Below are 142939 nucleotides of genomic sequence, written 5' to 3' on the forward strand. Positions count from 1 at the left end.
GATGATGACAGACCTTTTGTAAAGATGTCTGCTACCTGATCGGTAGTAGAAACAAATAAGACTTGAAGTTCCTTATTGACAACTTTTTCCCTAACATAATGGTAATCGACCTCAACATGCTTTGTGCGAGCATGAAAGACAGGATTCGAAGCTATAGCAATTGCGGAGAGATTATCACACCAAATAGTAGGACACTGGAGGAATAGACTAAGATCACAGAACATGGAACGAAGCCAAGAAATCTCAGCTGCAGTAAATGCTAGTTGACAGTACTCCGCCTCGGCACTTGATCGAGAAACAGTTTTATGAGTCTTTGAACTCCATGAAATCAAATTCGGACCCAAATAAACACAATAACCACCTGTAGATTGACGATTATCGGGATCACCTGCATAATCCGCATCAGAGTAGGCACTGATGAATAGGGAACTAGGTTGATATTTTAAACCATGATGAATGGAGTACTTCAAATGTCACGCCCCGAATTTTAAATACAATTAAAATCCGAAACATGAATAATAACAAATTACAACTAACATCCTGAATTTTTTTCTCACAAACAACCACACTTCACAACTCTCAAATTTACAATAACCCAAATCCTCGAGTTATTTATTACAGCACACTCCCACCAAATCAAATTGTAATGCTCAAATGAGCTTAACTCGCCTCACTATTACAATTGCTGTAAAACTATAACCATTGCTCTAACCGCACGATCACCGTCCTGGTTCTCCTGTCCTGTAGGATTACCCGCTACACAATTTGAATAGTGTACCGGGAGTTGCAACAACACAAAACCCGGTAAGCTTTTTACAGCCAGTATGAGTAAACAAGAAAGAACTGTTGATTTATTAAATTACAATTCAAGTAAAATTCAACAGTATTACGTCTGCAAAGAGACATCAAACCACTCATGGAAAACCACAAGGAATACATTTTCACAATCCTCAAATCACAATACACCACACTGGTCCTGCAAACACCCAACCCACATAACACCACTCTGGTCCATCCCAATAACACGTTAGAGCTCTAACTGCCTCGTTACCTCTGACACCTTGGCCTAGGGTCAAGCAACGGCAAAAATACTTCGGTTAACACTATAACCGTCGCGCTTTGGACATCCCCATCCTCAGCACCATATACTTCGGTTAATAATAAACCGTCGCACTTTGGACATCCCCGTCCTCGGTACACAACTTCGGTTAATAATAAACCGTCGCACTTTGGACATCCCCGTCCTCAGTACACAACTTCGGTTAATAATAAACCGTCGCACTTTGGACATCCCCGTCCTCAGTACACAAACACTCCGGTTATCCATAACCGTCAAACTTCGGACACCTCGTCCTCAGAATCCTACATTCTCCAACTCTATACATACTCCAATGTAAATCATGAATATTAACAAGAACTCATCAATCATGATCATCACATATAAATATGATAAGTCAAATTTCAAACCATAATAAATAAATCATCACAATTCCACACTCTTCAATGTCACACCATTCCACATATAATCACGTAAATATATATATATATACGTAATCACCCACTCAGGAATGACCACTAATACCAACTATAGTTCACACAAGAAAATCATGAAATTCATTTTGTATAATTAAATCATTTTACTTACCTATGGACCGTAGTTGATCAAGTCCATATGATTTAAAACAAATATTTATTCCATAAATATTTTCACACAATTACTACAGAAAATAAAGTAATTAAAGGTACTCGGTTCGTAATATGAACCACGTGAGGTTTACTCACCTCTAAATTCCCGCTGCGTCTTCTTAACAGCTCAAAACAACGATCCGAAATCGTTCACCAATCAATCCATCAACCACCTAGTCAAACACGATCTTAACTTAGCAATCATTCATAAACCACACATATACAGAAATCCAACGGTCGGATCGAAATTATATGATGATCCAACGGTCGGATCCTCACGGATCGCCCTTAGGATCATCCTCCAATATTATCACGAAGATCCAACGGTCAGATCTTCTCGAATCATCCTTACAAACATCTCCACAAAATTATATGAAAATCTGACGGTCGGATTCTCACGAATCGCCTTCCGAATCACTATTTCTCAATTATACGAAGATCCAACGGTCGGATCTTCGCCCATGACCACACAAAGTCATCGGGACAGTCATACGATCAACATACTAAAATTTGAAGTAAAACCGATGGTCTGATCTTCACAGATCGTAAACCGAAGATAAAACGTAAAAACCGTAAATAGTAACGTAAAAACGTAAATCCACTATTTTATCAACTTTTTCTAACATGACCATGTTATATATCAAAACGCTCGTAAGGATGCGTAGATCATCACCTAGATAATAAAAACTCAAAATATGGTCGAATACGCCGCCACAAGCGGCGGTCAGTGGGCGGTCAACGGCGGTCAACGCGGCGGTCAACCACCTCCGATGCAAAAGTCGTCAACTACAAACTTGTTCAAAATGACGAGTTGATCCACTTTCATAACTAGCATGAAGTCTGAAAACGAAAGGAAGTGGTCGGAAATTACCTAGAACAGTCGAGGTGGCCGGAAAATTTCCAGAATCCGGCGAAATTTGCAGAATCCGGCAAGGCTTGATTTCGACGTCAAAACTTCAATTTCAGGCTTCGATTCCTTCTAGAGAGTTGTTAAGAAACTCAAGACGAACGCATTGGTTCAAGAATCACAGAAAAATATGGTCTGTAGCTCGAGATATACCGATCGAAAGCTTCGGTGGTCGGAAAATTTGCAGAATTTTGCAGAATCCGGCGAGGGCTCCGATCGACGTAAAAACTTCAATTTCAGGCCTCGATGCCTTCTAGAGAGTTGTTAACAACATCAAGGGGAACCCACTGGAAAAAGAATCAATCAAAACGATGCACTACAGCTCGAGATATACCGATCGAAGCTTCGGTTTTTCGATTTGATCGGGTCTGGCTTCCAGCCGCCACCACGAGTAGCGCCGCCGTGCAAGGCCACTTCTGGGAGCTTCAGGACGTTGAGGCGAGCTCGTGGGTGAAGTTTGGTGAGGATTGTTGGCCGGTAGCTTGAGATATCAAGCTTGGAACCAAAACGAGCTCAAACCGGGCGGAGCTTCCCGCCGCCGCTGGTGGCCGTGTCGTGGTTCAAGGCTGCCACCTGCAGCTGCGCAAGGTCGAGGCGAAGCTATAGGAAGTGTTCTGGTCTTGATTGGTGGCCGGTGGAGTGAGAGAGAGTTTGGAGAAGTTTTGCTCTGTTTTGGGTGGTTTCGGACGTGAGAGAGAGAGAATTCGTTTCTTAGCTTAATTGATTCGTTCTTCCACTCATGCATAATCATGTTAAAGCACCGGCCTTCAAATTATGCAATTGTCCACTAACCTTAAATCACGGAACCGGTGTTTGCCACCAAATTGTTTGATTAAAAAAAACTAGGTTATTACAATCTACCCTCCTTAAAGAAATTTCGTCCCGAAATTTAAGCGCAAGTTAATTGCTCTCGATTACAGTTAACCTAACCATCGAATCTCCATCTTTCCCAAAACTGTAGTAATCTACAAAACCACAGCCCTTTGTATAAAAATACATTCCTATGGCCACTAAATCCTTTCATCACAAACGTAAACTCACACAACGAGAATTCACAAATGAAATCCTCATCCCCACTTAAGTCATCAACATGACATTCCTTCACCGCATCATTTCTCAAAATTACAACACAACAATTGCCTCAAGCAACCCACACTCAAATCACCACGTGGCATTGCACATATAGCTGTTTTCACACAGATCGTCATCCTGTACTGGCATACAAGCACAGTAAACACTCCCACAAAGCGTTTCGCTTCTCAATTAGCATCACTCAAAACAAATCATTCTCAAAAGCACGCCAATAAAACATGTCACCCAGTGATGATGACTTGGGCTTGCTCAATCCTTGGGCTAAGCATTAGGGCTGGCCAATTGGGCCGAAGAAACCGAACCATTCACATTTCGAACCGGCCCGAAACAAGTTGGGTTTAACATTTGGGCCTACCATTCGGCCGAACAATTGGGCTTACTATTTGGGCCTACCAATCGGCCCACCAACTTTCAGCTCGACTACGGTATGAAATTGTACATACCGTATATACGTATGCATACCGTACAGACCGTATATATGTATGTATACCGTACAACTGTATATACGTATGCATACCGTACAGACCATATATACGTATGCATACCGTACAAACCGTATATGCGTCCGTATATCAAGCATATACGGGATCCAAAAATATTTGTAGGAGGTAAGGTTCGAACTCCAGACCCCCTAAACCAATGCTTCTCTCCCAACCACTGAAGCAAGAGCTGCTTTCATTAATAGAAGCACACGCGTTATATTTATTATGTCCTAAGCGAACATAAATAAAATATATCAGGAGGCAAGTCTCGAACTCCCGACCCTTTAAACCAATGCCTCGCTCCCAACCACTGGAGCACAAGTTGTGCTTAATAAAATGTGTACAAATTTTATACTTATTATGTCATAAACGAACATAATAAAAATAAACGAGAGGCGAGGTTCGAACCTCAGACCTCTTGTACACGAACTTTACACTCAACCACTCGAGCACGGCTGCTCACGTTATTATTCATACCAATCCTTTTATTTAAACCAACTGTTTCAACTGTTTCAACAATTCGGCCCAAAACATCCAAGACTGTTGCAGAAACCCAGCCCAACGTATCCAAAACTGTTACAGAAATCCGGCCCAACTCATCCAAAACTGTTTCAGAAATCCGGCCCAACTCATCCAAAACTGTTTCTGAAACTCGGCCCATCAGGCCTCCACCCACAGCTACAGTGATGCCTTGATCCGAGACAGGCCCAAGTACGGCCCACTTGTGTCACGGCTTATCCCTTCCGTGATTTACGGCAGTCAAATCTGCTTTCGGCTACAGCTGTCTGCCACAGCGCCTCGAGATTCCCTCGGTCCCCTTACACGCTCAACACGCGCCAACAGCTTTTCCGGGTTTCGGGGCGACTTTAATCCAACGCGTGGATTCAAATTCTGAGATCGTTCATCCAACGGTGGAGATCTGCTCACCTTGTTCTATAAATAGGTGCATTCTGGAGACGCGACTGTTCACTCCAAAGGAAAAGAAATTTTCTTCCGAGCTCAAGCCTTTCTCTCTCAACTCTTCAGCCTTTCTCTTCTCAAATCCCCAGGTTTTTTTCACTCTCAAATCTTCAATCCTTCTCTCTCAGATCTTTTCTTCCATTTGAAGATTCGATCTCTTCTTTCCTCTGAACTTTCAGATCTCCAATACCCCTTCATCGACCTTAATCCTTCTAAGGTCAATCTCCCACAAACACTCAACAACTTCGTTCTTCAATTTACACTTCCTCTCAACTCATCACCATGGAACCACGAACTCTGCAACTAATGGAGCTACAAACCCAGCAACAAATCGAGGATGGAGGAAACAACCAAGCAGCCGGGAGTAGTGCCAACACAGATTTCTGGCGAAGCCGTGCCAGGTGGGTTCCTACTCCAGATCAAATAAGGATCCTCAGGGATCTTTACTACGACAAGGGAGTTAAGACCCCAACTACAGAGCAGATTCACGAGATCTGTCTCCAGCTGCAACAGTATGGACAGGTTGAGGGCAAGAACATTTATTTTTGGTTCCAGAATGTCAGGGCTCGAGAGAAGCAGATGAAGAGGTGCAATCAGGCTGCTCAAGTGCCCATGGGAACTAGTTCTCCTGGTACTGGTGGATCCATTGATCTCAATTTTGGGTCCACTGGTTCTACTGGTGCTGGTGGATCCATCGACATCAATTTTGGGCCAGCTGGTGGATCCATTGACATCAATTTTGGGTCCACTAGTTCTACTGATGATGGTAGATCCATTGATCTCAACTTTGGTTCCACCTATTCTACTGGTAATGAAGGATTTCTTGATTTAAATTTTGTTTCATATTCTTCCTCACACTTCAACACTAATACCAGTACAACTCTTTTGGCACAACAGGAGGACAAACATCCCTGCAACAACGAGGAGGAGATCACCAGGAGGTTGAAACTCTTCCTCTGTTCCCCGTGCACGGCGAGGACGTCTTTGGTAACCCGAAGACTACTTCTGAGGAAGGTAGCGCATTTGGTTACTATTCTGGTGGCTCAGGCGGTTACAACAGTGGCTCTAACGTTTCTCTTGAGCTCAGCCTCAACCCATCCGGAGCTACCAATTAGGCTTAGTATAGCGTAGTTCCAATTTCCTTTTTGTAATATTAAATCAATAAGATGGTGTGCATGTATGTCGTTTCTTCTTTTTGTTAAACCAACAACAACACCAAGGATCAACCTTGGTCACCCAATACTATTTTCAAAACCATTGACAACTCTGCTGCACACATCAATCATAATGATTTATCACAAACAATCAATTAAGTTGCACAGAGGTCAAGCTAGTATCCTCTGAGTCAAACCAAACACAATAATTTCGTCGCTAGAATTAGGGATTAATAAAGCTAAACACTTCCTGAGTTAACTAGGAAAACTCACATCCTTAGAGTTACTCGTGCTAGTCATATAAAATCTCAACCATTCCCTCTAAAACATGCTCCATCAAACTTACCATAATTCAACCCTAAGATTTCACGATTCATACATCGAATCAACTCCATACCGCATAGTAATTCACTTGAACCACTATGGATACCCAATCATGTCACTATCATCAATACCCAAAATTGTATTTAACCATTTCACCTAAAATCCATAACCATAGAAACACACTCTCGTCCAAGATCATTAACAAAGAGTTGATTCTAATTCTCCCCATTATCTATCAACTAAAAATCAAACTCTATTTCAAAACTTTAAGTGTCCCGTCTACATAAACTTAAAACACAAAACAACCTCAAATATATAGTCGTTCGTCTCAATCACTCAAACACGAGATCAAACTCCTTTCTCACAACTTAAACCCTGCTCATCAACTTACAAACACATGGAAGAATTAACCACAATAATTCATTCCCAAACCGCAATACTACCCACCACTCCACATGAGTCAAGAATCAAATCAAAAACATCTGTATATCCAACCTAATAAGGCAAAAATTCCATCAATTCATACTCGTATCCACACTAGGTACGTGCATAGGCCAACATCATGCCTTCAACCAAACACCTCAACATCCAAAAGAACCTCACTTCCATAAAACAATCACCCTAACTCAATAGAGTTAAATCCGAAGGTTTCCATCCCTTAAAGATTATAACTCGCGGTAACTGAACTTATTCAAATACGAACCTACAAGACAACTCTGTAGTTCTAAGTACTACTCCTTCGAATATTCAACACCTAAGAAATATAGTATGCTTGGCTAATACACGTATAACACTTAAAACACAGTATAAGTCAAATACAAGTCCATATTAACCAAGTCAATACTACAGGGAAGGTGTTAACGTTCCTAAAACGACTTAGCGGCCTAAACAACTTCCAACACTCACACATACCCAATGACTTAGCCAATACCGAAGAGCGCACGATGGGGATCCGCTGCAGACGGGCCATCACTCGGAAGGTATTGACACGTCACCAAATATGTACCTTACGCTCTGATACCAAACTGTCACGCCCCGAATTTTAAATACAATTAAAATCCGAAACATGAATAATAACAAATTACAACTAACATCCTGAATTTTTTTCTCACAAACAACCACACTTCACAACTCTCAAATTTACAATAACCCAAATCCTCGAGTTATTTATTACAGCACACTCCCACCAAATCAAATTGTAATGCTCAAATGAGCTTAACTCGCCTCACTATTACAATTGCTGTAAAACTATAACCATTGCTCTAACCGCACGATCACCGTCCTGGTTCTCCTGTCCTGTAGGATTACCCGCTACACAATTTGAATAGTGTACCGGGAGTTGCAACAACACAAAACCCGGTAAGCTTTTTACAGCCAGTATGAGTAAACAAGAAAGAACTGTTGATTTATTAAATTACAATTCAAGTAAAATTCAACAGTATTACGTCTGCAAAGAGACATCAAACCACTCATGGAAAACCACAAGGAATACATTTTCACAATCCTCAAATCACAATACACCACACTGGTCCTGCAAACACCCAACCCACATAACACCACTCTGGTCCATCCCAATAACACGTTAGAGCTCTAACTGCCTCGTTACCTCTGACACCTTGGCCTAGGGTCAAGCAACGGCAAAAATACTTCGGTTAACACTATAACCGTCGCGCTTTGGACATCCCCATCCTCAGCACCATATACTTCGGTTAATAATAAACCGTCGCACTTTGGACATCCCCGTCCTCGGTACACAACTTCGGTTAATAATAAACCGTCGCACTTTGGACATCCCCGTCCTCAGTACACAACTTCGGTTAATAATAAACCGTCGCACTTTGGACATCCCCGTCCTCAGTACACAAACACTCCGGTTATCCATAACCGTCAAACTTCGGACACCTCGTCCTCAGAATCCTACATTCTCCAACTCTATACATACTCCAATGTAAATCATGAATATTAACAAGAACTCATCAATCATGATCATCACATATAAATATGATAAGTCAAATTTCAAACCATAATAAATAAATCATCACAATTCCACACTCTTCAATGTCACACCATTCCACATATAATCACGTAAATATATATATATATACGTAATCACCCACTCAGGAATGACCACTAATACCAACTATAGTTCACACAAGAAAATCATGAAATTAATTTTGTATAATTAAATCATTTTACTTACCTATGGACCGTAGTTGATCAAGTCCATATGATTTAAAACAAATATTTATTCCATAAATATTTTCACACAATTACTACAGAAAATAAAGTAATTAAAGGTACTCGGTTCGTAATATGAACCACGTGAGGTTTACTCACCTCTAAATTCCCGCTGCGTCTTCTTAACAGCTCAAAACAACGATCCGAAATCGTTCACCAATCAATCCATCAACCACCTAGTCAAACACGATCTTAACTTAGCAATCATTCATAAACCACACATATACAGAAATCCAACGGTCGGATCGAAATTATATGATGATCCAACGGTCGGATCCTCACGGATCGCCCTTAGGATCATCCTCCAATATTATCACGAAGATCCAACGGTCAGATCTTCTCGAATCATCCTTACAAACATCTCCACAAAATTATATGAAAATCTGACGGTCGGATTCTCACGAATCGCCTTCCGAATCACTATTTCTCAATTATACGAAGATCCAACGGTCGGATCTTCGCCCATGACCACACAAAGTCATCGGGACAGTCATACGATCAACATACTAAAATTTGAAGTAAAACCGATGGTCTGATCTTCACAGATCGTAAACCGAAGATAAAACGTAAAAACCGTAAATAGTAACGTAAAAACGTAAATCCACTATTTTATCAACTTTTTCTAACATGACCATGTTATATATCAAAACGCTCGTAAGGATGCGTAGATCATCACCTAGATAATAAAAACTCAAAATATGGTCGAATACGCCGCCACAAGCGGCGGTCAGTGGGCGGTCAACGGCGGTCAACGCGGCGGTCAACCACCTCCGATGCAAAAGTCGTCAACTACAAACTTGTTCAAAATGACGAGTTGATCCACTTTCATAACTAGCATGAAGTCTGAAAACGAAAGGAAGTGGTCGGAAATTACCTAGAACAGTCGAGGTGGCCGGAAAATTTCCAGAATCCGGCGAAATTTGCAGAATCCGGCAAGGCTTGATTTCGACGTCAAAACTTCAATTTCAGGCTTCGATTCCTTCTAGAGAGTTGTTAAGAAACTCAAGACGAACGCATTGGTTCAAGAATCACAGAAAAATATGGTCTGTAGCTCGAGATATACCGATCGAAAGCTTCGGTGGTCGGAAAATTTGCAGAATTTTGCAGAATCCGGCGAGGGCTCCGATCGACGTAAAAACTTCAATTTCAGGCCTCGATGCCTTCTAGAGAGTTGTTAACAACATCAAGGGGAACCCACTGGAAAAAGAATCAATCAAAACGATGCACTACAGCTCGAGATATACCGATCGAAGCTTCGGTTTTTCGATTTGATCGGGTCTGGCTTCCAGCCGCCACCACGAGTAGCGCCGCCGTGCAAGGCCACTTCTGGGAGCTTCAGGACGTTGAGGCGAGCTCGTGGGTGAAGTTTGGTGAGGATTGTTGGCCGGTAGCTTGAGATATCAAGCTTGGAACCAAAACGAGCTCAAACCGGGCGGAGCTTCCCGCCGCCGCTGGTGGCCGTGTCGTGGTTCAAGGCTGCCACCTGCAGCTGCGCAAGGTCGAGGCGAAGCTATAGGAAGTGTTCTGGTCTTGATTGGTGGCCGGTGGAGTGAGAGAGAGTTTGGAGAAGTTTTGCTCTGTTTTGGGTGGTTTCGGACGTGAGAGAGAGAGAATTCGTTTCTTAGCTTAATTGATTCGTTCTTCCACTCATGCATAATCATGTTAAAGCACCGGCCTTCAAATTATGCAATTGTCCACTAACCTTAAATCACGGAACCGGTGTTTGCCACCAAATTGTTTGATTAAAAAAAACTAGGTTATTACATCAAATAACGAAGAATGCGCTTCACAGCCGCCCAATGAACAGTGGTTGGGCAATGCATGAACTTACAAACTTGATTCACCGAGTAAGAAATGTCAGGGCGAGTTAAAGTAAGATACTGGAGAGCACCCACAACACTTCGATATTCACTAGGATCAGAGAGCTTTTCACCATCATAAAGGCTCAGTTTTTGTCCAGAAGGAGCTGGAGTTGTACAAGGTTTGACTTTATGCATATTTGTGCGATGAAGCAAATCAACAATGTATTTCTTTTGGGTCAAATATAGAACAGGTCCATCATATGAAGCTTCAACACCAAGAAAATAATGAATAGAACCAAGATCCTTCATAGAGAACATCTTCCCCAAATCAGTAATAAGCTTGAACAAGTGAGTTGTGCTATTACCTGTGATGAGGATATCGTCCACGTAAATTAAGAGAATGAGGAAGACACCAGCATTACTATAAGTGAACATAGAATAGTCAGAACGGGATTCTTGAAAACCCAAGCTCTCTAAGTAATCCGCAAAGCATTGGAACCAAGCCCGTGGAGCTTGTTTGAGACCATAAAGTGACCGTCGGAGTTTGCAGACGTGATGTGGAAACTGAGGATCAGTGAAGCCTACCGGTTGCCGCATATAAACCTCATCACGGAGATGACCATGAAGAAAGGCATTGTGCACATCCAATTGACGGACATGCCAACGATTACTGACAGCCAAAGCAAGAATCAATCGGATGGTGGAATGTTTAACCACTGGGGAAAAGGTCTCAGAGAAATCAGAGAAATCAATGCCCTCTTGCTGGTGAAAGCCGTTGGCTACAAGTCTCGCCTTATATCGTTCAATGGAACCATCTGCTTTCTTTTTTATCATGAAGATCCACTTGTTGGGAAGGACATTCATGGAAGGACTGGGGGGAACAAGTTCCCATGTTTTGTTCCGTTGTAAGGCTCCGAATTCCTCTTGCATCGCAGTGCGCCAGGAGGCATGTGTAACTGCTTTCCGAAAGGATGTAGGCTCTATCAAGTCATTAGTTAAGGAAGAGTGGAGAGCATATTTGGGATTGGGCTTCTTAATGCCATCCTGTAGCCGAGTAACCATGGAATGGGAAGGAGGAGCAGCTTGTGTGGCATGGGAGTTCTCGGTAGGGTCCAAAAGTTGTAATGATTCTGAATGTGAGGGCATAGGTGTACTAGGGAGTGACGCAATAGAGGTAGTGTTTGATAAGGAGACTGGGCTAGGTGACGTGACTATTAAGGAAGAGTTAGATGGTGGGGGTTGACGAGAGGAAGGAAGAGGCGGTGATATACTTGAAGGAGGAGACAAAGATGATGTAATCAAAGGTGGAGATAATTGTGGGTTTGGTGATGGACGTGGACTAGATGAAAGAACAGACGAAGGTGGGAGACTGGAAGTAGGAGACGAAGATGGTGGAATTAAAATAGGAGATAATTGTGGGATTTGTGATGGACCTTGATTTGAGGAAGGGAGTAGTGTAGTTGAAGTAGGAGTAGTTAACGGAAAGAAAATAGGAAGAGAATATTCAGTACCTTGTGATGAAGAGGCGCTGGTGGAAGAAGTAATAACAGTCTCTGCAAAGGGAAAACAATCTTCATCGAAAAGCACATGTTTGGATAGATAAACACGTCCCGTATGTAAATCTAGACAACGATATCCTAAATGATTCAAAGAATAACCCAGAAAAACACATCGTTTGGAACGAAATTGTAATTTAGAATTATTATAAGGGCGAAGGTATGGAAAACATGCACAACCAAAAACACGTAAGAACGCATATTGTGGAGCTCGATTAAACAGTTTTTGATACGGGGAGAGATGATCAAGAATTTTGGTTGGAAGACGATTAATAATATAAACTGCAGCATTAAAGGCTTCAACCCAATAGCATGTAGGCATTTTAGAATGAGCCAAGAGGGTAAGGCCAGTGTCAACAATGTGACGATGCTTGCGTTCTGCAAGTCCATTCTGCTCAGGATGTTTTGGGCATGAAAAGCGATGATGAATACCATTGGAAAGTAAATAGTTACGAAAATTATGAGAAGTATATTCACCACCTTCATCAGATTGGAACATTTTAATTTTCCTTGAAAATAAATTTTCAACAGATGTACGAAATGTGATAAAGAGAGAAAGAACATCACTTTTAGCTTTCATAGGGAAAATCCATGAATATCGAGAATAGTCATCGACAAAGAGTACATAATACTTGAAACCTTGAACTAAAAAGGTAGAACATGACCAAACATCCGAATGAATAAGATCCAAAGGATAATTTGATACAGAGTCTGACAATTGAAAGGGTAACTTCGTACTTTTTCCTAAAGGACAGGACTGACAAAATGACATGGACGACGTGCCAGACAAGGGCACAGTTTTATTTTCTAAAACTCTAGATAAAATTTTGGGTGATGCATGACCAAGGCGAAAATGCCAAATCTGGGCTGTCACTCGTGCACCAACAAAAGCAAAATGTCCTCCGGGATCAAGACCATGTTGTTGATGAAAGTGTCACGCCCCGGATTTTGAATAACAAATCCAAGTCCGAAACATGAATTAATACAACTCACATAAATACAACCTGAATTTTTTCTCAAAACAACCACACCTCACATCGCTCGATATTACATAAACCAAATCTCAAATTTGTTTATTACAGCACACTCTCATCAAATTATATTGTAAGGCTCAAATGAGCATAACTCACCTCACAATTACAATTGCTGTAAAACTAAAACAAATTCTCTAACCCGCACGATCACCGTCCTGATTCTCCTGACCTGCAGGATTACCCGCTACACCGTTTGAATAGTGTACCGGGATTGCAACAATACAAACCCGGTAAGCTTTTTGCAAAGCTCGTATGAGTAAATGAAAGGATTGCACGATTTAAAGTAACCAAATCAACTCAAGCATAAATTCAACTCAAGTATTTTCTTTGCATAATAATTGAAGTGTACAACGTCACTTCAAGCATCAATCAACTCACATCTCAACATGACTACTCAAAAACAAACAACTGTTTACTCAATATATACTCACAGGCTTATGATTTATTTATATAAATCATCCCATGCAGTATATTATACTTACAGGCTTATGATTAATTAGATTAATCACCCCATTCAGTATATCATACTTACAGGCTTATGATTAATTATATTAATCACCCCATTCAGTATGTCATGTCATACCCAAGGGCATATGATAACTCGTTTATCCCCCAAGCAGTATGACAGCAGACAGACTAGAGCTCTAACTGTATCGTAAAGTGTCACCTGGGCCAAGGTTCACCTTACGAATGACTGCTTTCCTCAATTCACTCGACTCCTCATTTAATTCATCTCAACGACTCAACTATCGCACTTTACTCCATTACCCATTATCATAGACAACACAACATCTAAGATAAATCACATATTCCAAAGGGTAATGCTCAAAATATAACTCAGTAAATCACATCAATACTTCACCCGATGTCACACCATCCAATATATATTCCACGTAAATATATATATACGTAGTCACCCATACAAGAGTGACCACTAATACCAACTATAGTTCACATGCAATAAAATCTAGAAATTCATTTTTATAGTTTAAATACATTTTACTTACCTATGGACCGTAGTCGATCAAGTCCATATAATTTAAAACAAATATTTATTTTCATAAAACAATTTCCACAATTTCCCAATTAAATAAAATCACCGAATTTCGGTTCGTGAATGAACCATGTGCGATTTACTCACCTCGATATTCCCGCTGCGTCTTCAATTCAACACAATACACACCGAAACCGCTCACCCAAGGAAGACCGTCAATCACCTAGTCAAACATGACCTTAACTTAGCCAACAACTCAAAAACATACTCAAACGACAATCCAACGGTCGGATCGAAATTAAATGATGATCCAACGGTCGGATCCTCACGGATCGCCTTTAGGATCACCCTCCAAAAATCATCACGAAGATCCAACGGTCGGATCTTCCTGAATCGTCCTTACTAACATCTTCACAAATTTATACAAAAATCCGACGGACGGATTCTCACGAATCGCCTCCCTAATCACTGTTTTGCATTTATACGAAGATCCAACGGTCGGATCTTCGCCCATGACCACACAAAGTCATCGGGACAGTCATACGATCAACATGTTATAATTTGAAGTAAAACCGATGGTCAGATCTTCGCAGATCGTAAACCGAAGATAAACCGTAAAAACGTTAAATAGTAACGTCAAAACGTAAATCCATTATTTATCCACATTTTCTAAAATAACCTTGTAATATATCAAAACGCTCGTATGGATGCGTAGATCATCGTCCAGATAATATAAACTCAAAATAAGGTCCGACCCGCCGCCACAAGCGGAGGTCAGACGGTGGTCAACGCGGCGGTCAACGAAGGTCAACCACCTCTGATGCAAAAGTCGTCAACTACAAACTTCTTCAAAATGAAAGGGTGATCAACTTTCATACCTGGAGCTAAGCCTGGTTCGGCCTAGATCGTCCTAGATCAAGCGTTGAAGTTAGATTAATCTCGGCCGCACGATCGGATCCTAGATTGAATCAGAGGCGTTCAAAAAGTCAAACCTTGATCTAGCGGTCTACACTCAAAATCGTGATGAAAGACTTACATGGGGATGATCAGGGGGAAGAGGAGATCACGAAAATGGGAAGGATCGGCCCGTGCAACGCCGGCGTCGACGTTTTCCGGCCGGGTCGGTTTCGCTCGTCTGGGTGTCTTCGATCCATCTTTCGGGGCAGCGGCGGGCCAAGACCACACCGGAGGGCGTCTGGGCGTGGAGCGGCGATCACGGTGGTGTCCGGGTCCGGGGCTGGAGGACGCCGGAGGAGGGCCGTTCGGCCGGGTCGGGTCGAGCGGTTCGGCCGCGTGGGAGAGGAGAGAGAACGGAGGGTTTCGGGGACTGTTTAGCAAAAATTAGATTTTTTCGTCCTTAATGAAAAAATCAGAAATTTTTCCTATTTATAGAAAATTCCCAAATTTCAAATATTCATAACTTATTCATACGAACTCCGAATATTGTGTTCCACATATGCACGAGATCGTATCGACGAGCCCTACAACTTTCATGCAGGAAGTTTTCCCAAATTCCGTATGTATAAAAAGTCAATTTCCACGAGCCCCTAAATAACGTTCGATTTCGAAAATTAATCGTTCAAACTAATTCCACAACTTCTCCGAGACTCGTACTCGCTCCCACTATCGTGAAATCATTTCTAAAAAATCCACGGAATTTAATTTGGATTTTTCGGGGTATTACAGAAAGCGCAGTGGGTACAGACCATTATTACTTCGTCCTCTAAAGAGCGTCCTCCCCGAAGTGAGGTCCTTCACAAGAAAATGAGTGGGATAGATTAGAAGATAACAATTATTATCATTTGTGAATTTATAAATGGAGAGGAGATTAGTAGAAGCAGAAGGACAATATAAGATATCGTTTAAGGCAAAGGAATGAGAGGCAGTGTTGAGAGTAGAGGAACCAATATGAGAAATAGATAAACCTGTGGTGGTACCTATACCATTAATATGATCAGAACCCTGATATTCCTTAGAATTCTGCAAGTTGCTCAAATTGGAGGTGATATGAGTGTTGGCACCACTGTCTAGAAGCCAAGTAGATGAGGATGGAGAAGATGTAAAAGCTGCCATAGCACTAAGCTTCTTTGTTGGAACACGTCCTTCAAATGAGAGGTTCAGACGATTGTAACAGTCAAGAGCAGAGTGACCCATACGATTACAAATTTGACATGTAGGACGACCGTGAAGAGAGGCATTTGTGGAAGAGGGATGAGATCCCAAAATAGATGAGCCACCAGGGAATCCACGAGGAGAGCCAGAGAAGGAATGAGACCCACGAGGATTAGAGACACCACGGCCAAACAGAGATGGAGAGGGACGGGTGCCAACATGGGACATAGAGAACCGACCACGACCACGACCGCGGGTAGAGATCTGAGTAGCATGGAAAGCAGTGGTCATGGAGCTGACATCAAGGGCAGCTTGCTGTTGATCTTGGAGTCTACGCTCAGCAGAAAGTAAGAGGGCCTCAAGAGAGTCATATGTGATGGGGGTATCCCTAGCCTGAGCAGAACTAACAGTAGTCTCGTACAGTGGACCAACATTATTCATAATTATTGAGACCAAATCATTATCATTCATTGGACTGCCAGCAAGAGCTAGGTTATCTGCAATAGAGTTGATTTTATCCAAAAAATCTGAAATACTCATATTACCCCTCATAGTACGAAGAAGATCACCGCGAAGCTGCAGAATTCTATTCTGGGACTGAGAAGCAAACCGCTTGGCCAAGGAAGACCAGGTGAAGAAAGATGTAGTAGAGCGAGCAACGGTGGCAAGCACTGCCGGGGTGAGCGAGTTGTTAATCCATCCAAGCACCATCTGATCTTGGGCCATCCAAAGATCATATGCAGGGTTGATTTCAGCTGTGAGTTGACCGGCTGCATCAGTTTTGAAGCAAGGAGAACAACGAGAAGTGCCGTCGACATAGCCCATCAGTTTTCGACCCTTAAGGGTGGGCAAAATTTGAGCCAACCAGAGGGCATAATTGGTACGGTCCAATTTGGTGGACAGAAAGTTTGTAACAGAGGGAGAGGGGTCAGTGGAGGAAGTGGTGGACAAAGCAGTTGACATGGTGGAGGTGGAAACGGTGGAGGATTGAGTGGAGGAAGTGACCCCAGCAGAGGCGGAAGAGAGTATGGGAGTAGTAGTCATGAGAAGGGTTGGGGGGAGGGAAAAAAAAATTTGATCGTTTAGGCTCTTGATACCATAAAGGGTTTGAATAAAGTGTTGTCAAGCACACCCAGAATAGTGGCTGACGATTGTATATATATTGATGAGTAACTTACAAGTATAATTGTATTAGGAGTGAGGGTGAGAGTGTGAGACTCTACATATAGGAAAGATAAGACTAGTAAACAGAACCTATCTACTTGTACGTCTAGGATAAGAGAGGATAATTACAATGGTGAATATTAGGTAACAGAAGATAAGCCATGCAACAGAAGATAAGCCATGCAGCTTGATCAATTGATGATTGGTTTATCAAACTCACCTCACGTTCTTCTCTGTTAAAGGTCTAGGATTGGAGAGCAGAGGAAATAGGATTATGAAGAGCTAGCCATAGGAATGATTTTGCTATATATGATAACAAGAAGAAATTCAAGAACTGGACTGTTTGGTAGATGTGATTGAATCGTAGAGAAAAAGAATACAAAAAGAATTCTGTTTAAAAGACATTGTATCATGAATTAAATTTGTAGTTGGAAAGTAGTTAGGGGATTCTTTCAAGAGTGGGAACTGCGCTGAAAAATTTAGGTGAACTTGAAGAAGAAATATGCACATAAGTTCATGTCTATCTCATATATTTCCAGCATATTAAATATAACTTTTTCCCCTAAACCTGAGCTCCACCAACAACTACTCAATAATCATCCTTCCAGTTCCAGCAACTGAAAGCTTAGATTTGTGGACCACATCTCTCTTATCCAACTAGGACTTACCCCTTTTTTTGTGTAATATTAGCTAGTCAGAAGTGGTAGTTTCAGCTTTAGGTACATAGGACAAGTAGCAGTGGTGTTTGCATCTTCTTTGAGATTTACAAGGATCTTTAGCTCTGCTGCTTCTGTTTCCATACTTTATTATGTGTTTTCTTCTTTTGGTGGGGCCTTAAGATATGAATTTCTGCATGGTCTACAAGGATATATATGTGTATCAAGCTTTTGTGCTGATTGTTTCTCAAAGGAACAAGATATCTAGCTTCTGGTTGCAAGTAAACCTAACTTATGTTCTCATTGACATAAGTTGCTGTTTATCTCCCATTCTTCGTTTTAACGTATAGGGAAGACATGTATAGCTGCAGATAAATTTCTTGGTGTATGCAATACTTTGATTGTAGTCTCTTTAGTTAATCCCACACCTGACGCCTGGACAGATCACCATATACAACCTGCATTTTCTATCTTGAACTTCCCTTTCTTCCTTGGCTTCGGTATAACTGTACCATCAATAAGTAGTTTAGAGCATCTACTTTTTGTTGTGACCTTGCTCTGTCAGGAACTTAGGGATCGATTATAGGCTCACCTCCAATATTATGCTGAGGTCTGATTTTGTTCTTAATTAGATCCTAGATACTGTTTCTATTTTATCTTAATGTTAACTAAGTCCTTACTGAGATCTCTCTTTTGTGTGTTCAAAACTTTGGTCAAGATGATAACTACGTACATATATAAGGGAAAAAGCTTCATTTCTTTGTATGCATAAGGTTGCTATTAATTATCTAATTGATAGACTTATTGCCCACTTTTATTCTTAATTGTGAATCTATTGTCTTATCCTCATACTCTTAGTTACTTTTGGGTGGAATTTTTTCTTTTGACTGTTGGACCTCAGTTTGATGATTGTGTTGATCATGTTATAAACTTTCTGTTAGTATGCAACCTGAAACACTACAACCCTCATCTACTTCACCGTCACTCCCATCACAACACTTACCTCAAATTAGTCCACCCATTGAATATGGCTGTCATTCTTCAAGGCATCACCAGCTTAATAATAATTCCTCTTTCTCCTCTCCTATAACAAACTAGCATTATATTATTAGAGAGCGAAGAAAAGAGTAGGGCTTTATCTAAAGCTCTGTTTTAGTTTAGGCATAGGATTCCATGTACAAAACTGAACGATAAAAAAGTTTGGCTGCATTGTAGTTCTCAGAACCCTAGTACTCATCAAAACACACATACCTAGCAAGTAAAGCTTTAATATTTTTCTTTAATGCTACTATTATTATTATTTATATGGCTTCCAAAATCGATAAAAAAACATTCTTGTTGTCAAGGCGTTTTTGCAGCAATTAGGAGTTTTTTATAAGGTCCTCATACTTATTATACTTAGTTCCATTTCCTATTTTGCTATTTTGACATGGTAAATCTACTAATGGAGATTCCGAAGCAAATGCACCTTACTCCTTAGCTGCTAGCCACTAGTTATAAGGTATTCGAAGAAATCTTATCTATCTATATGAGGCAACAAAATATTAATAATGTGCGAGTAGTTTAGAATTAATGGTTTTATTACTTGCAGTATTAATAATGTGCAACAAAGTATCTGAGAGCATTATATATGGTCAATGACTTTAGCTTATGATATGATAGCACTGACTCATTTTATATGTACTGTTAAACATGCTGTATTTGTTTTCTTTTTCATACCTCCTGTGAGATATTATAGTAATTTGCAACATGTTGGATTGACTATAGAACGAGACATTGAGGAATGCAGTTGCAAAGTTTAAGGGGAAGAAATGGAAGAAAATAGGTTTGTCTTTGTTTATTGACTTTATTCAATCATGGTTAAGTGGAGATTGTAGTTACTAACTTCAGTAGGTATTGGGTTTTTAAGTGGCAATTAGTTTGCTTAGACATGTTTAAAAAATGTAATATTTTATTATTTATTTTTAGGTTAGTATTTTCTCTCGTACTATTCCAATGTTATGGATGATGTTATTTTATCTATGTATTAAGACTATGTAGTTTGCATTCAATCAATTATTCAAATCTTCACTATATCTATCTATTTGGTTCTTCATGTTCCAGAAAATAAATATTCAATTTGTGAAAAAATTCTAATAATTAAAATCGAATGTAATTTCATTTACTATATTTATTCCCACAAGAGGTGAGCCGTTTGCGACAACAATTTCCGGACAAAAATGTTTTATTTTGATAAACCATATTCATCGGTAAAAGTCATTTGTATAGACGGTAATGGTTATTAATTCCCACAAAGCAAATATGTAATCGGAAATACTCAAATTAGTTAGTCGGAAATATTTATTCCGACGAAGTTTTTGGTCGAAAATATGTCATAGGAAAAAGTTTTCCGACAACATTTGTGGTCGGAAAAAATTCGTGGGAAAAACTTATTCCGATGAAACGAGTGGTCGAAACTACGTCGTCGGAAATAGATATTACGACAAAAAGTGTGGTCGGAAATAATTCGTCGGAAATACAATTATTTCCGACGGAAAACTTTAATTCCGTCAATTTTTTTCGGACGAAACAAACATTAATTCCAACCAAAAAAGACCAAAATCCGACGGTCATTTTCGTCGGAAATGGCCAAGAATTCCGACGGTTGGTTGGAAGAAAATGATTTCCGACCAAGGCATTTCCAACGACGACTTCTCGTCAGAAAAAGGTATTTCTAAAGAAAATGCCCTATTTCCGACCATTTTTCGTGGTAGGAAATTACCGTCTATGTTGTAGTGAGCTTCGAGGCCTCCAACAAGCTATATAACGCAGATCATGGTAATTTGGCAGAAACAATAGCTACGTGCTTTGATACGGTCTGCTGCAGTTCTTTCTTTGCTCCCACCACTTTGTCCACAATCTTCCATTCTTTCAAAAACATGAATGTCGGTTTAAATGATCGAGAGAACCTGATTATTAACCCTAAACTCTAAATTATGGGTGAGTTTCTATAGAAGCACAGAAAAACAACAACGACAGCAAGTGAATTTGGGTTTAGGACTATGCATAGAAGAAAGTCAGATTGTGAAGGCGTTTAACTTTTTTTTTTTTTTTTTGCTTATATGGAGTTAATCATAGTTAACAGGAATTTATGTGAAAAATAAAAAATTAATAGAAAAGTGATATGGCAATTTAATGATCCTTAGATTAGAGAGAGAGTCGTGATTTAATGAAATTGACTTAAATTCACAACCTCCTCACTTTAGAAGAGCCGACTCCCTGGTGTAGAGTCTGGACACATTTGAAAGCTCAACGGTTCATATTTTGGCACCCCATCGTGGGTTTGGTTTTCTACTGATCAGTCATATGACGCGTGTAGGAAACAAACAGGACGTACGTGGCTTCCCTCCACAATGCAATGAAGCAGGTCCAGGTTCCTAATTTACGGTTGCATTTGGTTGAAGGTTTTCACGGTTCAGTTTACGAGCACGTAGCACATTTTAGAGTATTCTCCGATTTCTCCCAAGGTTATATACAGTTGTATTTGTTTGTCTCTTCTGGGATATCCCATGAAATATTGAAATTGGAACCGATCGACACGTTAGACTGTTCTCCCAAGGCTTCTGAATTTTCTCCTCAGGTTGCTAGCGTCCAATATTCCAAAAACTAACCAATCTTTAGGGTAATTGGTTATTCCTCTTGTGTAAGTTTTGTTAGCGTGACATAATTTATTATTGAAACACGTACTCCTACAATCCATTTATCTCAATGATGATGAACGATAGTGCAGTTGGGTTTTAGCCCCTTTTAGGCCTTGTACCCTTCCTAGCCGTAATGCTTCTCCCTTACTAGCTTCTTTGGTCTATTGAATATACTCATGAGTCTGAGGGTATAAATATATTTTATTAAAGTCGTATTAGAAATTGCTGAGGAATTCAGAAGCAAATTAATATGATTTGATGCACTGGCGGAGCCACACAAGTGTCTTTCTTCACAATTTTCAACTTCATTTAGCACATGTATGTATATGACGTCCAAATCTAAGTTTTTCCATAAATATATTTATTTAATTGCCTTGATAATTGAGGAAGAGTAAATTTGTTTAGTTGATATTGATTAATGCTTTTACAAGCATATTGTTTGGACCCAAAATAAGCATTTTGGCCTGATAAGGCGTGTCTTGGAGAAATTGAGCCAATATCAGTGGCTCAAGCTATATATTGTCGACAAGTTCGAAATATATATTTAGACGCTAAATAAAGCCTACTATGAAAGCATGGAAGCATGGAAACATGAAAAGTCAACTTTAGCACATTTTCCTACTTCGGCTAGGAGAAACCGAGCTAAACAAGGAAGTAGGGGCGGCAGACTAACCAAATGAAATCTAAATGAGCTAAAACTTTCCAGATTAATTCTAGAAAGCCCAGGGATCATTTCTTATGAAGAGTGCCAGAGCTAGATTTGAGTGGAAGGCCTTCAAACAATCAGTCCAATTTTCTACAGAAGCAAAACTGGAAAACTGGACCTGTAAGAGGTCCAGCAGCATTTCCAGCCCAACCGCATGGAATAAAGCTCTGAAAATTTGTCAGGATGATCTACACTCATAGTGGAACATTTTTTATGCAGAAGTCGAAGGCTCATTCTGAAGGCTTGTTGGAGAAATAATTGAAGGAATAAAGGGGCAGAAACTGACCTAAAACCAGCTCAATATTCATATGTTCATGTTTCCTACCCACATGAAGAAAGCTAGATGTTTTTCTTCTTTTCCTTGGATATATTTTTCAAGACAATCTCTTTAATAGATCATCATCACTTCCATGTTTTTGCACCTTCATGCCTTGCTTTCATTTCATCATTTCTCTATCTTTTCCATATTTTACAAATCACTTTCATACTCCACTTTCATTATTTTTCTTCCACTCATCATTTCACTCTTCTTTTTCTTCCCTATATAAACATCTTCTCTTCTCATTCTAAGACACACATTCACATACAACAACAACATCTATAAGATGATCTAAGTTCTCTCTAGAGCAAACCTCTCTAAGAGCAACTCCTCTCATTCTCTTTCTCTTAGCGGTGATCACACTCCTAGTCCTAGTCTTCTCAGAAGCCGACTTTCAGTGTCACCAAACCCTATGTCAACGTACTTCGGTCCTAGTCTCCTCGGGAGCCGACGGTAGTGCCGCGACCACAACGGTTACAGAACCAGCCAAGCAAGGGTAACGCCCTAGCAACCCAGCCAAGCTAAAGTCACGCTTTAGCAAGATCTCAACATTTCCCGGTGATTTCGCTCTGCTCAATCTGCAATATTGAGTATCAATTGTGTTAACAAGAAGAAACTTCAGCAAAGTCCTCGCCACGAGGTACAAAGAATCCCACGACGAGGTTGGTGCTCTCCTCATCTACAATCGCTTGATAGAAGTCAGGTCAAGGGACACCCCCGACGACCGCACCCGAACGGTACTGGCACGCCCGCGCAAGAAAAGAGACTGTTGACCAGCTGCAGCAAAATTGGAGCCAAACATTTTGGCACGCCCAGTGGGACCTACTGTAGAAGTTTTTCTCCTGAAGCACATTCAACCACCGGGCTTCAAAACAAACATTTTGGCACGCCCAGTGGGACATGGTTAGAATTTTTTTTCTCTTGAAGACATTCAACCACCGGGCTTCAAAACAAACATTTTGGCACGCCCAGTGGGACTACATCAGAGTCTTTTTGTGTTCACCATCATTGGGATGCCAGAGGAAAATCTTTACCAAAAGAAATTCCTGAAGTCATGGCGACGATAGAAGGCTATGTGCCCATTCCCATTCCGGAGAATGCGAGCATAGAGGAGCGACTTGCTATCTTTCAACAGAACACTGCTTCGTATTATGCGAATTTGAAAAAGGTCCTGGCGGCGCAGCAGAAGAGGATGGATGAACTTTTCCAATCAGCCCAACAAGATTCGTGGCAGACTTGGGAGCAGCTGGCCGACGTGACCCAACCAGCCCAAAAAAACCACCAGCAGTCGATGAATGTCGTCGCGACCCAGCACAAACAGACCTCATCGGAGTTCGCGACCTTACGCGAGGAAGGTTCCAGCTTGGCTAATTCGCAGCAAGGCAAATTGGAACATCAAGAAGCTGCTCGCGAAGAGGTCGTTTCTGAGACTAACTTGCCTATAGGTGGCAATCAACCTAAGGGTCTCACTGGTGAGTCACAGCCTTACACAGAGGTTGTGCATGGAAAATGTCATCAACAAGATTGTTCTTTTGACAATACAATTGTCTCTGAACAAATATCTGATTTCTCCACTGATCAAGCAAAATATGTGGCTACTGATCAGATGCATGGGGGGCAAGATATGGCCCATGATCATCCCTTTGATCAAAAGAAGCAAGTTCATGATCATTTTAATTGTGACTCTGCTACTGGACGTCTTGGTGAAGGTGATCAAAATCAGAGCCAACTTAATTATCAATTAAGTTGTGGTCTACAGAAGCCAATTTGTGGCTTTATTAATCAATTCAACTTGAAGTTCTTCATATATTCTTCAAGGCCAAGCGGTGGCTTTGATATATGTGGAGGGCACATCTACAACCCACGTTGCATGAATGGCCAGAACAATTATTCTAGTGGCCAAGTTGTCCTTCGCAACTGTAAATTTGAGTATCATCAATACAAGTTAACTCTTGTTTACAATTATCCAGCAAGTGAAGCTCTTGATATGGAGAATTCAGACCAGCAAGTGGTCGTCTATAATGGCCAATCTGTGGCTAATCCTGAAGACACCATGTTCTATGATATGGTAGTTGGTAACAAATCCGATCTATACTCATCTTCATCTCCTCAATTGCAATTGAAGATCATGCTTCACCAACCAACAAGGATACTTGGGGGGCAAGATTACCCCTCTCACGAGCCAAATTCCTCCAAATTCTTCAACGAGAAGTATCTTTGTTCTTTTCCTACAAGCTCTCACAGGAGGGATTTTTACCCTACAAATTTTGATACATCGGAGCTTGGAATGAAGCATAGATGGCCTCCCCCGTGGTCTTCTAGAGGTTAGCCAAACATGGTGTTGCTAGCTTCTTTCTTTTTTTTGCTTTTATTTTTCTGTTACTTTTTCGTTTTCTTTTCATTAAAAAAAAAAAGAAAAAGAAAAAAAAGAAGTTGAATTTGGTAAAGGGGTTGTGAATCATAACGGAATAGGTGAAGTCTCTTTTGTTAATATTGGCCTAAACTCCTTATTGGTGCCTAGTTCAGGTCCCTTAAGGTTAAGGGCGGCTTTTATTAACACTTGTTGAACTGTCTTCACACTTATGACCTTTCTCATCTTAGTAAGTATAGCCTATGTGAAATGGTGTCTAGAAAGGGGACAACGTTCATGACAGGTTCTTGAATTCAGAAGTGCGTGCAAATGGGCCTAAACCACTATGTGGGAGTAGCTCATGCCAAAATGGATTCTGCCTCTCTTGTTCGCCCTCCCCCACCTGGCCATTTCAGTAAGGTTGCCCAAAGGATTTGAAAGAAAATTTGTGTCTAGGCGACTATACTTGGGCCGCATGTCTAAACCTTGATTCACAATGTCTTATTAAAATTAAAAAATACAAAAATACAAAAAGAGTTTCAAATTTGTGCGTCGCGGAGGATGCAAAAAATTGTGTTCTTGCCTAATAGTGGCTGGAACTTGCTAATATACTTAAGAGGTCATTGGTATTGGTCTGGGCACATATACAAGAGGCATTTAATATGCCTAGTATGGTATTAGCAGTGGAGGAGGTCAAATCAATATTTTTGCCAATAATTGTGGCGAAAGCTGGGTTGCGAATTGTTGGCAGCGAAGTGGTTTTAATTACATGGCCTCGCAAAGGATGGTTCGCGAAGGAAGACTGGCGATTAATATATGTATGCTCACTATGTATAATTAAGAGGGAGAGAGGCTACTGTTCAAGTAATTTTAGTCAAGCCAATACAAGTGGCTTTGGAGCAACGACATTATAAGAGCAGTGCTGATTCAAGACCTCTTCAGTCAAGACAAAGACCTTTGACTTCGAGGTCTGGGGGGCAATGTTTGGACCCAAAATAAGCATTTTGGCCTGATAAGGCGTGTCTTGGAGAAATTGAGCCAATATCAGTGGCTCAAGCTATATATTGTCGACAAGTTCGAAATATATATTTAGACGCTAAATAAAGCCTACTATGAAAGCATGGAAGCATGGAAACATGAAAAGTCAACTTTAGCACATTTTCCTACTTCGGCTAGGAGAAACCGAGCTAAACAAGGAAGTAGGGGCGGCAAACTAACCAAATGAAATCTAAATGAGCTAAAACTTTCCAGATTAATTCTAGAAAGCCCAAGGATCATTTCTTATGAAGAATGCCAGAGCTAGATTTGAGTGGAAGGCCTTCAAACAATCAGTCCAATTTTCTACAGAAGCAAAACTGGAAAACTGGACCTGTAAGAGGTCCAGCAGCATTTCCAGCCCAACCGCATGGAATAAAGCTCTGAAAATTTGTCAGGATGATCTACACTCATAGTGGAACATTTTTTATGAAGAAGTCGAAGGCTCATTCTGAAGGCTTGTTGGAGAAATAATTGAAGGAATAAAGGGGCAGAAACTGACCTAAAACCAGCTCAATATTCACATGTTCATGTTTCCTACCCACATGAAGAAAGCTAGATGCTTTTCTTCTTTTCATTGGATATATTTTTCAAGACAATCTCTTTAATAGATCATCATCACTTCCATGTTTTTGCACCTTCATGCCTTGCTTTCATTTCATCATTTCTCTATCTTTTCCATATTTTACAAATCACTTTCATACTCCACTTTCATTATTTTTCTTCCACTCATCATTTCACTCTTCTTTTTCTTCCCTATATAAACACATTCTCTTCTCATTCTAAGACACACATTCACATACAACAACAACATCTATAAGATGATCTAAGTTCTCTCTAGAGCAAACCTCTCTAAGAGCAACTCCTCTCATTCTCTTTCTCTTAGCGGTGATCACACTCCTAGTCCTAGTCTTCTCAGAAGCCGACTTTCAGTGCCACCAAACCCTCTGTCAACATACTTCGGTCCTAGTCTCCTCGGGAGCCGACGGTAGTGCCGCGACCACAACGGTTACAGAACCAGCCAAGCAAGGGTAACGCCCTAGCAACCCAGCCAAGCTAAAGTCACGCTTTAGCAAGATCTCAACATTTCCCGGTGATTTCGCTCTGCTCAATCTGCAATATTGAGTATCGATTGTGTTAACAAGAAGAAACTTCAGCAAAGTCCTCGCCACGAGGCACAAAGAATCCCACGACGAGGTTGGTGCTCTCCTCGTCTACAATCGCTTGAAAAGAAGTCAGGTCAAGGGACATCCCCGACGACCGCACCCGAACGGTGCTGGCACGCCCGCGCAAGAAAAGAGACTGTTGACCAGCTGCAACAAAATTGGAGCCAAACACATATGATTTTGGATTTTGGTGTGTGATTCTTATGGAGAAGATATGTTGAAACAAAATAAACGTATGAACACATATATTATGTTTGTAATAGGCTAAGTTGAATAGCATTTTTGGTTGTGCTCAATATATCTTCAAATTGTCGTTAGAGAACACTTCTCTGAAGTTTCCCCTACCTAATTAGAAATCCTAGCTCCGCCACTGATTTGATTGATCCTACTATATCCTATTGCTTACAAAGATGGACAGAGTTCAATGAGTATGTTTTACCAATATTTTCTGAGTATTGTTTTCACTTTTACTTACTTACTATCACATGTGTACTACAGATTATAGAACACATATGGACGGTTCATAAGTGTAACCAATTTTTAGCACACTTCCACGTCATTTAGTTGCAAAATATTAACTAGCTCTGTTCTAATCAAATTGATGTGTTTTATTTGCCAAATAATAATAATGATAATAATAAATTGATGTGTTTGATCGAGAAGCTTGATGTCAGAGTAGAAATGATGTTGTCATTGTTTCATTATCGCGCGGTCAATTTGATTGTCATGGTTATTATTTTCATGCAATCAGAAATTTAAGTTGGAGAAGATCGAATTGGCCAACGAGGGTTTAGAGTTAATTGCTTGCCCGTACAAACCTTTCAAACAAATTATAGGTTTTAATTAATTAACGTTTAAACACTTGAAACATATATAGGGAAACACTGATTAATTTTAAAAGCAAACAGATCAAAATTAATGCAACTTGATAACAAAATTCCACTAATTGTTGAGACATGAAAGAAAACACTTCTTCACTTCTTCTAACCCATAGAGGCAAATAAGAAACTACAAATATATGATCGGAAAGAAAAATTCCTTTAGGTTCACTCAAAAGCCCATGAGTTCTTACTCCGAATCTCTTCTTCTTCCCAAGGAGGGAAGTCGTTCTTGATGTTGAAAGTCTTGCGAATCTCTTCAGGAGTCTTTCCCTTGATCAAGTCCGCGGTTTTCTGGGCGGTCAGCTCCAGCAAGCCCTTGATGTTCAAATAGTTGGCTGCCATGATGACGTCAAAGAGGGTGTTCGTGTCGAAGTCGACAAAATCTGCGTCCCATGCCCTGAGAGCCTCCTCGCCGCCCTCCTCCACGTGCTTCTGGCAATACTCGAGCACCTTCGCGAGGATAACTCCGGTGACATTAGGTAAAGGAATGGTGTTGTTGGCACAGTCGTCCTCCACCATGTGCTTGATCATCTGGGATTGGAGGGCCACCGCCTCTTCAATATGAAAAGTCTCATTGTCCGAGCTCTGTAGGACTATCATCTTCTTTTCAGTCGACATTATTCTGAGAATTTGGGTTTTAAGGTTTGCTGAGAGCGAGCTAGTTCTTCAAAGTTGTTGCTGATGGGAATGCCTTATCCCTGCAGTGCCCTCTATTTATATTGAGAAAGGTGTGTACTGTGCAGTGCAAGGAAAAGTTTGTGTCAGATTTCCTTTTTCATTTATGAGATTGGAAATCTAATGCAATTGGGATTGGGAGGATCATTTCCTGTTATGTTTTGGAAAGTGCATGTCCCAAGTCCTAACCATGCATTCTCATTGGTCCCTAGCCATACATTTGGGGTGAGCTGAAGATTTCTATCTAAATTCGGCCCCAACTCAACAAGACCCAGGCCCAAATGTCAAAACGGGCGGGTGTTAGGTCTCTTTCAGCGTACGGAAGCTAATAAATATTTATTATTTCGACTCAAAATAAATATTTCAATGTCTAAATAATGTCATTAGTTTTTGATTGAGTTTTAAACCATTGTGAAAATAAAAAAGGGAGTTTCTATTGGGACCTCCAAATCTATTCACTTGACCTCACTCTATTATGAATTATTAAATGACATATATAACCTACTATAAAATGACTATTAAAGACAATAATTATACCAATTCAATAATATTATATTTATTTTATATAGACTTTTCAATTCAATAATATTATATTGTATTTCTTATTATTTTTCTTATCTATTTTCATTTTCCAATTTCACTACATAGTCATTAAAGCATTCATATATATTTAATAAGAATTAAAAATATGATTAAGATCATTTGACATAAAAATGCAGTGTTCTAAAACTCGGCCGCCTAGGCGCTGGGCGGCAGCTCTCCGACTCGAGTAGTGCTAAATCGGAGGAGTTGGGCGGGCTGGGGTTGGGCGTCCGCCGAGGTGGCCTAGGCGGGCCATTAGGCGCCTGGGCGGTTGAGCTGTTGGGCGCTAGGCGGCCTGTCGGCGAATCTGGACCTGCGATAAACCAGATGAATCTGGCACTAAACAAGTTGGTCAATGGATGCAATCAACAAAATAGATCTCAGTGGTGATCCCCCGCGGTCTCCCTGGCAAGGAAAATCAGACGAGACACTTGAAAAGGAACCAGTCATTCCAAGTCAGGTTCTTGCCTCCGAGTTTGCCGATGTAATCTGTCGAGTTCTTTTGCCTATTGGGTTTGTATTGAATAGAAAACAGAAGAGATTCACGGTGAGAATAATGATCGAGAGTGTGAATTGAGAGCGAGTTGTGATAGAAAAAAACAGGCGAGCATATGAGTTCTTGAGTAAGCAGTTCATAGCCATGACGGCGGAGATAACAAAGGAGAGAGGTCTGGAGCTTAAAGAGATAGAGTTTGGAATCATGTACGGCCTCTAATATTAATTATTAAGATTGTTGGTGGTCATAAGGTCACGCGTTCGAATGAGATTGGAATCTGGGAATAGAATTCTTATAGTATACTTGATTATCTTTCATTATTCTTATTTATTAGTCATAAGTCTTTATATATATACATACTATAATAATAAGTCTTCATATATATACATACTTTTATATATATAGAAACTCTTATTTATATTTTGTATATTATAAAAATAAATTAAAATTAAAAAAATTAAAACCGCCTAGGCCCCGTCTAGGCGCTAGTCCCTTGGCCACCGCCCGACTAGCGCCTAGCGATTTTTAGAACCTTGTAAAAATGTATGATATATATGTTGAACGCATATTGGTGAGAAAACAAAATAAATCCTCATATGATTTATGACCTAAATCTAAGTCAATCCATTATATTTGAAAAAAAAAAAACTAAAAATATTTAAATAATTAATCATGTGGTACAAAAAATACAGAAAAAAAAAACATAAAAAAACAAGTGATTTTTTTTTGTTGAGAATAAAAACAAATTCTTTTTTTCATATTTTTTTTGCACAGCTAAAATAGAAAAAAAAAAAAAAAACAGAATAGTTCATGGCATTTTCTTATTGATTAGACATTAATTTTTAAAACTCAAGTTTGATTAAGAAATGTATATTTAGTTAAGATTTATAGAGTGATTAAATCATTGAAATGACTAAATTTTTTTATTTTAAAGATAATAATTTGTTTGCAAATTATATGAGTGAGGTTATTTGAGGAAGTTTAGTGAGGTTTAGTGAGTAAATTTAGTATTTGAAAATTTGATAAGAGGTGTAAAAAGCGTAGAGGTCAAGTGAGTAAATTTAGAGGTTCCAATAGAAAAACTCATAAAAAAACAATACTAGGTGAATCATATTTTGAAGGTATTAATGAAAATCTTAGTATATATTAGTCTTTTTACACAAAACAAGCAAAAAGTCAAGATCACACAAATATGAACTTCATCTCAAGACAGGCCGAAGGGAATCAAAATGAGTCAGGCATATCCAAAAGGATGAGAGGACTTGCTTGCAAAAGGACCCTCCCCCAAGTCTCCTCCCCATCATCCATCTTAGCACTAGGAGTGGAGTCTACATTCCACAACCAAAATTATCCACTTTTCCTTGGCCTTCGGAACAAAAACTTGCTTCGTCTTTCAACCCGAAGCATTTTCTCTATTTTTCGACTCAAAAAGAAGAATTCATAAGACTAGTTCCAATGCTTAAAAAAATTAGTGAATAACAATTGTGTGAGCACCAGTGCCCGAAACCGAGATTTTTCATAACCGAGACTAGTTTCCACAAGCTCCATGCGGCGGACGAAACCAAATCTAGCTATAGAGCGTGTACATAAATGCAGAGCTCCCACAAGAGGCATGCATTAAATGACCAACATAGTTTTCTAGTCTAGTACAAGGATAAAAAGGAAGAAAAAGAATACCAACTGAAAACTCCCAAGCCATCAAGTTGAGAAACAGAGATTCACAGAATTCTGAACATATCGGCTGCTTGGATATAAACGAATTAAAGCTTCACCAAAACATCTCGTGAAGCTTCATAGCTCAAAGCTCTTCACAGTCTTCAACATACTTCAGCTCCTCCCAGCTTAAACCATATATACCTGAGCCAGCTTCTCAAAAGATCCTCGTGATGCAGAGCTCTTAAATTTCACGAGTTCTGTATTTCAAATCAGGCTTCACAGAAACAATGCCTCCCAATCCCAAACCCCGTTTTGAGTTCTTTCCTTCTCCTTCAAATACCCCACAATTCTTTCTCCAAATCATCCACATGCAGCAGCAGCAATGGAGTATACCAAATCACATTTCTTTGTTTCAACACTCTTTCTTTGCTTGCTTTCTCTTCGGGCAAACACTCTCCAAACTTACATAGTTCAGCTCCACCCACAAGGTGTAACTAGCTCTTCTTTCACATCCAAAGCCGATTGGCATCTCTCTTTTCTCGAACAAACCATGTCCTCTGTTGACGAAGATCCTTCTTCTCGCCTTCTTTACTCTTACCATTCCGCCATGGAAGGCTTTGCGGCTCAGCTGTCAGAGTCAGAGCTCGAGTACTTGAAAATGCTGCCTGATGTGGTTGCAATTAGGCCTGACCGAATTCACCAAATTCACACCACTTACTCTTACAAGTTCTTGGGGCTCGACCCTGCTTCCAAAGAAGGCGCTTGGCACAAGTCCTCATTCGGTCGAGGAACCATCATTGGGGTGCTTGATACTGGAGTTTGGCCCGAGAGTCCAAGCTTCAATGATTATGGAATGCCGCGGGTTCCCAAGAAATGGAGGGGGATTTGCCAACAAGGGGTAGACTTCAATTCCTCAAATTGCAACAGAAAACTCATTGGTGCCAGGTTCTTCACCAGAGGCCATCGTGTGGCTTCCATGCCAAACTCGCCTGACGGTGTTCAAGATTACGCATCTCCCCGTGACACCCAAGGGCATGGTACTCACACATCATCAACAGCTGGGGGTGCTTCAGTCGGAATGGCAAGTGTTTTGGGCAATGCAGCTGGTGTGGCTCGAGGGATGGCTCCCGGAGCACATGTAGCGGTGTACAAAGTCTGCTGGCTCAATGGTTGTTATAGCTCTGATATCCTTGCTGCAATGGATGTTGCAATTATAGATGGAGTAGACGTTCTCTCCCTCTCTCTAGGTGGCTTCCCCATTCCACTTTTTGACGACACCATTGCCATTGGAAGTTTTCGAGCAATGGAGCATGGAATTTCAGTTGTATGTGCAGCAGGAAACAATGGTCCAATTGAAAGCTCAGTTGCCAATGAAGCTCCTTGGATTGCCACCGTCGGCGCGAGCACATTAGACCGGAGATTCCCGGCCATAGTTCAAATGGGTGATGGAAAAGTCCTCTATGGAGAATCCATGTACCCAGGAAACCGTTTGATGAGAAGTACTGGAAAAGAGGTTGAAGTTGTTTATGTGAGTGATGAAAATACAGGAAGTGAATTTTGCTTCAGGGGGTCTCTCCCAAGAGCAAAAGTACGCGGCAAGATAGTGGTCTGTGACCGTGGTGTCAATGGTAGGGCGGAGAAAGGTGAAGTGGTAAAAGAAGCTGGTGGAGCTGGAATGATTTTGGCCAATACAGAGGTAAACCTGGAGGAGGACTCTGTTGATGTCCATGTCTTGCCTGCGACTCTGATTGGCTACAAAGAGTCCATTCACTTGAAGGCTTACATAAACTCTACTAGGAGACCAATGGCTAGAATTGTGTTTGAAGGCACAGTTATAGGGAAGTCCAGAGCACCAGCAGTAGCTCAGTTCTCAGCTAGAGGACCCAGTTTTTCGAACCCTTCAATCCTCAAACCTGATGTGATTGCTCCGGGAGTCAACATCATTGCTGCTTGGCCTCAAAACATGGGTCCCACCGGCCTTCCAGAAGATTCTAGGAGAGTGAATTTCACTGTCATGTCAGGGACTTCAATGGCATGTCCTCATGCCAGTGGAATTGCTGCACTTGTACGCACAGCTCATCCGAAATGGAGCCCCGCAGCTATCAAATCTGCTATTATGACAACTGCTGATGTAACTGATCATTCAGGGAATCCGATAATGGACGGAGGCAAACCAGCCGGAGTTTTTGCAATTGGTGCTGGACATGTAAACCCTGTGAGAGCTGTTGATCCGGGGTTGATCTACGACATCAGGCCGGAGGAGTATGTCACTCATTTGTGCACTCTCGGATACAAGAAATCGGATATCTTAACAATCACTCACAGGAATGTTAGCTGCCTTGAAATTTTGAAGATGAATAGGGGTTTCAGTCTCAATTACCCCTCCATTTCAGTAACTTTCAAACACGGCATGAGAAGTAAAATGATCAGACGACGAGTAACAAACGTAGGGAATCCGCATTCCACTTACTTGCTGGAAGTAATGGCACCTAAGGAAGTTAGAGTGAAAGTTAAGCCTCAGAGGTTAGTTTTCACAGGCATCAACCAGAGTTTGAGTTATAGGGTATGGTTTATATCGAGGAAGAGAATCAGAAAAGATGAGATGAGTTTTGCACAAGGACATTTAGCATGGGTGAATTCTAACAATAGTAGCTTTCACAAGGTCAAAAGTCCCATCTCTGTGACTTGGAAGTAAAGGTAGTGCTCATGCTCTACTCAAAAGTCCATTGTTAGTGATTCACTGGATTCACATTTATGAAGATTCAAGGGTGAATATCTTATCCTGTCTTTGGGGGGAGAGAAAACTCCAGACAAAAACTATGCTGTTTATCATCTGATAAAATTATAAGCTTTCATTGTATTAACTACTAGTCTTCGATGATGTTTTGAGTAATTAGATTAATTACTTTTGCCGCTTATAATGTTTTAGTGGTGATATAGGTTTATATTACGCTCATTTAAACTCAATATTCAATAACATATCCCTGTTTTCTATCATCTACATTCTTGGTTGAGCAGAACTTGATGTATATACCTGCAATTTGAACTCCTAGCAGAAACAAGCTCACAAAGTAATCATTACCTTCAACAAGACTGAATCCTGAAACTAAATGATCAAATACATTGAATGACTCATTTAACCTGTCGCCATCATTGTATCATTTCCTCAAATTACAGTAGAGTAATCAAAAGAAAGAAGGCTTTGAAACATAAACTATCTCACCTCTTTAACTCGAATGCAGAAGACTGGCATACATCTTAATAACAGAAAAATTGGTTGAATCAGAAGGAACATGGTGTACTTACATCAAGCTACATTGATGGACTATGATTCTCGAGGTTCATTTGACTTCGAAAAAGGCCAGCACTGCTAAGATGCCATGGAAGAGCAAGATAACAGATTCTGATATACATTGCCTCATTTTTTAATGAAACTCAAGCCATTGTCATTAGCATAGCGCTCCATGAATCTCATGAATCTGTCCCATTCTCTTGGTGTCCGCATTATATACTTTGCTTCAATTCCTGCAGGCTTTCCGTTGACAAATTTTGCGTTAACATCAACAGATGAAATGACCCCTTCTTCATCAATCATGTAAAAGCCAGTGATATCACCAAATTCGCCAGATGAGTCGAAAACAGAAGGCTGCTCAAACCTGAATATAGCCACGCCATTGGTACCATCTTTTGATTTGGTTAGCCTCACATCTGGTATTGTCTGCTCATCAGTTCCTTGGATAAACTGAATTTTTGGTTTTGCCATCATTGTGATGGATCTAGATGCTTGACTAGACCGCCTTAGTGGCGCCCATTGGGGCCGAGAAATGCGCAAAGACTGGCCATTGAATGTGGACTCTGCACTTCTACGAACCGCCCAAGATAACAACCCTATCCAACAAAAAGAGCACATATTATCTAAGTCAGTATTAGAGTTATGCTCTCTCTTATCAACAAGGATCTCTCTAGTTACAGTAGGTAAGGACCTAGTTCAAACATTGCTTCTGTGTTTTGGTAATTAAATAAGACTGCTTTTAGTGTTTTTTCACCAGCATCAGTTCACAAACACAAAGAACGCTTATTCTTTCTGATCAACTGTCAACTCCAATCTCATCAACTTAGAAAGTTCTAAATTTGACACAAACTTAAACAAACCCATCAACAAATTTCTACCCCATTTTGTTCCTTCACCTTTAGTGGCCCAGAAACATAATAAGGAGAAAGCTTGGTGTACCTAAAGCAAGTCAAGTACTGGGTTCTTGAAAGTGATCAAAATTACAGCACATGCAGTGAAAGCAAGAAGCTTGAATTACCAGAATGAGAGCGTGATTGCTGGAGACAGTGGGAGGCTGGAGAGGAGAATGCAAGTGAAGACTGCAAGGTTGCCATTGCACAACTGCAAGCAGAGAGAAAGACTTAGAGGTGGCTGGTTAAGGAGAGGAGTTGTGGTTTGAGGATAGAGTGGTGTGTAATAAGGACAGCCATTCACTCTGAAAACATTCTAGCTTTTCAATGAATTGGTGGATATTGGAGAGTGAGATTGTCACTTGTTAGATTATGGTACCTTGTAATTGTGGATCATGGTCCATGAACAACCTACAAATCACTACCACCCCCACATGGCCTGCCCTGCAGCTTTGGGCCGGATAATGGGTAATCCATACAAGGAATTGGGTAATAGATGTATCTAACCAATTACAACTGCCCAATTGAGATTTGAGAATGATCATCCAAAGGTCCTTCTTTTTTTTTTTTTTTTTTTTTTTTAAGGGCAAAACAAAAGAGTGCAAATATAGGTACCATGAGGATTAGCCCTGTAAAATGGGCGGGCTAGGCCTGCCCGGCTTTAAGATATGATGACCTACATATTGTCTGGTACGTGTCACGTTCATCAATATTCATGTAAAATAAATCAAAGTAGTTTCACCTCACACCAACTTCAAACATATTGGATGTGAGATGAAACCCTAACCCCATCCTCAAACCCTAATCCTTGATGAATTGTCTAGTTCATCAATATTCATGTAGAATAGATTCATCGATCAATGTAGTTTGATTTTTCTAATTAAACCCTAACCCTAATCTGCTTTTCTAATTACTGTGTTTTCTCTTAGTTCAATTAAATTTTGATTTTTCTAATTAAACCCTAACCCTAATTTGCTTTTCTAATTACTTTGTTTTCTCTTAGTTTTTCCTTCTTTAACTTTGCAAGTATATATGTCATTTCATGGTTACGATCCTGGGGATCGTAACAGATATATTTGATGTGCTTTTGAATGAATGTCACAGCCATGCGAAGTAAACTTTCTTCACGTTATGTGTTGTGACTGTTATGCATTACTCTAGCACATTTACTTCTTAATGTGATAGCAAGCCAAGAAAATGTAGTTTCTATATATTCTCGTTCTAATCACATTTTTGTTGTGGCCATTACTCTAGTTTTAACCCTAATCTGTTAATGTGATTGGAAGCTTAGAAAAAGTAATTTTTATTATAAAAAAAAAATTATCTATTGTGAGGAGATATTGCTTTAATTTATTTTGCAAAGTAGTACTTTGAACTATTGTCCCATTAACATAATCCGACAATAATTTTTTCAAAACAAACTAATACTTATAAATACTAATCCAAAAAATCATTCAAAATATTATTCTCGTTGCCGAATTCATTCTCTATATGTAAGTGGTTAATGGTGTCACAAATCATTCATCCCATTATAGCAAATGAATTTTTATCTTTAATATTTAATATCTTAACGTGCGTAGTTATTATTAGGGAAAAATTCACCAACAATGCCTGGACACTTAGGAGACTTTCAGAATGATACCTGAACTTACAAAGTTATCAATGTGAGACCTGAACTTATTTTTTCTTATAAACATCATACCTCCGGTCAATTTCTGTCACGGAGCCGTTAACTTGATCACGTGTAACGCACATGAAGCACTATGTGAGGGTAAAAAGACTAATTTACCCTCAAAAGTAATTTTTTTTTCTTTTCTTTCTTTCTTTTTCTTCTTTTTCGGCTGCTGCTGCCTCCTCTTACCTTCTTCTTCTTCTTCAACCACCCAAGCCCAGATCCCTCCTTTTTAGTTGCTTCTTCAATTCCCATTAACGTTATGGGATTGTTTGGTTGTTTGGTATCAAGATATTTTTGAGTAACTTTACTCGTAGTACTTCATCCATCCTCATCTTTCCTTGCACAACACCAATCTGATCCATGTTCGGTGATGGGACTCAGTAGGGTGGGATAAAGTACAAAACCCATAAGGCCTAAACATGAAGAACAACCACATATACGATAAGGCTGACTCAATTAACAAGATTGGTCGTTGTTTCTGGTGGCTTTCTCCGGGTACCTCACACAGAATGCTATACCGTCTGGGGTACCGATGCACCTCCTAAATCCTGTACCAAGAACACACGCTTAGAGGGGTAAACCGTACCGGACGGTTTACACCTCTCCGATGCCTGAGTGAGAAGCTAATATAGATGTATAGTAAGTAAATAGTGGACAAAGGAGTTATTACCCGTAAAAGGTGGTTGTGCTAATGCCTTTATACTCGAGCATGGGAAAGGAGTCTCCCCAATCTTCGATGTGGGACACAGGTTGCTCCTCTGATGTCATATCAGCCCCCCTGCTGTGCAAATCGTTGGGCTGTGCTGGCCTGTCCCGGGCCCTGGGTGCCCGGGCTGGTATCCCATATGAGTCCCACCATGGTGGGTTGTGAACCCGGCCCATGGCATAGTACCTGGGGGTACCGATGGGGCCCAGCCGATAGTGCCAAACTTAGTTGAGACTTCCCTAGTGTGTACAAGTCCCCCAAGTTCCCGTTCAAGATGTTTCTTGGGTGGGGACTTATTATTATTTTGTCTTCAAAGTTTGGCACTAGTGTGCCTATAGGGAGTCCCCCAAGTTCCCGTTCAAGGGGCATCTTGAGCGGGTTACGCTGTAGGTAGTTAATCTGCGCACTGTGATAGGATGAGGGTTGAGTCTCCGGTACCCGATGGGGTAGAGGATGTGTGCCTCCGGTACCCGATGGGGTAGAGAGAGGACTTGGCTCTGATACCCGATGGGGTAGGAAGATGTGTGCCTCCGGTACCCGATGGGGTAGAGAGAGGAACTGGCTCTGATACCCGATGGGGTAGGAAGATGTGTGCCTCCGGTACCTAATGAGGTAGATAGAGGACTTGGCTCTGATACCCGATGGGGTAGGGAGAGGACTTGGCTCTGATACCCGATGGGGTAGAGGATGTGAGCCTCCGGTACCCGATGGGGTAGAGAGAGGAACTGGCTCCGATACCCGATAGGGTAGAGAGGGCTTGGCTCTGATACCCGATGGGGTAGGAAAATGTGAGCCTCCGGTACCCGATGGGGTAGAGAGAGGAACTGGCTCTGATACCCGATGGGGTAGGAAGATGTATGCCTCCGGTACCTAATGAGGTAGAGAGAGGACTTGGCTCTGATACCCGATGGGGTAGGGAGAGGACTTGGCTCTGATACCCGATGGGGTAGAGGATGTGAGCCTCCGGTACCCGATGGGGTAGAGAGAGGAACTGGCTCCGATGCCCGATGGGGTAGAGAGGGCTTGGCTCTGATACCCGATGGGGTAGGAAAATGTGAGCCTCCGGTACCCGATGGGGTAGAGAGAGGAACTGGCTCTGATACCCGATGGGGTAGGAAGATGTGTGCCTCCGGTACCTAATGAGGTAGAGAGAGGACTTGGCTCTGATACCCGATGGGGTAGAGGATGTGAGCCTCCGGTACCCGATGGGGTAGAGAGAGGAACTGGCTCCGATACCCGATGGGGTAGAGAGGACTTGGCTCTGATACCCGATGGGGTAGGAAAATGTGAGCCTCCGGTACCCGATGGGGTAGAGAGAGGAACTGGCTCTGATACCCGATGGGGTAGGAAGAGGACTTGGCTCTGATACCCGATGGGGTAGAGAGAGTTGGAACCCCTTGGTACCCGATGGGGTAGGCGGTGCATGTCAGCCACGTGGGGCAGACTGAGTTGTGCAATAAATGCCCGTCCCCTCAACTGACGGTTTTCGAGACGTCGGACACGTGTAGTGATCCTGTGGTTGAGGGCTTTTCGGCTTCAACGGCCCTGATGCTTTGGAGATTGAATTTAAGAGGGAAACAGACTGTTTCCCTTCTCACTTTTTCCGAAATTCTGAAAACTGAGAACTTGCGTTTTGCCCTCTCTCCTCTTGTGCTTCTGTTGCTGTCACTGTGAGGAGTGAAGACGAAAGCCTTGGCTAGATTAGCGACTGCCGGAAAAGAGGTAAGAGAATGTGGTTTGGTTTTTTTTTTTTTGGTTTTTTTTTTTTGTGTTTCAGTTTGGCATGGGTTTTGGGTTTCTTCGATTTTGCTTGTGTTTCTGGGTTTTGCTTTGAATTTCTGGGTTTTGCTTTGAATTTCTGGGTTTTGCTTGAATTTCTGGGTTTTGCTTTGAATTTCTGGGTTTTGCTTTGAATTTCTGGGTTTTGCTTGAATTTCTGGGTTTTGCTTGAAGTGGGGAGTGATTCCGCGCTTCAACGTGGTCTTAGATCTGGTTAGGCTAACCCTTGTGCTTCTGATTCCAGATATAGCGAGTTTTGAGGTTTCCGGTATCGTAGTTAGGATGGAATCAGAAACCAAGGGTGGGGATACGGGATCGTCATACCAGTCGTCTGCCAGGCAAGCTGAAGTGGATATCTATTGGTACCTAGCTTCAGTAGGTCAGTTAGCAGAGAATACCGGGTCCTCGACGGGGGTGTTCTCGGAGAGCAGTGAGGAGTCCGACGAGGGTGAGAGCGAGGATGGATCTGCGGAGGCCCCCGTAGTCACGGTGGCAATCCCCGAGGGCATACCGAAGCCTAGGTATACACTTACAGACGGGACCGTATGCGACGAACCCTGGAGAAGTATGACGATGAAGGAGATCATCGCCATGCGACTGAAGTGGGGAATACCGGACGCAGTAGAGCTTAGGCCTCTCAAGGATGGAGAGATGGCCGCGAATCCTGCCCCGGGGTGGGTGGCGCTGCACGAGAACCAGTTCCACCAAGGGTTATCGCTACCGCTGCCCAGGTGCCTACAGTATCTATTGCGGATGCTGAACCTGTCACCGGGGCAGTTGACCCCGAATGCTATTCGCCAAATATATAGTATGATGGCCATGTGGGACTTGTGCCAACAAGGGTGGCCTTCCGTAAATGAATTCCGCGCGGTACACAGGATCCTGTACTCAAGGAAGCTGTCCTGTGCGGGTACGGTGACATTTGCCGCTAGGGATTACGAACCATTAGTTACCGACATGCCCTCGTCGATGAGCAAAAGGTGGAGGAATAAAGTGTTTCTAGCTGGTGGGCGGTGGCAGATTAAAAATAAGAAGTGGCATCTGACCGGTACTTTCCAAGCAATCGGGGACCAGGCCTACACTTTATCTGAGGTGGAAAGGAAGAGGATAGCCCGGGTATACTCTGTTTGGAATGAGAAAGAGAGGAGCTCTTATAGATTTATCCGGCATTCTATACTTTATAGGCTAGGGCTAGGATGGCTCCCTGGTGAGGCTTTAAAAGAAAGAAACTTTTTCTTTTGGCTTTTTTTTTTTTTTTTTTACTAACTTTGGAACTGATTGCAGTGAAAGCGCCGAAGAGGAAACCCCGGAAAGGCAAAGAGGAGGACAGAATGGACGATAACCAGTTGATGGATATGCTGATGAGCCAGGGAGAAGACGCCCTGCATATTGAGGTCGACCTAGGGTCGAAGGCTACGGGTCGGTCCATTGAAGAGACCCTTCTGGAGATCACTGACGCGGGATATGGGGAACCTGATCCCAATGCTCCCGCGACTCAAGTCGAGCAGCCTTCTGCCGCTGACATTATCACCATAGCTGATCCCGGAAGGGAGAAGGTACCGCTCGCCGTGTCCATTTCTTCTCGGTCCACTGGGAGCGACGAGGCCCTGCTTCCAGGGGAGAAGAAGAGGTCACATAGGCACCGGCACCGAGGTGATAAGCAGGAGGTTACCTATACCGGCCGGGATGTTAAAGGATCCGGTGCGAAGAGGCAGAAGAAAGAACTTCCGGTACCCGAGGCGTCGCTTTCACTTAGCCTACTGTCTCCTGCCATTCCGGTAATCCCTAAGAAGCCCATCAAGCAGCTGCTGAGTGAGTACGGGGTTGCTGATGAAAAATTCGTGCGGTCCATGCTTAGTGACCTGAAGGATATTGACCTCGACCGGGTGCGGGACAAGGACAATACCCCCAAAGAGAATCGCCGTCTCGCCCGGGAATCTATGATGCGGGTATGGGTTTGCTTTACTCTTGCGACCGATATTTATTGTATATATATTTTAACCGGTGTGTTTGCAGGCACTCTTCAATGTGTACGCGGTTGATGCCAGCGAGGAAGATACTCAACTGAAGGAGGAGGTTAGCAATCTCTCCGGGCAGGTGAAGTATCTGCATGGTGAGAAGGCCAAGCTGGAGAAGGAGCGGGACTCCTTGAGGCAAAAGATTGAGTCCTTGACTCCAATGGTTGCCGAGATGGACGCGGCAAAGCAGCGGATCGCGGAGCTTGAGGGTGAACTCACTGAGGCGCGGGATGAGGTAAAAAATGCTCGGGACTCTGAGAAGGATGCTGCAGAGTCTGCCACATCATGGAAGGAGAAGGCAGACTACTTGGAGGAGCGTCTTCCCGTGGAGAAGCACGAGGCCGTGGAGGAGTACAAGGCTTCCGAAGAGCTTATTGCGATGCTAGCTGCTGCCCAAGACAAGGCTGTTATCATGAAGTTCAAGGAGTGGGTGGCGGCCGGGTACTTGGATGAAGCCAAATTCAGGCGGGGCCTTCTCGAGAAGAAGAAAGAGAAGGAGGTGGCAACCAAGTCCGGTGCTGGTGGATCCCAGAGTACCGGTGGCAAGCAGTAGTGGAAATTACCATTATTACTTATTTTTTTTGTAGAAATTATCCTTTTCTTGAACAATGGCGTAATTCCTGTGCTTGGTAGTCCAGGCCTTTTGTGAATGGAATTTTTTTGAACTTGAATGGGAATTGGAAAGGGATTAAAATTTCTAGGATTTTATACCTTGCTTTAAGCGTTTACTTGCATCACTTATTACCGGAATAGAGTAATTGACAATAGCTATGTCCGGGAATGCCCGGTGTAGGTAAAAAAAATGCTAGAAATGGTCTGAATAATTCATTTTTCCATTCAAGTACCACATGGTGGTTAATACAGAATGAGTACCCGATGGGTAGCTTGCCATAGCTGTATGGCCAAAAAGCAAAAGCTAGGACAAGATGCTCCGGGAGCTACTTGTAATAGTACCGTAGGCGCTGGGTATTCCATGGATGCCGGGATACGACTCCGTCCATGTCCCGGATGAAAAAGGTTGCGGGGCCTACCTCTTCAATGATCTCGTAAGGGCCTGTCCAGGATGGATCCAGTCCCCGGGGCTCTGGGTAGACCTGCTTCATGACCCAGTCCCCGGGGCTCTGGGTAGACCTGCTTCATGACCCAGTCCCCCAACTTCAGTGTGCGGGATTGTACCTTGGCATCGTAGTAGCGAGCTATCCTCCGCTTGTTAGCCAAGTTATGCATGTGTGCCACATCCCTTCATTCCTCTAGTAAATCGGCATCGAGTTATAGGCCTTCCGAGTTGGTACCCGCATCGAAGTATTCGATCCGGGGACTCTGGACCTGTGTTTCAATAGGGAGTACCGCTTCTGTCCCGAAAGCCATGCAGAATGGGGTCTCTCCGGTGGCCTCTGTTGCCGTGGTCCTGATAGCCCACAACACCTCCGGGAGTTTAGCAGCCCAAAGACCCTTGGCATCGTCGAGCTTCTTTTTCAGTATCTTCTTGATGATCTTGTTGACAGCCTCGACCTGACCGTTGGTCTGGGGGTGGGCCGGGGATGCATATAGAATCCTGGTGCCCAGGTTCTCTGTGTAAGCCCTCAACTCATCATTGTCAAACTGGGTACCATTGTCCGTGATTATGGTGTCCGGGACCCCAAACCTGCAGTAGATGTTCTTCCACAGGAAATTTTTTACCTTTTCCGTGGTGATGGCGACAAGAGGTTCTGCTTCAACCCACTTTGTTTGATAGTCCACAGCGACGATGGCGTATTTGAATTGACCCACTGCTGTGGGAAGTTTACCAATCAAGTCCAAACCCCACTGACAGAACGGCCACGGTGCAAGGAGGATGGAGAGGGCAATGGGCGGTGCCCTTGGGATATTTGCATACATTTGGCACTTATGGCAAGAACTGGATATTGTTTGGGCTAGGGCCGACATGGTTGGCCAGAAATATCCTGCCCTTAGGGTCCTGTGTGCAAGAGATCGAGCTCCGGCATGGTTACCGCATACACCAGCATGTATGTCCTTCATTATTTTGTGACCTTCCTCCGGTGTTACACACTTCAGATTCGGGAAGCAGTGGCCTCTCCGGTATAATTTATCATTCATGATCGTGTATCGAGCTGACCTTAACTGTAGTCTTCTGGCCTCGATCTTATCGTCCGGTGCTAGGCCGTCGACCATGTATTTCAAAATTGGGTCCATCCATGAAGCTGTGTGATCCACCGCGAATATTTCTGACACTGCTTTGGAAGTGCTAGGTCTTTCGAGTATTTCGACCTTAGTGGCCCCATAGGTAGGACTTGGAAAAGTTGATGCAAGCTTAGCAAGGGCGTCTGCCTTGTCGTTTTCTGCCCTCGGTAACTGGGTAAAAATGTAGGAGGTAAACCTCTGAACTAATGCCCGAGCCAGAGCCTGGTAAGAGGACATGTGGGGCTCCTTTGCCTCGAAGTTACCGCTGACCTGGTTTACGACTAACTGTGAATCACTGAATATACTAAGGTGCTGCACCCCTAGTTCCCGGGCGATCTGCAGACCTGCTATGAGTGCCTCATACTCTGCGGTGTTGTTGGATGCCTTGAAGGCAAATTTGAGGGCGTACTCGTAGACTTGATCGTCCGGGCTAATTAGCAGGATACCAGCTCCGCTTGTCCTCTTGTTGGATGCGCCATCAACATATAATCGCCAAGTGCTTGGTGGAGGTGGATCCGGGGCTAGTGGTTCAGGTGATTCCCGTGATGGGTTACGGGAGGGAATTAACTCAGATATAAAATATGCCGCTGCCTGGCCCTTAATAGCTGTCCGGGGCTGGTATTTGATATCGAACTCCCCTAGCTCGATGGCCCATTTAATTAACCTGCCCGATGTCTCTGGTTTCTGCAAAACCTGCCGCAATGGGTGATTAGTGAAAACGGTGATTGAGTGTGCTTGGAAGTAATGTCTAAGCTTCCGGGCCGATACCAGGAGGGCCAGTGCTATTTTTTCAATGTCCGGGTACCTGGATTCTGCACCAGTGTACCCTTTTCCAGCGTAGTACACCGGGTACTCGCAATCTGAGTCTTTCCTAATCAGAGCTGAGCTCACAGCTGTTGAAGATGCCGCCAGATATATATAGAGCATTTCTCCTGGAACAGGTTTGTAGAGTAAAGGTACCTCTGACAAGTATGCCTTCAAGCCAAGAAAAGCAGCCTCGTGCTCAGCTGTCCAGGCTATTACCTCGACGTGCTGGGTTTTGAGCAATTTGAAGAAAGGAGTACACTTGTCCGTCAGCCTGGAGATGAATCTTGACAGAGCGGCCACCTTGCCTGTAAGAGATTGGACCTCGTTCCGGTAGGTTGGGGATACCATGTCTAATATAGCCTGCACCTTCTCCGGGTTGGCCTCAATTCCCCTGTGGCTAATGATGTACCCGAGAAACTTTCCTACCTCGACCCCGAAGACGCACTTCTGTGGGTTAAGCCGCATACCGTTGCGTAATATGATGGTGAAGACGGTTGACAAATCGGTTACGTGGTCCTCCGAAGTTAAACTTTTTACCAGCATATCGTCCACGTAAACCTCCATGATAGTACCGATAACTTCCTCAAACATGGAGTTGACAAGTCGTTGATAAGTGGCACCTGCATTCTTTAATCCGAAAGGCATGACCTGGTAACAATAGAGGCCTTTGTCTGTGGTAAAGGCAGTGTGCTCCTCGTCTGCCGGGTTCATTCGAATTTGGTTGTACCCACTGAACGCATCCATGAAGCTGAGTAACCGGTACCCAGCGGTGGAGTCGATTAATTGGTCAATTCGCGGGAGCGGGAAGCTATCCTTGGGGCACGCTCGGTTGAGGTTTGTGTAGTCCACACACATACGCCATGCTCCCGGAGATTTCTTTGGCACCATGACCACGTTGGCTAACCACCGGGGGTATGTTACTTCCCTGACAAAGTTGATGGCCATCAACTTCTTTACTTCAACCTGGATAGCCCGGTACTTATCGTGTGTGAAGGCCCTTCGCTTTTGTCTTACCGGTGCCGAATAAGGAACAATACTAAGATTGTGCGTGGCTATCTCTATTGGTATACCGGGCATGTCCTCATATGACCAGGCGAATGCAGACGTGTTAGAGCGGAAGAACGAGATCAGCCTTTCCCTGATAACCGGAGGAAGCTTAGTACCTATCTTGACAGTCCTGTCCGGGAACTGCTCTGATAGCACCACCTCTTCAACGTCCTCTACGGCACCGGGCCGTTCTTCGTCCGAATCGGTATCATCTCTGGGATCCTCGTACCTGTCTGTTAGAGGGTTAGTAACTACGGGCAACATCTCAGACTTTCCCCTGCCACGGGATACAGTCAAAGAATAGCACTTCCTCGCCGCAGCCTGATCACCCCGGATCGTAGCAATGCCGACCGGGGTTGGCACTTTCATCATCAGCATGTGACCGGCAATGAAAGTTTTCAAACGCCAAAGTGCCGGTCGACCCAGGATAGCATTATAGGACGAAACACAGTCCACAACGATGAACTCTGTTTTGATGGTTGAACAATTCGGACTTTCGCCTACCGCGATCGATAGGTAATCTGATCCAAGCGGTTGGACAATATCTCCTGAAAAGCTAATGAGGGGCTCATTATCCTGTGACAGCTTGGCTCTTCCCCTGTTCAAAGCTTTGTACGCATCGCGAAATAATACGCTAACCGAGGCCCCGGTGTCCACGAGCACCCGGGACATTATATAATGGTCCATTTGGAGCGTGATTAAGAAGGGGTCATCATGGGGCATCTTCAGGTCGGCTTCCTCCTCCTGCAGGAATGTCACCGATGTCCGCCCGGTATCACCGTCTCGCTGCGGGGCCTTGTGGAAATTGAAAACTTCCGGACGACCGAAACTAGAATTTCGCTTCTTCCTCTGGGGGGGTAACTCTTTCGGGCCCCCGCCGTGGATCGTGAAGATCTGGCCGTACACGTCCACAGCTCCTATCTCCTTAGCAGGCAGGTACCGTTGAAGCTTGCCCCTCTGGATAAGGGACTCGATAGTATTTTTTAAAGCAACGCAGAGGTTGGTATTGTGTCCGGCATCCTCATGATAAGTGCAAAACCTTCCGGTATCCTGCTGGGTAAGTTTACTCTTCGGGAACTTCCTTGGGGGTGGGCCCGGTATCTCGTCCCTACTTTCATTCCAAATAGTCTCGTATGAAGCGTTAAGGATAGTGAACACCTCATACCGGGGTGGTGGTGGTGTTCGGGGGGCCGGCTGTACTCTCGGCTCCCGGTGAGGATGAGTGTTAGGCCTGGACGAGGACTCTTTGCTTCTTTTGCTCGAGGTACGAGGTGACCTGTCATGACTATGGTCCCACTCCCTCTTTCGTGGCTCATCCCTAACCGTCGAGGCCGGGGTGTGAATCCTTAACTCTGGTCTTGGGGTGTCCCCGTACGTTTCGAATTCGGCCTGAGCGTGTCTGATGGCAGTGGCCATCAGCTCGTCGTAGTTAGCTGGAGGATTATGGTTGATCCCGTAGAGAAATTCTCCGCGTCTCAAGCCTCTCCTGAAAGCCAGCTCGGCCAGTTCCTTATTAAGGTCCCGGCACTTAGCGGTGGCCGCCTGCCATCGATTTACAAAAGACATCAAAGTTTCATTCTCTCCCTGCTGGACCTTTAACAGGCCCTTCGGTGTGTGTATCCCATCGGTGCGTAAGATGAATCGAGCTACAAACTTGTCAGCTAACTCCTTGAAATTCCCTACAGAACCGACCGGCAGTTCGTAGAACCAACTCAAGGCTTCCCCTGACAAGGTCTCCTGGAACATATTACAGCACACCTCATCCGTATACCCCTTGGCGCTTGTTTGCGATCGGAAGGCTTGTAGATGTTGGTAGGGGTCTCCAACTCCCGTGTAGTCAATCTTCAGTGGCTTCGATATATCCGCCCGAATGGCTCCTCTAACCTGTTGGGTAAAAGGGCCCGGGCGGTCCTCGTAGGTGGTCATGGCTCTCCAGGTGTCCCTGTTTTCTGTAGCCTGCACCCTTGCCTGCAGGTCATGCAAAGAGTTGCTCATTTGCATAAGTAGTGCCGTGTTTGCATCGGTTACCGGGGGGATACTCAGAACGGGCTGTGGTAGCGGTGGTGGTGGTAGATGCCTCAAGCTCTCCGGGAACAATTCTACCGGCACTTGGATTATCCGTTGACCTCCTACCGTAGAAGGTGCTGGGGCGGTGCTGGGGTCTCCTGCCGTCGGGGCAGCGTTCACGCTTGTTGCAAGTTGGGATGCTCTAGCCAAGGCCTGGGTGAGTGCCTCGTTGTGCTGGTGCCTCCTGTCCAGTGCTCGGGCCAGCGCTGTGTTTTCATCTTCCAAATCCGGTATCTGCGGGTCCAAGGATCCGAGACCATGCATTCCTCCAACACATGGCGTCTCTGCTGACGAAGTTCCCGGAGAGAATATCAGTGCCCGGGCGACACCTCTAACCTCTCCTGCCGTTCCTTCCGGCTCAGTCATGGTTCTTTCCCCTATCTGGCGCGCCAATGTTTCTGGTGGCTTTCTCCGGGTACCTCACACAGAATGCTATACCGTCTGGGGTACCGATGCACCTCCTAAATCCTGTACCAAGAACACACGCTTAGAGGGGTAAACCGTACTGGACGGTTTACACCTCTCCGATGCCTGAGTGAGAAGCTAATATAGATGTATAGTAAGTAAATAGTGGACAAAGGAGTTATTACCCGTAAAAGGTGGTTGTGCTAATGCCTTTATACTCGAGCATGGGAAAGGAGTCTCCCCAATCTTCGATGTGGGACACAGGTTGCTCCTCTGATGCCATATCAGCCCCCCTGCTGTGCAAATCGTTGGGCTGTGCTGGCCTGTCCCGGGCCCTGGGTGCCCGGGCTGGTATCCCATATGAGTCCCGCCATGGTGGGTTGTGAACCCGGCCCATGGCATAGTACCTGGGGGTACCGATGGGGCCCAGCCGATAGTGCCAAACTTAGTTGAGACTTCCCTAGTGTGTACAGTCGTGAAGGTAGGCACCACCAAAGAAATAACCAAAAAAAAAAAAGAATCAATTTTGGCAGAGAAGATTTTTGACGCATATGAAACTAGGCAAAGAATAACTTGGGGTTCTTCATCAACTACACAAAATTCTCAAATTCTGCAAAATTCCAGGATCCTAATCAAATTCAGTAATACCCAAATACTTAATTTCCCTTTCACCAAAATTGAATGAAAATTGGAGGTGGGAGTGGTCCGTTATCAATTCCTGATAGAGGAACAATTGCACAATTTCTTTCTTCTTCTTCTTTTTTGGTTTCTTCTTCCCCTAATTTGAATCATCAAGATTCAAAATCATCTTGTTCGTCCGATTCCCACAGTCGATCGTCGATCAAACACCGCCGCTGCATCTCAATCCACATTCATGCCCCGCAGATGTTTCTGGTTCCCCCCACTTCAAATCCTTCAGCAAATTGAAATTGTACACTGAGGCTTCGCCGCTCACTTCTAGTTCATCCCCGCCGCCGCCGCCGCCGCTGCAGACAACGACTTAGCCACAACCACTCTCGTTCTCTCCTCCGACCCCCTTTTATACACCATTGATCAGAAACTCAGACCCCGCCAACCCTCCACTCTCAAATCACAGCTCCAATCCCACCCCGCCATCCTCTTCGTCTTTTCTGACATGCAACACCACCTCCACACCATCCTCACCTGCAACTTCATCGGTCTAGCCGACAACTTCGACCTCTAGCCCAACTTCGATCAGAGGCAATTGTAGGCCAAAGAATTGAGAGTGAAGGCAGAGGCCGACGATGCTGACGGAGGTCCGAAAAACGAGGATGCAGAGGGTTAGGTTGCCCATTGTTGAAGAGGACGAGGATGAAGAAGAAGAGGACCATGAGGAAGAAAGAGGGTTTCGCCGGAGATCGAGAAAGAAAATGGGCACGGTGGTGGTGCTGGTTGAACTGATCGACCGGTGTGGTCTGGTGTTGGTTGCGGTGGTGTTGGCAAGGAGAGAATGAGAGAATAGAGAAACCGAAAAAGAAGAAAAGAAAAGAAAAGAAAAAGAAAGAAGGAAAAGAAAAGAAAAAGAAAGAAAGAAAAGAAAAGAAAAAAAAAAACTTTTGAGGCTAAATCGGTCTTTTTGTCTCCATTAAGTGACTCACGTGCATCGCACGTGCAAAATTTAACGGCTCCGTGACGGAAATTAGTCGTAGGTATGACGTTGATACGAAAAAATGAGTCCAGGTATCACATTGATAACTTTGTAAGTTCAGGTATCATTTTGAAAGTCCTCTAAGTGTCCAAACACCATCGGTGAATTTTTCCCTTATTATTATTAGGGCTAATTACTATTTAGTACCCTGTGGTTTGTGCCCAACATCAATTCAGTCCCTCGACTTTCAATTTCATCAAAAACACCCCTGCATTACTATATCTCGTTTAATAGGTCCTTCCGTTATCATTCCGTCAACAGCAGCCGTTAACTCGCTGACATGGCATGCCACGTCAGCTTCTGTGGGCCCATCTCTAAGGAAAAATTCCCAAATTGTCCATGCCTCCATTCTAACCCATAAATCCCATTACAGCCCTCACTGTTCACCTCTCTCTCTCTCTGCATCACGATTTCATTGAAAACTAGAAAAGGTCATGGATAACCTGGCCTCCGACGACAGCGACGGAAGGGAGAGCTTCCCAGAGGGACATGCCCTCGCCGCCGTGATCGCCGAGGGAGGTGCAGGCGCGCTGGGTTCGGTTGACGAGGCCGATCAAGCTCTCCAATCTGGCCATGGTGGGATCGAAATCAGAGTGATGGAGATCTGAGATATTCACTCTCCGACCGCTGCCGAAGTCGCACCAGCGCTGTTAGGTTCCTCGCGGTGGCGTGAAGCAGAGCCCAGTCCTCCCTTCTCTGAACTAGCAGCGACGACGGCAGGACGAAGCCCAAAAACTTCTTGGATTTTCCAGCATATTTTCCGACTCCGGCCACAGCTGGACGCTAGACTGGTGGCGGTAGCTTCATCTTGGAGAGGTGAAGAAGCTTATGGTACCTTCTTGTCCATCTGTCAACTTGGGATAGAGAATCGAAGAGGAGAAGATGTTTGAGTTTTCCGGCGAATTTCCGGAGGTGAAACCGATTTGATCGAGCCCTCCTGCTTCTCCTTGAGGGCGGTGGTGTTCAGGCTCGAGTGTGGCTGGGAATGAGAGAGAGAGATCCAAAGACTTGATCATTTTGGTATCCAAAGACTTGATATCTTTGATATAATTCTCGATTCCGGATTTGTGTTTCTTGTTTCTACTTGGTGGGTGTTTTGAATTGGAATACCCTTTTAGATTTTGCTGGGTTTTTATGTTTGTTTGAGCTTCTCTGATTCATGGTGTTAGTTTGGTGTTAATTGTGTTCTTTAATCTTACTCTATTGGAGCTTAATATTACTGGAATATGGTGAATTGGGTTTGATGGGAATTTGGTGAGGATCATGTCCCCGTCGAACCAGGCTAACCAGGTTTGATGGAAAGATTCCAGAGTGTGGAGCGAGGAGAGGCCGACGGAGGAGACGGCGGAGTGGGGTAAGTTGCGGTAGTGTCTAGCGAGGTAGTTGCAGTGAGGAGGGTGAGAAGGCAGATGGCGAAGAGAGGGGTTAGAATGGAGGCATGGACAATTTGGGAATTTTGCCTTAGAGATGGGCCCACAGGAGCTGACGTGGCATGCCATGTCAGCGAGTTAACGGCTGCTGTTGACGGAATGATAACGGAAGGACCTATTAAACGAGATATAGTAATGCATGGGTGTTTTTGATGAAATTGAAAGTCGAGGGACTGAATTGATGTTGGGCACAAACCATAGGGTACTAAACAGTAATTAGCCCTTATTATTATTTTTTTTTTAAAATAATTTTGTAAGGTTACATATGCTAATAGGACCAAGTGATTAAACAATTCAATTCAAGAGCTTTAATCCAACATTAATATGTTTCAAGGAGTAAAGTTCTGAAAGCCATCATCAACAAACTTAAAGATACTTTCCTTGAAAAAATATCCCTAGTAGCTTTATATCACTCTGTATTAACCTGCGTTCTGTCTTGTATCTGCAGCCCAAAACAACTGCTGATACTGTCCAGGAGGACCAAGAGGAGGATCCACCAGAAGTTATCTATGAAGCCCTCAAGGCGTTCTCGCTTCGGAATCCAGTGATGGTACATCGAGTCACCCCCGATGATCTAGTCCATTTCCTTGGGAAAGTGTATCCTGAGATTTATGGAAAAGATGTTTTTATTTTGCATGGCCAGGTCAAAGATTTGCTAATAATAAGACCGGTGGAATAGGTCAGCACCACACCCCAGATGTTCAAGATAACTACCTTGTGTACTATCATGACTCGAAAAAAGCAGATAGGCGATTGATCCGCCTGGAGTGTCCAGTGATGAGTATTGAGTGGGACTTGCAAAGTCAAGGAAAGCCTCTGAAATTATTTCAATATTGGACCTTGGACATATAATAGTTCCGAATAGAATCTCTTTAGAAAGAAGATCTTTTGTCTCATGGTAGCCTGCTCCGGTTCCCTTACGAAACTTTTGGAGATTGGATGCAGTTACTAATTCATGATCTGGCATGTACAGAATGAAAACTTCATTCCCGCTAGAACTACTGGTCTTAGAACCAGAAAAAAATAGGCTGACTCTTGAATTGAATCAAAAAAAATACCAATCCAAACTCAAATGTGGATTGACGCTTTTTTTTTTCAAAAAATAGGAAATCCAGATTTGATTGTCGTGTCGTTTGTTTGATTTTCTTTTAGATGGCGTCTGACCGTATGACATGGATCTTGTTGATGAGCTTGTCTCGAATAATTTCTGAAGAGAAATATGGATGTCTCATTGAGTCACTGTTATCAATTTGAGATTTTGGGTTCAAAAAGGTGTTAACATCTCGGTTGTAATACCCCGGAAATTTGTTATTATTTTTTCGAGGATTTTTTGAAATTAATTCAGTGGTTGTTGGTACTAGTACGTAGTTCGAGGATGAGGCGGAAGTATTTCGGACAAATAATTACTCGAAACGTTTTATTTTTGAGGGGTCATAGGGTTGACTTTTATTTGTTGGGTTCTCCGAAAACTTCCTTCACGAAAGTCGTAGAGTGTGTTGATACGAGTTTGTGGATATGTGGAACGCGAAAATTGGAGTTCGTATGTGGAAGTTATGGCCATTGGAAGTTTCATATTTTTTTGGAAATCACTATAAAAAGAAATTTCCGTTTCCGTTTTTGGAAATTTACTATTTTCAATTTTGGAAACTTCCATTTTCGGAAAGTTAGAAAGCTCTCTTCTCTCTCCTAAACTCTGACCGACCCGACCCGTATCCGAGTTTTCGACCCGACCGATGTTCCTTTTTCCGACAACATCTAATAGCGAGACCAACCCAGACAGCTTCGACTCCTCCTTGAGGTCTTCCCTAGCGGCGATACACCCACGGCGGTGCAGCAAGGCGGCTAAAACGAGAGCAGTTGGACCCGATCGGTTCTCCGATCTCTGACGACGGCGGGGCTTCAAACCAACCTTGTTGAGCTCGCAGCAGCCATTCTCTGTCGATCCTTGGTGGTGGTTTTGAGCAATTTTCAGTGTGGAGTTGCAACTCGAGGTGAACAGTAATTTCTAGCTTATGGCAGCGATCTAGAATGAGTTGGCTTGAACCCCAGGTATTAAAGTTTCTCTACGTACTTGGTATTCTTGACATTTTGGACGGTTGGATTGTTGTGGTTTTGAGTTTGGCCGGCGGCGGTGTGCCACCACCTGTGGCGGCGTTTGGCAGCGATTTCCTGTCATGTCAGGGACAATTTCTGGTTTTATTTATTATCTACTCGTCGATACGAGCATTTTGATATATAATACGTAATTTTTGGAGATCGTATGAATTTGTTAGGTTTTTACCGTTTTTGATTGTGTCGGTCATCGATCCATGAGGATCCGGCCTTTCGATCGACTTGTAGTTTTGTCATATCGATCATAGCAGTATTCCGGAGACATTGGGTGGTCTCGGATGAGGTTTCGTCTCGATTGGCATTACTTTCGGGTTGTAGTTCAATATGGGGATTCAAACTTTAATTTCTTTGTGATTCGTGTACTGAATCGAGGCTATACTTTCCTTAGATGCTTGACAGAGCGCGTTCTGTAAGCTATTTAGTGAAGTGAAGACGCATCGGGAATTTCGAGGTGAGTACGTAATCTCACAATGTTCATTTATGAACGGGTTTACCTTATCGTTTTGGGAGTTATTTATTTAACTACAAACTATAGTTGGTATTAGTGGCATTCCTAAGTGAATGACCACGTGTATATATATATATATATATATATATTTACGTGAAACATATATGTGTTGGTGGATTTGTTATGATGAAATCAATATTTGTGATAGGGTTCGTATTATTGTTTTTGGGGTTGACTTTTCGGAAAACAATATATTGTGAAAAGTGTGGATTTCTATTGTTTTGAAAAGTGTTGAGAATTGTTGAACATTTTTAGGTCACGGGTGACTTGTTTAAATGTGGGTCTTTGTACCGGGAGTAATTGATAGAGATTAATTATGGGGAATCTTTTATCTTAGATTCAGGTAACATTTTGGATCCAGTGCGACTTGCTTAATGTTTTTGTCTTTTACCGGGAGTAATTGATAGGGATCAATTACACGGAATCTTTTATTGTAGATTCGGGTAACATTTTGGGTCCAGTGCGACTCGTTTAATATTTTGGTATTTATACCCGGGATCCAAATACCTGAGGGTTGAGGATCGAGGATCACAAATTGTGATCAGGGGTCACGAATGTGACCATGACATGTTATCTGGAATCACGTCTTGGTCGAGTTAGTGGTTACGATCAGTTAGAGCTCTAGTGTGTCTGCCGGAATTTTAATTGTATCTTATAGGGGTAACAGTTGAGATTACTTGGAACTCATAAGTACGGGTTTGAAAGAGAGTCTCGGGAGTATTCTTTCTGTTATTGTCCATATGGGACTTTGGGTTTCATATTCATTTTGTTGTGTGATCAAATGGTATGATTTTTGTCACGGAGTGCCATATGCATCTCCTTCGGGAAAAGGAATCAATGCGTGGGTCGTTTCTCATTAATTTGAATGGGTGGTTTCTTGTGGTTGGTGTGAATTGCTTAATGATTGTTTTGAGTTACTCATACAAGCTTTGATAAGCTTATCGGGCTTGTTGTGTGGCAACCCGGTGCACTATTTGATGGTGTAGGGTTAATCATGTAGGTCAGGATCTTTAGCCATGAAGCTGAGGTAGCGTGTTTGCAGCTTTACAGTAGGAAGCCAATTTTGTGACTTTACCGTTGATAAGACTTCCGTTATGTAGTAGCTCTAAGGAGCATTTACTTATTATTTTGTTATGACAATTTAATTCGTAAACTTGTGTAATATATGACTCTAAGGAGCGAGTATCTATTGACTTTGTGGGTTCAGGGCATCAGTATGTACTTGGTTTAAAAGGAAAAAGTTTTTCAGGTATTTTGTATTGATTGATGAACAATTACACGACCCAGACCTACATATTGTTTGGTCCCAACTTTTGTGGCCTTAAGTGTTAATTTTCAGCCCAGACCCTGCTCATGGGCTGATAAAGTTCAGGCCAATAAAGCATGCGGCTTGCCTTGTATTTTTTTTTTTATTAAAATAAACAACTCATATACAATAACTAGTCTATTGTGAGTCGAACTCACGACTTCTTACTTATTACAAAATGAAAACTTATGTCACTAGACCAAATGACTCGCTTTGTATTTGACCAGTGATTTGTGAAATAATATTGACTTCTATTAAAATTGATATGATTAAGTTGACAATCGAACTCAAATTTTTTTTAAAATTTTAACCTTTTCAAATCCACCCATTAAATAAAAAATTAGTTATAATAATATAAATCGATTGACAAAAGAAATCAAATCTAAAGTTACAACTTGTAGTTCAAATGAAATTATGATACATTTAACATAGTTATTTAATATGCTCTAAATAATTATTTTATATCCAAAAAAAAAAAATTGTACTTTTCTTAGACAGGACTGAGCCGGCCCTAAACTTTACTAAAATAGGTAAGGCCTGGGCCGGCCCACACCATAGCCTATGTAAATTGGGTTGAGGTAAGCCCGCCCATTAGTTGGGGCTGGGCTTGGTCATGTCCACCGGACCTGGCTTGATTTTAGAGGCCTAATGAGGATAAGTAGTCCAAAACAAAGACACAAAAAAATATTAGGTATTCTCAAATGAGCATGATTTACAGCAATAACATATCATCAAATTTCAATTTGCACCATTTAATAGTACCATTCACGATTTTTTAAGAAATTTAGGCTTGGCTAACATTAGAAGTAATTGATAGAAAATACGTTGAAATTTTAACTTTGAAATGAAATTAGATGTAATAATATACTATCTAATGAGAGTATGTCATACCCAAATATGTGGTCGGCTACTCGGCTTTCCACTTGTTTCCCCTGAATATAAAAGATAAGTGTCTTTAAATTTTAACTTTGTTTGTTCCCTGTTTATGAGATCTTAATAGATCATAATCTTTTTAATGTGTCCTATAGATCATAATTTTTGTTGCTAAGGATGACGGCGTAGCCTACACATAATCATTCTTTCCTACTAAATTACTAGTGTCATGATCGAATGAAAGGATTAGGGGTAATGATGCTAGTATTTTATATGGGATTGGATAATTTGTTCAAGATCATGATCTCAATTCCATGATGATTTGCCACTTGTCAAAAGTTGCTAATTCTAAGAAACAAATTGTTCAATCATGTACATAGCAATCATCCCAATTTTGTGTGTCGTCTACGGCTCTAGCTAGTTTCCACTCTTCACGGCAATTCAATAATTTCTTTACAACTATTGATATAGGACAAGAAAACGATGAGATCCAACAGAAAAATAATTTGCGGAACATTTGTTATCTTTAGGACTATAGGCTTGTTTGATTCTCTTTGTTTTTCAACATGATATCAATATGAACTTTTCATGCACTGTGGATATGCATGTTTCTTCAAATTTAGGCACCGCACATATAAACTTCTCGAACATCTTCAAGACACGAATAGTCGAATACATGCAGTGACAACAATTGGGAAGTAGTTATTCAACGGGATAATTTCATCATCTTGAAAGGAAATATATATAACCAGAATACTTAAACTTTATCCTACAAAAGCAAGAAAAACGGAATACATGAGATTTTTTTTTCTTTTCTTGAGAGAGGGCAAACTTGCATCCCCCAAATTATTAAAAAGAAGAAGAGAAAACAATTATTTAGAGAGGGAAAGACATGAAACATTTTCTTAAAAAGAAAGCTGCATAGAACAACAAAACAGAACATCAAAGCAAAAACATTATACTAAAAATAAAAATTAGGAAGTCCCATAAAGGAATTTTTTACAAAAAGAAACAACGGAATTCGGAGACCAGTTCCACCAAACCATAGAAAACTTTTCCAAGTCAGAGATGAGTTAATTTGTTGGTTGTGACTTGTGAAGTTGAAACCATCTCTATCTTTTCCAAACCGTGGGAAATTTAATGGAAAAGAACAATTCAATTTTCTCTTGTGATCAAGAATCATGAGACTAAGGTCTTTCTATCGAGAACTCAGTTTTCCTTTTTTGATTAGTCAAAGTCAGCCGGAGATAGCTTCTTAGCTAGGCATGATCTCCGCGTTCAAAAGTGTTTGATGGGATTGTTTTTTTTTAGTTCAAAGAGGTAAAAGATGTCGAGTGAGCGAAAGGAGCAAAAGGAGTTGAAGTTACGAGAAAATTCATCGAACAAATTGTCTCGAAAAAAGAAAAATTAAAGAGCTATACAATTGAAAATGTTAGGAAAGTGTGACTTAGATTAGAGGGTTTGAAATCTCACAACAGAAAAGTGAAGAATCATAATACTTTTTGTATAAAAACTTCATACTCATTTCTACTTAGGTGGTAACTAATGTGAGACTCATTAATCGCTTTAGCAATGAATTTGGCTCTATTGCTAATATGAATAAGATTCCACCACGGTGTTCATTGTCCTATGAAATCATAGATCGATCTTTGCCATCACGTTGGTTTTTAGTGTTCAAGAACTATTAACTGACTTTTTCGGGTCAGCACACTCGGCCATAAAATCCAGCGGGACCCGAACCGTTAACGACTTATGAATATATATCCCATAGATATATATAGTGTAGCACAACTTAAAGGAAGAATTGGTCTAGCTCATATTATAAAGGTCCAAAATGAGTAATAGTTGTGTTCCACATTTCTCTGTTGTCACAAAGCCAGAGTTGAAAAGTTCCATGGGTTCTATTTGAAGTTCACAACCCATAATTTGCCGTAGCATTTAGTCATTTACCATATATGGTCCGGTATGTAACAGCGATGGTTCAATGAGCCCCATTAAAGCACCAGTGTGTTACACATAATTCGTATTTGACTTGCTTTGCGTATAGATCACCACCAATCTCTTCTGGCTCTTTGATTACTACTGATCCACTTTTGTGTGAAAAATGAATCTAACATGATTCTGACGACGCCTTTGGTCGAGTTACCATCTCTCTGTCTCTCTATTTATGATAAACCAAAATGTCAAGCCACCTATAATTAGGTACCACTCTAGAAAATCATATGATATCTAATTCCAAATCAAATTTTGTGGGCGGTCATTAAAATCGTCACCGAGAGAGTTTTTTTTTTTTTTTTTTTTTAACATTAAAAAGGATTGGACCCTTGATCTAGCTGTTAGAATGTTCTCACTCTTTAATTATTTGGACTAACTCAAAAGACTAATATCACCTCAGATTAGTAGTGAAATTGATCATCATAAAAACGCTTTGAATAAATTTTATACATTAGGGATTGACTGATGGTCACTGACATAGTTTATCTTTCCATAAACGATATTTCATCAAATATATTGGCCTTCCTCCTTTTGACAAAGTAATAAGGTCAAAACATTCAATTTCATTTCAGAAAAAAAAAAAAAAAAAAAGGAAGAGGAAAGTATTGGTGTCAAATTTCATACGGTAAATGTGACTCGTGTCATTACAACCCCATTATAACTCTTCTCAATTGCTCGAAATCTGCTACATATGTATTATTTATATATTATATTATTGTAGATTGTAAAATTTTGAATAACACTTTGAGGTCGAAACTTAGACCAACGATTTAAGTACACGAGTTAAAACTCAGTAAAATCTCAAAAGGAAAACTATAAATGATAGTACAAGCATGAAAACAAGCGCCTATTTTGCGGCAATCCTAGTCAAACACTACGAAAACAAAAAACCAAAAAACAAAAAACATGAAATTATTTTAAATTATAATAAATGACGTAAGCGATGAAAAGGCACGGAGAAGACGGGATTGCCAAGCTGTTGACTAACGGCGGCTTAATGGAGACTACTGGACCCGAACCAAAACCCCTAAATATTTTCTCCCGCAATTTTGGACATTTTCGGACCCATCATGGACCCCTATAAATACCCCCAACCAAAAATTCACAACAATCCAATTCACCAAACTCTCTCTCCCTTTTTCTCTATCATACTCATACTCAGTCCAAATCAAAATTCAAAGAATCACAGAGAGAGAGAGAGAGAGAGAGAGAGACCATGGTGGACGAAGCAGGCCTCGCTCGTCGGCTCTGGATCAAGTTCAAAGACGACTCCGTCTTCGCTCTCTACACTCCCTTCTTCGTCGGCCTCGCCTCCGCCACTCTCGACTCTCACACCTTCCGCCATTTCGTCGCTCAGGACCTCCATTTCCTCAAAGCCTTTGCTCAAGCGTAAGCAGCTTTTCGATCAAATTCGTTTCAAGCTTGTCGTTTCTTGCTCTACTCGTCGATCACTGAATCTTTGATTTTCCGGTTTTTTTTTTTTTTTTCAGGTACGAATTGGCGGAGGATTGCGCCGACGACGACGACGACAAGGCCGGCATACGCGCTTTGAGGAAGCGCGTTCTCCAGAGGCTTCAATTGCACGATAAACTAATCCGAGTAATTAATCAATCTTTAATTGGAAATTCTTGTTGACTTGTGTTTGTTCGTTTGGTTAATGTGATGCAATGTATTCTAATTAACTGGTTATGTGCTTGCTAAGCTAAGAATTTGTGGACTAAGTTGAAGAATGTTGGACTATCGAATCCGTAATTAGTGGAGTTTTGGTGTTTATGTGATGTAATTATGCAAGAATAGTTGCAGGAATGATGACGTTTATCATTTTATATGTAATTATTGAGGTCACTGGTACTATTGGACTCATAGCCATCATATTCATTGCCATATTGGATGAGTAATTATGTTGTACTGTTGTTATCTTTTTGGTTTTTTTAACCGAAAGAAGAATGATGATCTTGAATTCTTGATCATTTATTCTAGAAGCAGGAATAGTATTTAGACATATGCCATTACTATTCACAAGAGTTTCACTTTGCTTGTTGTAATGTCCTGTTTCTTTTAGCTTCAATTTGTATTCTTGTTAGTTATATAGTTGGATGAACACGATGTGCAGGATTGGGGAATTGAAGTCCCAGATGAGGGTGTTTCTAATGATGCAGCAACCAAATACACAGATTTCTTGCTTGCAACAGCATCAGGGAAAGTTGAAGGAGGAAGAGTTCCGGGTAAAATTGCTACACCATTTGAAAAGACAAAACTTGCTGCTTATACACTTGCTGCTGTGGCTCCTTTTATGAGACTCTATGCGTATATTAGCAATGAGATTCAGGGTATTCTGGATCCTGATGATAATAGTCACATCTATAGAAGGTGGATAGACAGTTTCTCGTCTAAAGATTTTGAGGTATGGATGGATGTCTAATTCTGAATGTGTATTATTTCTTCTTATAACTTTTTGTTTTAAGTTTCTGTTCTGACATGAATATTTTTTATTCATTACTCTGGATTCAGGCAACAGCTCTACAAAATGAAGAGATGCTAGATAAACTTAGTGTCTCTTTGACTGGAGAGGAGCTTGAGATTTTAGAGAAGCTATATCATCAAGCTATGAAACTTGAAGTAGATTTCATCATTAATAGCGGACTGCCAATTCCTCAGAAAGATGTAGTCCCTTTGTCTCGGGTGCATGACTTTACCGACTGCCATCTTACCATACTTTGCGACTTTGACTTGGCATGCACTACTTTCGATTCCTCTGCCATATTAGCAGAGATTGCCATCAGAACAGTACCAAAGGCTGAAACTTATGGATCTGAAACCCAACTTGTCCGGTTGTCTTCAGCAGACTTAAAGAGCACATGGGATATTCTTTCCACCCAATATACAGAAGAGTTTGAAAAATGTGTAGAAACCATCGTGACCAGCAAGAAAGGTTTGTTCACTAATTGATATTAGAAATGTATTTTGATTTATGTCTTCATAGGTAACATGGCATGAAAAGATTGTGTTCCTAAAATTTTTCAGTGCAAGGATTCCATTATGAAGATCTATGCAGTGCCCTTGAACAACTTGCGGAGTTTGAGAGACAGGCAAATGAAAGGGTGGTTCAGTCAGGAGTGCTAAAGGGTTTAAATCTAGATGATATAAAACGGGCTGGCCAGGCTCTTATTCTTCAGGATGGTTGTAGAAGCTTCTTTCAGAAGATTGTGAAATATGAAAACCTTAAAAGCGATGTTCATGTACTTTCATACTGCTGGTGTAGTGACCTCATTGTATCAGCTTTTTCTTCAGGTATTACTACCTGGAAGATGCATTTCTGCTTGCACTTATTTCATTTAAGAGCTATCATTTCATTGTTAATGCAATTTGGCCCTCTTAGGTTCAAATTTCAATCAAATATCATGAAATTCATTTTGGTTTCCATTGCGCAGGAGATCTAAATGCCTTGAGTGTACACTCAAACGAATTGGCTTATGATGAATCGGTTACCACTGGGGAAATTATTAAGAAATTGGAGTCTCCAATGGAAAAGCTTCAAGCTTTCACTGGCATCCTAAAGGGTCCCTGCAGGAGTAGTGAAGACGAGCACAAGCAATTGACAGTTTACATTGGAGGATCAGTTGGTGACTTTCTTTGCCTCCTTCAAGCAGATATTGGTATTGTAATCGGCTCAAGTTCATGCCTAAGGAGACTAGGTGATCATTTTGGTGTTTCTTTTGTCCCATTGTTCTCTGGCTTGGTGAAGAGGCAGAGACAACTTGCTGCCGATGAAGAAGGTTCCTCTCAATGGAAGCCACTGTCTGGCACTCTGTATACAGTCTCTAGCTGGGCCGAAATACATGCATTCATTTTAGGTACATAAGCACCTCCCCCTCTTAATCTTTTCTTATTGTTAAAACATACCCAAAGAGAAATTCGTGGTAGTAGCTAGACTATATGTAGACAGTTGGTGGCCAAGTTTTAATTTCAGTGCCACCGGCCATACATTTTTCGTTTCTCCTTAGTAACTGCCAGAGAAAAACCATAAAATCTCAGTAGCATCACATTGAGAGTTGGTGTCGAGAAAGATCTCACTGGAAACTTTCTGACAGGAGAGAGAAAGAGAAGAAGAGTAGTAGTATGAATTTGTTTGTCTATAAATTTTGTATATCACAGATTCTCTATTCTTTTTACCCACATCATTGCTTCTGATGATATATCTTCCAGAAGCGTTTCGGAAATTATTGGGTATACTTTGTGATTTTGTGGATCATATTATATACTGTTGCATTGATTCAACTTTGCTTTTTCCTCGAGAAAGATTATGAAATACAGATACATTACTTTTATCAAAATTATTTGAAAGAAGGAAGATGGTACCTTAAGTTTGTCTGGCATTTGATCTTGGGCTTGTTGTTGGACTGTTGTGGGTCTTTCTTAGGCTAAGAGTGTCCAAATATATCAACCAAGAAAGATTAATCATCATTATTATAACAGGAGAACTGGAGTATATTAGTTTTGTGGAAGGTTTAAAATTTTGATTCGAATTTCCAGTGTTGATTGAAAGTTTGATAAACATCGTTCAGTATTGGTAAATTAAACACTAATCTCGAAGATATTTTCAATTTCGGTTATATCTATATCTATACTATTATTAAGAGAAGAGGCTTTGTTAGCCAAAATTAAATTTTTTTGACAGAAATGACCCTAAAACATTAAAATACTTTGAGAATTAATTAAATCACAAGGGCCATTATGACAATTATAAATTATATTTTTATTAACAAAAATAAACAAAATAAATCCCACAAATTCCACTTTTCTCTTCCACCAGCCTCTCTCTGCAATAACTGTTTTCATCCATTGTCTTTTTTTTTCTGAAAAGAAAAATACTTACACATGCTCTGCATGTGTAGAGAAATGCTAGTTATTATTAAGAGAAGAGGGTTTGTTAGCCAAGATCTAGAATTTTGATAGAAAATATCATAGAAGATTAATAAACTTTGAGAATTAATTAAATTAAAAGCATAATTAAGACATTTATAAAATATATTTTTATTAAAAAAATAAACAAAAAAAGTATCCACAATCCACTTTTCTCTCTCCATTATTTTTTCTCGTGAAGAAATGCTGGTATCAATAAGGTCAGTTATGAAAAATTTTGTCGAAATTAAGATAATTAGAAGAAATTTGAACCCTTGCTTTTGGTATATATCTCGTTAACCAAAAAACTAAAAATCTTAAGAAAAGGTGCAACCATCTGGCGGTTTCACCGTCATTCGATTGGTTCGATACTCGCCAAATCAAAGCAATGATTCTCAACCTTAAGAACAAGGCAATGATTGTGAACCCATCAACTGAAGCATCAAAATACTGTTTTCCCTTAATCCAGAACCAGGAGGAGGAAAACACTGGTTTAGACTTATAGAGTCAAAGACCCAAAGGCCATGAACTGGCATAGTAGGTCTAGCTTAGTGCTAAGCACTAGGATTTCAATCCAGATTAGTGTACCTAATCAAATCAAAAATGGGTCCCAGAAACGCATGGGACCCCAACTCATGCATGTGCCACACGTGTAGCAGACACCAGCACCAGTGATCTTTACCATCATGAAAGGTTGGCTTTGGTGTGCTTCAGCATAAAGCCATGTGAAAGCACGTAAGCACCCATAACCCTTCTTCTTCTTCCTTCCCTCCCAAATTTAGGGTTCAATTTACAGATCCAATTGAATTAATTCACACCCCTAAAATCCCTTAATCCTCAGCATTTAGCCAACTCTTTGTTCTTCTTCTTCTTCTCTCTCCAATAATAGGGTGGAGGCACTTCCCAGGGAAGCTGCTTTTTCACATGGCCTCCCTCCCCATCTGGTTCTTAATTTAGCAGAATAGTACAGCCATTGTTATAAACTATAGTGCCACTATGTGACATTATCAATTATTTTAAATTGGACCAGGTCTACATGTGCATGTGAAACTAGGCAGATTATGAACAAAGGGAGCCAGGGGGGAAAGGAAAAACAAAGAATTTAATCTGATGCAGAAATGGTAGTTGGTGGCCTGACCTCTGAGATCACCATTCATAATGTGCACATAACTTTCTTTCATTTCCTCCTCCTCCTTGAATCTGATCCTCCCCTTTTGTACGGTGTTTTCTCTTTTCAGTTCAATCACCTGGGGGCACCACATTTTCTCCCATTAAATTAAGTCGCATCATATTTGTCCACATATTTTCCTTCTTTCTTAAGCAAGAATGCACGCACAGAAAAACAAAAATAATTTTGCTTCTAAAAACCATTGAATCATTTTCAAAAATCATTTTCCAATTGAATCATTTTGCAGATTCCTTCTTTTAAGACGTCTCATTGTAGTCTAAAAAAAAAAATCATATCAATAATTATCTAGTCGATCAATTAATTATCACTATTTTTATTTCAATTTCATACAAATGAATATCTTGTAGATATTATATAGACTAATAACCGAACATATCTTGATATGATTGATTTTTTGTTAAAACTACGTACAAAAAGCGAAGATGAATGCTTTTGATTTTTTGAATTACCCTCCACTTGATATTCAAATATAAGGGTATATTTAGACTGGGGACACTAACACGGACATAGGAAACCTACCCTGCAAATTAACATATAGGTATGGCCCCCAGTCAAATGTGTGTTTTTAAAATTGGATCAGAGTTTTTTGTCTTTGTTTTAATGTTTTGGTTCACCCTGTAACATGCTAAGATTCCCTCATATCAATCATGAGGAATAATTGACATGTTCATCGAATTATCGAGTCTAATTAACCATATAACCTAGTAGATAATGGGTACTATGAACTGGCGGTGCTTTTATATTGTTTCATCCACAAACTGGAAAAACGAAACTTCAAAAAGTACTCTGCAGTACATAAAATTTAGAAACTTAACAAACTAGCTAGTAGCTAGTAACAACCATCATTTGGGTTTGATGTTACCGTATACACACGTTTTGTACTTCTTCTTTTAATTGATTCAATCATGAAACCCAAATCTTTGTCATACTTAGAAGTTACCCTTTCCAAGTAGAAAAACCTAGGATCATGGGAAGTTGGGAACCCATATCATTCAAGCATGTTGGTTATATTTCCATATCTTTGTGTGAGGCTTAAGATATAGTGGCTTTTAAGAAAAACCTGTACAATTAATGTTCTTGGTGTTTTGAACATAAAAGATGTGGAACATTTCCTTTTCTTATATAAACCGATTGATGAAAAAACTAACGGTATTTAAAAGTTAACAGACTTGATCAAATATTCCAAACGTGAATAATAAATACAAAACTCTCGACATTTGATATGCATTCAGGTGAAATGATATGTATAATAAATATACAATTTGGAGGTCTTCAACTTTGAAAGTCCAAAACAATTGCCTCATTTTGCTATGTGAAGATATATGAAATGTCTAAAGAAAGCATGAGAGTATTCAAAATTTTAGATACCTGAAATGGGAAATAAAACCCTCCACATTCCATGTGAATAGTATTCAAATGAAATAATATGTACCATCCAGAACAGACTTGGAGGTCTTAAATTTTGAGCGTCCAAGATGAATGCATCATAATCAGGAGACGAAAACAGAAGGATTGATTAAATAGGGTTCTGGTCAATTGACTCTTTTGCTTTGAATTGGGAATATGTGATCCATTTTTCATTGGGATCAACACTTACCCAAATCCCAAGACCAGTTATGAACATAGGGTTACAGAAAAAATAGTATTAACAGTGAAGAAGGAGAGAATTACCTGAAATTTACCTTATTATTTTTTGTGATTATGATAACTGACTACTCTCAAGTTGACTATACAGGATATAAAAGATGACAGAGAAGAAGAAAGAAGCACTGCATGAGAGAGCCTATACCACATTCTCTCCCATGTTTGGTGTCGGAGAAACTTCCAATGAGTCCAAAACCCTCACAGCTGTTCCTGCATTGCCCAAGATCTCACGAGCTAGCTCATCAACCAATTATTAGCAACTAATCAGTCACCCCAAAACCCAAAATTCAACCAATTATTTATATACCAACACATAATCTTCATCCAATCTTCTTTCCACTACTTCAGTTTCACTCTCTCTGTCTAACTCTAGCAGTTTCAGATTCTGAAAATGGTGGAAAATCAGACAGAGTAGCTCAGTAGCCAATTAGAAGAACCCACTATGAAGATTTTGCTCATCTTCTTCTTCTTTTACTGTTCCATTGGTTTTGCTTCTTATGGTTCTGCTGCTGTGGCTAACAATGATGAAGCATCTGCCTTGCTTTCACTAAAAGCAGGTCTGCTTGATCCATTGGAGAGTCTTAAGGATTGGAAAGTCCAATCTGGTCACTGTAACTGGACTGGTGTATGGTGCAATAGTCAGGGTCACGTCGAGAAGCTTGATCTCTCCCACATGAATCTCAGTGGTTCAGTCTCAGGTGACATCCAATGGCTCAAAAGTCTCACTAGTCTCAACTTGTGCTGCAGTGCATTCTCTTCATCATTGCCAAAATCCATGTCGAATCTCACAGCACTGAAGAGCCTTGATGTCAGCCAGAATTCCTTTGTTGGTGATTTTCCAGTGGGACTCGGAAGGGCGGATGGCTTGTCATATCTGAATGCTTCCAGCAACAACTTCTCGGGTTTTCTGCCCGAGGATCTTGGCAATGCCACAATGCTCGAGACTCTGGATCTTCGAGGGAGCTTCTTTGAAGGGGAGATTCCGAAGTCCTTCAGGAAGTTGCAGAAGCTGAAGTTTCTTGGCCTCTCTGGGAATAATCTCACAGGTCAAATCCCATCAGAGCTTGGGGAACTTTTGTCATTGGAGAGCATCATTCTTGGGTACAATGAATTTCAAGGTGGGATTCCATTGGAATTTGGAAATCTCACCAACTTGAAGTATCTTGACTTGGCAGTTGGCAATCTTAGTGGTGAGATTCCAACTGAGTTGGGGAAGCTGAAGCTACTAGAGACAGTGTTCTTGTACAAGAACAACTTTGAAGGTAGAATCCCACCTCAAATCGGCAGCATTCCTTCGTTGCAGCTGCTTGATCTCTCCGATAACAAGTTATCAGGTGAAATCCCAGCTGAGATAGGTGAGCTGAAGAATCTGCAGCTTCTAAATCTCATGTGCAATAAGTTGTCAGGTTCAGTACCATTGGGACTTGGAAACTTGACTCAGTTAGTGGTTCTTGAGCTGTGGAACAATTCTTTATCAGGCTCTTTACCAAGTGATCTTGGTAAAAATGCTCCATTGGTGTGGTTGGATATATCATCCAACTCATTCTCCGGTGAGATTCCAGCGACATTGTGCAATAAAGGCAATCTCACCAAGCTCATCCTCTTCAACAATGCCTTCACAGGTTCAATTCCAGTTGGCTTGTCAACCTGTGCTTCACTTGTTCGTGTCCGAATGCAGAACAATCTTCTTTCAGGGACAATCCCAGTTGGTCTCGGCAAGCTTGGGAGGCTTCAAAGGTTAGAATTGGCTAACAACAATCTCACTGGTGCAATCCCAGATGACATTTCTTCTTCTACTTCAATTTCTTTCATTGATCTCTCTCGAAACCACCTCCATTCTTCTGTTCCTTCAACAATTCTCTCTGCTCCAAGTTTGCAAACCTTCATGGCCTCGAATAATTTCTTAGTAGGAGAGCTTCCAGACCAGTTCCAGGACTGTCCTTCACTTTCTGTGCTTGATCTTTCATCAAACAGTTTCTCTGGAACCATTCCAGCAAGCATTGCTTCATGTGAGAGATTGGTGAATTTGAATCTTGCCAACAACCAATTAACTGGTGAAATCCCAAAGTCAATTGCCATGATGCCCACATTGTCCATTTTGGACTTGTCCAACAACTCTCTCACTGGTGGAATACCAGAAAATTTCGGAATCTCTCCAGCCTTGGAAACTCTCAATGTCTCATACAACAAGCTAGAGGGTGCTGTCCCGGCAAATGGTGTGCTTAGAACAATAAACCCGAGTGATCTTGTAGGCAATGCTGGTCTCTGCGGTGGTGTCCTCCCTCCTTGTGCCCGAAATCCAGCATTGGAATCGAGGCATAGGAGCTTGCACACTAAGAATATTATTGCAGGATGGGTGATTGGCATTTCATCAGCTTTAGCAGTTGGAATTGCACTTTTTGGTGCAAGGTCTCTTTACAAGAGGTGGTATTCGAATGGAAGTTGCTTCGAAGATAGATTCGATGTGGGAAATGGAGAATGGCCATGGAGATTAATGGCATTCCAGAGGCTTGGTTTCACAAGTGCTGACATTTTGGCTTGTGTGAAGGAATCAAATGTGATTGGAATGGGAGCTACTGGCATTGTCTATAAGGCTGAGATAACAAGATCAAACACAGTTGTTGCAGTTAAGAAGTTGTGGAGACCAGCAACAGATGTTGAAACTGGAAGCAGTGGTGATCTAGTGGGGGAAGTGAATCTCTTGGGGAAGCTAAGGCATCGAAACATTGTTCGGTTACTAGGATTTCTGAACAATGATACCAATTTGATGATTATATATGAGTTTATGAGCAATGGCAGCCTTGGAGAAGCCCTTCATGGCAAGCAAGCTGCAAGGTTGCTTGTAGATTGGGTTACAAGATATAACATAGCAGTCGGAGTTGCGCAAGGTCTTGCTTATCTCCACCATGATTGTCACCCACCAGTCATTCATAGAGACATCAAGTCCAATAACATACTACTCGATGCAAACCTTGAGGCTAGGATTGCAGATTTCGGGTTGGCAAGGATGATGGTCCGAACAAATGAGACAGTTTCCATGGTGGCTGGTTCATACGGCTACATTGCCCCTGGTGAGTTTCACATCTTAATCTTGTGTCATGTTTCCTTGCATGTTATGTTGTCAAACTGTTAATTGAATCGTGAATAATTCGTTATATAAAGTTTCTGTAACTTTTTCCTCACTAACATTGTAATTTTGTGACTTTTGATCAGAATATGGATACACATTGAAGGTTGATGAGAAGATTGACATCTACAGCTATGGTGTGGTTCTATTGGAGCTTCTAACAGGAAAGAGGCCATTAGACCCTGAGTTTGGAGAGTCGGTAGACATCGTGGAATGGATTCGAAGGAAGATTAGGGACAACAAATGTTTAGAAGAAGTATTAGACCCCAGTGTAGGAAATTGCAAGCATGTTCAAGAAGAGATGCTCTTAGTCCTTAGAATAGCACTTGTTTGCACTACCAAGCTTCCCAAGGACAGACCCTCCATGAGAGATGTCATATCCATGCTTGGAGAGGCTAAGCCTCGACGGAAAAGCAGTAGCAACAACAATGATGCATATGCAACTAACAAAGACCAGCCAGTCTTTAGTACCTCACCTGTAAATGGTCTTCTATAGGGACAGAATTATGAGTTCCCTATTTGGTCATCATTATTTTGATTTTTCAAGTTGTATGTAAGATTAAGATTGCATTTTTGTTAATGTTTGTAATCAGTGGTTCGTATTTGTGTATGAAGAAAGAGGATTGTAACCAGAGAATATTGTACCCATTACCAGAATAACAACAACGTTCAACATAAGCCTTGAGCTTAATTTTCTCTAAACTTGCTTACAATTTATAAAGGGAACCCATCAAATATATTCCTTCTTACAAACACAAATATATCAGGATCCTAACTGATAGAGACAAAACTTAAGACAATTGAAGCAACATCAGATGAAATACTTTGATCTTCAATTGCAACTCTAGTCCTCTTCCCATAAACAATCTTTCCTTGAGCACCCAGATTCGCCTTGAGAGGATTCTCACTCATATTCTCTTTAAGGAGATTTCTCCTCACCCAGATTCCCCTTGAGGAGACTACTCCTCACCCATCGCCTTGAGGGGATCTATTAGTACATTTCCTGACTACAAATCATTTTAAAAATTTTACACCCACAAAAACTCCATTATATATGTTTCTGTATGAATAACCGAGTTATTTTTTTTTCTCTAGTCAGATTTTACATATATCTCTTCATTTTTCTCTAATCAAATTTGACAATATCAAAGAAATTTCACCAAAATAGAAAAAAATAAAATATTTTTCTTGTCTAATATATCAATCACTCGAAAAATATATCTGGAGATATATCGACAGATATTTCAAACGCTACACCAAGTCACTTCATGCACTTTGTTTTTTTACTCCTTAAGGTCAGCTCCGCTAATATGTACAAATTTTAGTTTTGTTGTAAATCATTATGGCTATATCATGTAAATAGATATAGGGTAAATCATTATGTTGTTATAGGCTTACCCTTTCCATGTTTTATGGATGACTTTAGGAATCCTTGTTTTATGGAGGACTTTAGGGGTCCTTGTTTTATGGAGGACTTTAGGCTACATGTTCCCTATCTTCCACTATATGTAGTCCATTTCTCATCCATGTTATGAGATGAATACAGAAAATACTACACTCCTTCTCTGCATCTAAACTCTCTCTCTCTCTCAAGTTCTTTGAAGCAAAGCTCTCTCCATTTTCTGCATGAAACACTTTCTATGTTCGTTTTACAACACGTTATCAGCACGACTAGCTCTAGGATTTGGATTGCCGATCGACAAGAGAAGAGGTGAATAACTCTTGGGTTGCAGAAAAGAAGAGGTTCATCATTCAATCAACATCAATCTACCAGCTCTACAACCAAGTATGTTTTTCCAAGCAAAAACAGATTTTACTGTTTCAGTTTACCTTCTGTCCTCTGTGTTCCCGTATTTATTTAAAATAGTAATTCAACTCCAAAATTCACCAAATTTTGTATGCTAGAGCCTCTGTGTGTTTACTGCATCTCTATAATTTTTCATATTTTTCTGGGTTGTTTTGGTTGGGATTTTGGTTTGTTTTTCGACTGCTATTCAGTAGAAGCTGCAATCACGATTTATGACTTTTATTGAAGCATCTAGTTTAACTTAATCATCTATGAGAGACACTTATTTCTCTTGCACTATAATTGGCATAATGGAATGAGTAAAAGGAAAATCAATAGCTTTTTAATTTAGCTATTAATTCATGTATATTGTGACAAATATCTATAAATACTTGTTTGGACTTTGTGATAATGATACATCTTTCCTTCATTATTTATTATGATAATGTTTTGTGGTGTTACCTGCTCATATTAAATTTAAATATTTTACCCGCTTAAATTCTTTGCATTAGAATATATATGTGCGGAATGCAGGTACTTAACGAACCGGAAGTTCACACACATAAATATTGAACCAGAAGTTCATACATAAATATTGAACCAGAAGTTCACACGTATCGAACCCGTAGTTTCGATAACATTGAAAGGTTATGAATCTTTCCAAGTAGGCGCACCCAATTCGATGCGATGTCTAGGCAAGATACAATGAGGCTGTGTACTTAAGAGAGCCTCGCTCCACCCAAACCTCATACTCTTACCTGGTCGTATTTAATTGGAGTTACCAAAAGGGTTGAGTAATAACTTTTCATTCCTTGGCAGACCAGCTTGAGCCCAGCAGGCCCACTCTCCCTCTGCGGGACCTAGCAGCCTAGCAGGCCTCACACACCATTTGAATTACGCATGAAAGGCCGGGTCACAAGCTCGCAGACTAAGCCCGATAGGCTTCACTATCAAGCCCACTCCTTTGGTCCAGCAGAATCAAATAAAAGGAAAAATGATTTGATATTGTAAATAGATTCACCATATTTAATATGTGTAATTAATTGCCAGAAGCATTTATTCACATAATTGTGTGATAATTAATATGTTATTTTACTAGCATGCAATTAATATCTCAATTGATTTGTGATTTCCATTTATCCAATTTGTGAGATTATTTCAATTTGCTCAATTCAATATTATTGTGTTACTTGTCTAAATTTTCGCACTAGAATATATGTGTAGAAAATGCAGGTACCTAATGAACTAGAAGTTCTAAATGAACCAGTAGTTCATTCACATATCGAACCTGTAGTTTCGATAATGCCATTTAAGAAACTTGAAGTTTCCTTCATAAATTCACCACACATGATAAAACCAGTAGATTTTACATGTTTAATCCGATTTTCCATACCATGTTATAGAACCTGAAATTCCTATTAGTTGCTTATGGACGATACTACCCAAAGCACTAAGATTATTTGTTCCTTTCCTGTAAGAAATGCCAAATCTCAACAAACTTGACTTTGTTGCTTTGGAGGTTTCCAGAAGAAACTATCTAAAGTGAACTCAAGATGTGAAAATTCATCTGATTGCAAAGAAGATGAGATCAACAATCAATGCTAACAATGTCGTCATTGAGGCTTTTAATATGAGTGCCATAATTTTCAAAGGAAACATATGGAGAAAACACTCCAAGTTGAGTATCCGATGAAGAGGATACACAGACTCTTTGGGTCGCTCTAGAAGAGCACTTTCACCATCAAATGACCATTTTCTTGCTTGAAGCAAGACATGATTGGCAGAACGAAATTAGCCCATATGACCGTCTGCCACTTGGCCAAAGCCCAATAGGCCATGTAATCAGGCTCCACGTGGCCAAGGCCCACGTGGTAGGAACCATGATGCCATAACTCAGCAAGCCCAAGTTGAAAGGAACACTGGTCCGGCCCGCTGCCACCAGAATCAGCATGATCTTTGTTATCAATGTGGAGGAATTGACTGTTGGTCCCGCACCTGTTGTGCGATAGCCTAAGCAGTAGATGAGTATTACGCCGGTCGCGGAACTCGAAATACCAACTTTATTAAAGGGTCATTTTCTATCGATTCCACACTAGAGATCACGGATTTTCAGGCAGTTACTGAACATACCGAGGATTAGAACTCGAAGACATGGGTATAATTGGCCCCTTGTGCCATATCTATTTCATCTTAATGAATGAAACATCTTCGGATTTTGGTGATTTATGTTTTCAATTATTTTGGATTATAGAAATGTGGTTATGTTCGAATATATTTAATTCAATAAACTTATTCATACATGTGATCCATTGAATTAAATAAATGAATAGGCATATTCTGTGGGGAAGTTTGTTGTCTGGTTAAAAGTGCTATTACGCAGACCATACTCCCAGATTGGAGATATTTTTCAAACTTATTGTCTATTCATACCTCTGTGACAACCGTATCAGGCCAATCCAACCTGATAGAGGGTTATGGCAAAACCCACTATATGTTGTCCAATGGTACTGAACCTACCATTAATGAGGCCTTATAATCTCCACGTTCCAGAAGAACGTTATTGAGTATTAAGGATATTCGAACCAACGGTTATCACGCTGAAACCACTGAGAAAAATGAGTGTAATATCTTTGCATAACCTCCAAAGTGTGTGGCCAGAAGCGTACATTGGAGAAATTGGAATCTGTTAGCTAGAAGCTAACTAATTTAAGCAACTACTTGCTATGGCATGACCGTTTGGGACACCCAGGTCAAAGTATGATGCACCGTATCCTCAATTCATTGCAGGTGCATCCCCTTCTGAATAAGGGTCTTGTATATAATGACACGCTATGCCATACTAGACCATCATATGCAAAGACTAGTACATACATCACCATTTTTCTGCACAGAATGCAAGGGAAATTTGTGGACATATATATCCAACCACCATGTGGACCAGTTAAATATTAATGGTTTTGGTTGATGTATCGACAAAGTGATCACATGTTACACTATTGTCCACAAGAAAACGCTGCTTTTGCTAAACTCTCACCCAGATCATGAAATTGAGGGTTCACCACTCGGATTATCCCATAAAGTCTATAAGACTTGATAATACCGGAGAGTTTACATTGAAGTCTTTCGATGATTATTGCATATCCCTTGGGATTGATGCTGAACATATAGTTCCCTATGTTCACACCCAAGATGGTCTCGCAAATAGAATCTTGGTAATGCGCACCAAGCTTCTAGTTTTTGCGTGGGGCTATGCAATCTTGCATGCAGCTATGTTGGTCCCGTTGAGGCCCACTGCTACCCAACCTTACTCCGCGTTACAGTTGGTAACTGGGTACGAACCTGATGTTTCGCACTTACTCGCATTTGGGTATGCAGTCCGCGTGCCAATTGTGCCGTCACAACGTACAAAATTGGGTCCTCAACGAAGGATGGGCATATATGTCGGTTATGAATCCCCATCCATTATACGCTTTTTAGAGCCCTTGACAGGCGATCTCTTTACCGCTAGATTTGCGGATTGTTACTTTGATGAGACAGTCTTCCCGCCGTTAGGGGGAGATAAGAACGTTACCGTTCCTGATGAACGACGTGAATTGACGTGGAAAGTCCCCACTATGTCTCATCTTGATCCCCGAACCGCACAATGTGATAATGAAGTGCGGAGAATTCTAGATCTACAGAGTGTAGCCCAAAATATGCCAGACGCTTTCTCTGATCTAGCTAAAGTGACGAGATCACATATACCTGCTGCAAATGTGCCTGCAAGGATAGATGTCCCTGTAGGACGCGTCGTCCCAGATGGACGAGGTACGACCATGGCGGCTAACCAGTCACATATCCCTGCCCAGAAGCTAGGTAGACCACTAGGTTCGAAGGATTCTTATCCCCGGAAGAGGGTAAAACCGGCACAAACGAATCCACTAGACATCGCGATCTCAGCTGATCCATCTCACGAGATAATTCCAGATTATGGGTCCGTCCTAGAAGAGACAACGTTGGGGGACGCTCCAACGTCTGAACCCACTCCCGAGAATAGAGAAATCTCGGTAAATTATGCATGCTTAAGTGAGATCTGGAATCGGAATGAGATTATCATCGATGATATATTTGTATTCGCAGTAGCTACCGAAATTATAAATAACGATGACATCGAACCTCGCTCCGTTGATAATGTCAACGTAGAGACGACTGGCCAAAATGGAAAGAAGCAATCCAGGTCAAATTAGATTCCTTGACAAAGAGAAAGGTGTTTTGGACCTGTTGTTCCTACACCTCCCCATGTTAAACCTGTAGAATTTAAATGGGTATTTATAAGGAAGCGTAATGAGAAAAATGAGATTGTGATACACAAAGCTCGTCTAGTGGCGCAAGAATTTTCTCAACGCCCTGTGATTGATTACGAGGACGCGTATTCTCCCGTAATGAACGTCATAACGTTCCACTACCTTATCAATTTGGTAGTTTCCGAAAAACTGAATATGCAGCTTATGAATGTGGTCATAACTTATCTCTAGGGGGATCATAATACAGAAATATACCTGAAAGTTCCTGAAGAACTTAATATACCCGATGCAAATAGTTCTAGACCACGGAACACGCTCTCCATTAGTTTTGAGGCGTTCACTTTATGGATTGAAACAATCCAGACGGAGGTGGTATAACCGTCTAAGTGAATATTTAATCAGGATGGGATATGTGAATAATAAACTATGCCCATGCGTGTTTATTAAGGAAACAAGTTCCTAGTTTAGAATTGTGGCGGTCTATGTCAATGACATGAATTTGATCGATACTCCTGAAGAGATCAAGGAAACCGCAAAGCACCTGAAGTTGGAATTTGAGATGAAAGGCCTTGGGAGAACAAATTATTGTCTCGACCTGGAGCCCGAGCACAGTGCAGATGAAATTTTGGTCCATCAACCAAATTACATCCAGAAGATGTTAAGATGCTTTAATGAGGATAAAAGCAAGCACACCCATGGTCGTCTGAAGTCTAGAGAGAACCGTATCGTCCTGCAGATGATAACGAAGAGATATTGGTACCAGAAGTCTCATATCTAAGTGCAATAGGCGCATTATTGTACTTGGCTCAATGCCTTAGATAGGACATCTCATTCGATGTGAACTTGTTAGCTAGATATAGCTCTGCGCCAACACGCCGCCACTGGAATGGCATGAAAGACATTTTTCCGCTACCTTAGAGGTACAACGGATATGGGCTTATTCTATCCCTACGCATCAAGGAATGGATCAAACCCCCTTGATCCTCAGAATGATGCTCGCCTTGTTGGATATGCTGATATAGACTATCTATCAGACCCGCACAAGGCACGTTCCCAAACTGGTTATGTCTTTACCATTGGGAATACTGCAATTTCTTGGAGGTCTACGAAATAGACACTTGTTGCTACCTCTTCGAATCATGCTGAGATACTAGCTCTTCAAGAAGCAGTATGTGAATGTACATGGCTAAGAGCCGTTACAAAGCATGTTCGAAGCACATGTGGACTGCATTCCACCACTGATGAACCAACCATTATCTACGAGGATAATGCTGCTTACATAGAGCAGATGAAGACGGGTTTCATCAAAGGAGACAACACCAAACATATTGCACCGAAGTTCTTCTTCAATCAGCAACAACAGGAGCATCAGAAGATTGAAGTCAAGCAGATTCGATCTGAAGATAATCGTGCAGACCTCTTTACCAAGTCACTACCAAAGTCTACATTCCAGAAGCATGTTCAAGGTATTGGTCTACGTAAACTATCTGAATTACCTAACATGTAATTTTCAGGGGGAGTCGAAATCAGGGGGAGTATCCCGAAGCATATACACTTGACCATCGTGTACTCTTTTCGTCCTTCGTCCAGGGTTATTTTGTCCCACTGGGTTTTGTTACCTGGCAAGGTTTTAACGAGGCACATCTTTAGAATGGTCACCCCACTTATACTACATCCTGAAGATGCTTTGATTTGACATATATGCATTTGCTCATCTTTTCCCTTCGACCACGGGTTTCTCCCACTGGGTTTACCGGGCAAGGTTTTGGTGTAGCAAATCTAAATGCATCCCTCTCGTAGACATACTACTTACTTATGATGCTAATAAGAAGACTCCACTTATCTCCGAAGCTGTGATATTACTACTCCACACTCATACGCGTTGTGCTCTTTTTCTCCTTCGACCAAGGTTGTTTTTTTCCCACAGGGTTTTTATTACTTGGCAAGGTTTTTGATGAGACAACTTAGAAGCGCACAACCCATGCAACACTATTGACATGAAATATCCAAGGGGGAGTGTTGTAAATCATTATGGCTATATCATGTAAATAGATATAGGGTAAATCATTATGTTGTTATAGGCTTACCCTTTCCATGTTTTATGGATGACTTTAGGAATCCTTGTTTTATGGAGGACTTTAGGGGTCCTTGTTTTATGGAGGACTTTAGGCTACATGTTCCCTATCTTCCACTATATGTAGTCCATTTCTCATCCATGTTATGAGATGAATACAGAAAATACTACACTCCTTCTCTGCATCTAAACTCTCTCTCTCTCTCAAGTTCTTTGAAGCAAAGCTCTCTCCATTTTCTGCATGAAACACTTTCTATGTTCGTTTTACAACAAGTTTCAGAAATTTCGTGAATATGACTACTCAGTGTCAAAACTTAATATCACACAATTTCTCTCTGCATTAGAAATTTAGAATGGGCGAAAGGAGCCCACAGCTGAGCAAACAAAAGCAATTGAGTAACCCCCATATATACATCAGCAAAAAAATTCATCAAAGGCATGTGTATTATATTTGTATTACACTAAAATATAAGATAGCTGTGGCTTTGAAAAGCAGGGACATAACTCCTAGAGAAGGCACAGCAAGAAAGAAATGAAATCACATTCCACATGAACCAAAAATGAAACAGAAAACGATGGCTTCTCTGCTTCTCCATATGCTCCAATTATACGTTTTACTCACTTTGTACATTTTAAAACATAGGTTGTTTTGTATCTTCTTACAGAAGTTCTGACAAATGGTTTTGTATCAGTTCGCGCATCTCTGCCTTGCATTCCTTTCCTGCAGCCTCGGAGCTGCAAATTAAAGTAAAAGAGTTAGTATCAGATGCATTCCAGCTTTTGGAGGCAACTTTTCAAGCTTATTCTTGCACATCTACATACCAAGTCCATTAGCCTCAGATGTCCTCATGATTCTTAGCCTCTTCACAGAACAAAGAAACATCCTGAATGCCAAAAAAGTTAAATTGCATAAGATATGAGAAAAAGACCGACTGAAAACCGGATCAGTCAACGAGAAACAAGCAAATATTTACTGAAGAGTATAGAGATTTGTGTTGCACATAAAGCGACTATGATTATTGAAGAATCTTACCCCCAAGGAACATCCCCAACAAGCATCCAGTCACCTTCTTTGTCTTCATAAGTGAGTGCAAAATCAAATGATCCATCTAGCAACTTTGAGGGTGTAGTTTCTCCCACCATCATATCATGCTCCTGACCACCAGAACCTAAATATAGATACACATAACACCATTAGTCAAAGGAAAAACAAACAATTTCTATTATTAGTCAGCTATATGATCAAATTTCTCCTCTTGTCCAAATAAAATCCATGGATTTTGTATACATTTGACAGTTATCTTAAATCCCAACACATCCATTATTCAAAACATACCAATATTTTTCGACTTTTCCTATTAAGCGAATTCTGACGAAATTGTGATGAAAAAGAATAACTTTTTGGATTATTTTTTCCTTCATTTAATTGACATTCCTAGAAAGCAAGCAAGAAGATACCAACTTCCACAAAAGAATCATTGTGCAACTTACAATCTAGTCACCCAGATTTAAAAAAATAAAACATTTGACTACACCTATGGATCTTCAATTTAAATAGGGAATATAAAGGCTAAGAGTACTAACGTATCAATTTCGCATTTGCAGAGGGTCCCTGGAACATATCCTCCAACATTTGTGCTAGGGCTTCATAGCTGCTATGCGCAGTTAGGTTAACCTTCCTTCCGATTGGACTTCCATCCATATTCACCTTCACAAACAGGGAACTAGTGAGGCGTCCTCTCTCCTTAGCATTTGCATTGTTTTCTTGACCACCAATGTTAGCCTTCCCCGAAATAATCTTGCATTCACCTTTCTCCGAGTTAAATACTTCAGTGGCTGAAGATTTTGCTTGATGAACCAAGGAATTCATTCTATAAGCTCTGATAGGAGGCCATCCCACAACCTGACTGCTTCAACACATGACAAAAATGTAATCCCATCAGAGAAGCAAACAATAAATTAGAACATATAGATACCATCAAAAGAATTAACACAACTCAATATGTATGGCTTGAGAAAGGTAGCATCTAACAACCACGATATGATCCACATATCTATACAAAAATGAAATGAAAGAAAACCCTGAGATTACAAGATCAAAAATAGCTAAAGGACCTTATAGAATGAATAACTATAAACAAAAATAACTATACATGTAGATCTGTAGCGTTGGCCTGATGAGATGACGTAACATATAGGATCTATGGATCAGAATAACCTTATATCCTATATATAGAGAATCAGAATAACCCCAAATGGCCACAAGGATGAAAATACCCATCTGTGCCATTCCATCGGATTCAATCGAGTGACCATGCCTATCCCTGTAATCTTTGTGCTAAATACTACATAGGTTCTAAACTACAGGACTTTTGGGATCTCATCTCTTCATTATTGTTATTACTCTGCACTCCTTGTATGATTCTGAATCTACTAATGCATTTATGCTAAACACTTTCCTTTTTTGGCTTTGGGGCAGTATTAGGTATTTTCAAGCCGTTCTTTGATATAAAACCGAAGACTACCCCTTTATATCTGTTGGTCATTAACATCTAACACCAGCCAAATCAACAAAATCAAATTTGGGAAACTATAACAGTAACAACAACTTGATCCAGCAAAAAGAGAGAGCCTAGAGTACCTAAAACAAGAACCAGCCGCAAAAATTGAACCACACATTAGAAAAGCTCAAAACAGATCACTTATAAAAAATTGGAGTCGAGTCTTACTTGGCAGCATTAGCCGCCGCCACAGAATCAGCACTCCTCTTAGTCCCAGCCGTAACATTAGCACTGCTCAACGAAGAAGAAGACGACGACGACGACGACGAAGAAGCAGCCGCCGCCGACGACTTAGAGTTAGAACCCACATAACGGAAATCCTTGGCCGTAAGAATCCTAGCATGATTCCCAACTGGGCCTTGCTGGGCCGCCTTGCCGCCACCGCCGAGACTCAACCCAAGACAGAGCTCGAGCTCAGACTCATCTGGGCTACAAGAATCCTCAGAAGACATAGCAAAGTTCTCATCTTTGGACACGGTCGACATGTTAGTCACAGACCCAGTTCCTAAACCTCCAGAAAAACCCTGCATTCAAATCTTTCCTCACAATTCAGCACAAAAAAGCTCAGAGCTTTAAGAGACCCAGAATGGTTTTGAGCTTGAGGGTTTTTTGATAATGGAAGAGTTGGTTTGGTGATTGATTGATTGCCTGGTCGGTTTTGGGAAATTGAAAGGAAAGTTAGGTTTTTGCAAGGCCTTGGTTTGGTGCGGTTGGGATGTTTTAGAGAGGGGAAAGCTCAAGTAGAGGAGTCATAGCTATTGTGGAGGGTACGACGGCCCCACCTGTCTCCTTTTATGCGCCTCCATCAAATATCTTCGCTTGCTTCTATGCAACTAGTCCTCCATTTCCACCGTCCTCAAAGTTAAGAGGATTTTCCAATTTCTCGTATCACGCGGCTACGATACACTCACTAATTTTAACTGGAACATTCAAAGTTTATTCTGGTTTGATTATACTTTTGATTTGTAATTACGCATTTCAGATTAAATTTAATATCTGTTATTATGAAATCGGGATGATATACATTGTATTTTCATGATTTGTAATCAAATTAAATTAAAAAGTACTTATGGTAAGTAGTTTGAACAGTTAAATTAAGAAACTTAGATTTTGTTTTTTTTTTTGGTACAATGAGGGCCAGCGGCCGAAGGAAAAAACAAAAGAAGAAGCTAGCTAATAGTACTAATGGTCACTCTAGAACCAGCAGCACCAGGGATGTCATTAAAAATATTAATCACAAAAAGTTGGGAGACTTTGAAGGATGCAAATACCAGGTGAGTCTAAGGTTAGAGCATCGCTGTCATATTTCTCTCTTTATGAATGTGATTGATCTGGACGTAAATGAATCTTATTGGTCTTGTGTTGCATAGGACATGGTTTAGATTTGGGTTTACAAGCCTTTTATTTTATATTTTAGGATTATTGAGGGGAGATGATATTGATGCCCGGTTTCGGCCAAAGGTTTTGATCCTTGATCTGATTGGTTTTCAAAACTTAACTTAACCCACTTGAAAGGAAAAAAAAAAGGATAAATGAATCTTATTGGTCTTGTGTTGCATAGGACATGGTTTAGATTTGGGTTTACAAGCCTTTTATTTTATATTTTAGGATTATTGAGGGGAGATGATATTGATGCCCGGTTTCGGCCAAAGGTTTTGATCCTTGATCTGATTGGTTTTCAAAACTTAACTTAACCCACTTGAAAGGAAAAAAAAAAGGATAAAAGATTAAGAGAATTTTTTTGGGCTTCCAGAAGAAGAGCAGAGAGGAATTTTTAAGGAAAAGAGAAATTTAAGTGGCGAGAAAATGAGATTCTCGTGATTATCTCAGGGAGGACCCCACTAGTCATACGCTCCAAACGACAACCCGACAAGGGCGGGCCCACAACCTACTGGTCTCGACACGGCGTTGGAGTTAGGACCGTGATGGGGGGGCCCCAGGCTTGGCAATCACGTAAATAGCGACACGTGGGGACCATTTCGAGCATCGAATTTAGTGATGACAGCTCAACGGACGATCAGATTGGCCCCACGGTTCGGGGAGTTTAAACGACCCGGCGACGGCGTTCGCGGTTGTCTTTGCGACTGGGAAGTGGGAACAGAGTCCCTCCGTGTGGCCTGCTCAGGTCGTGCCACGTGTCACGCACAAACTGTGACATGGTGTGACTCTTTATTTCTGTAATTATTCCTCCTAGAGGCTACAAAAGAAGAAATAATCAGGGAAGAGTAATAATTATATGATGTGCAATTTTGCCAACCAAAATTGAATTATGAGAAAATGAACCAAGAAGTTGATGCCATCTTCAATTCAACCCACATGAATTATTACGCTCATAATTAACAAGCTTAATATGAAGATAATGTTTTTAGAGGAACAATTGGTTTTTAAGCGGTTTGGTCGGCCTCAGAAAATCAAAATCAAGGAGCTATGGTTGTATTTTAGTGTTTGACAAGGTCTCAAGTTTTTAATTCAAAAAAAAACCAAAAAAAGATTAGTGTTCTGATTCATCGATGGAATCAAGGATGTCAAATCTGAGGGTCTTAAAGAATTTAATGGTCAACTAGAGAGATAAAAGATGGTGAAATTTCATTGTTTTGTGAGGGAGATCCTTGTCCAAAGTAAGTCAAATCAAGGCACGTTTTCAATTGTTTTGTCTTGTCATGAATGGACAAATACAAGAGCAATTGTTATACCTTTTTCAGAAATTAGTCGATTACAGAATGACATCGTGAAACTTCATTTCAAATTGGTCCAACACCAAACATTCATCGTCTTTCCGTGACGAAATTTTCTAGCCATCTGTTATTTAAGAGAAAAGAAGACGGTTTTTTAGGAGACAGGCCAAAGAAAAGAGACCAAAAGCTTTACAAGGCTGTCGAGAACTACTGTGCTACTGGTAATTCACTCTGAAAGTTTTGACCCTATTATCTATCACCTTCTACCAAGCTTTTCATGAAAAAGAATATCACCTTGCGCTGTGATGCATTTTAGTGCTCTATTTCTTCTCTGGATTCTGAGATTCTTGAGTGCTGCAACTAGGGCCGGTGCATGCTGTACATGCTGAAGCCGTGCAAGCAGGCTCTGGGATGGTAATCCGTATTGTTTGCTGCTTCTCTTCATTTTCAGGAATATGGAGGAGAGCATCCATTATTAAGATATCCCAATTGCGAGGTATGAGATATGAGATCCAGGAATCATCTGCGGGGAGAAAGAAACTAGCTGATCAAAGTACTAAAAGAGCTATCACATCCTTAAGTGATAATGGAGTTCAACTCAAGCATCATACACAATGTAGTTTGCATAAGCTCAAAGTGGTCCTTCTCATAAAATTTGAACACAAATTCAAATAGAATGGTTGTTCAAGAAAAAGTAATCTGGAAAGGACCGAACATTGGCAAGGACATATCTATTAAATGGTTTTGGATGAAAAATTAATTGCGCATGCATGAAGAAAAATCTGAACATCAAAATAAGATATATGATGAAGCGAAGAACGAATGTCTTCATGAGCCTGTGCTTGTGGGTATGCACACACGACTATATATGTAATATGTGCATGTAGATCAATACTAACCTCCATCACGTACAGCCTTCACGCTGAGAACTCCTGTGCCTTTTGGTCCATACACAGGAAATTTGCAAGATACAGATTGCCTCTTATGAGCCACTCCAAGCTGTGCATTGTACCATGGGCCCTTCAAAACAGGTTCCCCTAGAGCATCTCGAATGGCTGGGTCCTTACTGGCTTTCTCCATGGCCTTGCTGTAAATAAAAATTTTAACAAATGGGTTAAAATGAAACATTAATTTTGCATATTTTTGACACACTGAAATGGTCCAGGGTAATTCCTTGACCTCTCTATACCCCTTCCCCTACAAGAAAAGTTCTCATGTCTCTCTCTGCCTCCCTCGTTCTTCTTACATACTAAACAACAACAACAAAAACCAATTCCTCACCAAACTTTGCTAGGGACACCTAAAGTAATATAAGCAGCCTTATGGCTAGATTCTTTCTCTATAATGTTTGTAATCTCTGTGTTCTATTATAATGGTAACTATTTGATATTTCCCATCAAGATTACAATGTAATGTTAAGAATATAATGCTAGAATTCAGTCAAACAAAGATATTGATTGAACATTTGAACAAGTAAGTATGGTAGAACCAGTAATACATTTGGTCCAAACTAGTGGCAACACACAACAAATTAAGACCACATTTGCAATTAAGAGCTTAGATTCTAAATTAGAGTAGAACAGCTCTTCATTTTGGGGTCTGAGAATAGAACAGCTGTACAGACTACAGAATGTAACTATCCCAGCCTCCGCTAACCCCCAAGACATCCTAAAATTATAACAACTAGCGAAAGACATTGTTTATGAAAATACCTAAAGCAGCTATATAAAGTTCCCTATTTGATCAACCAAACCAAATCTGTCATAATGTTCAAGACATACCTGCTACAGCTCTGATAAATAATAAGATCATCAAGAGCACTCAAAGCAACGCCGCCGGTAACAGTAATCAAAAGATAATTCACAGCCTTGCGACCAAACCATTTGGTCTTCGCTTCATCCACAGTTTTCGCCGAAGCAGCCACACTGCAGTAAAGCCATCTCAATTACTCACACATTGATATCATCATCAAGTTCATGCTCATTGCAATGAGAGATGCATTCACATCATGGTCTCAAAACACCAAAAAGGGTCCACTTCAGAATCACAAAATACAACCACTCATGTCATATACACAAACCTCATTAACTTTTCCAAGCATAACTTAGGAAACTAAGTCAATACATATACATTTTGGATCCAAAACTACATCACGTTTTGATACACAAACTACTTAAAGTTTGAAACTTTAGTCTATAACAGTATCACAGAATTGAAAAAACAGATACCCAGATAAAAATCTTTGTTAAATCATCTAGTGATGCTATGATAGCTGGTATTGAAACTAATGGGTGCTTGGTGAATCAATCTTCCACAGAATTTAAAACATAGAACCAGAATTTTCAGAAGAAAAGAATACCTGGAAAAGTGTGGAGCTGAGGAGCTCTTCAAGAATGAGACGGCCCTCCTTGCCAGCATTTCTCTGCTCTCTGAGTCTCTCTGGTTTTTGCGGTGATGTGGTGCGCTTTGCTTCCAAGCAATCGACCGACTGAACCGTCTTCCCTTTTTACTAGTAAAGAAGATGGGTCGGGTTCTCCACCGAAACAATGAGAAACATGGGCCGGGTCGGATCTGAAATGTGAATTAGGGTTTTTTTTTTTTTTTTTTATACTTTATTTTAAATTTTAAGCTTTATTTTGGAAGATCATTTCTTTGTGTCGATTGTTGAAGCCTGCTGTGTTGTTATGATTTTCGCATTGCCACTTAAAAAATTATACCGGTTTAATTTACACTGATTAGATTTACGAGTTTTGATTTGCTGTATACGGTGGTCAAATAAATAAATAAAACTACAACTTCATACGATTGATAAAAAATGAAGTTAACCAATGTTCGCGTGTTGCATGAAATGTCAAATAACTGAGAAATAGAATAGTGATAATAGTTGAGGGTCTTGAACAAACTAACATAGATTGAGGGGTTTTGTCATTTAATGAACTTTAGCCTAATATGATTCAAACATTTTTGGTGTGCTTCACAGTCACTTGTCTTTCCTAACTTCCCCAAGGAACCTTGTTTAAAATGTCTAATCTTTCTGATGTTATGGCTTTGATAGAATGATTCACCACCTGCCCAAGTAAGCATTCTTCTTTCGGTAATCATTTACCGGAAGTATTTTACTTCTGCTGGGCAGCTGGGGTAAGGAATGTGTTGGGGACTAGGGGAGATTGATACCAAAATATAAGGAAGATACAAATATAGCACTCTTTTTATTATTACATAATCACACACCGACAATATACGACTAATCTCTGAGTCGGATTCAAGACCTCCCATTTATAAAGGGGAGAGACTGATTTCACTAGACCAAATGGTCTAGGCACAAATTTAGCATTCTTTGGGATACAAAAAAATGAAAAGAAAAAAAAATCCTAGGGGACTAAAAGAAATAGGAAGAACACCTCACAATCTCATATTTTTGTACTTCCGCAACACTGGTAACACTAGAAGGGATCAAACCCTTAATCTATTGTAGTTCTAACCTATTTCCCCATCCCCTCTCTCGCCACTATCTTATATTGTTATTTACATATGGCAAAAATACATGAGAGTTACAACCACAACAAGGCTGGCCTTGAAATTCAATGATTTCTCAAACCGTGCATACAGAAACAACATGACCTGCACGATGAAAGAAGCATATAAAAACAACATGATCTGCAGGATGAAAGAAACAGTGAGTAATCCTTGAAGTAGGGTTCTGTTACGAACCTAGCATCGCTACCATCTTTCATCTCCCACCCAATTGTTCTTCTCCTTTGGTCCTGTAGGACCTTCCTCCCCAGAAAGCTCAACTGGAATTTTTGAAAAGATGTTCTCCACAGGATATCTCAACATCACAGGCAAAACATTGATGATCTTATCCAGCTCAGTCCTTGAATTGTATACAATTTTTGGACCCCATTCTCTCATAAACTGCAGCCAACCTGGCTCAGTAACAACTCCATCTCCAAGATACTCAGCCGCCACTACTTCATATTGGCGGCTTGAATCCACAGAAAACTCACTGTGAGCAGCATCATTCCTAATTCCAATCCCAAGCTTTGCAGACCCCTGAAGGTAAGTCCCAGCATGTGGGAAGCTTGCATGTCCATTTTTCGTCGAGTAGATAATGGCTTTGTTCCCGCTTATGTACTCCAAAGCGTATGCATCTACCCATTGACCACCGCTGTGCTGTGAGGAGTATATACTACAAAGCTCTCCAGTAAAGTTGCATATTCGGAGTGTGAAATGCTCCCAGTCACTCACATGCTGTCCAATCTTGCTGAGAGCGATATCCATAGGTCCGACTTTGAGAGTGGCTGGTCCATTAAAGGGACAAAATACCCACATTGCAATGTCAGTAAAAGTCCCACCAAGAGCTGGTTTCACATGAACGTAGAGTTTTGCACTTTCCAAGTTTCCATATATCACATTCTTTCTTCGATCACCACTAGGCAAGTCTATCCAAAACTGCTTATCATTTGTCCCCCCAGCAGGCAAATTTGAGCCACTTTCATCAATTGCTTCGCCTACATCTGTGCCACTTTTGTACAATAGCGCTCCATTTTTGAAGAACCAGGCAACAGAAGATGGCAAGTAGACCTCTTCTGGATGAAAGAAAACAGTGGGTCCATAATGATTGATAAGTGAATGAATTTGATCAAGATTTGGCATTCCACAGAGCTTAGGATTCAGATTCTTCAAGCACCCAATCTGCAGTTCCTCTCCATTACTCCAGTGACTACTGCAGAAAAATGTACCTACAGAGACCCCTGTCCCCATCATTCCCCGATGACATGGTCTCATAGTCCAAACTTGAAAAGGAAGACTTGCAGATTTGATGCTGGTATTAAAAAGTAGGCTGTGAGTTTCGCATGTGTCAGTCAAATCAGCTCTAACACACCTTACTTCATCCAACTCAGGTTTTCCTGGCTTGTTGGTAACTAAAAAGCCCATTGCTCTGTAACCTTCGGGTGGATCAGGTAACCAAAAGTAGCCACATGAACCATAACTTTCCTCATTCCCATCATCAGGCCTCCACACCAGTGTGTAATCAAGTGGCTCTCGAAGAGCTGCTGACTTCACATGCTCCTGAACACCAGCTGTTTCTGGCAAATCTACTTCTCGAACCACAAGAACATAGCCGTGTAAAGGCTTACCATTGAGTTGGCAATAATGACCCATGCTATGGAATCCATCAGGAATTCCTGCTGGCTTATAAAATGTAACTGTTTTTTTCTTGTCCTCTGGCAGAGAGCAGGCCCAGATTCGTTCAAATCTGGTGATCTTGTAAACCTCTATTTCTCCAATACTTATTTTTCCAGAAGCAAAACCTTCACCTGAAAAAGAAAACACAATGCTTAAATCATTTAGAACGCAATCCAATTTGTCATATCAAATAAATAATTTCAATCACCAGAGCCAAATTTCCAATCTCAGGTTCACGAAATCTGGTCATGATATATTTTCACCATTCTGTACTATCAATTCTCGACCAATAAGTTTCTCCTTGACTCTATATTCTATATATTTGTTTCATTAAGTCAATACTTCATCATACTTGAAGATATTGTTTCTGAATTTGTACAACCTCAAAAATTTTGCATGCTCATCAATAGTCAGCTCCAAAAAAAGGTGAATATGAGGCACGAAAGGACTGAAAACTTTTCAGAACCAGCACACTAAAATTTATCCTGATAATGAAGATAGCTAAATAAATATAAGAATCTCACTTGTTGCACAGAGTTGACAATATCTATCACTAACAAAATAGGAAGAGACGAAAATTACTCCATAAATTGCCGAATACTTACGGAAATGGAGGCCAAAAGAACATATGAGCTGTATATATTACCAAGTTTAGTTTTATTCATTTTCAAGAGAGAAATATAGAATAAAGATTGTATGAACATACATGACGCACCCAAAGAAAAAGAATAATATCATCCAGACATAAGATGAATTTCAAAGTATATTGCAGCACAAAACTAAGAAGCAGATCTCTCATTTTTCTTTATTCAAGTAAAGATCAATAGACCCCAAGTGCTGGAGCTTTCATGAACTAAGAAAAACAGAAGTTAAATTGTCTGTTAGCAATATGAATAGCATGACTGCATGAACAATAACTCAATGGAGCAAATAACAAGAAGCAACAAACTGAAACTACCACGCAAAATTGTAACCTATTTCAGTATTCAAGTAAAGGAAGAATAAATAGATCCCGAGAGCTGGAGTTTCCAGAATAGCAATCATGTACTCGGAGAAACAAAACAAAATAAGTGCCTAAAGAAAACATGAATGGAAACCCAGTACCAGAAATTCAAGCAAGTAAAGAATATTAAAAGTTGCTTTCAAGGCTCAACAAAAGTGCATTCTCTTCTAACTCATATCTACTTATCTTCAATTTAAAGTACATGATCAATGAAAAGAAACTAGTTGAGCAATTTACTTGTTGCTGTCAAGCCTCGAAAAAGGGCATTCTTTTCTGCATCACTTATCTTGAACTTAAAGTACATGATCAGGCTCATTGAACCAAAGTGCAAACTTCCATAAAAAAACTAGATCACCAGAGCAACTATTCAACAATGATATTACAATTTCGACACGTAATACGCGCATAGCCTACCAGAGTATACAAAATCACAAATGCAGACAGTAAAGAGAGTTGATGATGATCAATAAGGGCCTCTTGCATAGATTGTGATTTGCATGTCAGCAATTAAGCTCAAATTCAAAATATGCTGAATTTTCCCAAGTCAAATGTTCATCATTTTTTTAATTTTTTTTTTGCAGAGAATAAAAGTAACCCAGTAAGCACTAATTGGTAACTGCAACTACCAAAAATCCATTTCATCAAAAACAAAAAGAAGCAAACTTTACCACCACAATTGAATGCATTCAGCACAATCCACAAACCCTTCACCCCAAAATCCATGAACAACCCAAACACTAAACAAAACCCACATTCAAATTTCCAAAAAAAATCAAATCTTTGCACTCAAATCCTCATACCTGGAGGCCATTGAGGAATTGGAGCAGGCAGGGAGAAGGGTTCAGGCTCTGGTGGAAATAAATCTTTGAGTTGATTCCAATAGAAGCACTTGCACAAGAACATAATTGGCCCAAGAAAAACTCCTAGTCAGTCTTATGACACAAACAACAAGGGCCTGGCTCTGAATCTGTGATCGTAGATTTCAGATGGTTCTGGAACTGGTGGTATGTTGATTCCTAAGAATTTGTTCTTCTTGTTGAAGCAGACATATCCAAAACAACAAACACTCATTTTTGTGGGGCAGTCTCCACCATGCACAATATTATCGAGAGGTGTTGATGATTAGATGATATTTATTAGCTTGTGTCCATGGTTCAAAAGACTTGCAAGCAGGCCTGCCTTTTCCCTGCTTTTTTGGTGAATTAAAGGTACGTAACAGTGTACATATTAGATATAAACACGTATACATTTCCGTTTTCTTTTTTCTTTTCTTATTAAATCCACGAATCTCATTCGATGAAATATTTTAATTGGATGCATAAAAAATTCATCAAAACTGATGACAAACAACGAGTTTAACCTTATTTCTCGCAAAAATAATTATAAATCTCATCCATATCTATATTACAGGGAGATTTTCTAATGAGAATCTTTTTTTTTTATTTGAAAAGTCTAATGAGAATCTTTAAAACGAGGAATTCATAAAAACTTTCTAATCAATGGTTGTGAGACACATTTTTTTATTACATTTTGACAAATCAATCATTAGATGTTTACGTATAAATGAGAATATCACTTTTGAAAATTTTCTTCTAAATTGTTAATTGTTAAGATATCGAAATAGATCAAATCAATGGACGAACTAAATCGGTCAAATTTGAACATTTCATGTTCATAAATGAAAAATCTCCACTATGAATGTCTTAACGATTTTCAAATTAGTTGAAAATTTGCATAAATGATCTACTCATGAATATCTAAATAACGGTTGATTTGTCGAAATGTGATTGAAAATTGCGTCTCACAACCATTTATTAGAAAATCCTCATAAAGTTCTAATTTTAATAGTCCTCTTTAGAATCTTTAAGAGGAGTGTTGTCAACCATAACTAATTCTTTAACCTTTGTAACCCTCAAAAACTAAAATAATATGGATAAAAACGTAAAAAATAAAATAAAAAAATTTAAACTATATTTAAGAGAAGTGGTGTTGTCAACAATCAATGATTCTTTTTACGTTTATAACCCTAAAAGGTTAAAATACCATGGATAAATACGTAAAAAATAAAATAAAATAAAAATAAAAAATAATAAAAGAAATAAATTGTTTTAAACTACCTACTCTCACAAGTATAATTCCCCACTGGCCACTACTATTTTCTAGTATCATTATAATTATGAACTACTATTTTTTAGTATCATTATAATTATGATAAACATCACAAACTAAAATAACATCATCACAAATTTCCTCGTGTCTAAAATAACATCATCACAAATTGTTTTTTACTTGTTGTTAGAAATGGCTTCTTGCCGGCAATAAGTCCCTACAATTTTTTGATAGGGCGACGTGGGTTTTGTCCCAGTATGCACACTCAGTGTGCCTTGTCTGGCCTAGCGAGGCGGCGAGCTATTTGCTTGATCAAATGGACGCAACCTCCTAGTGGCAGGATGAAATTGAGTTACGCTGGTTTTATTGTCGTGCGGCAACATAGTGGGAAAACTGTGCTACTTGTAATGATGCTTCTTCGATATAGAGTTATCTTTCCGGTATGTCACCGCTATATCAAAGCAAATGGAGTAGCCATTCGTGCACTTTTTGCTAATTGGTGCTTGTTAGAATACATAGATATTGTGGAGAGTTCTGGTATTATTTCAGAATGTTCTCTTTATGCGTATTGTAATCTGGGGTTCAAGCTCTACATCCCCCCTTGTATTCTGCAATTTCATTAATCAAGGCTTGAGGGCAGCCGCACCAGACCCATTTCAATAAAAAAAAAAAAAAAAACATAGTGCATAACAATGATTGAATATGAGAATGATTCTATCTACAACGATCCAACTGTACAAACTACATGTAACCTCACAAGAATTTGAAAATTATCAAAAACACCGGAGCAAATAACTACTAAATTTTACAATGGGGAAGAAATCTAAATATACAAAATAGAATCCTTTTTATATGTTTGAGCATAGGCATATTAGGCAGGAGCAGCCCTGGGGTGTGGGGTGGTGCCGCCGCACAAAGCCTTTAATTTTATGACACCTCAATTAGCTCATTATATATTTTGGAAAGAGAAAAATTCAGCTACCGTCCCCAAACTATTTTGCCAAGGCCAATTTGATACCCAAACTCTCAAAAGTATCAATATGATACCCAAAGACCTAAATTGGTATCAACGTGATACTTCCGTCCAAAATTTCTGACGGCGCCGTCTGTTTGCTGACGTGGCAAGCATGCGGGTCACAAAAAAAAGTGAAATAACCAATTTACCCTTTTTTCTTTTTAAAAAAAATTCATCTACCATCCCCAAACTATTTTGCCAAGGCCAATTTGATACCCGAACTCTCAAAAGTAACAATGTGATACCCAAAGACCTAAATTGGTATCAACGTGATACTTCCGTTCAAAATTTCTGACGGCGCCGTCTGTTTACTGACGTGGCAAGCATGTGGGTCCCAAAAAAAATGAAATGACCAATTTACCCTCTCTTTTTTTTTTGTTAATTCATTTTTTTCCTTTTCTTTTCATTTCTTTTTCTTCCTTCTTATTCTTCTTCTTCTTAGGGTTTCATGGCGCCAAGCAGCTTGGGGCTGAAGCTCCCAATCGAACCCGATACCGGTCGAATAACCTGCTGGTGCTGAGATGATCAACGACCTGTCGGCGTAAATTGGGGTCGCCGGGTTGTTGAGCGAGATGAGGCGTTCAGCCGGAAGGTACCGTAAGAGAGTGGCCGTCGAGGCGAAGTACGTACGCGTACGGTCTCCGAACGGAAGGCGGTCTAGTTCTAGGGATGTTATTTTAGCTATTCTTCTTCTTCTCTCTCTTCCTCTCTCTCTCCTCTCCTTCTCCTCCGCCTAAACCATCACTAACACTGCCGAGATCCTCTCCAATTCCTGCTACAAATCCACCTCCCTCGCACTCCTGTGGATTAACCACCCCCTCCCATCGCTTTCCTTGTCCGATCACTCAAGTCTCTCCCGTTCGGCGCCAAGATCGCTACCATGCTCGACGGCCACTCTCTCACGGTACCTTCCAGCTGAACGACTCGTCTCGCTCAACAACTCGGCGGCCCCAATTTACGTCGACGGGTCGTTGATCATCTCAGCACCAGCAGGTTCTTTGACCGGTATCGGGTTTGATTGGAAGCATCAGCCCCAAGCTGCTTGGCGCCGCGAAACCCTATAAAGAAGAAGAAGAAGAAAATCTGAGAAGAAGAAGAAGGAAGAAAAAGAAATGAAAAGAAAAGGAAAAAAAATGAATTAACAAAAAAAAAGGATAAATTGGTAATTTCACTTTTTTTTGGACCCACGTGTTTGCCACGTCAGCAAACAGACGACGCCGTCAGAAATTTTGGAAGGAAGTATCACGTTGATACAATTTAGGTCTTTGGGTATCACATTGATACTTTTGAGAGTTCGGGTATCAAATTGGCCTTGGCAAAATAGTTTGGGGACGGTAGATGAATTTTTCTCAAAAAGAAAAAAGGGTACATTGGTCATTTCACTTTTTTTTAGACCCACGTGCTTGCCACGTCAGCAAACAGACGGCGCCGTCAGAAATTTTGGACGGAAGTATCACGTTGATACCAATTTAGTTCTTTAGGTATCACATTGATACTTTTGAGAGTTTGGGTATCAAATTGGCCTTGGCAAAATAGTTTGGGGACGGTAGCTGAATTTTTCTCTTTTGGAAATGTGACAATGGATTAGAAGTTTGGTGGTGTAGTTCATATGACAAATCAACTCAAGTAGCGGGGCCTAGAGAAGTTGTAAGTTGTAACTACTCTTCCTTAGTTGTTATATATATTAAAAAAAAAATAGTAACTTTTTCGGCGAGAATTGCATCCCAGAATCCTCATCAATTTTTTTTGGTAAAAACCTCTTATAAAAATATAAACGATGATATTTTACCATAAAACTTGCTGTATAGTGATTTGACAAAGAAATCACTCCTAACTACGCTAATAAGCAAGTACAATAATATAATTGCTTGATCAAATGTTTGGGAGGTTTTTATGCTCCAGTTAATAATGTCTCTTCTCCGGAACAGGTTGAGGCTTTAGCTGGGAGGGAGGCAGTCTCAATTGCTTTGCAGCAAGGCCTTTCTCCTGTTATTTTTGAGACGGATTCTCTTACTCTTTTTCATGCTACAAAGCTGGGAGTCATTCCCCATACTTCCTTCAATGGTCGTGTGTATGATGACATTACCTTCCATCTTCAGCAGATGCCGGGTTCTTATTTCACTCATGCTTATCGTCAAGCCAATGTTGTGGCTCATACTTTAGCTAGTTTTGCTTGTTCTTCTTCTAGTTCTTTATTTTGGGGTCTAGAGCCTCCAGATTGTATTGTTGATGTACTTTCTAAGGAGTTTACCTCCTAATTAATCTGAGTTGACAGTTTCTCTAAAAAAAAAAGTACAAGAATATAATTGATAATAGAAATAAGAATAGGAATATGAGGAGATTAGGAGAATGGAGAAAGGGCCTCCGAAACTTGCGGAGAGACCCGGTGAAACGAAATTTCGATTTCGTGTTGGCGGCGGTGAGCCTCGTGCTCTCCAGACCAGGAAGAGGCGAGATGACGGCGGCGGGGGCATGGAGAGGTTGTGGCTTCTTCTGCAACGGCGCTGGGATCTCGACCCAGTTTCTCAAAGGCTCCGGCTGAGGTTTTTCTTGGCTGAGGGTGGTGTTTTTGGATGTGTTTTGACGGAACGGGTCGGAACTGCGACGGTGGTATTTGGGACCCGCATCGTAGGTCGGCCTTGTTTGATCGAGGGGATCAGATCTGGGCGGTTAGAGGTGCTGGTGGTGGCGCCGGGCCAGAACATACCCAACTCGAGCTGCGATGGCGCGGGGCTCCAGCGACCTGTGATGGAGGAAGAAGGGTCGAACCGGATCTTCGTAGCGCCGGCGGTGACTGGGCCGGCTGGAAATATGGCAACACTGGTGCTGCAGGCGGCGATAGGCCAAGGGCAAGAACCGCCCCCGGAAAAACCGGCGGGAAACCCTAGTTTTGAACTAGGGTTGACCTCCGTGTTGACTGGGTTGGTTGGAGCATATGGGCCGGTGGTGACTGGGCTTGTGGCCTCTTACTATGGGCCGCTGGTGATAACTGGGCCTCATGGGAGGCTCAAATATGGAGAGGGACTACAGACCCTTAAGAAAAGCCCGAGGAGCAACTTGATGCCGAGGTTGTTGGCTGCTGTTGAGGCGGAGGCAAGTACTATCTCTAACCCTACGGGGAAGGAGAAGGTGCTTGCTTAAGGTCTCACAAAAATTCAAGACATTCTGAACATCAAGACTTCTCAAGTGGGAGTGATTTCTATATGCTTCTCTAAGATGTTTCTAGTTGATATGTGTACCACAATTGAGTGTTTGGCAGATTAGACTAGATGAATTGATTTTGCCTTAGGAAGTGAGATTACTTTTACTTATTTTGTTGGCTTGTTGTTTCAGCGAGTGACCATTTTAGTTTTAATGAGTTTAGGTGTGACTTAGATAGGACGCCCGGTTAAATTCCGGATCTTCTTATGTAAGTTCTGTTAGACTCTGGCCTGTTTTTATGGCTTTGATATCTAATTAAACCAAATCCTTTCAAAAAAGAATAGGAATATGAGGACCCATATTTCTATACCAGTTGAGGACCACTAATAAGGATTATTAAAATAAGGACTAGTTGAGGACTTTTGTGTGAGATTCATTTTTCGATCACATTTCCGCAAATCAACAGTTAGATGTTTAGATATTTGTGTAGATCATTTATGCAATTTTTCAAACAAATATAAAATCGTATTTAAATCGTGATTTATCAGTTGTGAACATGAACGGATCGTGTTTGACAGATTTGGTTCGTCAATTGATTTGATCTAGTTCGGTACCTTAACGATTAGCAATTTGAAAGAAAATTTTTAGAAGTGATCTACTCATGCATACATAAACATCTAATTATTGATTTGCCATAATGTAATAAAAAAAGTAAGTCTCCTAAACCGTTGATTAGAAAATCTTCAACTAGTCCTCATTTTAGTGGTTCTCATTAGAAGGGCTCACTAGGAATATGATATCAAGAAAACTTATACTCTCGTCTTTGGTTCTTCACCTTGTGGCTGCATTAATGTTTATCTAGCGTAATTGAGCAAAAAAATTATACGCAATCACCATTAGATCTATATCTAACAGTGGAAAAAATTATTTATGAATTTGAGTTATTTTTATCTTCTACCAATGGATCTAGATCCAAGAGATTGTTGTCCTTACTCAATTACTTAGCAAGTGACTACCACTGCTAATATACACTAGTAGTGTGATTTAGAAAGTTTAAGCCTTGCTTATCCAAAAGCGTGGCTTTTTTGAAAACACCCACTTACTTAGGGTGTGTCCTGTAACTTTTTATGAAACTACTTTTATAATACTGGATTGTAGAATGAAAACGGATAATTAAACTACAAGTTTTTAAGATGTAAATATATGTTCGGTACAAGTATTTTAAAACTTGAAATATTAAAAACATATCTATCATTTAAAAAAAAAACATATCTATAGCACTCAGTTTAGTTTTTCCTCAGTAATCATGAAAGATTGACTATTTTGTTTGTATTGATTATGAATCCTTTATTGGTTGTTATGAGAAAAGAAACAGAGTATTGTGAAGGAGATTGAACAAGAAGAATCAAATCCCTCAAATTTGTTTATAAAATATATCATATGAAGTTGCAAGCTCTTGAATCTTTAGTTCAAAAAGATAAATTCAATCAAATGTCTCAACCTTAGTTGTTAATTCCTCTTGCCCATGAGATAATCCAATTATATTGAAGCATAAAATACCAAAACTTTCACCCTAAATCATCCGTATAAATTAGATCTGACACGTGAAAGAGAAATGTTTAAATCCTTCATTCTTCTCTACTACATGATTCTGCAAGTTTCAATTGATTGAAAAAGACGAGGAAGAAGAAAGTTCAAACAGCAGATAAAGTAGATGAGATCATGAGCAGAGAGGATAAGTCTCAATGGAAACTGTGGGAAAGAAAGAGAGAAAGACCAAAAGAGAGGAGAAGAGTTTGTGGATCTATGTGCTTAAAAGTAAAAAAAAATTAATCACTTTCTCTAATTGCAGGGCAGGTTGTTTTCAGGAAACAATGAAAACGTCAAAAAGTCATTTCCCATATTTATTCATAGTTCCTGAATTGTTTCCTAAAATTTATTTTCCTTGTTTTTCAAATTTAATGCACTGAACGCAAATTACATAAAATTTTGAATTCGTAAAACAAAAAACAGTATCGCAAAATGATACCGAAAGGGCCCTAAGCAAGGACAAAATCTTTATTTTTTCTTTTCCCTCCCTATTTCTTAATGTAAAAGTGTAATTTCATGGTAAGAAGTTATTCCCCTTTTATTTATTATGAGAATTGTATCATTAAATAATTTGTTATGATAGTCATGATTTTGTTATGATAGTAAAAACTTGAAGAAAATTTTTTTTTATCAGATAAACAACTCAAATGTTATAACTGGTCTTTCGTGAGTCGAACTCACAACCTTCCACTTATGAAGGAAAGACTATGCCACTAGACCAAATGGTCATGAACAAAACTTGAAGGAACTTAAAAGTAAACTTTTACAAAATTATGAATCCAAAAATTGTCTTGTGACTAACTTTGTTTTCCGAAACACCCATTATAGATACATTTCAAACGGAAAAAAGAGTACCACACATACTTGAATAACTACAAATCTAGAACATCATGATCTAAACATTCCATTAACCAATTGCCTCCAATCTCGATTCAATAGAATTTGCCTCGTTCAACAAGAGCACAACATGAGCAAAGCTAATTGATCACGACTATGGTGTTATGAAGCATGTGGTGTATAATGGAAAGGGAAGAAACCACTACATAGGTCCACTCGTGGGCTGTTTGTGCCTTTGTGGCTTGGGGATACAAAATACTGTGTAGAAGGAGGACAAAGCACGTGTTTTCTGTTTGGAATAACGCCCTTATTTTTCAACGTGGGCGTCTTCTATTTCCGTTTTTGCGCCTTGTAGCTTCCATGAAACACATGCCAGGTTTTTGTTTTATGACCCATTTCTATTTCTGTTATTATAACCACAATATATTTTTTCTCTTTAGTTATTTTCGCAATCGGAATTAGAAATGATCCACCAACTTTTGTCCAATTGTTTTGGCAATCGACTTCTCCATCATTCTCCACCACTCGGGCCTAACTCTAATAGAAGACTTTGTTCTCTTTCTCTCTGGTCTGCAGTCATACTTCCTTCACCTAAAAGAAATCATAATTTCGCGACTCTTTCCAAAAGGCGTGAATGTAGATAAAAAAACATCTCCCGAATTCGCTTTGCGGCCCGGCGGTCTTTATGCTTATACACAACTAAGAAGTCAATATATGCTTTTACGATTTAAGTCTGTAAATTATTTTTGCCAACCAAATTTATCATGCTATTATTAAGTGAAGAGTGATTATTTCCCTATTTTTGCCAAATGTTCCCATTATTATAACATTTTAATGACTGGAAGGTATTGTAGTAAATAACAAACTGTGAACCATGGAAGGGGAAAAAAAAACTACCTCCCCCAACTTTTTAATCACCGCCACTAATGTTCATTATCCACCGTCTACACTCATTCGAGTTAAATGACACCTCCCACACCAAGCAGTGTGTAATTTTTTTAAATTTTTATAATAGAAATGGGACATGTGTTTTTTAATTGAGATTGAATTTCAGTCTAATTCATTAACTAGTCTAAATAAGAAAACCGACCCACATACATGACTCGTGTTTCAGTATTCTCTGCTCCAAACTTTCCCCAACACTCAACCATGTGGTAGGTACTAGGTAACTAATGACAAACCAATTCATACACTTTTGAGCCTTGAATCTAAATTTCCAAAATTATTTTCATACCCCATAAAATTAGGGGAGTGAAATTTGCACTCCATATTTTGCAAACCACACTCCCTTTGTAACTTTTATTCATGTAAATTACAAAGCTATCCTCGTCAACTTCTAATGCTTTTCTTTAACTCCCGTCAGTGAGAGAGAACAATTTGCAGAAAGTTTCCAACACCTCTTTCTCTATCATCTTCTCTATCTCCCTGTTATCTTCTCAACCTTCTAGTCCAACCTATAATACCTATTAGAGAATAAAACTTGAACTTCTGTGCTATGGGTTTCAACTAGCCAAACTCTTAAAACCACCCAATACCCACAAAGCAACCCTGCAATCAACCAAATCCCAACTTATAGACCGAAAAGAATTAACGTTCTCAACTTGATTCCCAACTCAAAATCTTTTGGGGTTTATTCGTCTCCCTCAAAGAAAAGAAATGCTTTCTCTTTCAGCCAACGGCCTATCTTGATAAGCATTGATATCAATCATTAGTTCATCACATCTAATATTTCTTCAAGTTCTTTAAGAAATCAACAACCTTTCGCAATTAAGTTCAGTTTGGATTGATCATCAGCGAAAGTGACACCCGTTTCTAGAATTCCAATTTTTCAAACCTAAAGTTCCCACTAATCTCATCAGGTCTTCTAGCACAACCTGGGTTTATCGGCAAGGAAGATTGATCAGGTGAAAAAGGCAATATTGTGAACACCAAATTACATACACGGGCTAGAATTGCCCTGGAAAATACTTCATGGCTTAAATATCTCCGGGTCTTTGAATAGCTACAGAGACTCGACTGTCATCCGCATTGCTAGCTGAGCATGTGAAAAACTAAAGATAAAAAGACAAATGAAAGAAAGAAAACGACTAGGGATATTTCTGGAATAAAAACCAAAGAGAGTGTGGTTTGTAAAATGTGGAGTGCAAATTTCATTCCCCTAAAATTGTGAGTTTTTGTTCTTATATTTTGATTCGAAAAGGACTGATTTTTCTTGTGGTGTTGTGCAGAAAAGTCCAAGATTTAATGACTATTGCACAGTTGTGACCTGAGATATTTACAAGTCAGTGTCCCATGAGTTTCCAAAAGGTTAGATGTAAACATTCAACGGAGCATATAATAGAGGACGCAGCTTTCAGTCTTTCATGTGCCTTTCCCATTTGCTTCCTTTCCAGCCTATCAACATTAGACCGACTGCAAATTGCCATTGATATTTTAAACCAAGTTAAATCTGGCCCTCTTCTCCAATCTCCACCATTCATATAATATCATAATTCTTTTTTCTTTTTCATTTTTACTAGAAGAAAAAGACATCAATTTCAATTAGATAACACATTCCCATCTGTAAGCTGCTCCCTTTATAAGACAAGAGAGGCCAGCTTCTCATTATTTCTCTGTCATTTTGGGGATTGCAAGTCTCTGGTTTTCCAAAAAGTGGTATGCTTTCTTCTTCTTCTTCTTCTTCTTCCTCCTCCTTTTCCCAAAAGCAATTTAATTTTTCTTTAACCCTCATAGAATATGCAGATTCATGGCAGTAAAGCTTTGATTCATTTGCATATACTCATGTATATACTGTGTTTTCCTTTACAGAGTTTTATAATCAGAAGCTAATCTAGATCAAAGGTTGAATCATGTTGCTGAGGAGCTCTTCATCACCGGTTATTGGATCCCTTCTTGCATCATTCTCAGCTGAAAGTCCACTTGGCAATCACTTTGAACCAAAACCAACCTCAATCCACCACACTCCCACCAAGTTTTCATTTCACCAAACTGGGCCTCTCAACATCTCACACGGTTCCTCACCAATCTCTCCCTCCATTGATCTTTCCTCCCAGTTTCTTCGGAGGGCTCAGTCTGATGGAAACTTGGAAGGACTGGCCTATGCAGCTTCTTGTGATAAACATGAAGATGATCCGTTCTTCTGTGATTTATACCAACCCAACAAGTCGAGATCCAGGGGAACACCGTTGCAAACTATAGATTCTTTTTCGACCTGTAACTCGGGAGCTTTGGGTGAAGATGAAGAAGATAGTGATAGGGAATTTGATGAAGAGGTTGAGGAAAGTGAGAGAGTCATGGCTATTGAAGGGGATAGTGTTGGTTTGGAAGAGAAGGGGAGTCTATCCGAGGACATGAGAACTATGCAGAAAATGTGGGGTGGGGGTTATGAAGAACAAAGAGAGCTAGAAAGTCGAGAAATGCATCTTGCAAAGGGACTTGGGATTGGTGGTGGAAGTGGCGGTGGCCGGGGTGGTCACGAGGCTAATTGGGAAAGCACTGGTGGAGATGGAGATGGAGATGGAGATGACAACAACCAGGGGGTTGAGGAGCATTACAAGAAGATGGTAGTCGAACATCCTGGAAACCCATTGGTTCTCGGAAATTATGCTAATTTTTTGTATCAGGTGAGCTTATTCTGCCTTCTGTATCTTTGTGTTGTGCATGTTTGAGATTGTTTTGACATCTTTGTGACTGTACTAACTTCCTTGTTTCTTCAGACCAAGAGAGACCTTCCTTTAGCAGAGGAATACTACTCTCGTTCGATCCTAGCAGACCCGAATGACGGTAAAATTTTGGCACAATATGCCAAGGTACTATGGGAGCTGCACCATGATGAAGATAGAGCCTTAAGCTACTATGAACGAGCAGTCCAAGCTGCACCTCAAGATAGGTATGTGATATCATTGGTTGAAATAGAGAGTTTCAGTGTTCTATCCTATTTTACTTGAAGGCCAAAGTTTGACACGACTTTTCCTTCTTAAATTACAGCCATGTCCATGCAGCATACGCTGGCTTCCTATGGGAAACAGAGGAAGATGAAGATGAAGATGAAGATGAAGCAGATCTGGGACAAGATCTTGGCGGCATGTCGCCATATATTCATGAAGGATTCATGACTTCTGCAAGCGCCTAAGTAGACTGCAGAAGTTTTGTAATAGAGTTGACTGTGTTGTAAATATATATAGTTTCTGAGTGATTAGTTTAAATAGGGAATTTTCAAGATGAAACCTGTTTAGATGAGAATAAGAGCAATTGCAACTAGAACTTCCATGAAGAATTGCCCATAACCTAAACACTTTATCAAATTTATACATAAGCATTCTTTCTATTGTTGCTGATGACCATGGGCTTTGCTACGAGACCAATATAGTAGGGAAAAAAATTACGAGCTCTTGAAATGAAAGTGTGGAATCCAGAACAAAAGCAAAATATATCAAAATCAGAAACGCTTCTTATAGAATAACTTGGAATAACATGAAACAAACATCTTGATCATATTCCCTCACAACTTGGGGCCTCAATGGCCTCAAAATTTCCCACTTGAATTGCATGATAAAAACAAGCCAAGGGGGGGGGGGGGGGAGAAAACATATACCCAGAAACGGAGACTGAATTGTCCACATAAACTTATCAGCTCATGTAAAATGACACTCGAAAAAGTACAAATACATTTCATGAAACATCTAGCGGAAAACATTGGACCTGGAATCCGCACCTCGAGGAACTTTTCCTTGGATATATTCCTTGCGTGGATTCAGAACTTCCAAAACCACTTATCGTGTACCACGCTGATAAAAGCCATTGCCTCTCCCTCTATTGTAGTCGCCACTATCCTGGTAACTACCTCTGCCCGAACTACGACCTCCAAAACGCCCCCTTGTGGCATCAATTGGGTAACTGCTTCTGCCTCTCCCCCTTCCTCCTGGTCAAACAAATCAAATGCATCATATCACAAGCAAATTAGGTACCAGAAACATGCAGTACATAATACCTGGAAAGTAGATGCTTGACAATTTAGTACACCATATGTCAAGTATTTAATAGTTTAATCCTATAAATGCACAAACATATTTGCTGAACTAGACGATCATTTGGTTCCATGGAAACTCTGGAACTAGTAAAGCAATCAATAAATTGTGTTGGAGAAGTACATTGTATAAAACCTACCAATGCCCTTCGGAATGGACATCTCAAAAATTATTTTCACTGAGACTGATAATGAGAAAAATGCTACCATTCGACTTCTTAAGACTTACGAATGCAACTTTCATGCGCTAAAAGTTAACCCGCCAGCATTGACGAATGTACACAACTTGTATCATTCCAAAGTTAACTTAGATAGTAAGTAACAAAAGACATATGTGCATCATTTGAAAATACATACTTCCTCGAGCAGCACCGGTGCTGTTCGGTCTTCGCTCCTCAATGTACACTTGTCTTCCAGCCAAATGAATTGGAGATGCCTACAGGAAGGAAAGCACTTGTCAGGCCATGCAAACACTAAACACAGAAATTGGCACTGGAGTCTATATGAAAATTAAATCCAATGCGCAGGATAGGAAAAGGAGGCTGACAAATAGCAATGGTATTGTTATGCAATACTAAAAGTAACATGCGAATGGAACAAATCAGATTTCTTTAAGGCACCTTTCGCTCAACTAAAGAAAAGAAATATAAAACATTGATTCTATATCTAGGCTCCAAGATTCATACAATTCTCACAACATTAGGGCTCCTCAAGGAAGGTAAACACCTGAAAGATTGCAAGAATGTGTATGGGAACTTTCTACTTAACAAATGGGCCAAACATAAGTGCAAAATGCCCAAGACTCCCCCATATGAGAATGATGACTTTCATCAAATAACAGGAAACTGAAAAGGTGAAGCAAATAAAACTTTAGAAAAATATAAAAGGCCAACCTTGAGGGCATTGTGAACACCAACCATGTCTTCAAATTCAACAAAAGCATAGCAGACTCCAATTTCCTGTTCACCAAATTATACTTCAGCTTCATTCAAGTTCACATATAATGGTGCAACTATAAAAACAAACTCACCTTGCGAGCCCTAACAAAGACGCCATCAGGTATTATTTGACCAAAGTGCTTAAACTCTTCCTCGATTTCACCTTCGGTAACTGTAGGAGGTAAGTTTCTTACGTACACCGATTTCATTTCACCTGAAGAATGACAGAATTTAACATAAGGTTCAACTTACAAATGCTTAATATACCAAGTTAATTCATCGGACTAACCACCCCAAGTAAGAGGCATATAGCAGCAAATTCAGTGTGATAACAAGTTCCGTTAAGAAATAAGTTCATTAGTTAAATTCATCAGGCATGTTGGACCTCACAAGGCATCCAATTTCTAATAGTTATTATCACTAACCATTCTCTCAATTCAAAAACTATATACTGATAAGAAAGAAATAATCTCTTTAATTTCCCACTAAAGTCAAAATATAGTAGAAGGCAATATAACTAGGAGGAACAAACAACGTAGTCAACAAAAATAAATGATTAAATTTAATTATACTACGTCACAGAGGCATCAAAGAATGGTAAAAAAGACTACCTTCTTCCTCTGGCATGTAACTCTCCTCTGCTGCTTCTACAGTGGGCTGAGGTGTGTAACTCCAGTCTGAAGCAGAGTTTGATTGTTCAACAGGGGGCTGAGGGATGTGATTCCAATCTGGAGCAGTTTGAACACTTCTAGAAGAGGGTTGTTGAGTTACTTCTGGTGCTGACGGTCCCTTAGCAACTCGCAACTGTTATTTACATACAAAAGGGTTGTAAGTTATCAAAGCAAACTCAACAACACCAGATGATTTATCAGTGAATAAATGCAATGTAGGCAATGCAGTAGCCAGACAGTAAACAAGTAAAATTATGCATAAGGACAAGTTATAACTTATAAGAGGGGGTATAGGGACATACTATAGAAGCCCAAGTCTTCTTCTGAGGTTCTCCCACTGGTTCCTCCACAGAAACAACAGGAGTGTCTTGCACAGTGTTCACCGCACTTTGAAATGAGGCATAGGTCTCCTCTTGAGGAGTTTCCTCCACCACCACTTCAGTCTCAAATTCTTGCTGTACCTGTTGCTCTGGCAGACTATACTTATCAACTGGATCGTCTTCTATGTCGACAGAGTTCACATACTCCCTGGCCTCTTCCTCCAGAACATAGTCGGAAACTGCAAAGAAAAACACCTAGTTATATCAAACACAGATAGGCCAAACTTTCTCCTAAAGAAATCCTAAACATCTTTTGAACAGTGAATAGAGAGAACATCTCTAATGAACAAAAGGATTTTGAGTTTCCTAATCTACATACATGCACAACTTCAAGCAACAGAGTAAATCCATATGTAACAGCAATATTACCACTTGTTTAATCACTACAGCTTCAAAAAACTAGTCAAATGTTAAGAGCCCTAATAATACGCTTATAAAAGATGCTTGTATCTGTTAACCGAAGGACTATACAAGCGAAAACATCAAAAGTAAAACTCAAAAGGAACAAAAATCAAAGAATAGCTCGACAATGATGAATATATGCCAACAGTACAGTGTCAAAATACCTGGCGGTTCTCGATGAGGGCTAGAAGCATTTAGTTGAATATCGAATTGGCCCTCCGATATCATGTTTGCAGGATGCTGTAAAACTACCTCATCCTCGAGAAACTGGAAGATATCATTGAGAACATAGTATCCTTTATTCTGAGGAGCCAGAAAGAAGGTCTGGACAAACTTCCTCCTCCCATTGAATTCCTTGGACTTAACAGAACCGGTAACCATCACAAGAACACCTCCACCCAAGGAATTGATGGAATTGATAGTCTTGATCTCAATCGAAGTAAAATACTGCGACAATATGAGCGTATGAATTTGCTGCAGAACCACAAACAACACCAAAACCATAAGTATTTCACACTAAACAACATCGATTCGGATATTCTTCAAACCCAAATAAATCATTAAATCAACCACAACTCCAAGAACATAAGCGGCAACAAAAATAAAAAAATTTACCAGCATTTCATTAGCAGATTCTGTCGAATCGCCATCGACACGAATCATGGTGCTGCCATCAGAATAAAACTGATGAACAAGATCGGGTTGCTGCTGAAGAACCTGGTAGTACTGTCCCACAAAGTACGACCCTACCTGCTCAAATACACACACACACACACACAAATACATAAATAAATACAGAAAAATACATACATACATACATACTGTAAGAGTACGGAGACTGAATCTGACCTGAACAGCACTAACAGGTCCAGGATACGAACTCGCCATTGCTTCCTCCAACTCTCAAAGCATGCAATCGCAGTGGACTATTTTGTAAAATTCTCCGCTAAAACCCTAACTCACTGATCGGCCACAGATCCGGCTAAGTTTCCGAAACCCTAAACCCCGGGTTCACGGCGCCTCGGGATTCCCAAACCTTTCCGAGCTCAAAACGGCGAGAACAGCCTTCCGATAAGAAACTGAGAGCTTCAGAGTAGAGAGCTTTGGGGGCTTTGTGTTCCTCTCACAGGGTTCTGCTTCCGGCTTTCTTTCGCCTGATTCGCTAATCCTTAAAAGGGTTTTGCAGGAGCGCATCACAGCCGCTGATTCAACTCCCAATCAGAGCCGTCCGTTGAAAACCTCGGGAGGAAGCGTGTGATTATTAAATTTTTAAATGGACAGGAAGGGAAAGTACCGCGTGATGATTCTCTCAAACCAACGGTTGGTGTTGCGTGGAGCGGTGATCGGACGCTCCAGGTGGATCTGATTTTCCTGACACTTCCAAATCTTGGGAGTGCACAGGTTACCAATTCGGGTCAAGTCATGTGTTTGGGCCCTCTTATTAGCAATCACGGAACATGGTTTAGAATGGCAAGGAATCACTGATTTTACATACTAGTGTCCCTGTCAAAACCATTACGTAAAGACTGGGGGAATCTCAGTTTTTCACTACTTCTGGTAAAAAGGGAATTTTCCGGCAAGGGAAAAAGGCGACGTAATACCCACCAAGAGATAATGGAAACAAAAAGGTCCTTTCACACGTACACACAACTACTATGGTAAGTTATTGAAGACTTGATTCCGAAACAAAGACTTCAGACTATCGACTTCTGCTTGTTGGAAGGAAACTGTAACTGCCAGCAGGTAACGGTTGGATTGAACTTCTGAATAATGGCATTTGAAGGTTATCCTGAATTAGCATTGGCGTTCGAAGGTTTAACTAGGATGACAGTGGTATTCGAAGAGATGATGAATTTGGGGTAAAGAGAATAATGACAGCAAACCTCCACGAATACTATTTATATTAGGAAGGAAATCACCATATCTAAAATACACATGTTACTGGAACTAAAGCCGACTGATCAAAACCAAGATGTTTTGTTCGCTACAAGTACATGTCCCCAAAGAGAAACATCTATCGCTCAGGTTCACAAAAGGTGAAAATTAGATTACATAGGGAAAAATATAGCAGGCTTGTCCTGTGACCTCAATTACTGGTAGTAATTCCCATAATACGCCTGTTGAGCCGGAGCAGGTTGCTGAGCTGGTGCTACAGCTGCTACTGCAGCAGCTGCGGCTGCTGGCTGTGCATAGCTTTGTGGGGGGAAAGCCGCCGGCTGAAATTGTAATTACACCGTTAGCTCAAAGACAAGTTGGCGAGGAAATAAAAAGTGAAAGAAGCAAACTAAGCAAAAACTAAAAACTTTCCCATCTCATATTTTTAATACATTTTCTTCTACTCAGATAATGTTAAAACTTACTCAATATTAAGCAGGTACAAATGTAGTTTACCTCATTACTTTTACACATCTTTTGAGTATTTAATTAGACAACTAATCTAACAATAGAGACACCACTTATAAATGACCTACTTGTAACATTGTCACAGAACATCTTGAAAAGATTGAACAGTCAACAAAAGAAAAGCAATAAAAATGTATATTGGATACCTGAGCAGGATATGTGGCGGGATATGTGGCGGGATATGTAGCAGTCTGTGGCACTGCAGCAGGTACTTGCTGATAACCACCATATGCATTGTATGCCTATTAAAAAAAAATTGAACAAACAATTAAATAATCATACAAAGAGAAACAGCAAGCTGCAACTCTTATTTTGGAATCAAATTATCATCTGGAAACATCCCTATATTAAACTCAGTCAGAACTAAAATATCCTAGGGAACAAAATCCTCCGTATTCAATCTTAAACAATGACAGATGAAAACCTCTATAATGTTTCATCATATCAGAAAACTACCTGTTGGGTATAACCAGGGGTCCATTGTTGTCCCTGTGCTTGTGTAGCTGGTGGCCAAGCTTGAGGTTGCACACCATAACCAGCTGCCCACTGGTTTTGTGCATTTGGATATGCTCCCATAATAGACTGGGCAGGTGAAGGAACACCAGAGTAGGATTTTGCCATCTTTGCTTTATCAGAAGATAGGTAATCTTCAGCTTGCCGTTTTTTCAATTCTGAAGTGGTGCTCCTATGAAGTAAAAAGAGCTTAGCATGCCGATCCTCAGCCTTCTTGATAGACTGTATATCCCCAAAGAGATTTAGAAACTGCGAAATCATTCCTGAGCACATTAGAATTGCAGACCATACAGATAATATTGACAACGAGAGCATTCAGGCAACGAAAAGTTATATCAACTTTACTGCATATTTGACTTCAAGAGGGATTTCATGAAAAGCATGAAGATAAATAGGGCAAGACTGCAAGCTAATACCACCCCAAAAAAAATAAAAGGGAAAAAAAAACCCTCAATTCTTCCCAAACCTGAGAGTATATGCACTCAAATCTCTTTGAAGCGCTAATCAGAGAAGACATAAAATATATACCTCCAAATAGATGCAAGATAACTCCTCTCTGTCAGCAACACTCGCAAAATTGGGGTTCTCTGAGTTGGACTCCACGAACTTCACAACCAAGGAATCTATGTAATCAATTTGCTTTGGCAACGAATGTAACGACTCGAAATGTATCAGGGCCTGCATGCAATATTGTAGGATATATAAGGTATTAGTCCATGGTCAGAGAGAGAGAGAGAGAGAGAGAGAGAGACAGAGAGACAGAGAGACAGAGAGACACAGAGACACAGAGAGACAGAGAGAGAACCTCGAGGAATGCTTTTGACAATTGAACATGCTCGACCGCTTCAAGAAAGATAGCCCTGGCTTTTTCAGCATTCAAAGATACCTGAAAACAAAATAAAGAAGGGAAATAAAAATTCATGTATACAATGATGACATAATATATTTGGTTTTCACTGTTTCAATCAAGCTAGCGGTTTAAAGCATACACACAAGATCTGAAAGGAATCTAGGATTGTTCACAAGACTTCATAGCCAAGCTGCCAGGTTATTATATAACTTATAACCTACCAAGTATGCGAACCGTGCGTATTGAGCAAACAGCACGGGTAAGGTCTGAGAATGCTCCTTTCCTTTTTCAATGGCAATGGCCTGTTCAAACAAGGAGTAGGCAGCTTCCATATTTCCCTGTGAAATATAACAAAATAATCAGGTTTTTAAATGCGACATCTATAAGTAAATTGATGAGATTCAAGTTGTTTACAACTTCTTACCAGACGGTGTTCCATGTTTGCATGCTTAATGATTGCTTCTAGAAGACCAGGTGAAATTTCAGAATGTACGAGTTGATAGGCAGCCTGAGCACCAGGGATATCTCCACTTTGCTCTTTGAAGCGAGCAGCAAAAAGGTGAATCTCTGGTTGTCTCTGTTATTTCAAGACAAAAAGGTCATACACAAAACATAACCAGACGGATTTATTTTGTATTTAATTGAGAGACAAGAATCTATTTCCTGACCCAACGGGTGTTTCACCAGTGTTGATCATTTATGAGCAATATCAAGAGTTATTATACTTGAATTAACACATAGTAATATGCCATCAAATGCAAAAAAACAAGACATGTCCATCTGGTGTCATATGACTGATACTATAGTGACACTGACGCAAAAAGGCAAGGGGTATAAAAAATGAACAAAATGCCCATTCTTGGGAAAGACAAGGTTCTACCCATAAGAGGAGCGAAATATAGAAGGACAAGGACAGGGAATACTGATAATAACAGTCCAGCTCACTTTGAGGGTTCACTAGTAAACAATCTACAATAATTTAAAGACTTGAAGCCAAATTCTACAGTGGACTTCAAAACCATGAATGTAACGGGTACATTACTACGTAATAAAAAGATACACTTGTGTTTATTCATAGCATTGAAGTTCATAACTTAAAAGACAACTAGATAGCATATAACCATCTCAAGGAAAATTTGCACCAACACTCCAATACCTAAGGGGATTAATCTTAAATCAAGCTATCTCATTCACTAGATTTACCGGGCCATTAATACTCCAGATATCAAATGAGGATACTAAAACAAACTACAAGGTATCACCTTCACAAAGACCTGGGTTGCACGATCAAGAGCATTATTGGCAAGATCCAAACTTCCACTAGCTTCCATACTTAGGACATAACGAATCCAGTATTCAGGATAATTAGCACAAGCAATCAGGCATCTTTCATATAACTTGACCACCTGATTCATTAAAAAAAAAGGTAATGATATAACAACACATCCAATAGCCATAACAGTAGCTAATGAAGAAATGAAACCGAAGGAGATATGCACAAGAAATACTCCGTTAGCAGAACAGAGAGGCCCCTCTAATAGGAAAGGAGGGACCCTCCTTGCCTGACAGACAGATGTTTAGGATAGGAAGATAAGAAGAGACCTGCATGCATAACATTGGAACTTTAAACAAAAATTCAATTTACCAACACATCATGAACCTAGAACGTCCACTGACAAAAGGGTTTGAAATACTTATCCTCAAAGAAACCAAATCGAGGCCCATCTTTAGTCTCAGTTCAAATTCCCGTTTTAAAAGTTGCTTCATCCAACGATTTAGCCAATAAAGCATATGATTCCACCGTGAGTCAACATATAACAAGCAGGGCAACTAAAATTAACCAATATATAAATATACATAATTGAAAAAAAAAAAATACCTTGTTAAAGTCACCTTCCCTTTCAATAAAGTCAAGATAGTTGTTCCAATTTTCAAGCTCTGCAGCGTTAAGAGGCCTCACGTGAAAGTAAGGCCTCCTAATAGCTGTTTCAAAATTAATTATCTTAGAATCGAACTCTTTAGCTTTTTTATACATCTCTTCTCGAATGGCGATAAACTTCTCCAACTCCTCCGCTTCTTTTAAGATAGCAGGAGATGGTTCTGCACCATCAGGTTGAGCATCTTCCCCGTTTGCTTGTACACCATCCTCTGAAGTGGCACTTGCTGCTGCTGCAGCAGCAGCAGCTTCTTCAGCAGTTCTCAATTCTGAGAGAGGTCGACTTCCAGCTAACTCCTTAAAACTGTTAAAACCATTGGCATCAGGAATACAAACAAAACAGTTGCAAAACCTTAGAATGAAACAACACATTCAAAGAGTAATCACCTGTTTAAATATCGATCCAGTTGTTGGTTCGGATTCTCTAATATTCGTGAGTAGATCACAACAAGCTGGCCCCATGCTTGCTGCATAAATTCATAATCAATGTACCTGTCCCAAAGAGGAAAGGACAAGTAATCTGTTCCAACATACGCTAATCCTCGCTCAAAAAGCCTGAAAGCCATAAAAGAGAAAAATTGAAGGAAAAAAAAGAAAGATCAGATGGGTACAAGTATTAATACAGCTGAGATAACACATCCATGAAAGGGAGAGACCGCAGAACTGACTCTAACACCATATGACACTTCTAAACGCTGCATTTACCTTCCTGATATAAACCATACTATGTCCGTCAAATGGAGCAGTGCTAGAGGCCATCTAAGCCCTTAACTGGACGAGATCTTCCCAGCAGCAATTTGCATAATGATGCACTTCAAAGTGTCAAAGTTAAAATAGAGCCAGAATTCATTGACCACTAAATTACTAAGACGTGTGTCTTCATGGGAAGGGAGATAGAATGGGTATAGTGAAGCCAAAATATAGAATTAGATCCTTAGGGAGGGGAGAAAAAGAACAAGACAAAACAAAAAGCTACACCCGAACAGTAGCCTCAAAACCAAGGGATTGCACATCAGAAAACATTTCTAAAGTGCATTCCCACCAAACCTTTCCGTCATATATGTGAGGAACCACTGTTGCAATCATACTGAAGTGAGGTTAGAAAACAAGGACACCAGTTCCTTGCAACTGAGAAAACCATGCAATCATAAACTCCCAACATGACTAACAACAAGAATGCATAAGGAATAGTTATTACCTTCTGATAGTGTCTGGATCTCCAAAAGTAGTTGTGGCAAATGTGCAGTAATGCAACCAAATGTCAACTGAATAGGTAACAGCTTGAACTGCTCGTTCATAAACCTCCACAACTTTATCAATAACACCAAAACGCGCCTCATGATCTGCATACTTTTTCCAATACCCATAACACAAAGGAAACTCTGCTAGAAAAGCATCATAAACTTTTCGAATTTTTAATATGTTATCCTGCATATAAATTAGGGAGATTAATTAGTTCCATAGGAAACAGCTACAGATAAAACATAGATAGAATTCATACACTAAGTGATTAACAAATGCATGAGCCTGAACAAAGCCTACAAAACCTATTATATGAATCTTTAGACACCACGGAAAATCAAACCAGTCAGAAACTAAATGTTCCTTTGAAGGAAAATTCTCACTGAAGGAACCAGGAACTATTTTCACATTGAAATGGATAACATAAGCATATTCTTTTTGATAGGGAGACAATTTATGAAATGGAAGAGAACTCGGAACATTTAGAAAGCAACTAGATGGTATCTTTAACGCGACAATATACTATTGAAGAACCAAAACACGCAGACAAGGTTGACTTGTACGAACAAGAATCTGAGTGCCAATTTCCCGTATCTAATTATTTTCTATTCAAAAGAGCAGGACTATATAGTTGGATGAACCTCCTTTTCCGCTCCCTGCCAAGGACAATGACTATTACTAATTTGATGTTTGGACCGCAAAATCCATATAAAGTTAACCTCTTAGTTCTCTAGAGATTTATAGATATAATAGCATATAAAACTACAGAGGTGAGTGAGATATCACCTCAAAGTGCTGCACAAAATTGCAACACTACTTCGAGAAAGATTCAAAAGGTACCTATTTTCACATTTCTACACATTAAAACCCACAAGAAAACCATTGTACATACCCAAGCAGCTGATTATGACAGTGCTATTAAAAAGAAAGGTTTATTGTTAATTTCCAAATTTTATGAATGATTCATAACTGAGCAAGAAACATGACCAAAGCATTCTCTTTTGTTTCTTATAAAACAACCATGAAAATTGACAGCCATCACTCAATGAACTTCAATTGGTATAACCATGAAAATTGACAACCATGAAAATTAACCAGAAGAAAATTAACCAGAAGAAAATTAAACAGGAGCAGTCAACCATATGATCCAACTAATGACACAAAACATAACATACCTCTGCAACCTTCTCTGTCTCTTCAATTAAAGCAGTCCAGGCATTAAAATCTAAAGAATTAGCCCTCACAATGTTCCATAGTCTATCTTCTTCGGCAGACATAGCTGCAACAAAGAAAAAGAAAGAAATAACATAAGAATACAAAAGGAGCAATTGGCAAAGATGAAGATCAGAAACATGGTTCAGATGAGATTGTTTTATCAACTGTATTTAATTATTACTACCAGATGTGATTTTTTTACTTTGCAAACTAATCCTTAACAAGGTTCAGATGATATTTACATAAATAAGTTTTGTTGAACAGAGTCCTATTATATAATCACGAACCTAACTTCTGGATAGTATAGTAGTCAAATTTAACTCATCTAAAAGTCAAAACCTCCGCCAAAGAAACATGCAAGAAAGACATACCAGAACCATCCACATATTGTTGTGTATCCAGAGATCCAGCCATGTTGTCTGAAGCATCTCCATTTCCAACAGATGAAACAGTTCCCACCCCAGAAGTAGCGACACCATTAGCAGTAGAATCATAACTGGCAGCTTGCAATGATGCCATGGTTTCATGTTCACTGCTAGCAACATTCCCACCAGCATCAGCAACACCAACAGCTGGTTGAGCCTCATATGTTGCATAAGAATGTGATTCTTGCATGAGAGAATCGGAAGCCACAGAATATGCATTTCCATCACCAGGCATTGGATGGGTTGCATCTACAGGAGCAGGAGGAGCAGAAATTTCTGCGGTAGCCTCCTGAGCAATATTTGAGCTGGAATCAGAATAACCTGTCGTAGTATAGGCTGCTGATGGATATCCCATCATTGCATTTGTTTGAGCAACGACTGTCTCACTGTCTCCCATGCTTGAGAATCAAACCTTTCCCTTAGTTTAAAACTGCAATAATACCAACAATAAAATTACATGCAGTCTAACCAATTCGAGATGAAAGAGAGGGAGAGAAAATGAAAGAGAGGGAGAGAAAATGGCTACTGTAAAATAGGGCAGTGTATCATGCAGAAAGTTTAACCAAGAGTTAAAACACAGTTGGGCATTAAGTAATACACAGCCCTTAATTTTTCAAATAAAAAATCGTTCTGCATTTTCTTTTTCATACACCTCACAACAAATAAGCACCTCCCATCTTAAACCCGTAGCATGTAGTGTTCAAGAATATTGCATTGAATATCCAAATCAAAACTCCAACAATAAACAATCACCGCTTCCACTAACAACCTCGCATGCAAAAGCATTTAACTCCATTTAAACAATCAAGACCACTCTAAACCTATTATATAAATGTGAGGGAAAAAACTTGGGTAGAATGTGTGCCATTTATAAATCATAAATGATACCATTAAGGCAAAAAAAAATGAAGAAGAACAAGAACAAGAATCAATCTTGATGAAATCTAATAAAAACACGAAACTTCTCACTCTAATTTCATAATCGAAATTGTAATTCTTTATAAAAAAAAAACCTAAAAATAAGTAATCGTAACTAGTTATCTAATTCAATTTACACACTAAATCAGTAGGGAGAAAACAAAAACCTCTATCAAGGGATTAATACAAAATCGTAGTTAAATTCAAGCAATAAAGCGCAGATTAAAAGCTCAGCACCAGAAATTAACACAAAAGAAGCGAAATTAACGACGCCTAGGCCTAGGGTTTGGCAGGATAAACCCTAATTGAAAAGCGTGACTGGAAGAAACTGAAACGCGAATTGAACTGGAGGTGATGGAAGACTTACCTCGAGGTCGGAAAACGGCGGCGTATCCGGAGAGCTCCGTAACTGAGCTTCGCGGAAGAAAGAGAGAGAGAGAATTTGAAAGGGTTGTGTACTTGAAACTTTTGGTGGTAAAACGAAAACGCTGAAAGCCTGAAACTGAAGAAGGGAGAAGTGGTAGACGTAGGGCATATAATGCGTGTGTGTGGCTTTGGACGGTGGACCCGCGGTGTATGCAATCTGTTTTTCTCTTTTGGATTTGGGCCGTAGAAGACCCGTCCAAAATTTCTTTCTTTCTTTTTTGTTTCTTTTCCCATTTTTTTTTTTTTTTTAACAAAAACAAAATATAATTTTTTTTTGAATTACAACATAAGTAGATAGGTGAAAACTGGAAAGAAACATTTGCCACGAAATTTTACTTGTTTTGGTTCAGAATTAATCCGATTTCGCTAAAAATTAATTAAACGAAGCAAGAGCATCTGCCACAAAATTAACTTCTTGATAACGTCACAAAAATATATAGAAAGAGTGTTACGCTCTTTGTTTTCTTTAACTTAAGATCGATTTCATAAGAGATATACCATCCAAAGTTTATAGATTGCTTTAGGCATGAAATTTTTTCCATAGAGCATTGGAAAGTTGATCGAAGAGATTGAGCTATACAAATACATATATATGTTGTTGTATGTGGAATGCATACCTATAGCTATATGGTTGTACAAGAAATAAGTACAATAACTCAGACTCTATGATTACAACTGCGACATGATATTGTAATGTTCCTTAACATCTTGGATCGCAGTAGATTTTAAATTTGTATTTGGGTATATTGTAGATCTATGCCTTTACTATAAAGTTTTAGGGAAATTCGTTCAAACAGTGTCTGAACTTTTCCAGACTATTAATTTTCATACCTATACTTTGAAAAATGTCATAATGGTACCTGAAGTTTTGGCCCCGACCCAATTTCCATACCTGGCAACAGTAAAAACGTTAACTCGGTTAACTTTTAAAGGGTTTTTTCGTCATTTTACTATTCACCACCTATCTTATCTGAAACCATCCTCATCTCCATCCTCTTCTTCTCCTCCACCGAAACCATCTCCATCCTCATCTCCATCTTCTTCTTTCTTTTCTCCCTTCTCCTTCCTTCTGGTCTGCAGCGATGGATGGTTTGCAGGGAGGCGAGGTCGGGCGAGCGTGGATGCTGTCAGGCGGGGAGGCGTGCGCGGAGGCCTGGGGTGCAGCGCTGGACAAGGCTGAGGCCTGTGTGGGCTGGCGAGGACTGGGGATGAGTGGGCTGCTACGTCGTCGCCGATCTGGGTGCTGCGACGGTGGGGAGCTGACGAATCTGATCTGGGTGCTGCGAAGGTGGAGAGCGCCGGCGAGCAGTGGCCTTCTCGGGTCGTGCGAGGCTAGGCGAGGTGGGCAGCCGGCCGTGCGCGGCTAGGCGAGAGTTGGGCCATGCGTACAGGTGCAGCAGCGCCGTTGCAGGTGAGGAGGCGGGGTGTGCAAGGCGCGAGCTGCCGGACGCGAGTCTACTGCAGGCAGGGAGGGTGGCAGGCCAGTCTGGGGAAGCCGAGGTGAGGGCAGGCTACCTTGACTTGTGTAGTTGCTCAATTTTGCATTTGTTTGGTAGAAATTGAAGAATTTATGGTGTTTTAGGTGGATTTGGCTTGGTGGGTGTGTTGGGATAGCTGAAAGTTGTTTGATTTTGTGTAATTTTGCAAAAAGTTTGAAGCTTTATGATTATGTTTGGGAGGAATGTATATGAATGAGCTAATCGGTCTACTTGCTCTGGAGAAGAGATCGAATTGGTTAGGTATAGCTCCCTCTCAATCTGCTCCTCCAACTCATTCTTGGACTCCTCCTCCTCCGAGTTACATGAAAGTTAATGTTGATGGTTCTTGGGATGAGACATCTGGGAAGGCTGGTATTGGTGTTGTGATCAGGGATGCCAATGGTAACTGGGTAGCTGGTTCTAGTACCCATAGTGCATCCAATTCCGCAATTGAATGCGAGGGAGCTGCAATTATTTATGGATTGGTTATGTTGCAGTTTGCTGCTTTGTTTTTCTCTTTTGTTTGTGGTTTTTGCTGTACTTGTTTCTTCTGTTCTTGTATCTTTGCTCATTTTGAGCTTTCTATTGAAGTATTTTTCAGACCAAAAAAAAAAAAAAAAAAAAAAGTAAGAGAAATTGGCTTTAGTGCATTGTTAATTTGTTATGGTAAGCTAATCAGTATGTGGGAAATGTAAGGGAATGCTGAAAACTTTTTTGGATTTTGTGTACAAAGACTGAAGCTTTGAGATGGTTTCGGTGGAGGAGAAGAAGAGGATGGAGATGAGGATGGTTTCAGATAAGATAGGAGGATGAATAGTAAAATGACGAAAAAACCCTTTAAAAGTTAACAGAGTTAACGTTTTTACTGTTGTCAGGTATGGAAATTGGGTCAGGGCCAAAACTTCAGGTACCATTATGACATTTTTCAAAGTATAGGTATGAAAATTAATAGTCTGGAAAAGTTCAGATACTGTTTGGACGAATTTCCCAAAGTTTTAAGATTTTTAAGTATTTATGAACACATGATATTAGAAATGATTCTACCCTATTTTTGAAAGTAGAAGATTTGTTAAGAACTATTTACAAACTCATGAAAATTCATGCTTCATGCATTCCATTTGTCAACATTTTCTGTTTAATTTCTCAGGACAGCTGAGATTGTGCATGTTTATTCTCTTATGTATGCAGTTGGGTGCTGTTGATCTTCCTTAGGCTAAAACAGTACTTCACGCTGTCGTTCAAGTAGTATTCAAGGAAGGTTGTCTCCTTTGCGCTTGGTTCAGTGACACTATTAGACCATCTGCCATGGTAAGCAATAAACTCATATATGGCCTATTAACCTCTCCCATGGTAAGTCATTCCACATTTCCCAAAAAAGTTTTTTGCGGAATGGTCCAATGTCCAAGTCATATATGTCTTTCTTGAGGAGGCCACAAAAGTACTGATTCTTGAGCCCTCTACAATTACTGGTGATCATAATGATACAAACACCGGTCGAAATTGGGAGGCCCCGCCTCTAGGGTATGCGAAGATAAACTGTGATGCCGCTTGGTCTCCACCTTCTTCAGGTGGAATTGGGGTTGTAATTCGGAATCACACAGGGGCACTGATTGGAGGGCTTTCTTCCAGGGCTACTTGTGGTTCTGCTGCAATTGCTGAAGCAGAAGCAGTACAGTATGGAGTCAATCTAGCTATCTCTCTCAATTTGAAAAAAGTACGCATTGAATCGGATTCGTGTGAGATCATTTCTGATCTGAAAGCTACAAGAAATTGCAGAAGCTGGAAGACTTACCCAATCATCGAACAGATCAGAAATAGTTGCTCTTGGTTTGATGATTGCTCCTGGGAATGGGTTCCCCGTGAAGCGAACTGCGCTGCACACACTGCAGCCTCGCTTGCCAAACAGACCGTGGGTCCTTTGCGATGGGCTGATCAGCCACCACCGTCTCTGATTAGAGTTTTAAGGAACGATGGCCTCCCATGCCCACATGATGTGGGAATATGACCGTTTCTATTTGCTGCTGTGGCTGTATTTCCAGTTTCTATTCCGTCATGGAACTAGATGGATTGTATGGCTGTTTGTTTATTTGTTGTTTTTTAGCCTTAGTTTCTGCTGGGCTCCCGAGGCTTTTGTCCTCAGTTATGAAAGTATTTCATTCTCCAAAAAAAAAAAAAAAAAAATATATGTCTTTCAATCTGGTAAGTATGATTCATTTAATATTTTATTGTTTATTTCTTTTATTCCTCTTTTACCCCTCTTCATTCAACTGACAATATTTTTATTCCATTTGTGTCCTTTTTCGGTTTTAGTTACAATTTCCTTTTCTCCTGAAATTTTATGTCTATAAATTTGTCTATACTATTGCGAAGTTCACATTGAGATCTTTCATTTGAGCCTAATATTGAATATATTTGGGCTAAATTATTTTAATACATAATAATGAATTATGTTTTTATAAGAGATAATATATTATAAAATTATAAAAATTACAATATTAAATAATGGCCTATTACAATTAAATTATGAATTATTAATATACCGTTATAATTAGCCAATTAGCCATTGGGAATTTTTGGTAGAAATAAAAAAAGTAGCCGTTGCATATGGCTTTGAATTATAGCTTATGGTGGAAACTTCATGCAAGAGGTATCAAGTGATAAGCCAAATATGGCTATATAGCCTATCAATTATAGGGTACGGTGGCTGATGCTCTTAGAGGGGCATTATCTTGAGGCCTGGAGTTTGGGTTGCAGTTGACTTGCCAATAACATGGCCCTGGATCTTCCCAAAATTAGGCAGCAAGGAGTTCCAGTTCCACCTACAAATCATCCTCGTCTTCATCGTCCCCTTGTTGTGTCACATAACACTACACCTACATATTTATTATGTTCGAAGGACTACATGTCTACAACTCCTTGTTATAGAGCTGCGACGTAGTAATGGTGCACAACGAAATGATCCACTATTTTTTATAAGTAAATGGGTGTTATTTGTGCTCCAACCTCGTAATTTAGAGGTGATGAGATCCTGCATAATCAAGCCAATTCATAATCCTCAATAGATGAATACAAATCAAGCCAATTCATGATCCTCAATAGATGAATACAAATTCATCTACACATTGGAATGAATATAAATTCATGAATGTTAATTCTATTCATAACCTAGCCTAAAGCAATTCACTGAAAGCACAGGCCTTAGATCACAAATCATGATGTGAACACATAAACATAGTAGATGCCTAAAGCGTGGGTTATAGATTATATATCTTTGGTAATTCCTTGATTCGATTACTTGACACTGCAAAGTTCGCCATCAGCATCACGTTTGTCTTCATGTTGGCTTTCTATAGCTACCTCGCAAATATTAACTATGGATATGTTATATATATTCATTCTCGGTAAATTAACAAAACCGTGTGGGATCAAATTTTGTTCATGTATCTATTGCACGAGTGACTTAATTTATAGATAAGATAGTTCCAAAATACTACTGATTTTTGCAAAACAATGGACTAAAATAACTACTGATTTTGACAAAACAATGGGTTAATTAATACTATACATGAATCTTTTTTTTTTTTTTTTGGAATTCTTATGTCATCGTCTTATCCTTTTATTTTACTTTTCTATTTTTACTAATCACGATGATCTTTTTTTCACAAATCGATTTTTTTTTCATAAGAAAAGAAAACTACAACCTAAATCCTCTATAACATCCTATATTATGAAAATCAAAATTGAAAGCAGTTGCTGCATTGAGTGTTAGAGCTCCATTCCAACTTCCAATTCCTATAGTATGACCTACATTTGCCAGAGAATCAGCTGCAAAATTCTCTTCCCTCCAAATATGTCTAAACAATAGCTTCAAACTGTCTGCTTGATGCGTGATATCGTGTACAAGCCTTGATTCGCCATAGAGTTGCTATTATATTGTTGATGTTATATATTATGTTGTTGTTATCGTAAATCCTCCATTCCTCCCCCTTTCGCCCTCCTTTCCTCTGTAATCTTGGCTTGACTGCTTCACTACTAAATAACCATCCAAAACTTCATTGAGTTCATCACTATAAAATACTTTTTATATGTAATTGGGTTGAAATGAGCAAGTGAGCAACATTAGAAAATCTTTAGTGCAGACCTTTGGGGGAACAATAAGGTTGTTCTTTGAAATCTATTCTTAAAGTTCATAATCTTGCTCAATTTTACTGGAAGCTAGGTATACTTGTATGAATTGATTGAAATCCCTCACTTTCACTAATGAGCAGCATAATTAATCTATTTACTTGTCAAGTAATGATACGGGCAAATTTAGGGCTTGCTGGTATTGGGTCAGAATAAGTCTTTTCTGTTTTTTGTAGATGGGCAACAATTATGGTGTTCAATTTCTTTAATTGACTTCATACATCTGTTCTTTTACTTAGGTTCAATAGTTGTGGCAGGACTTGGAAAGTACTGGGTTCATTATAAGTTAAATTTTTGTTCGTAGGTTATTGTGCGAAGGAGATGAAGAAGGCGGAAATGGCAAAAATGAAGGTTTGATGTGAAAAATGAGAATGGGAGGTCCAAATGCTAATTTGGGAGGTCTGAAAAGACGCACTCTTTTGTTTTTTTCTTATAATTTGGGCCTCTATGTTTTTTCAATTATCAATAGACTTTGTCAACTCATATGAAAAGACAAATAAAGACAAAGAGAGAAAAAGAAACTGTTTTTTAATTATTTTTTATTTTACTTTGTTGATTTTCTTCTTCTTCTATCTCCACCCCTCTCTCTCTCTCCCCCATTTTTCTTTGTTTCTTTAGAAGGTGGGAAACATCCCAACTTTCTTTGATTCTAAGATCGATGGTGGAATTGAAATTGAATGGAAGATTTTAATTCCATAGAAGAAGAAGATTTGGTTATAGCTGGTTAATGGCCCCCACTACTAGAAAAAGTACCCATCACATACGGATGAAAATCCGTGTGAAAACGCCAATACAGCCACGGATTAATTAATAATGGGGAAATTACTGGTCCCCCTTTTAACTTTTGGTGCGTCGACAGTTCAGTCCTTGTTATTCCAATTTTAACAGATAACTCCCCAAACATTCAAATTTCACACAATTTGATCCAAAATTACCATTTTACCCCTCACTTACTTTTTTCACACACACATATATACATATATCTACATATACATACATACATACATACATACATACATATATATATATATATATATATATATATATATATATATATATATATATATATATATATATATCTACATATACATACACACACACACACACACACACACATATACATTATATATATACACACACATATGTATAAAATTATACATATATTTATATATCTACATATACATATACATATACATACATATATATATATATAGATATACACACACACATTAGATATATAAAAGTTGTGAATTTTTTTTATAATATGAAACATAAACATAGTATATAGACTTACCAAATACATAAACACATTAGATATATATGTATACATACATATACATATATATATATATATATATATATATGTATATATCTGCATATGTATATGTACACACACACATATATACATATAAATATATATAAAAAGAGAGAGAGAAGAATAAAAATATACACACACATATACATACATATATACATACATACATACATACATATATACTCACACACACACACATACATATATATATAAAGAGAGAGAAGAATAAAAAATATATACACACACACACACATATATATACATATGTATAAAAGAGAGAGAGAAAAATAAAAAAAAAAACAAAAAAAAATAAGTGAGGGGTAAAATGGTAATTTTGGATCAAATTGTGTGAAATTTGAATGTTTGGGGAGTTATCTGTTAAAATTAGAATAACAGGGACTGAACTGTCGACGCACCAAAAGTTAAAGGGGGGACCAGTAATTTTCCCATTAATAACCTATTCGTAGTATGGCGTTGCTAAACCACTTGCACACAGATTGTCTATCCATGTGAATGCATTTGGTGGGCCCCTCTTAAATCACTCCTCCACAGAAATATATTTATTGAATTTTATTATTATTAAATTATTTACATATTTATTTTTTGGTCCCTCAACTTATTTTTCTTTTGAACCCAATTTATTGCTAGAGCATATGGAACAATGCCTCAACCCCGACGCTGATAAAGCCATCATGAAGAAGATCAGTCTCGTTTATCAGACCAACATCACATCCAAGAAAATTGGGTTCAATGAGGTGGTTTATACCATTGATATGAAGAAAGGGGCATACGAAGGAGGAAGATGAATCCCCAGATTGCTTTCATGAGGAGCGCCATGAGCTTAATTGCTTGAATTCTAGCGAGAAATTCATTATACCAAAGTAACATACTTGTGCCTTTCACTCTTGATGGCTTAGAATCTGTATCTACTTTTTAGTGGCATATTATTTTGTCTGCAAGAAAAATCCCCAGTCAATTTGAATTCCCAATACCACCAAATTCATGGGGCAAAACCAACTCGAAATATTCAAACATAATACTCACAGAAGAAAGAGAGATGGAGAAAGGGAGACTTACAGTGAGTTTGATTTGCTGAGAAAGGATCGAAACTTTTTTACTCATTTCCTGCTGGGTTTAGAAGGGCTTCCATGTTGTCGAAAGATCCTGTTCGACCCAGCAAGATTAGGCAGATCAATAAGAAATAGTAAAGAGAGGAAGTTGAAACCCTTGTCTTACCTGGAGATTTGGTATCTTGAATTTCATAGATGAGGTTAATTGAGGGGAGAGAGATCTAAGCATTTTCCATCAGTTCTTTTTTCTTCTTCTCACAACCCTTACTTCTTAGCCACCAGTAAAAGATAAGAACGAAGTATAAAGGTAAAATAATACCTTCCTAAACTCTATCCGCAATAAGCTTCTTAAAGAGTAAAAACAATAAAATCGAAAGAAATTAAGAATTTGAAAATTGAAGTTATTCCCAAGGAGAGAGAGAAGTGTTTAATTATGAGATAATGAAGAATATTAAAATTTGCAGAAGAAAAAATTCACACGGATATTTGTGTGAATCAAATATACTTATTAAATTTTATGCATTTAATTTGTTTTCGTTTTATTTTAAAATACAATTCACACGGATTTCCGTGTGAATTTCTGACACAAAAAAAATTCTTTGAAGAGGAAATAAATTTTCACACGGACGGCTTTGCATCATTTTAATTCATACGGACTTTCGTGTGAATTTCATATGGAAATGTGTGTGAAATTTTCCGACCCCACTTTTAGAATATATTTCACACGGATGTCTGTGTGAATATGGTTTTCACACAGGTATCTGTGTGCATTGCAGTGTTTCTCACACAGATTTATATCTGTGTGAATCTCATCTGTGTTCATTGGGGGGTTTTTCTAGTAGTGCTCTCTGACCACAAATCACTTCAATTTATGGGATTGATTTTGCATCTATGCATCTCTATATTCAATTTTGGATTCCAATTCTGCAAAATTTTCGAATTTCAATTATAGAAAGCTCACAGATTGCAGAAGAACGAGGAGAACAGAAAAAGAGAAAGAGAAAGAATTAGATGATAATATTGTCATTTCTAACTAAAAATTGAGTGAAGGGTTGTATATACTCTTAGCTTTAACGGAGATGCGACGAAAAATGGACGGAGGTATGAAGTTGATCAATTTTCATAAGTCTAGGTACCTCTTTGATCACTTTTGAAAGTTGTGTATCATTTTGTTCGGTGCAAGAAAGTTTTAACCCTAGTGGTGATAAAAACCCTATTTTCTTTACAAACCTCTCCGCCTAGTTTTAACACAAATTAAAGACTAAGAAATTGTTCCGAACTTTTATTGAGTTCATAGTCTAGACTTCGTTCAAGGTTTGATTGGAGGATGAGTTTTGGGTGGGAGACAGTGGTTTTTGGCTTCTTTTTTTTTTGTTCTGGGCTTTTTCATATTTATATTAATTTCTATAACCTTTCATTTTTTTTTTTTTTAATAACCTTTCATTTTTTATAAGGGTTAGAAACATAGGAATAATTGTCTAACCGTTTGATTTATGACTGCTTGATCAATTTCTGTGCATGTTCTGACCGTTTAATTCATGATTTGAAGTTCTAGAAATTTATTTTGGGCATTTTTTAGGTTTGCATGCAAAAAGAATAGAAAAAAAAAAAGGAATGGAGGTGCAGTTAGTGAAATAGAGGTATAATGAGTATTTTATTTTTTTGTATGTGAATAATATAACTAAGGTTATTTGAGGAATTCAAAAGGACGTTTAGTGAGCAAATTTTTGTATTTAAAAGCACAAAGTGTAGAGAGTATGAGAGGTCAAATGAGCAAATTTGGAGGTCTTAATAGAAACTCTCTTCTTTGTTTGAAAACCAAAGTCTTTTCTAGAACCATCCATATTGCAAAACAAATAAAACAACTATGATCGTGTCTAGATTAACAGAAAAATCATTGCAATTGTCTACTTGTTTGGCCCCTCCAAGAATCATTTTCTGGTCCCGTCATTGAAAGTACACCAAAATGTAGGCAACTCACTCACAAATTTTTTTGTGGTTGAGATAAAATAAAAAAACAAATTGTTGAAGATACAGATTTAATTATTCAATGGTGTTTTGGTAAAACTAAGGAGGTGTACTTAGCTTCTTAAGTATTGAAAAAAATGAATTGGAGATTTAATAAGTAGGAGAAATCAAGGCGAGAATAATGGTGAGAGTTGGTGAGAATAATGGTGAGAGTTGGTGTCTTGATAAGTTGAGAGTTAGGAAGGTTTAAGTTTGCAAAGCCCACAATGGCCCAACGGGAAGACAGAGCCCAGAACCAACTTTGTTCTTTCTTGATCGAAGAAGAGTGAGAGTTGAGAAATAAACTGAGAAATTAAGGTCTCCCTGAATTTAGCTACCTCGTTTGAGTTGCTGCAGGTTATTATAAGATCATCCACGTACAGGCACACAATCCCCTCTCTTCTGGTGCCACTGATCGAGAGCATTAGTCCATCCCCTCTCTTCTAGTGTCTCCAACAACATAAGTCATTCAATCAATTCACGAACAACAATCTCAACAAACGATCATCACATAGCACCAAAACAATTATTACAATCACAATATAATATCTGCTCCGGAGGTCGCAAGTCATGATTAACACTCAAATTAACATCAGCTCCATGTTGATCTAGCTTTCACTCCACATTTACATATCTACCTGCCTATTCCTAACCATACACTAGGCTTTATAGCGAAATCTCATGGTGTTGCTTCGACTAGTACCGAACAATTCTTAAAACGACGACCTGGTGTTCCAAGGAGTATACATCCAATACGACCTGCTGTTGAAAGGCTTGGTATAGGGTTTAGGCCGGTGCTTATGAGTTAGAAAGTTCTATAACTTCCATTTCTTCCTCAGATTTTTCTGATGGGCTACTCTGTGCGTTACTCCTGGGGCTCTTTCAGCCCCTCGGTCTCTACCATCTGCCTCCAACAGCCGCCAAGGAACCAAGATTGAATCCTGAGTCCACATGAAGCCCTTAGATCAAGAGATTGCATTTATTCGTTATGTAAAGCCACTATTGGCCTGTAAATCATTTGCAGCTTCTCAGCTTGGAACGGTTTCAAGGTTTGATTTCAAAATTTTGAAATAGCATTGTTGAAACCTGCTATAGCAGGTTACCATGCGATTACATGCAGCGGACGCACATATGCGGGTGCATATGCGCGTCCGTCCATTTTAGCCGTGTAAAATAGAGGGCCCAGATGCAGTAACAATTTTAAGTTACTGATACCTTACGTCATGGTAGAACTTTCCCTAAATATAAAATTTGGAGGTCAAACTAGAACCACCCATAAAAAAAATTATGAATTACAGCATAAATAGACGGCTAAAAACAGAAAGAAAAACTTGCCACTGTTCAAGTAAACCCTAATTTGTGTTTGGCCCAAACCCTAGGTCACTTGACCTAGTGGTAATAGGGTTAAATTAGAAGGATCTAGATTCCTATTCAATGTACGATTACTTTCCTTGTATGATTAAGATTATATGCATTGTAATCCTCTATATAAAGAGGCCCCTATTATCAATGAGAATACACAGCAAATTCCTCTCAATTTCAGTTTCTCTACAACACGTTATCAGCACGAGCTCTAACCCTAGCCCTAAAAACCAAAAACAATAAATCCCTCGTAGCTCCTTCGCGCACCTGCGCTCGCTGCTCCCCGCAAGCGCACACTGCACCCTCGCGGTATCTCCTCAGTCCTTGCGGCATCTCCGCAGCGACCCCGCAGCAGTCGCATCCCCGCAACGGCCCCGTAACAGTCCTCGCGGCATCTCCCCAGCATCCTCGCGACATACCTGCAGCATCCTCGCGGCCTCGCGACATCCCCGCAGCGGCCCCGTAACAGTCCTTGCAACATCTCCGCAGCATCCTCGCAGCGACCCGGCAGTATCCCTGCACTACCCAGCCAACAACTTTTCCGGTCAAGATTTCCGGCTATTTTTCAAAGGGAGACCAATAGCCGAACTGTGGGGGTTCGTGCTCACTCCAAGCTTAGAGCTTGTAGAGTCCTCCAAACTTAGAGTTTGTTGAGAAGAAAACGATCGACCACATACATCGTCGTTTCGATCTAATCCAAAACCCCTCTTGGAATCGAATTTTCTTGGAAGTGACTACGCTTAGAAAGTCCCTAATTTCTTGGAAGCGACTACGCTCAGAAATTTTAAAGTTTTTCGTGGTAGCCTTTTTCGCTCCGAAACTAACCCTATTTTCTTGTTGTTTTTCAGGATGAGTAACCTGAACAAGTTGAGCTTCGCTCCACTAGAGACAACAGGCCCTGGATACCACAAGTGGGTCCGTGATGTGCGCCAGCATCTTAAGGCTGATGGGATCCTGAGTACGATCCAAGAGCCAAGTCAGGACGTGCGTACTCCTCAACAAGCTGTTGCTTTTGAAGCAAATAGAGCTACGAGAGAGGCGAATGAAGCTAAAGCCATCATTCTCATGACAAGGCACATGAATGACGCGCTCCAAAATGAGTACCTCAATGAGGAAGACCCAAGAAGACTATGGGTAAAACTCGAGCAGCGTTTTGGCAACGTCCGTGATTCCCTGCTTCCAGACTTAGAAGTGAGATGGCATAGCCTCCGCTTCTGTGATTTCAAGTTTGTACTTGACTACAATTCAGAAGCACTTCGTATCAAGTCTATGATGGAATTCTGTGGACAGAACATCACTGATACGATGTTGATCGAGAAGACTCTCTCCACCTTCCCCGTCTCTGCATTGATGATAGCCAAAAACTATCGGATTGATGTCAATGCTAGACGTATCACAAGATTTCATGAGCTAATTGGTGCCTTGAACGTAGCTGAAAAGCACGACAACATACTTGTGAAGAACATAACTCCAGACCCGTGGGAACCAAGTCAAATCCGGAGTCTAATTATAGTCGCGCCTCCAAGGGAGGACGCAAGGAGCGAAATCCTAAGAGTAGGGATAATTCTGGACGTTCTGGTTCATATTCTCGCCCTAAAGAGGAAGGAAATCGCCAAGATAGGCGTGCACAGAACCGTGGAGGTAAACGTGTGAAGAGAGAGAGAGTCCAAGCCTCCGGTTATGGTGGTAACGCCACCAAAGGCAATAACCGTCTACAAAACGCTCCCAGAGCGCCTCGATCAAGGGAACCTGACCATAATGATGCTTGTCTCAGATGTGGATCAAGTGGACATTGGGCAAAGAAGTGTACTTCATCCCAGAACATTGCAAACGCATACAAGATGTATCGTGAAGCAAGGGAGGCAAATTACATGGAACAAGAAGATCAAGATGGAGATCTCGATCTAAGGGTGGAAGACTACAAGGATCAAGACCCAGAAACTGGCAATTTTGATTAAGTCTTTCTATTTCCAAGAGATGTAGGCAATTGCCATATTATTTTTGTAGTAGATGCCAATGCTATTAGTCTTTCTTCAAGTAGGCGTACTCAATGTGAGTGTGATGTCTAGGAAGGTTTTGAGATAAGTGGTACTTAAGTGAGCCTCGCTCCACCGACATCTCTCTACTCACCTGGTCACATTTACATTGGAATTATCGAAAGGAGTTAGACGACTACCATTGTTTTGCATTAACTAGTTTATTGGATTAGATTTTCTTTGGTTAAAGAAACGATGATGTAATTCCGTTTGGCTTATTAATAAAAGTTGAGTTCTTTTCTTTATGACTCCTTTTTTAATTACGAGCTTTTCTTTTAGGAATGGATGAACTTCAATGTCTTGCGGATAGTGCGACTACGCACACCATCCTACGACATATGCAATTATTCTTGGAGATGTTGCCTACATATTCATCTGTGACTATGATGGCTGGGCCATCAGGTTTAGTTCAAGGACATGGAATGGCTCAATTCCTTTTGCCTAATGGCACCTTGATTAAAGTCACTGAAGCTCTCTACGCTCCTAAGGCAAATAGAACCTTATTGAGCTTTAAAGATATTAGAGCCAACGGATTCCATGCGGAAACGCATAGTGAGAACGGAATATAATTCCTTTGCATTACCTCTAATGATTGCGGAAGAAAGCGCATCTTAGAGAAGCTTATGTGTCAATCTAGTGGACTTTATGTCACTACAATTCGACCTATTGAATCCAATAATGTCATAAGAGAAGATCTCTTGGATTCAGACACATATTGGCTTTGGCATGACCGACTAGGACATCCTGGTCGTGATATGATGCTCCGTATACTAAAGACTTCACACGGACATCCATTCTTCAGAGTGAGAAGAAGCAAGAATCGAAAATTGATTCCAGGACTTAGCAAGACCGCAACAATTGCAGCATCTGGAGCTGCAGCCGTCTTGGGGCGCCATAGGGCCGCCCAAGTCCCATGTGATGACGCCATTAATGGCGCCAACCATGAGCATGACGCCATGGTTGTTCCTCCTAGTGGCCATGACGCCACACATACCAATTTCCATGGCTCTAACGCCATAATGGGTGATGTAGTCACACACTTTGCTTCTAATAGCGCTACAGACGCTCAGGCCCAACCAAAATCCTCATTAGTTGCTTCTAAGGCCCCTCGCTCTTTCTGCAAAGCCTGTTCCTTCGGGAAATTAGGACCGAGACTGTCCTACGCAAAGGATCCCAAAATACTCATTCCGTTCTTACAGAGAATCCAAGGGGATATCTGTGGACCAATTCAACCATCATGCGGACCTTTTAAATACTTTATGGTATTGGTTGATGCGTCGACACGCTGGTCACATGTCGCGCTATTGTTCACTAGAAATGCTGCTTATGCTAAACTCCTCGCCCAGATTATCCGTCTACGGGCTCACTACCCTGACCATCCTATTAAGTCAATTCGACTTGATAATGCTGGGGAGTTTACATCGAAAATGTTCGATGACTATTGCATGTCACTGGGGATTGATGTAGAGCATCCAGTTCCCCATGTTCATACCCAAAATGGTCTCGCAGAAGCCGCTATCAAACGACTACAGATGATAGCACGGACATTGGTTATGCGCACCAATCTCCCTGTTTCTTCTTGGGGATATGCAATATTGCATGTAGCGACGCTAATTCGTCTACGACCCACTGCCACCCAATCTTACTCTGCGTTACAGCTAGTGACTGGGTACGAGCCTGATATCTCGCACTTACGCATTTTTGGGTGTGCCATTTATGTGCTTATTACGCCGCCACAACGTACTAAGATGGGTCCACAACGACGAATGGGCATTTATGTTGGATATGAATCTCCAACGATCGTCCGCTACCTTGAACCCTTGACAGGCGATCTCTTTACCGCTAGATTTGTGGATTGTCACTTTGATGAGACAGTCTTCCCATCGTTAGGGGGAGATAAGAACACATATGTTCAACAGGAACGATAGGAATTGTCGTGGTCTGTCCCCACTATGTCCCATCTCGATCCCCGTACAGTACAGTCCGAACTTGAAGTGCGAAGAATAATCGAGCTCCAGAACGTAGCAGACACTCTGCCTGATGCGTTTTCTGATGTTGCCAAAGTGACGATATCACACATACCTGCTGCAAACGTGCCTGCAAGGATCGATGTCCCAAATACTGGACATCACGCCTCTCCTGTGACACCAGGAGATGGCGCCATTGCCCAACATGGCAATGATGTGGCATCTATGGCCGCAGGTCCCGCAAGAAAGCGCGGTAGACCGATTGGTTCGAAGGATACTCGCCCTAGAAAGAGAGCGAATGAGGCACAAACAAATCCTTTGATCATCGATACTCAAAATCCGTCCCATGAGAATGTTCCGGATTATGGTTATGTCCAAGAGACATCATTGGGGGACGCCTCAATGTCAGAACCTATCCCTGAGAACGTAGAGATCTCTGTTAATTACACTAGTGTACATGGGACGTGGGAAAGAAACTCCATCATCATTGATGATGTATTCGAGTATTCAGTGGCGCGTGAGATTATTGAGACCGATGACATCGAACCACGCTCCGTTGATGAATGCCAACGTAGAGCTGATTGGCCAAAGTGGAAAGATGTGATCCAGGCAAAACTTGATTCTCTAGCGAAAAGAAAGGTATTCGGACCAGTTGTGCCAATACCGCCCAACACCAAACCAGTTGGTCACAAATGGGTATTCGTTAGAAAGCGTAATGAGAAAAACGAGATTGTAAGGTACAAAGCTCGCCTTGTGGCGCAAGGTTTCTCACAACGCCCTGGAATCGACTACGAGGAGACCTATTCTCCGTAATGGACGTCATAACGTTCTGCTACCTTGTCAGTTTGGTAGTTTCTGAAAAAATGAACATGCAGCTTATGGATGTGGTTACTGCGTATCTATATGGGGATCTAGATACAGAGATATACATGAAGATTCCAGACGGAATTCAGTTACCCAAATCAAGTGGCTCTAAACCACGGAGCGCGTTTGCGATTAGATTGAAACGCTCACTATATGGATTGAAACAATCCGGACGGATGTGGTATAACCGTCTAAGTGACTACTTGATTGGAAACGGATATGTCAACAATGAACTATGCCCATGTGTGTTCATAAAAAGGACAAGTTCCGGATTTGCAATAGTAGCGGTTTATGTCGATGACATGAACATAATTGGCACCCTTAAAGAGTTAAGGGAAACCGCTAAACACTTGAAATCCGAGTTTGAGATGAAAGATCTTGGGAAAACACGATTTTGTCTTGGTTTAGAACTTGAGCACCGTAGAGATGGTATCCTGATTCATCAATCAGCTTATACCCAAAAGATGTTTAGGCGTTTCAACACTGACAAGATTAAGCCTTCAAGCACCCCAATGGTCGTCCGTAGTCTTGATCCAAGGAAGGATCAATTTCGTCCAAAAGATGACGATGAAGAAGTGCTAGAGGCAGAAGTGCCCTACCTAAGTGCAATAGGCGCATTATTGTACTTAGCACAATGCACAAGACCGGATATCTCATTCGTTGTGAACTTGCTAGCTAGATATAGCTCTGCGCCTACACGACGCCATTGGACTGGTGTTAAAGATATCTTTCGATACCTAAGTGGTACGATCGATATGGGCTTGTTATATCCCTACAAAGAGAAGATAGATTCGGACTCATCAAGTACCAGGGACGCCACACATGGTGGATTGCGTTCCCTCTCCCCATCCCAAAACGATATAAGTGTTTTGGAAGGTTTTGCTGATGCTGGGTACCTCTCTGACCCACACAAAGGTCGCTCCCAAACTGGTTATGTTTTCACCATGGGAAAGACCGCGATATCTTGGAGGTCTACAAAACAGACCTTTGTCGCTACTTCTTCGAACCATGCAGAGATTATTGCTCTTCACGAAGCAGTTCGTGAATGTATATGGCTTCGATCCATAGTTACGCATGTTCGAAGCAATTGTGGTTTGAAGTCTAGCACAGATGAGCCAACAAGCATTTATGAGGATAATGCTGCTTGCATTGAACAAATGAAGCAAGGCTACATCAAAGGCGACAACACCAAGCATATATCGCCCAAATTCTTCTACAATCAGCAACAACAGAAGCTCCTCAAGATCAAAGTGAACCAGGTTCGATCTTAGGACAATGTGGCAGACTTGTTTACTAAGTCATTGCCCAAATCCACGTTCGAGAAACATGTGGCAAGAATTGGCTTGCGGAAATTATCTGAACTCCCATGATCGTGGTCATCAGGGGGAGGCGCAGACATCAGGGGAAGATGTCTACATGTTCGTCTCGAAACGTGAAGGGTGTGTTGTGCTCTTTTTCCCCTTCGATCGAGGTTATTTTTGTCCCACTGGGTTTTTGTTACTCGGCAAGGTTTTTAACGAGGCAACGAGAGAAGCACCGCGTTTGGGCAACACAAGGGGGAGTGTTCAAGTAAACCTTAATTTGTGTTTGGCCCAAACCCTAGGTTACTTGACCTAGTGGTAATAGGATTAAATTAGAAGGATCTAGATTCCTATTCAATGTACGATTACTTTCCTTGTATGATTAAGATTCTATGCATTGTAATCCTCTATATAAAGAGGCCCCTATTATCAATGAGAATACACAGCAAATTCCTCTCAATTTCAGTTTCTCTACAACAGCCACGAAATTAAATTGTTTTGGTTCAGAATTAATCTAATTTTGCTAAAAAAATAATTGAACGAAACAAAATCATCTGCCATAAATGTCTTCTTGAAGACGTAGCAAAAATATATAAAAAGAGTATTATGCTTTTTTTTTTTTTTTTTTTTTTTTTTTAAACTTAAGGTCGATTTCATAAGAGTACGTACACATCCAAAGTTTATAGATTGCTTTAGGCGTGAAATTCTTTCCATTGAGCATTGGAAAGTTGATAGACAATATGTTTTTTTTTTTAAGAAGAAAAGGAAATTACAAGGAGAATCTTCTAAAGTAACCACAACCGAGCAAGTCTAGATTAAAGGCAGCGACTACTTGATTGGGAGTACGGTCGAACCAAATCGTAGGGTTAGAAAGACTATGGCCTAAAGACGACATCACATCTGCTATGAAATTAGCTTCTCGAAGAACATGGGAGATAGAGTAAGAGCAGAGTTTGGATAACAGGATCTTGACATCACAAACAAGGGAACGAAAATGCCAAGGGACTTCACAAGAGTCTTTAATGCAATTAATAACCGGAGTCGAGTCACATTCTATAAGAATGTTAGAGAAATTGAATCTAATAGTAGCTTGAATGTTGGAGAAATTGAATCTGATAGCAGCTTGCATACCATCCTTAAGAGCAGCACACTCACCAGCTGAGACATTAGTAGAGCCAACATTCCTAGACTCAGCCACTAGAGGAAATCCATTGCAATCTCTAATTATGAAACCAGCAGCATCCTTCCATTCAAAATAGAGCCATCAAAATTTAGCTTCACCAAGTTTGGAGGAGGCGGAATCCATTTGATACCTTTAGCCTGAGAGCGAGGATCTCTAAACACAGATTGATCAAAAGTTCTGTAGGAGAAGCCAATGAAAGTAATAGCATGTACTACAAAAGAAGCGTTGAAATTAGTAGACAGAAAAATGAGGTTGTTTCTAACTTTCCAAACCTGTCAACAGGTGAGAATGCAGTCTTCTATGGTGGCTGAGGCTTTATTTTGGAAAATTGTATTGATCTAATCTTTCAAGGAAGGGGCACTTGAAGGCGGAGGGAGATGATGAGCAATATTCCAAACACTAGTATATATAGGGCAGGCATGGAAAAGGTGATTGGAGTCTTCCATACCTGCTCCACACAAAGCACAAGAAGTATCCAAATTATTAATATAACGAGCTAAGCGAGCTCTTGTTTTTAAACTATCCCTAAGAATTTGGAGGGATATTCAAATTCCAAATCTTATTAAGAGTTTTGGTCTAAGAGTGAATCTGGGAAGAGCATTGCATCTAGGTGGCTGAATTAATGGAGAACTTACCATTAGGAGCCGGCTTCCAGACAAATTCATCATCAACATCATAGCGAGGAATATTGATACCCGTAACAGTCTTTACAACTTGATCATCCAAGACAGAGGAAAGTTTAGGGATATTCCAGTTTCCATTCTCAATATAGTTAGCCACATAATCATCAAGGTTAATAAAGCTTCTAACATCATGATCAACAAGATTTAAGAGAAGCAAATCGAAAACCCAGTTAAAAGTCCAAAACTTAATACCCCCCTACCATCACCAATAACCCAGCGCATACTTTTAATAATAATCTTTCTAGAAGACAGGATACATTTTCAGGCTAGAGAGTGATTACGTACTGCTTTTGAATATTGAAGAAAGAACGCTCGTAAATACTTTTGTCTCACTATTTCAACCCACCAATTATTTTAACTGAATATGCAAATACATCATCAATGATGATGACATTTCGATTCCACGTCCCATGTATACTAATATAGTTAATAGAGATCTCTCTACTCTCAGGAATTGGTTTTAACTTTGAAGCATCCTCCAACAGTGTCTCTTGGACATAACCATAATCCAAAATATTCTTATAGAACGGATTTTGAGCGTCAATGATTAAGGGATTGGGTTGTGCCAAATTCGCTCTCTTCTAAGGGTGAGTATCCATCAAACCCATGAGTTCCCATGTGGCCTGTGTTGCCGCTGTGCCGCCATCTACGGTGGCAGTAGTGTCGTGCCCAATTCTCCTTGGGGCGGCGCTACGTCTCATTGTAGGAACGTTTATCCTTGCAGGCACGTTTGAGACTGGTATATGTGATCTTGTCACTTTAGCGATGTTAGAAAACGCACAATGCAATGTATATAGTGCACTCTAGCCTATAGATAGAATGATTGTACATGAAGAGAGACACAATATATACATATAAATTAAAGAAGTTGGCCTAAGCCGAATGTAGTACGTACATGGTTTAACAAACCCCATGCCATCTCTGCATCATAGTTGATCAAAACAACAATGGCCTTAATCAACGGCACGGTAGCGGCAACATGAAGTCGTGAACCAGCTGGTCCAACGCATATAATCTTTGTTAATTATATATATTGTCTCGATCAATTATTTGACTAAAATCAAGTTGACTTATAATTATATATGAAGATGAGGATCTGCTAGTGAAGTACCAAAGACAGAATGATCTCCTCAAGATTTCGATTATTCCTTTCACTCATTCCCATGATCATCACCATCACCAATATCAGGCCTACTCATCAAGCCGGTGAGTATTTATTTGAAATCAACGGTGAGTATTCATTTGAAAGCAACATCTGTTCTAAAAGCACCTTCAACGGCACCTTCGGCAAAAACCTCAATCATCTCTTCTCCTCCCTCCTCTCTTCAATCAACGCCACCACGTCCACCGGGTTTTACAACTCCTCGTACGGAGAAATCCCTGACAAAGTTTACGCAATCGGATTCTGTAGAGGAGATCTCAAGCCCCCTGCCTGCGCTGCTTGTCTTGCCGCCTCCACCGCCCTTATTGTCAAAAACGCTTGCCCTGATGCAAAGGATGGAGGTGTAGGCTCCATAAATTGCACGCTACGTTACTCCAACATCTCCATTAGTGGCATCAGAGTAGAAGCACCAGCTATATCTGGCTATAGCCATGGTGACAATATCTCATCATCCTCAAGGTTTGATTTTAATCAAAGGCTCACCACATTATTCGAAACATTAAGAAGTAAAGCCGCGGCGGGTAGTGTTCTTAAATTTGCTGTTGGGCACTCAAACGCTCCGGTTAGTTCTGGTATAACGATATACGGACTTGCGCAGTGCAGTCCAGACTTATCGGAAACAGACTGCAGTGTTTGCATAAGTAAGGGTTTGGAGCAGCTCCCATCATGTTGTTATAAATCTTGGAGTTATGTTGGTGCCAGCTGTAGCTTAAGGTATGATCCTGACCTCTTCTACGACCCCGCAACTGATCCGACACCACTGCCTCCGCCATCACCACCGCCAGCCACTACCACAAGTAATTCTGGAGGTAAATTTACCTGCATATATGTGGCCTCATATTATATATGTAGTGAATGTATTGAGGCTTAATTTCATTCACAATAAAAAAAAGGGGTACGTAATTGACTAATCATGATTATTTTGTTCATTGATCGGTACCGTAACACCCATTAAAAAAAGCATCCCTATATAAAATGGCAAATACCTTTTTTAGTTGAAGAAAAAATTAAAATCATTTAGTTGGCTCATTAATTTGCATCATTTCATCATCATTATTTTATTTTGATATGATGGTTGTATATAGCCATATAGATGACACGAGTTCCAACTGAGTAATTTTCTTTGCATACGTTTGATTAGAAGTGATGATCGGATTTTCAATTTTTGCAGGAATCGAAAGTGGCACATCTCGAATGGTCATGATCACTACTCTTGTGCCAGTCGTGGTTTCCATGTTTCTAATTGTATCTCATTCTCTATCCAATGATCTGGTATACTTTTTGGTTCAGTTTGTTTGAATTTACTGTAATTTGGGTTCTAGTTCAATAAAACGTTTTTTTACTAGTTATAATTTTATATTGTTTGACTCATATTAATTAGTTAACCATAGGAATCTCACTTCTAATTCACAAATTATGTATGATAAGATTGATAACTAATATTTAGCTATCTGGTAATACTTGTCGCTTTTTCAAAGTTATTTCAAGTACGACACGCTGTTATCATTATGCAAGGATTGAAATATCTGATATTTCTCTCGATATAGCCCTTTTGAAGTGACCGATATATCATAGAGGAAAAATATCTTATCATTCACTATTTCTGCGAAATTTCTCCAATATTGTTAAATATCCTCAATATATAAAGATATTTAGGATATATTCCGATCAAATGAAGAAATATCTGTAAAATCTGATGAGAAAAATAAAAAAATAAAAAAGTTACTTAGTTTTTCAGAAAGAAATATATATTATGGAATATGGAGGTTATGTGGGGGTGTAAAATTTTAAGAATGGTTTCTACGGTTTGGAAAATTAAAAATGCTTCGAGGTGAAACCTCTTAAAGCAGATTTGGGTGAGGCAAAATCTCCTCAAAACGAACTTGGGTGAGGAGAAATCCCCGGTGAATATAGGTGAGAAATAATTCCCTAAAGGAGAATCTGTGTGAGGAGAAATCCTCTTAAGGCGAATATGGGTGAGCAGTAATCCCCTCAAGGTGGATTTAGGTGAGGAAAAATCCCCTCAAGAAGAATCTGTGTCACACCCCACATCTGATATACCTTTTTACTGAGTTACATGAAATTCTTTATGGTTACCGTTCGCGGTTATAATTTTAACGTTTAGGGGGTGGTTAAAAATTGACTTTTTATAAGTTATTAATTTGAGAAAATTTCATTCATGAAAGTTGTAGAGGACGTTAAACCGAGCGCGTGCATATGTGGTACGTAAAAATCGGAGTTCGTATGTGGAAGTTATAGCTTAAAATGTGAAGTTACTGTTCATGGTAACAAAAATATAAATATGGAAAGTTACCACTGTAGGTTTCCAATTTCGGAAACCCGGTAACTCTCCCTCTCTCTTCTCCCCCGACCCCTTCCCCTTTCGGCCCGAACTGGTTTACCTCCGATTTCTCCCTCCTCCGGCCGACCCACGACGGAATCCGGCTACCCCCAGGCTCGTCTCCTCCCCCTTGACACATTGGCGGTGGTGTTTTGTGAAGATTTGGCCGGAGAAGCTTGATTTCGCACCGGGAAGGTAATGGTTTCAGTTTACGACTTTTGCCGATTTCCGGCGATTCCGGCCTTCTCCGGTCACCAGACCGGCGTCGAAGGTCGGGTTTTTGCTAGAGATGATTTCCCCTAAGGTCTTGCTTCTCAATTTGCAGTGTGGAGGTCGAATCGATCGAACCCGATCCTAGGGTTCTTGAATTTTTCTGGAAAATTTTCACCGGCTTAATTGGAGCTCTTCCAGGTAAAATTGGAACTTCTTGTAGTTGAGAAAGAGGTTGGGTCTGTTGAGTAGGTGGTGCTGCCAAAATTTGGTGGCCATTGGTGGTGGTTGCCGGTGGCGCGTGGGCCCCACGTGCAGCCACTGTGGGTGGCGCGTGGTGGCGCGTAGAGCTGAGTTTTAATTACTGTTTTGGCTCCATAAATCCTTTATTGATTGTAGAATTTTATACATGAAGTTTGGACGAAATTGGAGGAATTACGAATTGAGTATAAATGGTTAATTATCGATTTACGTGAATTCGATCGCCGAATTTCTTTCGAATTCACCTTAGAATTTTTATAGCGATGAATGAATATTATTGGAGAATTACGGATGGATTCGATGTGAATTAAGGAGTTGGTTTTTGAAGGGGGACGTTATGAATCTCAATTTCTAATTATCGTAAAGTTAATTTTTGTCCTGTAAATATATTTTTACGAGTGCTATTTGTACAGGACGAGAGGAGTCCCCATACGAGGAAAATACCGAGCGACGTCAGGATTGACCATATACTGTGAGTGGACTTTTATTTTTCAAAGAATGATGCATGCTTTTATTTAATTGGTTCCGAGGTTATAATTTGTTTATCGTATTAATTTCCCAAGCATACGGTTAATTTTCAAAAATGGTTTTGGATATTTGATTATTTGAAGGTTTTATGGCGTGCGGGGTCACGTCATTGGATTATGCTTATTTTCTCTTATTTATTTATTTCAGATGTGATTTCCGGATTTATACTATTTACATTATATTTATATTCGGCGATTTGAGATTTTTATGAGATTTTCGAAATGAGATTTTCGAAATGAGATTTCGATGGAGTAAATCTCTATATTTATTTATCTCCTATTTATTTTTGAACGTGAGATTATCTTGGCGTGTGGGACACGTCATTGGAAATTCTTTTACGAGAGATGGGGAAGCCTTTTGTATTTATGGATTTACTTGGTTTTCGGATTTTCTGTTGCCATACTTTGGGTGACTATTATCATTGCTAGCATTGATCTTCCGCCTTTGTGGTGAGGTGATGGGATCACCGAAGCCCTCCGCCTTTGTGGCGCTGGTTACTGTCTCTGTGACAGTAATTCTCAAGCCCAGTATCCTATCGCTACACATAGTGGCGTAAGGGTATATTACGGGAGTAATGGGAGTACTTTAGCCTGGGAGGCTATCACCCGAGCCTGGGAGGCTCACTCGTATGGCTATCGTCTTCCCCTACTCATTATACTATTTTCGACTAGCGGGGCTAGTCCGATTTATTTAAGCCAGCGGGGCTGGTTTTATTTCCTTGAGTATCAGAGTTTCAACCTTTTCTTTTAATTGTTTGTGACTAGCGGGGCTAGTCGGTTTTTCTTGGGCAAAACTTCTCTCATTTTGGTTTCCTTAATCATTGCGTGCATCGGGAGTTTTTAAAGAAATAAATGTGGGAAAGTATAAAATCCCTTTTGGTTTAAAATTGTTTATTTTTGTCCACTCACGCTAACGTGTTTTTCAATTACTTTTCCCTGGGCCCTTCGGTTTCAAATGCCCAGTTTTCAGTGTTGCTGCTCGGCGTTCAGGAGTGAGCCATAGTGACCGTATCCGCTTCCGTCATCATATTTTGTAGGTTATTTATTTAGCCTACTGTACTCTATGCTAAACTTATATTCCTAGAATGCTCTGATTACTAAGGGATATGTGACCCAAACTTGTATGAATTATATTTGAGGTCTATGACCTAACTTTGGTGATTGTAGTAACTTGTACCTTTCGGAGATTATGTATGATGTTGTTAGCTTTGAGATGGGATTGGTGGAATTTGGGAGCAGGGTGGCTCCAGGAGTTGTGGTTGGATTATTAGAAGTGAATTTTGTTTTCCGCAGGATTTTGGGTTATCCATTTTTAAGGGAGGTTATGCCGAAATTTTTGGTAAATCTCCTTTAAAGGTGGGTCCCGCAGGGCCACTTCGGATTCCAGGGTGGAACTTGGGGTGGGTCCTGTCAATCTGGGTGAGGAGTAGTCCCCTCGAGGGAAATCTTGGTGAGGAGTAATCCCCTCAAAGGGAATCTAGGTGTGGAGAAATCCCCTCAAGACGAATCTGACAGATATTGACGCAGTCGGAAAGATCACCTAGGTTTACAAGCAATAAACCTAAAACAAAGTTTCTGGAGTCCACCAGAGATAAAAGAGAATAATCTCAATTTGATTGATAAAAGACAAAAGATAGGTTCTGCAGCTGTTTAAGGTTGCTTAAATAAGAGAAAAGAAACCCTAGGGCGACTAACAATGAAACCCTAAAGCCCATGGGTAAAAACGAAAACAATCCAAAATAAACTAGAAAACCAAAATTATGGAAAAATAGAAAAACTGCGTTTTGAGGCCCTAAACGACCCTGAAAAAGGCCACACGTCGTGACATAGCGACGAGTTTGGTTTCTGGCGCGATTCTCTTTCCGGAAAGCTATGGCACGCCCCAATCGGACTCCGAGCTATTTCGTGGCTACTAGTACCTTTTCGTTTACTTCCTTTTGCACGATCAAGTTGCTCTTCGAACTGGACTGCCATCCGTTCTGCATCAGATATTGTCTGGTAAAGTCAAACTCCAATTCAGATATAGTCATTTGTAAAGTCAAACTCCAATTCAAGGTTTAAAATATCGGTTTTTACATATCGATCTATTAGAATTTTAAAAATAAGAGATATCGAAAATATCAGGGATATTGCAGAAATAATTTTTTTTGAAAGAGTCAATTTATTAGATTTATATATAAGTATTTATATATAAATGTCAATTTCATGTACATCTAAAAAAGAGACTCTATGCTTTTCAAAAAAAAAAAAAGACTCTATGTGGTTGAAAAGTTGAACGCTGATCTACGAAAGTACAATAATCAGACCAAGACATATGACCCATATAGTACGAGTTGTAGTGATGAACATGATAGTCATAGATCTCTTTATATGTATAGCAGATGTTTATTATACTTATTTCTTGTACAAACATATATGTACTATTTTATTTTTATTTAAAAAAAAAAATTCCTTTTCGTACCTTTTCGTTTACTTCCTTTTGCACGATCAAGTTGCTCTTCGAACTGGACTGTCATCCGTTCTGCATCAGATATTGTCTGGAATTCTTACAATATAGGGGAAACAATCGACAACTCTAAAGAGATTTATGACTATCATGTTCATCACTACAACTCGTACTATATGGGTCATATGTCTTGGTCTGATTATTGTACTTTCATAGATCAGCGTTCAACTTTTCAACGACATAGAGTCTTTTTTTTTTTTTGAAAAGCATAGAGTCTCTTTTTTAGATGTACATGAAATTGACATTTATATATAAATACTTATATATAAATCTAATAAGGATTAAATACTTATTACTCCTCAAACTTTTGCCTGAAAAACAGTTTAGTCCCTCGCATTTCAAATTAAACTGGATAGTCCTTATTCTCTCTAATTCTCATATAACAAGTCCAAAATGATCCGAAATGACTATTATGCCCCTCATTTTCTATTTTTATTATTATTTTAATTTTTTTCTCTATTTTTTTAATTTTTCTCCCCTTTTTTTATACTCTCTCTCTCTCTCTCTCTCTCTCTCTCCCTCCCTCTCTCCCTCTCTCCTGGCCGCACGGTCTCTCTCTCTCCCTCGACCTCTCTTCTTCTTCTCTTCCTCTGCCATCACCGGAGACCACCACTTCCGGCCACCATCTCACCACAATGGGCCAGGCCAGCCTCACCCTCACCGCGCGGACCCCTCCTGCAAAAAACGCCCTCCACACCCAGTCCGTCCGCTCTACGTTCACCAGCGGCACACTCTTCAGTCTCGTCTCCAATTCCGTCCACTCCTCTCCTCTGAAAAACGGCTGAATCGCCAAGATCCCGACCACCTTCAGATCCCGAAACTCGTGCCCGCTCGCTCTGATCGCCACGTGGTGCGCTATGTTCCCGCCGGCGCTGTCCCCGGCCAAAAAACACTGCCCGAGATTCGCGCCCTCGAACAAGCTGCTTTGACTGTCGTCGATGAACTTGAGGATGTCGAAACCGTCGTCGTACTAGCACGGATATCGATGCTCCGGCGCGAGGCGATAGTTGACGGAGACAACGACGGCGGGGAGCTCGCGAGCGAGGCGTTGGTAGAAGGGAGTGGAAGCGCGGTCGCACCAGAGACTGTCATGGGCTGACAGGAAGAAGCTCAAGAGGACCTGGCCCATTGTGGTGAGATGGTGGCCGGAAGTGGTGGTCTCCGGTGATGGCAGAGGAAGAGAAGAAGAAGAGAGGTCGAGGGAGAGAGAGAGACCGTGCGGCCAGGAGAGAGGGAGAGAGAGAGAGAGTATAAAAAAAGGGAAGAAAAATTAAAAAAATAGAGAAAAAAATTAAAATAATAATAAAAATAGAAAATGAGGGGCATAATAGTCATTTCGGATCATTTTGGACTTGTTATATGAGAATTAGAGAGAATAAGGACTATTCAGTTTAATTTGAAAGGCGAGGGACTAAACTGTTTTTCAGGCAAAACTTTGAGGAGTAACAAGTATTTAATCCATCTAATAAATTGACTCTTTCAAAAAACATTCTTTCTGCAATATCCCTGATATTTCCGATATCTCTTATTTTTAAAATTCTAA

General features: G+C 40.2%; 13 protein-coding genes and 1 long non-coding RNA gene across 20 annotated transcripts; 7 read left to right on the plus strand and 7 right to left on the minus strand.

Moving 5' to 3' along the window:
* Positions 1-18265: 18265 nt before the first annotated feature.
* LOC133735564 (uncharacterized) lies at positions 18266-20238 on the plus strand. The gene is made up of 2 exons (XR_009859130.1): positions 18266-19662; positions 19929-20238. It is a non-coding gene; the product is annotated as an uncharacterized LOC133735564 (long non-coding RNA).
* Positions 20239-28463: 8225 nt separating this feature from the next.
* LOC133740770 (SKP1-like protein 1) lies at positions 28464-29000 on the minus strand. The gene has a single exon (XM_062168721.1). It carries the CDS (start codon positions 28914-28916, stop codon positions 28464-28466), a length of 453 nt encoding a protein of 150 aa, XP_062024705.1. The 5' UTR covers positions 28917-29000.
* A 2271-nt stretch (positions 29001-31271) lies between these two features.
* On the plus strand, positions 31272-34656 carry LOC133740607 (subtilisin-like protease SBT1.2). The gene has a single exon (XM_062168553.1). It carries the CDS (start codon positions 32090-32092, stop codon positions 34400-34402), a length of 2313 nt encoding a protein of 770 aa, XP_062024537.1. The 5' UTR covers positions 31272-32089; the 3' UTR covers positions 34403-34656.
* Positions 34657-34808: 152 nt separating this feature from the next.
* LOC133740608 (photosystem II reaction center PSB28 protein, chloroplastic) lies at positions 34809-36194 on the minus strand. The gene is made up of 2 exons (XM_062168554.1): positions 36018-36194; positions 34809-35595 (listed from the first exon to the last, which is right to left on the minus strand). The coding sequence occupies exons 1-2, from the start codon at positions 36091-36093 to the stop codon at positions 35126-35128; spliced, it is 546 nt and encodes a 181-aa protein (XP_062024538.1). The 5' UTR covers positions 36094-36194; the 3' UTR covers positions 34809-35125.
* Positions 36195-59593: 23399 nt separating this feature from the next.
* LOC133738181 (bifunctional TH2 protein, mitochondrial-like) lies at positions 59594-62745 on the plus strand. Its single transcript, XM_062165642.1, has 6 exons — positions 59594-59856; positions 59958-60066; positions 60581-60871; positions 60979-61399; positions 61492-61758; positions 61899-62745. Exons 1-6 carry the CDS (start codon positions 59684-59686, stop codon positions 62327-62329), a joined length of 1692 nt encoding a protein of 563 aa, XP_062021626.1. The 5' UTR covers positions 59594-59683; the 3' UTR covers positions 62330-62745.
* A 3322-nt stretch (positions 62746-66067) lies between these two features.
* On the plus strand, positions 66068-70651 carry LOC133741275 (MDIS1-interacting receptor like kinase 1). Its single transcript, XM_062169209.1, has 2 exons — positions 66068-69273; positions 69416-70651. Exons 1-2 carry the CDS (start codon positions 66645-66647, stop codon positions 69823-69825), a joined length of 3039 nt encoding a protein of 1012 aa, XP_062025193.1. The 5' UTR covers positions 66068-66644; the 3' UTR covers positions 69826-70651.
* Positions 70652-77657, plus strand: LOC133741276 (uncharacterized). Of its 3 annotated transcripts, none has more exons than XM_062169210.1 (2): positions 70652-71115; positions 71650-77657. In XM_062169210.1, exon 2 carries the CDS (start codon positions 74157-74159, stop codon positions 75339-75341), a length of 1185 nt encoding a protein of 394 aa, XP_062025194.1. In that variant the 5' UTR covers positions 70652-71115; positions 71650-74156; the 3' UTR covers positions 75342-77657. The 3 variants fall into 3 exon arrangements, with proteins under 3 accessions (XP_062025194.1, XP_062025195.1, XP_062025196.1); XM_062169211.1 differs by having other exon boundaries at positions 71811-77657; XM_062169212.1 differs by having other exon boundaries at positions 71935-77657.
* A 207-nt stretch (positions 77658-77864) lies between these two features.
* LOC133741278 (auxin-responsive protein IAA11) lies at positions 77865-80770 on the minus strand. Its single transcript, XM_062169213.1, has 5 exons — positions 80202-80770; positions 79057-79379; positions 78506-78641; positions 78295-78356; positions 77865-78207 (listed from the first exon to the last, which is right to left on the minus strand). The coding sequence occupies exons 1-5, from the start codon at positions 80561-80563 to the stop codon at positions 78161-78163; spliced, it is 930 nt and encodes a 309-aa protein (XP_062025197.1). The 5' UTR covers positions 80564-80770; the 3' UTR covers positions 77865-78160.
* Positions 80771-81771: 1001 nt separating this feature from the next.
* Positions 81772-85201, minus strand: LOC133741279 (uncharacterized). Of its 3 annotated transcripts, none has more exons than XM_062169216.1 (5): positions 85068-85201; positions 84490-84633; positions 83608-83795; positions 83003-83231; positions 81772-82230 (listed from the first exon to the last, which is right to left on the minus strand). In XM_062169216.1, exons 1-4 carry the CDS (start codon positions 85124-85126, stop codon positions 83029-83031), a joined length of 594 nt encoding a protein of 197 aa, XP_062025200.1. In that variant the 5' UTR covers positions 85127-85201; the 3' UTR covers positions 81772-82230; positions 83003-83028. The 3 variants fall into 3 exon arrangements, with proteins under 3 accessions (XP_062025200.1, XP_062025199.1, XP_062025198.1); XM_062169215.1 differs by lacking the exon at positions 81772-82230 and adding an exon at positions 82599-82832; XM_062169214.1 differs by lacking the exon at positions 81772-82230 and having other exon boundaries at positions 82599-83231.
* A 688-nt stretch (positions 85202-85889) lies between these two features.
* LOC133736996 (hypothetical protein At1g04090-like) lies at positions 85890-90080 on the minus strand. Of its 2 annotated transcripts, XM_062164629.1 has the most exons (3): positions 89702-90080; positions 86420-88029; positions 85890-86329 (listed from the first exon to the last, which is right to left on the minus strand). In XM_062164629.1, the coding sequence occupies exons 1-2, from the start codon at positions 89802-89804 to the stop codon at positions 86429-86431; spliced, it is 1704 nt and encodes a 567-aa protein (XP_062020613.1). In that variant the 5' UTR covers positions 89805-90080; the 3' UTR covers positions 85890-86329; positions 86420-86428. The 2 variants fall into 2 exon arrangements, with proteins under 2 accessions (XP_062020613.1, XP_062020612.1); XM_062164628.1 differs by having other exon boundaries at positions 85890-88029.
* A 10008-nt stretch (positions 90081-100088) lies between these two features.
* On the plus strand, positions 100089-101930 carry LOC133736374 (uncharacterized). The gene is made up of 4 exons (XM_062163831.1): positions 100089-100248; positions 100402-101216; positions 101310-101482; positions 101581-101930. Exons 2-4 carry the CDS (start codon positions 100443-100445, stop codon positions 101723-101725), a joined length of 1092 nt encoding a protein of 363 aa, XP_062019815.1. The 5' UTR covers positions 100089-100248; positions 100402-100442; the 3' UTR covers positions 101726-101930.
* Positions 101931-102023: 93 nt separating this feature from the next.
* On the minus strand, positions 102024-106174 carry LOC133736373 (nuclear transport factor 2). Its single transcript, XM_062163830.1, has 9 exons — positions 105860-106174; positions 105626-105760; positions 105175-105484; positions 104531-104787; positions 104169-104361; positions 103650-103771; positions 103513-103578; positions 102977-103055; positions 102024-102514 (listed from the first exon to the last, which is right to left on the minus strand). The coding sequence occupies exons 1-9, from the start codon at positions 105896-105898 to the stop codon at positions 102366-102368; spliced, it is 1350 nt and encodes a 449-aa protein (XP_062019814.1). The 5' UTR covers positions 105899-106174; the 3' UTR covers positions 102024-102365.
* Positions 106175-106882: 708 nt separating this feature from the next.
* LOC133736372 (pre-mRNA-processing factor 39-1) lies at positions 106883-115021 on the minus strand. Of its 2 annotated transcripts, XM_062163828.1 has the most exons (14): positions 114880-115021; positions 113541-114024; positions 113130-113233; positions 111911-112140; positions 111100-111267; positions 110656-111016; positions 110039-110182; positions 109201-109353; positions 108998-109114; positions 108732-108812; positions 108455-108604; positions 107870-108175; positions 107560-107655; positions 106883-107226 (listed from the first exon to the last, which is right to left on the minus strand). In XM_062163828.1, exons 2-14 carry the CDS (start codon positions 113989-113991, stop codon positions 107101-107103), a joined length of 2487 nt encoding a protein of 828 aa, XP_062019812.1. In that variant the 5' UTR covers positions 113992-114024; positions 114880-115021; the 3' UTR covers positions 106883-107100. The 2 variants fall into 2 exon arrangements, with proteins under 2 accessions (XP_062019812.1, XP_062019813.1); XM_062163829.1 differs by lacking the exons at positions 111911-112140; positions 113130-113233; positions 113541-114024; positions 114880-115021 and adding an exon at positions 111418-111902.
* A 20504-nt stretch (positions 115022-135525) lies between these two features.
* On the plus strand, positions 135526-136850 carry LOC133736295 (cysteine-rich receptor-like protein kinase 26). Its single transcript, XM_062163744.1, has 2 exons — positions 135526-136360; positions 136723-136850. Exons 1-2 carry the CDS (start codon positions 135553-135555, stop codon positions 136848-136850), a joined length of 936 nt encoding a protein of 311 aa, XP_062019728.1. The 5' UTR covers positions 135526-135552.
* The last annotated feature ends 6089 nt before the right edge of the window (positions 136851-142939 follow it).

This window comes from Rosa rugosa, chromosome 3 (assembly GCF_958449725.1).
Source record: "Rosa rugosa chromosome 3, drRosRugo1.1, whole genome shotgun sequence".
Taxonomy (NCBI): domain Eukaryota; kingdom Viridiplantae; phylum Streptophyta; class Magnoliopsida; order Rosales; family Rosaceae; genus Rosa; species Rosa rugosa.

Bases quoted from the DNA above. Each gene is read 5' to 3' on its own strand.
- LOC133736372 (XM_062163828.1), bottom strand. From the start codon at position 113,991: ATGGGAGACAGTGAGACAGTCGTTGCTCAAACAAATGCAATGATGGGA. The intron at 113,234-113,540 runs GTATGTCTTTCT...TCTTTGTTGCAG, and splicing joins ACAATATGTGGATGGTTCTG to CTATGTCTGCCGAAGAAGAT. The intron at 111,017-111,099 runs GTGATTACTCTT...TGGTTTTAACAG, and splicing joins CTGGATCGATATTTAAACAG to TTTTAAGGAGTTAGCTGGAA.
- LOC133738181 (XM_062165642.1), top strand. From the start codon at position 59,684: ATGGTGGACGAAGCAGGCCTCGCTCGTCGGCTCTGGATCAAGTTCAAA. The intron at 59,857-59,957 runs GTAAGCAGCTTT...TTTTTTTTTCAG, and splicing joins CTCAAAGCCTTTGCTCAAGC to GTACGAATTGGCGGAGGATT. The intron at 60,067-60,580 runs GTAATTAATCAA...CACGATGTGCAG, and splicing joins TGCACGATAAACTAATCCGA to GATTGGGGAATTGAAGTCCC.
- LOC133741275 (XM_062169209.1), top strand. From the start codon at position 66,645: ATGAAGATTTTGCTCATCTTCTTCTTCTTTTACTGTTCCATTGGTTTT. The intron at 69,274-69,415 runs GTGAGTTTCACA...ACTTTTGATCAG, and splicing joins ATACGGCTACATTGCCCCTG to AATATGGATACACATTGAAG.
- LOC133740608 (XM_062168554.1), bottom strand. From the start codon at position 36,093: ATGGCAACCTTGCAGTCTTCACTTGCATTCTCCTCTCCAGCCTCCCAC. The intron at 35,596-36,017 runs GTAATTCAAGCT...TTTGTTGGATAG, and splicing joins GCAATCACGCTCTCATTCTG to GGTTGTTATCTTGGGCGGTT.
- LOC133741278 (XM_062169213.1), bottom strand. From the start codon at position 80,563: ATGCAGGGTTTTTCTGGAGGTTTAGGAACTGGGTCTGTGACTAACATG. The intron at 78,642-79,056 runs GTTAGTACTCTT...ATCTATATTTAG, and splicing joins TGCAAATGCGAAATTGATAC to GTTCTGGTGGTCAGGAGCAT. The intron at 78,208-78,294 runs GTATGTAGATGT...TTTAATTTGCAG, and splicing joins ATCTGAGGCTAATGGACTTG to CTCCGAGGCTGCAGGAAAGG.
- LOC133736373 (XM_062163830.1), bottom strand. From the start codon at position 105,898: ATGGCGAGTTCGTATCCTGGACCTGTTAGTGCTGTTCAG. The intron at 105,761-105,859 runs GTCAGATTCAGT...GTATTTGAGCAG, and splicing joins GACCTGTTAGTGCTGTTCAG to GTAGGGTCGTACTTTGTGGG. The intron at 105,485-105,625 runs GTAAATTTTTTT...GTGGTTCTGCAG, and splicing joins AATCTGCTAATGAAATGCTG to CAAATTCATACGCTCATATT.
- LOC133736996 (XM_062164629.1), bottom strand. From the start codon at position 89,804: ATGTTCTTGTGCAAGTGCTTCTATTGGAATCAACTCAAAGATTTATTT. The intron at 88,030-89,701 runs GTATGAGGATTT...TTTCTTTTTCAG, and splicing joins AATTCCTCAATGGCCTCCAG to GTGAAGGTTTTGCTTCTGGA.
- LOC133740770 (XM_062168721.1), bottom strand. From the start codon at position 28,916: ATGTCGACTGAAAAGAAGATGATAGTCCTACAGAGCTCGGACAATGAG.
- LOC133740607 (XM_062168553.1), top strand. From the start codon at position 32,090: ATGGAGTATACCAAATCACATTTCTTTGTTTCAACACTCTTTCTTTGC.
- LOC133736374 (XM_062163831.1), top strand. From the start codon at position 100,443: ATGTTGCTGAGGAGCTCTTCATCACCGGTTATTGGATCCCTTCTTGCA. The intron at 101,217-101,309 runs GTGAGCTTATTC...TTGTTTCTTCAG, and splicing joins ATGCTAATTTTTTGTATCAG to ACCAAGAGAGACCTTCCTTT. The intron at 101,483-101,580 runs GTATGTGATATC...CTTAAATTACAG, and splicing joins CAAGCTGCACCTCAAGATAG to CCATGTCCATGCAGCATACG.
- LOC133741279 (XM_062169216.1), bottom strand. From the start codon at position 85,126: ATGCTGGCAAGGAGGGCCGTCTCATTCTTGAAGAGCTCCTCAGCTCCA. The intron at 84,634-85,067 runs GTATTCTTTTCT...GCTTTACTGCAG, and splicing joins TCAGCTCCACACTTTTCCAG to TGTGGCTGCTTCGGCGAAAA. The intron at 83,232-83,607 runs GTTAGTATTGAT...TTCTCCCCGCAG, and splicing joins GAAGGCTGTACGTGATGGAG to ATGATTCCTGGATCTCATAT.
- LOC133741276 (XM_062169210.1), top strand. From the start codon at position 74,157: ATGAAATTGAGGGTTCACCACTCGGATTATCCCATAAAGTCTATAAGA.
- LOC133736295 (XM_062163744.1), top strand. From the start codon at position 135,553: ATGATCATCACCATCACCAATATCAGGCCTACTCATCAAGCCGGTGAG. The intron at 136,361-136,722 runs GTAAATTTACCT...CAATTTTTGCAG, and splicing joins TACCACAAGTAATTCTGGAG to GAATCGAAAGTGGCACATCT.